A 102,903-nucleotide genomic window follows, 5' to 3' on the forward strand; every position below is an offset into this window, starting at 1 on the left:
ATAACACAAATGTTTGGTCTGGCCATGGACTTTCTGACCCTCATGCTCTGCCAGGGAGGAGGGGAGGCTGGGAGGAAGCAGAGACAGGACACCTGACCCAAACTGACCAAAGAGGTATTCCATACCACAGTACATCAGGCCCAGGATGTAACAGAGAGTTACCCGGAAAGGCTAGGCACTGCAGGATTGGATGAGGTATGGGTCGGTGCTTGGCTGGGGGGAGTGGGGTGAGTTATTGGTTGGCTGGTGTTGAGGTGTTGTATTCTCTTCCCTTGTTATTTCCTTTATTATTATTATTATTATTATTATTATTATTATTATTATTATCATTGGTGGTAGCAGTGGTGATTTGTGTTATACCTTAGTTACTAAACTGTTCTTAACTCATGGGAGTTGCCTTCTTTTTGATTCTCCTCTCCGTCCCTCCAGGAGCAGGGGGGAGGGCAAGAAGGGGGGGAGTGAGTGAACGAGCTTTGTGGTTGGGTTTAAACCACGACATAGTGTATTAAAGCTGCTTTCTCAGGAGTCTCTTTCTAGAGTACGTGGTAAAAGCAGGAAGAGTTCAAGCTACTGTGTTTGTGTATTATCGAATCAGTACCATGTCTTAACTCATGCTCTTCTTTTTATTCCCCCCCCCTTTCAGATTTTCTATTTTGTACATACATTGTTTTGTATATACTGTATATGATGACTTCGGTGGGCAGTGAACGTACCCGGGGCACTCGGGACAAAGCGCAAATTTCAACCACACAGCCAACACAACCACAGAAACAAGTAGTACAGGTATGTGATACTACATAATTAATTTGAGTTGAAAGTGAGCATGTATTTTTCCCCTGGGTCAGTAAAAACTGAGAAAAGGGAAGAAAAATAATCGTGGTCTATTTTGGAAGAGTATGTTTGTATTTCTTTTCAATTACTCAGTAATCCAGGACAGCAATAAGTTGTTCCTGTGTTCTTGTCTCTAAAGGAGCTTTGCGTTTTTCAGCAATATTTCCCATCAGTGGGGAATTCTGTGCTTATGTCTGTGTCAGGATTTCTGTCCTGTGGCATAAGTGTCCTCAGATCTCATATCTTCATATACCAACCTCCTGATTTTCGGGGATTTCTGGTCACTAGAGCAATTTGAGTGAGTGAGAAAAGTGTAGTTAGATTCATGCTATGTTCTAAGGTGTGATTCAGGGTATCTGCAAGTTGCACAATCCAAAAATTCTTGTGCAGTGTCCTCACAAAGTGAAAAGAAAAAAGAAGATGGTCTTCCATTAGCAGATGAAACTTATTTTGAGTATCTGTGAAATTGAAATTGCCCGATTGTCTTGATTCTCAGTGGAAGAGTAGTTAAATAATGTGTTTGCCTGGGTGACAGAGAGTGCAGAATGTCTCTGCTCCTAGCAACTAGTTATTCTCTTGTCAGGTACTCCTCAAAACTGGACTCAGTTCAAGAATTGCCTCAGTTTGCTGCTTGCAGAGAGTGTATCAGCCTAGATGTGCCCCTCTGGGAATATTTTCTTACTGTTTTCTAGACTGATCTTCATCATGGATGGGCTCCTGTTCTGTTTTGTACAGTATTAATTATGTGACCTCAAAGCCCTCATCATCTCCTTGTGTTGCAGCGCTTTGCACAGTGGTGATTCATGCTAATGTGTGAATTTAGAAAGTGATTTTCAACAAATGAAGTTGAATTTGGTTTTGTTTTCTAACAAGTGAGTCTGCAGGATTATAAGAAGAAGGTTGACAGCAGTGGAGTATTCTGCCCAGTTTAGGGTTCTCTGGCACAAGAAAGACATTGGCGAATGGGAGGAAGTCCAGAGAATAGCTGTGAGGATGGGACATGCTCTCAGTGGGAGGTTGCACAGAGTGTCACTGGAGGACCACATTTTTTATTATTTAGATGTCAGATGGGCCTTCCTGCTTAGCCAAGCTTTACAGATCAACAGAAATGTGTGGGGTTTTACTGTTCAATCAACAATGATTAGTTTTTCTGAATGCAGAGTAATATTGCTTTCTCAAATGGAGATTTCATTGTCATAATATCATATTGATCATCATTTAGGTTATTTGAGAAATTATGTCAAAGTTCTTTTGCATTGCTTCTGCATAATAAGTATACCATTTTTAAAAAAAAATCTGGGCATATTACTGTCACATAATTTTGTGTTTTGCATACTTCTGCTTTCTGGTAGTTCAAAGCTGTTAGTTAAAAGTCTCCTGCGCTGTTATGCCACAAAGACTTCTTGTAAGGTTGAGTAAGGTTTTGGCTGTCTTAAGATGCTTCTGTTTTCTTAGTTACAATTGAAACTATACTCTTTTATAGGGTACTAGAATGTTACTTGTAATGGTGACTTAAAGAAGAAACACTCGGTGGGAAAAAACCTCAAAACTTTTTGTGGCTCTGATTTGGTGTTTGCAAAGTCAAAACATGACTTTTGGGGTTTTGTTGTTTTGGTTTTCTTTTTCTTCTGAATTACCTGTTCCAGTGATAGTGTACCTGCTCATTTCTAAGCTCACTGCTTACATGGGAAAACTGAAGATAGCGTCACATATTTGATACTGTTGTCCTTGACTTGAAATAAACATGTTGGTTTACAGAAAAAAATTTAACCAATGTCTTCCTGTTTTGGGTCAAGCATGCTGTGATGTCTCTACAGAAATTACATTGTCAGAGTGCTTTTACTTTGGGTATCTTTAAGGGAAATCTCTTCACTAGCTTAAGAATTTCAATGGGCCTGAGAAAGCTGAAGACAGAGTAAGAAAATGGATGAACAGGCTAAATTCCTGAAACCATCAGACCTTGGTTTTTTGCTCTCTGCTGGGTTCTCTGCAGATATGAAGGAAGATCTCCTTTGCACAGAGCACTGCACTGACTGGGAAGCTATTGTGGAGGCTGGACCAGGGCTGGTGTAGGGAATTCCAGAGCAGGCCCTCCTCTGTGTTACTGAGTGATGTATGATACTGTCAGCAGGATGCTTTGAAAATGTGAAGCAGTGCAGAGTACTTAACTCAGTTATGAATGTTACATATGCTAATTGGCTTGGAGCAGTTGCCTTCTGAGCACAGCAAATATCACTTCCCTCAAGGAACTGGGACAGCTGCAGTAACTTCTCAGAAAATAAGCAGCTGGTGGTGTATGGTGGAGTAATTTTTAGACTCTCCTCAGCATTTACAGTTGGAGACCTCCTCTAGAGCTTGTGTTTGTGGTCAGCTCCAAAAGCAAAGCAGTTTGAGGCTAATTAAGTCTGAACCTGAGGCACAAAATTTCACGTAGGTATCCTCTAAAGTGAGACTACAAAACATGAGATTCAGCCACCTGCCTAGGATGAACCTTTTCCTTCAAGAATTTCAGTGGATGACTTAGGCCTCTTCCCAGTGAAAAAGTCTTCTGCAGGTCATTAACTTGCATTTCCTGGCTTGCTTCAAGATCAGCCTTCTCTGGCCTGAGATGGAAGCCTCTTCTGTTAGAGCAGAAATCGGATTAGGCCCAGGATCCTGTAGTATATGGTTATCTTTGGTATTTTCATGGAAGTGCAGTTCAAGTAGGCTGCAGCATCACACTGTGAATGACATGTATGATGAGACATGAATGTTACTGAATTGCTTGCTTTCTGGGGAGGCCATGGCTTATTTGGATTTATGATACTTTACCACATCCACCTATTTTATTTATTTCAGCTTTTGGAAGTGCCAGCATGGATTTGTGGTCCAGAAACACCAAATATTTAAATAGTAGCAAGATCCTGTAGCAGTTTTCAGAGCTCACTATTCACTTACGAAGAAAATAAGTGTAGCTGTTCATGGGCAAAATCTTAAGGCATGACTCAGTCTTTTTACGTGCTCATAAGACTTCAGGCATTTTATTGAGAGAGTCATGAAGGTGGTGTGAGCAGGAACCATCAGAGATGTGGTTAATTTGGAAATACTGTTGCCAGTTTGTTTTGATAAAACTCCAGTTCTAGTGTGGTAGATACTAAAGGCAAGTAAAAGTAATAATATCAAAGCATAGGCTTCTGTAGTAAATCCTGTTTTATTATATGTTTGTCTATGTGGTGACCTTTAACTGTGGTTTAGACATGCTGGAACATGTTGAAATTGCTTCTGTCCCAGCTAACTTTTTAACAATAAAGTGAGCACAGAGGAGATGTTAATCCCTTCCCCATAACACCTCTGTGTTGTTGCATGTGTTCTTTTTGAGAATCAGAAGGAAGAATAAATAGTGACACTGGGAAATACTTTTAAAAATATATTGTTACCTTTTGTGTACTTTATTGGATGTTTGTGTTTTTCAGGCAACAGCAGAACAGATTCGCCTTGCTCAGATGATCTACGATAAGAACGATGCAGATTTTGAAGATAAAGTGAAACAAGTATGTTTCTTATGGTACAGAGGTTTTATAGCCTGCAGTAAGGTGCTCCAAAGGTGGCTTACATTTTGGAGCATCTGTTTCTGACTTAGATGAAACTTTTTCAGAAGGCTATAAGTTTAAGTATGAAAAGGTGCTTTTTATTGCACTGTAAAGTCTGTTTACAAGAAACCGTGGTTATACACCTCTGGCTGTAGTTACATTGGTGTATTTTCCTTTGGTAGGCAAGCCTTTAAGCCAGAACTCACTTGTGCTGATGTCTCTTCCAGACTGTATCTCTGCAGTATGGGCCTGATGCCTAATGACTGTCAGAATAAAGAGTTCATTCAGCTTGTCCACATGTACTTGCATGTGGGAAAAATGTCACCTGTGTAAACTGGGTTTGCCAGTATTTTGGGTGTTTTTCAGGAAAAGTAAAAATCTAATCATGGTTTAAAGGTGAAATGTTATTAAAAAAAAAAAAAGAGATAATTACCTCCCAGGTCTGTATGCATTAAAATATATAATTACACTGTGAAAATTAAATCTTATACCGTTTCCTCTATCATGTTGAGTTTTAGGTGAAATGCTCACGTTTCCATTACCCAGTTATAGCTGAGCACATTAACTCAAGTGGTAGTGAGACTCTGGGTCTGTGTTCTGTTGTGGGTGCTGGTGATTTTGTCTTAGTGAACACATGATAGCTCATAAAGATCCTAGAGGTACACCAGGAAGGAGAGAAGAATTAGTGTGAATGCTTTAATGCACCAGAGGAGCAGGTTTCGTGATTTCTTTCCCTTTGTAACCCCCCCCGTGAAGCATTATTAAGTGCTTTTCATTGTTGTTGTTATAAATTTGTTCTGTTGCTGTGCCAAAAGTGAAGTCTTGTACTTCCTGAAACCAAAGGACAGTCATCAATACTGCCTGTAGCTCTGCTGGTGGGAAGCATAGGAGTCGAGTTTTGCATAGGAAATACCCAGTATTTTATATTTTGCATGTATGTATTTCTGGCTCATGTAAATTCTTTTTATTTGGGTAAAATTGCTGGATGTCCCATGAAAAGACTTATTATTTCCATCCCACACTCCTCAGGATGTGCGCAGCAGGTCCGTGGAGCGTAATTCAGTACTAGGTCTCCTTAAGCAGCCTTATGCTGAAATGAATTGAAAGAGCTGATCTGGCTGAAAAATACCCTTTTTCTTATCTAAATTCCTGAAATTTTTCCTGATGGATCTGTTCTCTGCCATGGCTTACCTTGTATTTGTTCTCACTCAGTGGGGTGGGATAAAGAGGGGGATGCTTGATGAGGAAGGAGAGAGGATAGTTCTGGTGCTGTCCTGGTCTTTTACATTTTTACTCTCATATGCTACTATATCTGGAGTGACAGTATTTGCTGTAAGCAGAATATAAAAAAAATGGATGTGCTTGATTACCATTTAAATTGTGTTTCATCCTGTCTCTTGTCTGAATCACAAGCAGATCTGTAAAAGGCAGATAACTTTATTTAGAATTTTAGTTTGCTCTGATACAGTAGCTAAGTTTTTTCTTGGAATCTATGGTGGTACTAACTAATGCTCATTTTCTTATGATGATAATTCAGATATTTTAACATGTCTGACTTTTAATACCAGCTTATGGAAGTGACGGGGAAAAACCAGGATGAGTGCATAGTGGCACTACATGATTGTAATGGGGATGTGAACAGAGCAATCAACATACTGCTGGAAGGAAGTTCAGACACGGTAAGTTTTTACTTTCATATTAAATCACTTTGCTGTATCTTCTAATTCTAAGAATGATAAAATTAAAGAATGGTTTGGGAACCATATAGTTCCAACCTCTGCCAAAGGCAGGGACACCTTCCACTAGACCAGGTTGCTCCAAGCTCTGTCCAACCTGGCCTTGAACACTGCCAGGGATGGGGCAGCCACAGCTTCTCTGGGCAGCCTGCACCAGTGCTTCATCATCCTCACAGGAGATAATTTCTTCCTAATATCTGATCTAAATCTCCCTTCTGCCAGTTTAAAGTCATTCCCCCTTGTCCTGTCACTACATGGCCTTGTCAAAAGTCCTTCTCCAGGTTTCTTGTAGCCCCCTTTAGGCACTGGGAGCTGCTCCAAGGTCTTCCTGGGGCCCTCTTTTCTCCAAGCTGAGCAAGACCAACTCTCTCAGCCTGTCTTCATAGCAGAGCTGCTCCAGGCTTCTGATCATCTTCATGGCACACACTGCTGGGTCATGTTGAGCTTCTCATCAACCAACACCTCTATCTTCTTCTCTTCAGGTCTGCTCTCAATTCATTCTCTGTCCAGTCTGTAGCTGTGCTTTGCATTGCACCAAACCTGGTGCAGGACCTAGCACTTGACTTTGTTGAACTTTATGGGGTTTGCACAGGCCCACCTCTACAGCCTGTCCGGGTCCCTCTGGATGGCAGCCCTTCCCTCCAGCATGTTGACTGCACCACACAGCTTGGTGTGTTGTCAGCTTACTTGCTGAGAGTACATTAATCCCACTGTCCATGTCATCAACAAAGATGTTGAACAGGATTGGTCCTAATGCTGACCCCTGAGGGACACCACTCAACAGTGGTCTCCAGTTGGACACTGAGCCATTGACCACAACTCTGAGTGCAGCTATCCAGCCAGTTCCTTATCCAGCAAGTGGTCTACCCGTCAAATCCACACCTCTCCAGTTTAGAAACAAGGATGTTATTTGGGACAGTGTCAAATGCCTTGCACGAGCCCAAGTAGAAGTTGCTCTTCCCTTATCCACCAATTCCGTGGCCCCATCGTAGAAGGCCACCAAATTTGTCAGGGATGATTTTCCCTTAGTGAAGCCATGCTGGCTGTCACCGACCATCCCATTATTGTCTTTGTGCCTTAGCATAGATTCCAGGAGGATCTGCTCCATTATATCGCTGGGTGCTGAGGTGAGACTGACTGGCCTGTAGTTCCTGGGTCTTCCTTGTTTCCCTTTTACAAATGGGGGTTATAATTCCCTAATTCCAGTGAGGAGAAACTTCACCAGACTGCCACAACTTCTGAGATACGATGGATAATGGCTTAGCAACTTCATCCACCAATTGTCCCAGGGCCTACGTCTTGTCAGGTCCCATGGACTTTAGCACCTTCAGGTTTGGGGTGGTTGAGGTTCCCCATGAAGACCAGGGCTTGTGAATGTGAGGCTGATGCTATCTGTGTATAAAGGCTTTATCCTCATGGTCTTCCTGTTCAGGTTGCCTGAACAGACCCCCACTGTAATGTCCCCTGTTCCTGCCCTTCCTTTAATCTTGACCCATAAGCTCTGTCGGTCAGCTCACCATCCATCCCTGGTCAGAACTCCATGCACACCAGTGGGTTGTTGATGCAGAAGGTGACACCCCTTCCTTATCTAGCCAGCCTGTTCTTCTTGAAGAGCCTGTATCCTTCCATTCCAACACTCCAGTCATAGCAGGTGTCCCACCACATCTCTGTGATGCCAGTAAGATCACAGCCATGCAGGTGTGCACGTGTCTCTAACTCCTCTTGTTTATTGTCTATGCTAGATATGTTTGTAGGGGGGCATTTGGGTTGGGCCCCGAAAGCTGACTTGCTGGCTGGATTAGCAGGAATTCTTTTGTGCTGCTTTTCAGGTGCTCTCCTGCTGACCTGTGATCTCTCTTAAGGCTCTGGGCATCTCTTGCTGGCACTTGCATCTGACTGACAGGAGTGGGACGCATTGGGGTTCCCCTCCCCTTAGTACTTTAGGTTAAAGCCTTCTCCATCAGCTTGGCAGACCTGTGCCCAAAGATGGTCCTCCCTTTCTCTGACAGGTCTCCATCAGTTCCCAGCAGACCAGGTTTCTCAAAGCAAGTTGCATGGTCCAAGTAGCTGAACCCCTGACTGTGTTATCAGTCCCATAGCCATCTGTTGATTAACCAGTTTTGGCTAGCACTTTCAAGCCCCTTCCCTTTGACTGGGAGAATTGATGGAAAAACTACCTGGGCTCAAGAGTCCTTTATGCTGTCCCGAGGGCTCTGTAGTCCTTCTTGTTAGTCTTCACACTGCTGATGACTTTATATGTTGTGCCCACATGAACAGCAGTGGATAATAGTTTTATGAGGCTTGGTAGCCTCTCAGTGACAAGTGATTGGGAAAGTCATTTCAGAAGCTTTTGATTTCTGTGTCTCAATTGAAATTCTTTTGAAGGAAATGGAGACAGGGTAGTTTCTCTTTATGCATATGCCAGGGTAGGCTGAACCTTGAAAATGTTGTGGGTGTTCAACTGGTCTCTTGCAGATTCCTCTGGCTGTCATTTACATGCAGCAATTCTAACTCAGCAATGTAACTCAGTGCTCTTATCAGACACAGGCCTGTTTTTTGCTGCAGTATTTGTATACTCTGTAGCACATCCACAACCCTGAAGCCTGAGACTAAGTGTTTGCCACAAAGGGCAGTCTTTATAAACCTAAAGGTGAGGCAGGTATTTTACGTCATGTAACTTCTGTAGGTGAGCATTGTCAGTGTTGAAGTTGGAGGAGGTTTCCACATCTGAAGGTTGCGTTGACAATGTTACTAATGGCAGAATAGGATACAGCAAGTAGTTGGTTCTTTCACTGTGTTGCTCATTTGCATGACTTCATCAAAAAGCAAAGAGAAGACTAAACAATGTGTATATAACAACAAATAATGTCGCTTCAGATGTTGAACAGAGCAATTTTTTATGCCAAGAGATACCAGGAAAATATGTCTTGCTGCGGTTGAAGTTTTTGCTGGAGGGACTTCTTACGCTTATCTGAGGCAGTAAACTAGATTCCATTTCATCTAAATTGGGAAAACCTGGACTTCCTTTCTTTAATGCTGAACATTCGGTATTTCCTGTGATTTGTCAGGATATGTATTCTGGCTTATTGTTAATGAGGAAACTCACCCCACACATACTCTAAATCTAGGACACATACCATTCTGACTGAGGGGACTTTCTTTTCTATCCCTTTTTCATTTTTCAGAGTTGAGGTCATCTAAAGCGCCTAAGTCTGTAATACTGAGTGAACTGGTGAGCTGGGAGTAGTAGAGCATCTCTCCTTGATTAAATCTGTCTTGGTAATATACTGGTTTTGTGCTCTCTTGTACTTCTTGTATTTGTCATTTTCTAGTTTAAAATAGTTTCCTGGTTGATAGAGAATGTTAAATGCTGTCTTACTTTAGCCAGTTGTGATGAATGATCATGACATGGAAGAAACTTTCTGAACTCTTTTGTCAATTAGAAGCAACATGTGCATATGTTCTGCTTGTCAAAATGACAAGTCCTTCTGAACCCACTGCTGTCTGTAGACAAAATGCAACTTGGAAACAAATACACAGAACTTAAAGAGCTTAAGGAGGAAGGTGTATTAATTGAAAAGGAGGAAGGAGTTTTAATTGAAGGGCATGGAGAAATTTATTCTTCATGGAGATTTATGGGCCTCCAGTTCAAAGGGTTTGTTTCAAGGCCATTATATTTCAGAACAATTCAACTGTGGATTTGATGTGAAGTTGAAAGTAGAGATACTACTAGTTCTAAATGCAGATTCAGTGATCTTTTTCTAGTTTCACTCTGCTTTGATGACCTAGAAGTTTTTGGGGAGGAGGGGGTTTATTTTTGTTTGCTTGATTTTTTTTTTTTTTGGTGTTTCTTTTTGTAGTGTTTTGTTGTTGTTGTTTGGTTTTTTGTTTTTTAAAAAAACTCAGTTGGAAGAAGTTGTGCCTGTCTAATTTGAGGAATTAGAAAGCAAGGAGGGATAGATAGAATGTCTATAATTTCTTGTCTTCATGCTGCATGACTTAGTCTTTAGGAAGACTTTTCACTTGCAGTTGTGAGAATCTGGCTTTGAAAAAGACAGAGGCTGGTGGATGAAAAGTAGAGAAGGGCATGTTTCTTTGCCCAGGATTTCTATTCATTTAACTTCCTACAAGTGTAAGATCCATTTTATGCTCAACAATGTTTTCCTTCCTAAAACCTTGCTGATAGAACAAAGGGAACCTTTCAGATTATTCTTTCTGTTTAAGATGAGGCCTGCAAGGCAGCTTCTGTTACATGTTTTCAGAGGTCAGGCTCAGAACTGTCAGTTGCCTCAGGCACCCTCAACTGAAACTGTAATCAGTTAGCTTACAAAACCAGGCAGTTTCAGTAGTCTGTGATGGATTCCCATGCCCAGAGGTAGTACCATCCTCTATCTTAAAGCATGTGCCCAATTTCTCAAGTCTTTCTTCAAATTATATTGTTGGAAAGCATGGATCTGATGCTTTACATAGTCATCATTTTACTAGTTCTTCCTGTGTCATATAAAAACTTACCCGCTGCTTCTTAAGCTTTTCAGGATCATCCAGTTTGGGGTATTTTTAAAAATTGCCGGAGATCTCTGGGCATCATGCCCATCGATGAACTACTAGTGCATTCTGAGCTATGTAGAATTGCTTCTTCAGTTGTCAGTGCAGTTACTTGTCCTCCTATGAAGTGTTTCTAAAGCTCTAGTATTGTTTTAGTGTTACACAGTTTTGTTGCAGCAGTTACACAGGCTGTGGCAGGTGAAGCCATGTGATAGTGACTGGAGGAAACAGTTTTTCTGTACACAAATAACATGGTGTTGCTCAAAATTGTAATTTTGTACTTTAATCCATGCAGTTCTCCTAAGTTGGTGCTGTTGCATTCTGTAGTGGAGATGAAATTGAAAAAGACTTCAGCCTTCATTCTCACATGTACCATATAAAAAAATAAAGACAGAGTGACCATTCTGTTAGAACTTAGCTCTTTCAAGGGATAGAATCATAGAATAGTTAGGGTTGAAAGGACCTTAAGGTCATCTAATTCCAACCCCCCTGCCATGGACAGGGACACCTCACACTAAACCCTGTCACCCAAGGCTCTGCCCAACCTGGCCTTGAACACCTCCAAGGATGGAGCATTCACAGCTTCCCTGGGCATCCAATTCCAGTGCCTCACCACCCTTACAGTAAAGAACTTCTTCCTTATACCCAATGTAAAGTTTCTCTGTTTAAGTTTGAACCCGTTACCCCTTGTCCTATCACTACAGTCTGTAATGAAGAGTCCCTCCCCAGTCCCTCCCCTCCCCTTATAGGCCCTCTTCAGATACTGGAAGGCTGCTCTGAGGTCTCCACGCAGCCTTCTCTTCTCCAGGCTGAGCAGCCCCAACTTCCTCAGCCTGTCTTCATACAGGAGGTGCTCCAGTCCCCTGATCATCCTCGTGGCCCTCCTCTGGACTTGCTCCAACAGCTCCATGTCCTTTTTATGTTGAGGACACCAGAACTGCACACAATGCTCCAGGTGAGGTCTCACGAGAGCAGAGCAGAGGGGCAGGATCACCTCCTTCGACCTGCTGGTCACGCTCCTTTTGATGCAGCCCAGGATACGGTTGGTTTCTGGGCTGCGAGCGCACACTGCCGGCTCATGTTCATTTTCTCATCGACCAACACCCCCAAGTCCTTCTCTGCAGGGCCGCTCTGAATCTCTTCTCGGCCCAGCCTGTAGCTGTGCCTGGGATTGCTCTGACCCAGGTGTAGGACCTTGCACTTGGTGTGGGTAAACCACTGCATGGTTAAATGGATACAATGAAACACTGAGTTTATACTTATAAACTGCTTCGTTACATGCTTTCCCCATAGCATTACTTTTCTTCATTCTGGGCAGCTTGGACTAGCTGGTCATTGGCAAGCTTGTGAGGACTTCTGAGTTGCTGTTGTCTGAATTGAGAGGAGGTAGGACAGGACCTAAAAGTACTGATAGCCAGCCTTTTTCGTATGATACAGGTGCCTGTCAGAGTTAGTGTTTTTAGTGATTCAAAGTTGATGTCTGCTTAGTTTTATATGCAAATTTCATGCTTAAATACTTTATCTAGATTATAAGCTCACAGAGATGGGGATAGACATATAAACCTGTCTGCCATCTTAACCATTTGGAAATGATACTTTTCTTCACTTTGGAACTGTGGGTGAAGTGATAAGACATGCAATTGTGTCACGTATGGGATGCTGTGCTACTCTTAGCGAGTGTTCTAGTCATTTTATTTTCAACTCCTACAGAGACTCTTATGGAGTCTAAATGATCCCTGAATTTATTTTAAAGACAGTGTTTAACGTTAGAGATGAAGCCTGGTGTCTGGAACTTGGTCCCTTGTCTCCTTTAGACATCACTTTTCCTCTATTTTGCAGTGTGTGATAAGCTGTAGCTATTAGGGTTGGATGGCTTATCATTGCCCCAGTTTTCCCACATTGTTGCTCTGCCATTCTGTTTCCTGGTACTTGAATTCTCGTATGTCTGGATAATGTTTTTTCTTCTCCCACCCTTAGGCCACATAGTTGTCAGTCTCTTCCTCAGCGATGCTTGTAAGCATTTTTTAATTTCCTTGAGAGAAGATAGCTCTGTGCATGCTCCCTTGCTAGATTTATGGATGTAGTTGAGAGGGAAACTGTTGCTTGCTTTGCACGTTTTGTAGGCTGTGGATGTACCTAGGATTCCTTGAACAGCTTACTTGAAGTAGTAAAAGTCCATTATAGCCAGAAATATTTGAGATCCCCACATTCTGTAAGAAAGGCTAGCTTGTTACTCATCTTTTCCGAAAAGCACAGCCCATTTTTTTTCCATTTCTATCAGTGAAGTTTGAAAATTATTATATACACGATGTTATGGAAATTCCTGTTTTTTGTTTTTGTTTTGTTTTGTTTTGCTTTTTGCCATGAACTGAAGGGGTATGAGGTGGAATTACAGATTGAGAGCTGTCTCTTCATTTTGACTTTTGTTTCTAATTCTGTTCTACTCAAATAGACTTCCTGGGAGACTGTAGGGGGAAAGAAGAAAAGCCTTGGAAAAGAAAGTTCAGAAAACAAAGAGAACAGAGAAAAACGAGGAGACAGAGAAGTGAGTCGTGGACGGGGAAGTTCCAACAGACGGGGAAGAGGAGGCAGCCGTGGCCGAGAGGGTATGTATGGGTATTCATTCCTAAAGGTTTAAACACTTTTCTGATGGCTGAAACTGGCTGAGTTAGTAACGAATGCTTAATGGAATAAAGTCTGTCCAATCTACAGCTCTGTACGGTGGGGATCATAGCTTGAGCAACAGGTATGCTTGGTATATGTGATTTGGTTTAGAGATGGTCTGTGCTTGTGCAGAGACGCTTCATTTAATTGAGATTTCTGTCCTTTTTAGAGTAATTGATCTTCTACAAATTCCTATTCTGTAAGATTTAAAACTGAGTCTTTGTAAGACTCCTTGAAAGCAAGTATGTTCCTGCACAGCTGGTACACTTTTTTGTTTCTTTTAATGAAAAAACTATCCGGATTTGACTCCATCTCCTTTTATGAGTGGAGAACCTGGAGATGTTCTCATCTTAGAATCCTAGAATCCTAGAATAGTTAGGGTTGGAAAGGACTTTAAGATCATCTAATTCCAACCCCCTGCCATGAACAGGGACACCTCACACTAAACCCTGTCACCCAAGGCTCTGTCCAACCTGGCCTTGAACACCTCCAAGGATGGAGCATTCACAACTTCCCTGGGCAACCCATTCCAGTGCTTCACCCACCCTTACAGTAAAGAATTTCTTCCTTATACCCAATGTAAAGTTCCCCTGTTTCAGTTTTAACCCGTTACCCCTTGTCCTGTCACTACAGTCCCTGATGAAGAGTCCCTCCCCAGCATCCCTATAGGCCCCCCAGGTACTGGAAGGCTGCTCTGAGGTCTCCACGCAGCCTTCTCTTCTCCAGGCTGAGCAGCCCCAACTTCCTCAGCCTGTCTTCATACGGGAGGTGCTCCAGTCCCCTGATTGTCCTCGTGGCCCTCCTCTGGACTTGTTCCAACAGTTCCATGTCCTTTTTATGTTGAGGACACCAGAACTGCACACAATACTCCAGGTGAGGTCTCACAAGAGCAGAGGGGCAGGATCACCTCCTTCGACCTGTTGGTCACGCTCCTTTTGATGCAGCCCAGGATACGGTTGGCTTTCTGGGCTGCGAGCGCACACTGAAGCTGGCTCTTGTTCATTTTCTCATTGACCAACACCCCCAAGTCTTTCTCCTCAGGGCTGCTCTGTATCTCCTCTCTAAGAGATACAGATAATATCTTCTTATAAGGGGAATTAAAGACTGGGATTAGTATCTAGCATATATTACTCGTATAAGCCGACCAAAAGGTGAGTTTCTACAACAGAGAAAACTCTTTGTGAGTTGAAACATTTAAAATTTGGTACAGTTTATACAGTTGCAATAATACATCATACCAAAGGAAACTGATGTTTCCAAGTTAGGTAGAATTGCATTAGACTACCATTGGATGTGCACTGCTTTTTCTCCGTATTTTTTATCAGTGGTATCAAAGTCATACACACTGCCTTTAAAGGCTGTGGAAACACTGATAGATGAGCAGAAGAACTGGAATGAAAACAGTATGTTTAGCATTTTGCTTAAAAGAAGGAAAAATGTTTACAGTATTATCCAACTCTTCTAATTCATTACTGGGATGTTTTCAGATATTGTGCCAGTGAAGATGTTGTGAATCTTTGTAGGAAAGAGTAATGTCAGGATGGCAAAAAATATTAATAAGACTTGGAGCTGTACTTACAACAAATTGAAACTGCATCCGTCAAAATAAAAGTGACGGGCAAAATTTGAATTACAGATTTTCCAGATGGTTACCAAACCTTCCCAGCTTTATATCCAAGCATTAGTGATTTTTCTTTTCCTGTCATTTTGAGAAGTTGTGCAGCACAAAATCTCAGCAGTGTTTTAAATGGCCAGTCATTTTTTCATGTAATTTTTTTTTTTTCTTGAAGGAGACGGCCATCTTTCAGAGTATTTCCTCGGGAGTTTTCACAAAATGGTTAAGTTGCAGTGCTCTTCTAATGCCTCACCTTCACTCATACCTCTGGTTTAAATATAGAGGAGAGTTCCTTTAAGTTTCCCTGGTTGTACAGAGGTGTGGTATGGACAGACAGGAGAAGAGCGGTTTTTCCTGGTTATCTTTTATTCTTTCACTGTTGTCACCAGCATATTATCAAGAAAGCACAGTGTGAAGCAGCTTTATTTCTTACCTCCTTAAAGAGGTGAGACGTAATTAAATAGTGTAGTCTCCAGCAGTCTGCAAAACACTGTCCCCGTTCCATCCCCAGATGTGTGTCTGCTGAGGGATGTTTCCCTCTTATTAGATATTTTGCTTTCTAATTGCCCAGTGCAACATAAACGTGACTTGCTGGGGCCCCAAAGAAGAGGGTTGACTGAGATCTGTTGAACAGCCCACTTTAAAATCTTGCCTTCCCTTTTGCGGTACAGTTGGCTATGTTGTCTCATGGGTAAGTCTCTAAAGTTTCTTGTAAGCTGTCCTCTCTCCACAGTAAGAGCTGAAGAAAATGGAGTGGACAACAATCAAGGAGACAGGCCTTCAGATCGTGGGAAGCGTGGCCGTGGGAGAGGTAAGATTGGTGGCATTGGTGTGGGACTGGCACTGATTGGAACTCTGATATATTTCTCTAAATACTTCTTTTTAAGCATTTGGTAGTTATCCTTTACTTCCATAAGCACTTCAGCCACCTTTAATTTAGATGCATCCTCCTCCCTTACCCCTTGTCATGTCTTGGTCTCAGAGCAACTTAGAGCAGTTGACCGAAATAACCTTTAGGGTAGTTTCCTGTGTAGCAGGCTGGTGTGCTTTGGCTATGGGGAGCTGTTTTCCCAGACTGACTCATGACAGCCTCCTGTGAGTGGGAGTGCACTGGGTTCCTCAGGATGTTCTCTGGCAGCAGTGGAGTACAAGATTCCTTGTGTAGGGCACTTTGGAAGGGATTTGATGTGTATTTGTGCTGTTTCTTTGAGGTGGATATGGTTGTCAGGCTTGCCTTCTGCTCTTGATAGCCAGTCAGAGAAAGCATAAGCCACCTTAGAGACTTTTTGGTAAGAGAAGGAATTTGGCATGGAAGAGTTGGTAAGGAGAAGCGTGGAAAAAGAATACTGTGGAATATTGGGTACAACTCTGATCCTATCCTGCAGAAGGTACATGAAAGATGATAATGGATTTGATGTGAAATCAAGGGATGTGTAGTTGGTTTGGATTTTCACAGGTTTGAGTGGAAAGAGGATTGTTTTTAGTTAGAGTAGGAAAAATGAATTGAATAACCTGTGTACAGTGCAGATTGTGTGGGGAAGTGGGTATTAACTGAGTTAAGTTGATAAAGTGAACAGAAGAGCTAGTATAGTTAGTAAGTAATGTCTGCCTTGAAGGAAAGTTCTGCCTTCAAAAGACTCCCCTTTATTTGGAATATCCAGTAATGAAGCATTTGAAGGCAGGCACATCCAATTTCATTGTATCCAAATCTGCATCTTGAAGGAGTGGAAAAGACAGGTAGTTTCTAGGGGCTGCAGGAATGACTCCATTATGCTTCTGAATTGGCAAATATCAACTGATGTGTGCAGAGATGGCTTTGCAGGGGAGGGTGTGGTACAGTTCACATCTACAGTTTTCAGTATGTTAGCACTGTTGTCCTTGGTTTAGCAGCAGCAGTCAATTTTTCTCCTTCTTAGTAGTTGGTGCAGTGTTGTGTTTTGACTTTCAGCCTGGGAACAGCGCTGATAACACCGATGTTCTTAGTTGCTGCTCAGTAATGTTTACTCTGATCAAGGACTTTCTGGGGTGTCATGCTCTGCCAGGGATGAGGGGAGGCCAGGAGGAAGCAGAGACAGGACACCTGACCCAAGTTAGCCAAAGGGGTATTCCATATGACAGTATGTCATGCCCAGGGAGGTAACTGGGAGTTACCCGGAAAGGCACGGGCTCTCTTCTTCGGGTCGGGCTCATTTCCACAGGTGGTATCGTATTCTCTTCCCTTGTTATTTTCTCTTACCATTATTATCATTGATGGCAGCAGTAGTGATTTGTGTTATACCTTAGTTACTGGGCTGTTCTCATCTCAACCCATGGGAGTTACATTCTCTCGATTCTCCTCCTTATCCCTCTGGGGGGGGGGGGCGGGGTGGGGAGGAAGGAAAGAAAGAGGGAGGAAGGGGGAGGGAGGGAGTGAATGAGTTACGTGGCTGGGTTTAAACCATGACAGCTATTAATTGATAAAATGTTAGGTATTTCAGTATTTGTCTTACAAACTAATCCTTTATACTCAGATTAAAAATATAAAGGTAGTATTTTTTTAAATGTTGGGTGAAATGTAGAGGTTAATTTCAAATGAAGTCTCTTTTTCCTTTGTAACTTTATGAACAATATGCTGCTTTTGTTGTCAACACTGTAGCTCTCTAAATTGACATCATACGTCTCAAGACAAAGCAATCATCAGCTCAGATGGACTTATCTGTCTGAAGAAAGAGGAAGAACTTTACCAGTTTCTGTTCAGTGGTTAGTGTGCATAGCATTACTGTATATCTCTACCAAATACTTCAGACATTCATGTGAGCAAAGTATCTTAATGAAGTGTCTGTGATAAACCTGTTGAATGACTTCAGGATCATTGCATTACAAGTGTGTGTATTCCATGGCAGGAAATACCTAATTTAATTTTATAACACAAGCTCTTGAAAACTGCAGGGAGTTGTGTAAAGCTTTATAATTCCCTTCTCAGTATTTCAGGGATGCATGACCTTCTTTATTTGCATATTATTAGGAATAATAAAAGTTTCCTGCTGTTTAATTCAGCAGTCTTTCTCTTCTGTTACACAGAATAGTCAAATATGGGATAAATAGCTGAAAGTAAATAGATTGCTGGTAATCACCACAGAAGCTTTTTTTTTTAGAAATGCTTCATGCGGAATGTGTGTGTAGTAATCTAGGCATTGGATATGAAATTAGGGGTCAGCTAATTATCTGTGCAGTGCACTGTTTCTATTGTAAGCTACCTTCTCAAGTTGGAGCAATGTTACTGGTTGTTTTCTAGGGGAGAGTACTGGGCCATTGTATTACTGCTTCACTGTAGAGCAACCTAATTCTGAGAAATTATATGCACTGCAAATAGCAGAAATGGGATGGACGCTGGGATGATAATGTGCTGCTTACTGAGGGGGAAAATCCCTAGTACGGAGTATTTCAGCCTTGGTGCTGTAGGCACTAATTTGTTTTTTGAGAAGAACATCTGTTAAGGGCTGTGTGGCATTCCTTGCAACTTTATAGGGTAGTAGGTATACATTGTACAAACACCACTTGTTGCTGGTATGCAGGAGGTCAGGGATTTGAAATAGATACACGTTACTGACTAACAGAAAGCAAAAATGCATCACAGGGTATCTTTCAAGACACAGCTGGAATTGCTCTGCCCTTAATTTTTGCTTGCCCAGCTGAGGGTGTAAACTTTGGCTTGGAAAACAGTCGAGGGATTTCTTTTTTTTTTTTTTTTTTTTTTTTTTTGCAAGATGTCTGTCTCATCTGTCTTTCTCTTCATAACTGAATTTCTTGATTGAGGTTACTTTACATGTAGAAATACTATAATGGTGATGAGCATAATCACCTTGATGAAATTACTGTTTGTGTGTCAGTATTGAAAGGATTTGTAACCATCTGGAATGGAATCTCTTGAAGGAATTAGAGGAGGCTGGTTATGTCTTTAAGATAGTCAGCTCTAGAAATGTTTCCTCACATGTTTTAATCAGCTGCAGTGTTTTATACAAATTGACGAACTTTATAGGCACTTTTTTTGGGTGGGGGGGGGCGGGGAGCAAGGGAGGGAGGGGGATTGTGCTGCTTTTTTTTTTTTTTTTTTAGTGTTCTCATCTTCAATTTTTAGTGATGGTCTCATCCTCCCACTGTCCTCCACCCAATGTTGAAAAGGATGCGATAGAGCTAGAAAAGGCTTTTGAAGCTACTGGGGTATTGGGAATGCTCTTGTGGGGTGTGAGGAACAAACAGAGAGGGCCTTCTCCACCTGCAAAAGAGAGGGCTAAGTGGATGTATGGTAGAGATCTGTAAAATTTGTGTGGAGAAGGTTCTGTGGGGAAATCAAATGATCACTCCAACCAAGTGTGCAAATGAGAGAATATTAAATGAAATCAGTAGATCACAGGTTCACAACAGACCAAGGGGGTTCTTCAGACACTAAGAAGATCTAAGGTTCTGCCTTAGTTAACCTAAGGAACTCCTTTCAACAAGATTATGTGGGTACTGAAAATTTACCCACAGAGGGACTTGGCAATTTTATCCTAAAACCCCCCCACAAAACAGAGCAGGAAAAGGAAAAACCAGTGGGGGTTTTTGATGTATGTAAGTTATCTTTGGCCGAGGAAGTCTGAGCCACAAATAGGTGTAAACCAGGAGAGTGTACAGAGAAACTGCACTGTGGTTACAGTTTGCATATTCTTCCCTAGATATCTCATTTGACCATAGCCGATAATGGGATATCAGGTAGATGAACTTTTGGTCTTGATTCAGTATAGAAATTGTTACAACCTCAAGTGTATCAATTTTTCTGGTTTGCAAAGTGAAAATGGATTTGCTGCTTTTACTTCTGTTCCTCTATTCACCTCTTCATCATTCTTCCAAAAGCAACATGAATATGTCACAAATGTGAATGCTGACAGGGAAATTTTTTCTAGAGAAACAGAAATAAAAAGCAATGGGAAAACCATTATCTTTTAATTTTGGACTTAAACAGCATGATAAGGAGCCTTTAAACTCATTTCCTGCTGGCTATATAGAAAAGCAAAGCAGTTTAAGCTTTTGTAAATGTTTGTAAAACCCAGCTTGTACTCTTGGTATTTTCTTTTTTTTTTTACTTTTCTAGGTGAGTATGCTGTCCTTGAAAAAAAAATGAGATTCTATAATCAGAACTGCATGTTTAAACATTCTCTTGTTTCAAAAGCTTAGCCCAGTTGGCACAGGATATATTTTGGGTTTCCTTTGCCAGAACTAGTGAGGAGGATGTTTTTTTTTCAAGACCTCCATGTAGAGCAGACCTTCTGGAGATCAGTCTGAAGATTGTTTAGTTTTGCTGTAGTTGATTCTGCATTGGTTAGGAAACTATATTTTTTTTTAAATTTTATTTTGCTTACTTTTTTTTTTTTTTAGGTAAACCAGAACTTAGTTTTAATGTAAGTTATTTATTTTCTTTTAAATGTAACTTCAGAGTTGAAAGTTACCTGCATGTGCTTCAAAAAATGGTTATTAGAGTACATGCAGTATGCAAAACTGGATCCAATGCTTCTAGCTTTATTCTGACTAATAAGGCAAAAGTGATTTGAATTTATTAAATGTCTTTTTTGTTTCTGTAGTATGGAATACCTAGAATACAAACTTTCTGTACTTAGCCTCTTTATCTCTTCATAAGCCTTAAGTCCCTGGTTGATGTCTGCTGAGGATGGCTGGCTTTGCATTTCCAAAGCAGGGACCAGGGCTGTTACGTGACTGTATAGTCAGAGATAAGCACGAATCTGGGGTGTTGCCTTCCCTTCCAGTCCGCATTTCCTTTTCCTTTCAGCTGTTCTTAGGCCTCTTTTTTAACCTCAAAGTGCTTGCATTTAATTTAAACCTGTCAGTGTGAAAATCTGAGCTTTGAAATAAAGCAGCTGTGTTGCAGTGGAAGGATTTAGCTTTGCAAGCTTGGAAAACTAGATTTTCTACAGAGTAATCTGTTAAATTCATGGGCTAGGGCCATCTGAATTGTGATACTGCACACTTTTCTCATAGTCCTATGTAGTGTGTGTTTGTTTTGGGAGGAAGCAATGTTGTGAATGAGAGAAACTATTCTTTCTATGGTACCAGGGTGAAGACTTGATCGTACAGTTGAGCGTTTTGAATTCACAGTGTGTTTTATTGAAAACAAATAATCTTGCCACCTGCCTGAGTGGCAAGGAAGCATTGACTTCTCCAGAATTTGCCCCAGAAAAGAAAAATGTAAATTCAGTAAGTGATGGCTAAGTCAGCTGAAGCAGATATGATGAAGAGCAGGAAAAGACTCCCAACAGTGCACAGCTGAACCGTTACAATGTTAAAGGAAACAAAACCGTGTTTTAAATTATATTGGATAGGGATAGTAGCAAGAGTGTCTATCACAATCAACTTTAAACGTAGTTCCCTAGTCCTGATTTCCTGGTACAGAAATGAGTAAGCAATACTGCCTTGATACTTAAGGCTGTTTGTAGATCCAAGCGTAAAGAAACATAAAGAAATGCTTTGGGGGTTTATATGAGGCAGAGCAGTACTTTTCTTCTTTGCCAGATATCTGTCATTTGCTTTTGGGCTCCACATGCTGACTGATTGTAAGAAAATCTATTCTGTTAGACACTAGAAGATTTAATAAGCTACTGCCAAGTCACTTGCTCTCTTGTTGTGGGTAGATTAAAGTGTTGATAGAAGAATTGCTCCTGTGAATTAGCACAGGAATTTATTTTTTTTAGACATTGGCTGTTGTGATCTAAACCATTTATACACATTTTTTTAGAGTGATGTTTAAAGTTCACCTTTTACATTACAAGCATAAACCGGCATTGCTAGATTAGGTATAGAGAGCTAATCTCTCTCTACCTAATGTCCTTCTCACTTAAAAGTCAGTTCAGCTTAGCTGTTTCTGGAATTTGCAGCTTCCAGTCAGACTTGTAGCTGAGCTTGTCAAAAACTGTTGTTCTATCTTCTGTGCATTGCTAGTAAATGGTGTTTAATGCTGTATTGATAGCTGTAGGAAGTAAATCTATTACACAGATTGCTTCTATATTGTCCCCTAGTAAAGTTGTTTAGCTGGTTCTACTCTTACAAAAATTATTTACTGGGCAGGAGGATAGTCTGGAGTGCAGCGGTTTCCGTGCATCTGCGAGCTATAACCCTGTCGTGCCATGTATTAGCTTCCCAGGTTAGGGATTTTAGGTGGATAAAGGAGAAAAGAGCGTAGAATAGGTAGGCTGAGCAAGGAGTTTCAGAGGCTGAGTTACAATCAGTTGGGTATAGCAGGGTCTGGGGCACTGTTTATAGCACAGCAAAGAGCACAGCTCCATGCATGGGCTTGGTAAAGAGGGATGGTGATTGTGGGCTTGCTGCTGTTGTTAACGTTTTCCTAACCTGTCTTCTTTCCAACTGGTTGTATAAAGAGAACAAAAGGAAGAGATAGCAGGTCTGGCCGAGTTCTTGTCCCACCAAAATACTGTGTGTTGCTGGATGGGAATATTTGCTCTCAAGGTTTCCATGGTTCCTCTCTAGCTAGCAGTTGTCACCTTTGTATAGAATACAAGTAAACTCTTTTATCAAAATGTGGATTAAGCTGCCCTGCTGCGTGGATGCTTCTAAGTCCTTGGAAATGTAGGCAGAGGACATTTTAGAGGTCCAGAAATATCTTTGAACACTTAAACAGTGAAAAAGGGCAAGGGGAAGAATGGGTGGTGAGGGGAGGGAAAGTCGTGAAAATAGGAATTTCCTAAACTGATTTTACCATGTGCTGGAGCTACTGGTCTTATTCAGGTTATGTGGTCCCTGAAAATAAGGGTTAATTCCAAATTCAAACAACCTCTCATAGGCAATTCTGGTGTTTGGCCAACCAGTGTATTGGTTGAGTTAGGATTATAATTTTTGTGCTAAGGTAAACTTGTAGTTGTTCAGTGACTTATTATTACCACATACCTTTGTTGTAAAAACAAACTACTTTGTTCTCAGTCTGCAGCTCTTGTTCCTGTTCTTGTGGTATAAAATGGCATTTACAGTCTTCCCCCTAAAAAAAATCCCACCTGGAAAAGCCTCAGATACTGAGGTCTTAAAAAAGGAAAAGAAAAATTATGCAGAAATATAAAAGAAATAGTTTTTAACAGTTTATTTAGACATGTGCTTTATAAATGGGATTCATGCCTTGTTGGCCCTACACAACAGGAGGAAATAAAGCCATTCACTGTATCAAGGAACTTAGAAACTGAGGCTGGCAACCAAAATTGGAGGCAACAATTACTTGTTTTCGTTAAAATAGAGATTAATGTTCTTGTGGGTGATAACAAGGAAGTTGTTTGAGTAATTTGATTGGTTAATTTTAGAGACAGTAACTATGATTAAAAGGGAATCAGAAGGTATGTGTGGTACACAACTTGTTGAAAGCGCAGAGGGTGTGCTGAGTTAGACAAGGAAACAAATGGAGTGTTTAACTTTCTCCTTTCAGACAAGGGATGACAGGGAATTTCTTGAGAGATCAGGGTACACAGGGAGGCTGGGATTCTAGAGCATCTTAGGCAAGAGTGAGAAAATAGAGACAAAATACTGAACAATATCTGATGATATACAGATAGCAGCCTCATCGAGTGAGTCTCTAGATGAGTCCTTTTCTTGGCATTTGAATCTACTTCAGTAGGCACAGGAAAGGTAGCAAAGGATTTGCAAGTCCTGTTAAAATGCATAGTCTTAAATGAGCTGTTGCTTCTTTCCTGTAGGGAAATTTGAGAAGTAAATGGTATTTAATTATGGTAGATTTCTTCTTCAATCATAGTATTTTCTAATGTGCTAGACTGGTGATTGGTGGCTCCTCTGCTGTTGCTGTTAAATGATGTTTTCTCTCCTAGGATTTGGACGTGGCAGAGGGAGAGGAGCGGGGAGGTTTTCAGCCCAAGGCATGGGGTAAGAAACATGCAGAGCGCAGATTTTGGCAAGGATCAAACTTAGTGAAATATTAGTTGACAATATTGCCGCTGTATGTCTTAATGTTGCTGTATGTTTGATAAACAAGTATGGATGTAAAAAATCTCAAATCTGATTGATGATTAATGGATTATTTTTGTCTTATATTAGTATTTATGACTAGACACACCTACACAAACCTAATGTATGTTTATGGAGTGTTAATATCTCAGACTTGGAGGACCAGTTTGTGCCTATCAGAAGCAGCCCCCTAGTGCCTTGGAGGTTGAAAGTTCTGTGTGGTGCATATAGTCCTAGGTGAACTCAAAAAATATTTGTTTCAGTGTAATGTAGAAGGTTAAAGTTGTATATAAAACCAGGAAGTCTAGCGATTATAACTCTCTCCCATTTTGAGGTTTCATGCTTCTGCTGTTTGGACATATATGGGCCCTAAAGCAGAATCAAAAGAAGTTACTTAGCAACTCTAAAGTTTGTTTTCAGTTTTGTTGGGATAATTTGCTTTATAGAAGTATAGCCTCCACTAGTTGCACTTAGTGTTTGCCTTGAATGTCATATGAAATGATTTCAGTGATGTCATGATGAACAGAAGGCTAGTACTATTTCTCTAATAATCCTTCTTGTTCATGTTGCGGATAAGATGAAAAGGGATTTTTCTTCAGTAATCCTTTTTCACCTTTTAGCTGCATCTGTGTGTTTTGGCATTGGTGTGAGGAGTGCATCCTGAAATAATCTTACTGATGTTCTGACTCCTGTCCTGCGCAGGTCTGGTGCTCTGAAAGGACATGATACTGGTTTCTCATCAGTCAGCCACCTGCTGAGAAACCATCAGCTGAGAGGGTCTTATCATTGTGCATATGAACTAAAGCTTTATAAGACTGGGAGGAGTAGGTATGCTGTTAACTGCTTTTTCAGGAATTGCTTTTTTGGTTCAGTTTCTCTACAGTAAATATTTTTTTTCCAGTCTCTTCACTTTTTTTTTCCTCTTCTTTTCTCTTTTCTCCCTCTTTTATCTGTCTGCTCATAGAGGAAAAAAATTCTTTTGAAACCCAAACTACCAAGATAAATTATGTGGAAGTCAAGATGTTAAATCTAATACAACATCAGCTAAAAATGATGACACTTGTGTTCATTGAATGACCCATGTGTTTTCTTCCATTTCTTAACTTTTGAAACTAGGACATTTAACCCTGCAGACTATACGGAGTCTTCTGCCACTGATGGCTTTGGGACAAAATCAGAGATTTGGCAGACTGGTCACAATGACGCAGATGATGGAACTGGTAAGATGCTTCAAGAAGTGGAAGGACTGGAATGAAGACCTGTAGTGAATTGCAATTAAAATAACCATTATGTTAGTTAGTGTTCAGTTAACTTCTGAAAATGTGAACACATCTCATGGTACACAGATATTAGTTCACTTTTATAGCTTAACTGCTACTAATGTGTAGAACACATGCTGTAGCCTGAGTGACTCTCTGGTTGGAACGAAGGGAAGGCAATTTCCGATTCTTTTTTGTTGTTTTAGTACTTATGATCCCTTGAGAGACAAAGGGATTTGAATTTTTGAAGTATTATTGGAAGAACCTGGTATGTGAAGAACTGTTTAGATATTTTAAGTACTTCTTAAGAGCTCACCTAATGTAGTTAAGGAATATAAGTCCTACTAAAAGTGAGATTGTGCAGTAGGGTGTGAATATCTAAGTAGAAGAAGAAAAAGAAAAGAAAAACCATTTACAAATACAAATCCACTCAGTGGCAATGGGATGGCTTTGGCAGCCCCACCTGTGCAACGCAGCAATGAAAGATGTAAGACTCTGTGATGGAGGAGAGTTCCAAGATCTGACACCTTTGAAAGAAGAACAATTAACTAAAGCACAAGTAGGCACTTGAATGGAAGCCAAAAGAGCAGTCTGCCTGTCTGAAGATAGAGGTAGCTATGTGTTTCTGTGTGACGTTTCAAGTGTGAAGTATGTGCTCCCAGCTAAAGAGGCAGATGTAGTTTGGAAACGAGCACTTAGCAGTCAACTCATGATGATTCAGAAATGAAGAATGTGAACTGCTTGTCTGTGGCTGGGAAAACAGGATACCTTGCTGCCTCCCATACAGAGTGACAGGAGATGAAAGCAAAGGAAATCCAGTGTCAGGATGGAGAAGTTCATGTACGTTATTGTCCACACTTGGGAACCACTGAGTGATAAGATATATATATAAATATATAAGCTCCCAGCAAAGGGGAGCTCTTCTGATCACTTCATTGCTGAAGCCTATGCAGATGATGTTTTATTAAGCGCTGTGTCAAGTGTGGAAGGAAAAGACTGATACTGGAGGCCAGGGTGTGCTCCGTTGAGCTCTTCTGTGAGCTGCTTGTTACACAGCTTTCTAAACTTGATACAAGCCATTTTCCACCTACCCAGCAAAGACAATAACAGGCTCAGAGTTTAGGAGGGGTTATTAGGCAGCTGTCTTGGCACTCTGAATGCTTACTGTTCCAGCATGGGAGAGTGGCACTGAACATATTCATGGTGTTAGACAGGGATTTCTTGGCAGATATGGCATCTTTCCAAGGAATTACTTTTGAAATTACTGGGGCTATAGTGCAAACAGAAATGCACCTTTTACTTTCATTCATGCTAGGTTTTCAAATAAGTTTATCAGATAATGAGTTAGAAGAACACCTAATGGCTTGAAAATTCCCCTAGAATACTGATACTGTTGTTTGCTCTATGGAAGCGGAGGGCAGGGTATGTTGTCGCATGTATTGCAGGAGCAGTAAGGTTACCTGATTAAAAAAGGAAGACATGCAGGAAAGGCATGAGAGACTGGACCAGAGGTATAAAATTAACTGTCTGATTATTACTAAATGCAGCTGTGAGGCTGTGGCTTATGAATAACTTTAACTTGTGCTCCATTTTCCAAGTGAATTCAAATGCTTGTGACCCTCACGGCTAATTCTGGGTAGCCTTCATGTGCCTCCCCTATGGCAACCTCTGTTCCTTCTTGTAGCCATCTCCTGAGTCTTCGGTAATGGAAGAGTTCTGCCCAGGAATAAGAGTAGCTTGGTGTGGGTAAACAGATTCCTGTAAGTGTGTGAATACGTCTATATGAGGCGTTTGCTGCTGAGCAAACATCTGTGGAAATTCGAAGTGCACTAGTTGACATGTTGAACTTCTTTTTGGATGACAAGTGTGATTTTGCTATTACGCTGTGCCCATGTCACTGAGAACTGCACTTCAGTAATGCAGTTTAAGGCCTGTATGGAAATCTGGGAGCATGGTATGGAGAAGGTGGTTTCAGAAGGCATTTGGGAGTTTTCTCTGGCCCTGTCAGATTAATGGTTCATAGGGTATGAATAAGTGAGTGCCAGTGTGTGGAGTTCATACAAAATCTCATTTGGCTGGTGCAAATTTAGTGTGAATGTTCTTTTTGGGGTGCAAAGGGCCTTTTTGCTGCTAATTTTAATTTTCTTTCAGTGCAAATGGGAAAGGCACCATAGCTGGCAAAGCAAAAATGTCTGACTCTATATAAGACTATAGGAAGAGTGTTTTATTTTACAGTATTTCTTCTTTAGACAAGCCATAGGAAAGTGTGAAGTAAGTCCCCAAGTGTCGTGGTTTAAACCCAACCACAAACCTCGTTTGCTCACTTCCCCCCTTCTTGCCCTCCCCCTGCCCCTGGAGGGACGGAGAGGAGAATCGAAAAGAATGCAACTCCCACAGGTTGAGATAAGAACAGTTCAGTAACTAAGGCATAACACAAATCACTGCTGCTACCACCAGTAATAATAATGATAAGGGAAATAACAAGAGGAAAGAATACAACACCTCAACACCAGCCGACCAATAACTCGCCCCGTTCCCCCCAGCCGAGCACCGACCCATACCTCCTCCAACCCTGCAGTCCCAACCCTTCCGGGTAACGCCCCGTTACATCCTGGGCCTGATGTGCCCAGGTATGGAATACCTCTTTGGTCAGTTTGGGTCAGGTGTCCTGTCTCTGCTTGCTCCTGGCCTCCCCTCCTCCCTGGCAGAGCATGAGGCTCAGAAAGTCCTTGGCCAGACCAAACATTTGAGCAGCAACGAAAAACATCAGCGTTATCAGCACTGTTCCCAGGCCGAAAAAAATGAAAATATAGCACTGCACTATCTACTAAGAAGGAGAAAAATGACTGCTACTGCTGAACCCAGGACACCAAGCCAAAATGGAGAGATCTCCTTAAAGAGAGTAAGCTTTAAAATTGAATCACTTAGTGTTGTCCAAGAGGGAAGCACTTTCAACCTTGCGATGGAAAGTATCTCGAGGAGGCACATTAGAGGAGACTGCAACTGGGATAGTAGCAAAAGCGAGTGCTTGGAAGGAAGCTGAAAGCAGGGGTAGGATGATGGAGTAGCAGAAAATGTGTGGGGCTGGAAGCAGGTTTTACAGAGTTGAGCTGGTGATTTTGCTTGTTAATCACAAGTACTAGTTTTCAAAATTACCTCCCCCCACCCCCCATTTAGAGTACTTTTATTATAAAGCAACAGTCGTGATAATAAGTAACTTTGCTATGTGGAGTTACTAAATATGTGAATGAGGGTGATGTATATTTATGGAAATCCATAAAGCCTGTGGTGACCTAATGAAGTATGTCAGATAAGTGTATACAGAGAAGAAGGGTAGCATGGAAGTCCCTCTCTATTCCCCATTACTGAGTTCCATTTCTTCTTTCATCTCAAATGAAAGAAACCAAAATTAGCTCATAGTAGCTACTTGAAAACTTAGTGTCTTTTATGCGCAGTTAGATAAAAAGGGGATAACTGCACAACTACCTGGAAAAAACAGAACTGATTTGCTTATGAAAATGTTTTCTGAAGACATCATGCAAATATAAGCCTTCTGTGGAGTTCTAAGTTTTCACTACGTATTCCCTCTTTAAGCCGGTGCTGGGAAGTTACCAACATTGATGTTTTCAATTAAAATGAAATACACTGTTTGTTTCCAAAATGTAGTTGCCCCAGTATGTGCTCTGAAAGTGCTCTAGATCCTCTTGTCCTGAGTTATTGCAGGTACAAGAGGAATTACAGTAGCCTGAATGAAAGGTATTTCTAGGTGCTCCATTGTGCAGTCTTATAGAAAAGCTAGCTGGTTCTATGGAGGTAAACTTTAGCATTGTTGTTTGAAATAAAAAGAGAGTAAAGGGTGAATTTTTAGTGGTTCATAACATTTAAGTGTAATAGTATTCTAAATAATTGAGAATCAATTTTTCTGAATCCTGGTTTTATAGAAGTAATGTGCAACTGAAAGACAAAGAAATGGTACAGGTGGGAGGAAGCAGAATGACCAGTCCCCCTCCAAAAGGGATTAAACTTGAACAGTGTGATTAATACTTTCTTACAGGCACGATGAGTATTCAATTTCTTACTTTTTTAATAATGCATAAGGCAGTTGGAGACCCTGAGAGACAGATCACAGCAGTTCTTATAAATCAGTTATGTTACAGGTGGCCATTTCTCAAAGGAGGTTATAAAAATGGTGTTGCATTCTTCTAATTTACTGATACCTCTACTTTGATAGAGTTTTCATAGATTTCACAGCAAAAAATCCTTTTTTACCTTAGTTAGGAGCAGCCTTAGATGACTCAAACTGAAGAATGACAAGAAGTAAAAAAATAATTATAGTGTAGCTACCAAGGGGTAAGAAGGGAATTGCGTAGCTTGGGAATTACAAGGAAGGTGCCTGGTTTTAGGACTCCTGTAAGAGTGAAAAGGAACATTTTAAAGAAAACTTCAGGTCATTCTGGAACATGAATGTAATCCAGAAGGAAAAGATTAGTACACAACTTTGGGATAGACCAAAAAAACCCAAAGCTAAATCTATGGCTGATTATTAAAAAAAAAAAAAAGAAAAAAAAGGAAAAATGCCCCTAAATAGTGTGACAGAAAGTGAGTAATTGGGGAAAAGTAGCTGAGGACTTACCAAAAACATATTGTATACTTATTATTTGCTTTATAGCTTTCTAAAACTGAATATGTTGAGAAACAGGAAAGAGTCACATATAGCCCTCTAGGTGGAAGTTGCTGTGACAAGGATCCTTAAAAACACAAAGCATACTTTCAGTGGAAAACAGAGAACTCTTTGCAAGGCACAGGGGAGGTCTGGGAAGAAAATACATGGAGTTGCAATAATGCCAAGGTGGATATAGGACTAGAAGGAAATTGAAGTGCTTGTGGCAAAATCAGACTTAAAATCCCACCGACAAGATGAAGACATTAGCTAACTGGATTTAATGCAGAGAAAATCAGTGGAATAATTGAGGCTGGAAGGAGTGATTTGGGAAGGTAGAGTGTTAATAAATTACAGTAATAAACTTAGCAGGGAAAACTAATAAAAGGGTGAAGGGTTGTGTTCCGTAATTAGAGGGTAAATGCACAGAAGCATGTTCAGAAGTAGGAGCAACAGATAAATGTTTAAGTTGAATGTCAGGAAAATGTCCCTTGTATTATTCCAAACAGGTTTGGTCTCCCAGAAGTGGTCGGGATGGTCTAAGAGTTGGGCTTGATTTGTCTGAGCTCTTCTTGTGTTTGTTTTAGCAGACTGAGCTCTATTGTTGGGATTCTGGCACCACCATGAGGTTTGTCTTCTGCAGAGGCAAGCCTTGTTCTGGCTGACAGGAGATAAATACAAGCAGTGGAAATACAAGGATGTATAAAGAAGAAATATCAGAGGATATCCTGTGCTGGTCAGGGGAAGGAAAAGAAAATCAACTGTTTCTCCAAAAACTGCTACTTATTGGGCTTTTTCTCCTTTCTAAAATTTCTGTGGAAATGTGTGTATTAGTCTGGAAATTTGAGGCATTTGTAGTTAATTTTGTGCTCAGATTTGATTAGTAGTTATTTTGCAGTATGTAGAAACTTTCTGGTTAGGGGCTGTTTGGTAACACATGAGCACAAGATGTTTCAGGCAACTCTATATTGCTCCACAGAGCCAACACAGAGAGGATGTTACTTTGCTCAGGACCTGCCAAATAATTTTGGATTCCAAGGTATAAACCTCCTCTCTTCTACCCACTATGTGTATGTATATCTTCATAGTAGGCCTGTTTGCCTCACTGGGTTAGTGCCATTGAACCCTTCTCTGCCCAAAACACTGTTTTGTAACAGTGTACAAAAGGATGCACTAATCCGGTGATGGCATTAGTATAAACTGGACAGCTGATGCTGTCTTCTGGGGGCTCGTTTCTGGCTTAACATGTTTCAGAGGGTTTCTGGTTAAGTAAAAAGAGATGATTAAAGCAGTAATTCTTTTGCTTTTGTATTTGACCAAAGGTGATGGGAGCAGGATCTGTGCTGCTGGTGTTTTCTTCACTCATGGTTATGTAGATTAAATGAAGGCTCTGGTTGTTGCCTGGGATAACCTTCTCTATGCTGATGGTGGTGATCAGGGACTTTAGTCTATTGCTTTTGCATGTCTGTGTCTGCTGTTTCCTGTGGAAGAGATCAGGTTTCTTGCATCTGTAGGATCATTTCCCACAGTTTTCCCATTGCCGCATGTTGTGCACTGCACACTGTGCTCCAGTGTTCACCAAATAAACACTGCAACAAGTTATGGGGAGAGGTGTTTTGCAGCTACAGTGGAAGCTTATTGACTCTTCTGCTGCCATTTTATTAACTATATATGATTTAAAATAAATTTCCTGTATCATGGGAAGGAATTGGGGTTGTTCTGCTCTAAGGAGAGAGTTAGCAGGTTGGAAAGGAGCCTCCAGAGGCATAGCATGGGTCTGGAATTTGAATATGTTTAAAGTAGGATTATGGATGTTGGAGCAGGTGTTGTGGTTCTGTTTTGTTCAGGCTGTGTATGAATTTGTGCATGGAATTGTGAGATCCTATGGGAGGGCTGAGTAACCTCTGTCACTGGGGACGTAGGAGGAAGTTCTTACAATATTTGGGATAAATCACTGCTTGCAGACATATGTTTATGCAAATTATGTCTGATACCGTAGTGGCTGAGAAATTCCTGAAATCAGAAATTACAGGGGGAAAGAAAAAACCCTCCCAAGACTTTAAATCTGCAGACCAGGTTTCTAGAGCTTCCCATGTTTCCAACCACCATTTCCTTGCTTTGTGTTCCACTACTAATGAAAACAGGGCAACTTATAAATCAGAATGGTTGAAATACCATGTAGTGCCTTTAGCTTGTAACTCTTTTCTTTCCTTCCCCATATTACAATAGGAGCATGGAAAAACTCAATAGAAGAGTGGACAGCAGAAGATTGGAATGAAGATGTAAGTTTACCATGTTGGATAGACCAGTCGATTATTTACCCTTAGAGTTTCTGTGTTATCTTCAGAAACTAAGTGTTCAAAGTAGTACTTAGCTGTATGCAACTATTTAAAGTACATAGAATCATAGACTCACAGAATGCTTTGGGTTGGCAAGAACCTTAAGATCATGTAGTTCCAACCCCCCTGCCGTGGTTCTTTCTTTCCTAAATGCAACCTATGTATTTCACAAATGAGTGTGTATGACCATACACTCCACAGTACACTTTATCTTATTCTGCTGACTGAATTTTATATTTCCAATTGCTCAGCATTAATTGTGAGTATAACCTGACACCAAATTAGATTTCTGCAGTTACCTTAGGATGATTATTATTAATTCAAGTAGAGAACTTAGCCATACATATAGTTAGACAAGATTGTTTTTTAACAAAATTGAATCAAGGGAGTTTTTTTTTAATGGGTGGGCAGTACATAGGTAATAAAATTTTAACTTTTATCCCAAATTAAGTATTTGTGAATTAAGAGTTCTCCACTGTTCGGTGCTGATGGCTGTAAACCACGTTTCCGCCTACTATCATGTAAGGATTTAAAGCCGTTATTATCACAGGACTTTTAATTACTCAAGTGCTGAGGCTTCCTATCAACTTTAGACTCCTCATTTGATGCTTTTTGTTTGAAATCTGCTTAATGACTTCTCTTAGTCCAACTTCATGTTCATAATATTAAAAAAAGGATCTAGCAGTATGCTGAAGTTAGCACTTAATTGCTTCATTCCTGTTGTTTCATTATGATGTGTTGTTTAAAGTACTACAACAATTTCTGCGCTCATTCTTTATCAGGTAAGATATGTCTTAATTTCTTCTAAACATTTGCCATTTGTAATCATCACATGTGAAAATTGCATTTGTTATTTTAAAATTTCAGTTATTGTATTAAGCAGTTCAGAAAACAAATGAGGTAATAAGAAATATGGAAGGGAAAACTTAGGTTTTAAGAAGTCTTTCATATTTTATAGGAATATCCATTATTTCAAGTTTATTTTCAGAAGAATAAGTTTATACTGAAAATAATTTTGCCTCCTATGTAGGGTGGCATAGAAACGTGGAATCATAGAATTGTTTAGGTTGGAAAAGACCTATAAATCGAGTCCAGTCATTAACCCAGACCTGCCAAATCCACTAAGCCATGTTCTCGAATGCCACATTTGCACATCTTTACCTCCAGGGATGACGACTCTGCGACTTCCCTGGGCAGTCTTTTTAATGCTTGACAACCCTCCCTGTGAAGAAATTTTTCCTAGCATCCAGTCTAAACCTCCCCTGGAACAGCTTGAGGCCATTTCCTCTTGACCTATTGCTTGTTACTTGGGAAAAGTGATGGACTCCCAACTCCTTCTCTAGAGATAGCTGTAGAGGGTGACAAAGCATGTCAGTGTTATAGCTAGAAATATGTGAATGTGTCATATAACAGATATGAAAATTCTGTCCTTATCTAATGAAAGGGCTGTGTTTTAACTCCCCTTCAAATAAACCTGATGATGGTCTTTTAAGTAAATTACAAGTTAATTGTAAAGACAAAGTATGTCTTTGTAAGAGAATTGATCTACATCTTTTCTTCTAAAAATAATTACATGCTATCACAAAGCAGAATAAGTGGATTTAAATCCACCCTGCAAATTTCGGCAAATCTTTTGCAAGAGGGCCCGTATCGAGCATGGGTGTTTCTAGGAGATATGTAAAGGAGTCCAGTCCCAGGCCAGATGCTTTCCTAGCATCTTTATCAATGATTTGGAAATAAAAGTAAAATTACTGCTGAATTAAATGTGTGGCAAATCCAAAAATTATTGGAATGGCAGTCATAAGTAAGCCAGTCATGCAGAGAGATCTGGAACTTTGCTAGACTTTACCTGTTCAAATGGAAAATGCTTTAATATAGCCAAGTGCCCATTTATTTCATAGGAATAAAGGCACACCTCCAGGACAAGGGGCTGCTCTCTGAAAAGCAGCAACTGAAAAAGTTTCAGAATTGTAGTGGATGATGAAAAAGGAACAGCTCAGCATGACCTCCTAAAGGGCTGATAGTGTGGCAGAAAAGTGCTATTGTAGTGGGGGTTTTTTGCCTGTAGGTACTCTTACTGTCTCATAATCATTCTTGATTTATGTTTGTGTGTGTGGACTCTCCTGGATGTGATTCTGAAGTACTGCATCCAGTTACTCATTGCTTTACAAAACAAAACTTGTGGAAACAGCTGAATATTATTTGCTTATAGAAGAGGTACTTGAGAGTTTTAGTTTACTGAATCTGAAAAGGTTGTTTTATTGGCATATAATGGGCTCTGGTTTTAATCTAGCAAAGGCATAATATAAACCTGTGGCTGGAACATGGAGCTGTGCATTTAAATGTATAATAAACAATTCTAGCAGCATGACTAATGGTTAAAACAACAGAAGATGCTGATGTGTTTTGCTGATAAAGACCAGCTGTTTTTCTGACATAATTTTGATTAAATGTGTTGTTTTCTAGTCAGGTGCAAGTTGGGAGCGGATGAGTGAAATTTAGTGATCTGGGCAGGGTTAGATTTTTGTGATCTAATAGTCCTTAGTATTAATATATAATAATAAATATATAATCTTAACATATAATATTAATATATTAATATATTAATATATAATATTAATATATAATAATAAATATATAATGCTAATAGTATTACTAGTGAGTACTGAGCAAGTGTTGTAAGTTGTCAGCATGCTGTTAAGAGTGGAGGCTAGCTGTAGTGAAAATAGGAGGTTGTATTTTGTTAAAGGAATATTCAGGGCATGGACAATGAAGGATCAAAGAAATGTCAAGGTAGTGTAGGTGGCTTTGGGTTTTCCTGCTGAAATTGTGGTCATGTGCTCCTGGCTAAAGAAAATAAAGTTTAACTACAGAAGCTACCAGAAGAGGAGAAATAGAATACATACACATTGCTGGAAAGTGGATGAAGGCAAACATTTTCTGTACAATGTTGATAATGTTACTTTTTATTTGAAACAACAGCAACACTTAGGAAAAAAGAAAAAGAAAAAAGCAAACTACACAACCCCCCCACCCCCCCATTTATTTTACTGGGTGTATTTCCTTTACCAGGAAGCAACATGAGAACTTGTTTTATTTTTCTTTAACTTCAGTACATCTTATCAAAGCAGTAATAAGGTTTTGTTATTTCTGATTTGCTTGTGTTTTTATGAGGCTGCTAGAGTATAGTTTCCTGTTCTCACCTGTCAACTGGCCTTGGGAGCTGGTGGCTACTTGTTAAATATATTGTCTGTGTGGTAACTGGATCTTTATCATGAGGTAAAGAGCTGAAAAGCACCAACTTCATGGAGGGAATATGAACCCCTTGTGAAGCTGATGTTTGCAAATAGTTCACAACTGTTCATTCAATTCTGGTAAATGCCAGAGCCTCAGTAAAAGACTTGCAAATGTAGTATACAATGAGTGTAAATAGCTTTGTTAAGAGTTGATAATGCTATTAAGAAATACTAAATTTATCTGCGTGATAAAGCTTTCTAGTCACTGCTGCACATAGTACAATGTTTTGACAAATGGCATGGTCCCAGCAGAATTCTGCATTAGGTGCTTGGTTAGAGCTTATGGCTATGAGCTTGCCACAGGGTATAGTGTAAACTTCAGTATAGCCAGAGATGTGTGTTTTGCATGCTGGTTCACTTAAAGAGAGCATTTCCTCTCTGACACATCAAGCATGCTTTTGTGTTGTCACAAACACCCTTGGGCTCCTCGATTTGCTAAGTTTTCAGGATTCATGCGTTTTGGCCACATTTAGTCTTATCTTGCATTATGTGAGAGAAAGAAACTGTTGACATTACGATGAATTTAATATTTAACGAGCAGATTGCAGACCATGGGCTGCTGCTCATGCCATTAACTGACCTTCTTGTGCCATACAAGGCAGGAGTTTCATAGCACTACAGAAAGTACAGTACACGTTTTAAAACAAGTACAGTGGGGTGAGGGCTGAACAATAGAGAAAGCCTTCTTAATTGGAAATATGGTTGAGCTGAATATTCTTTCTTTGTTTTAGTCAGTACACAGAGTTGTGGACTGGCAACATTATACACAGTACAGAGTTGTGTTCCAGAAAGATGGGATTAAAGTATGTTGCATGGGCAGCAGAGGAAGGGAAGGAAATGGGGGAAGGAACTGTGGTGGTCGTCATTTTTTCATGACACAATGTATTGAACATAAGTGGGTGCTAGTAGAGTACATGAAACATTTGAACTTTGCTCCTAGTCTGCCGTTCTGCATCCTGCTAAGTCAACAGTGTTTCACAGGAGAATCCCAGTCAGATGGCTGTGTTCAGGGATATAGGTGCTTTCAGTAGAGCTGCCCATGGGATGGCAGATGAAGTTGACTCATGTCAGTAACGTCCTTTAAACAGGGATGCTAGCAATGTATGTGATTAAAAATGAATTACTTCCTGGAAGACCTGTATTCAAATGCAACATTCTAAAGGGATTCTTCATGAGAGTTTGAATAGGTCAGTCTTCAGTGTAAATACAAAGCTACACTGAAGTAGTTAAGGGTGATTTTGTGCAAATTTAATTTAAAATATAACCATTATGCGTGCATATCTTCATCTGGTTAAACCTAACCTGCGCTCATTTAAGACCTATTCTGGTTTGCAAATATTCCTGTCAATAGAAATTAATTAGCCCTCTGAAGTTGTAGCTGTTTTCTTTTTTAAAAAAATAGTAGATAAAGGTGTTAAAATAAACAGCAAATGAACACCTTACAAACTAACATCACCCCTTTCTCCCCCAAAACTCCAACCAACCAGTTTCCCCTCCCCAGCTACCTGTGCAAGTACCTAGTACAGCATGGTGAAAGCAGTGGTTTCCTGCTGTATGGGCTGATTGGTTATACCAGTATAAGCAATCGCTGGTTTTGAACTCACAGCTGCAGAGCAGACATGAGTTTATAATGTTACTGCCACCCCTAGCAGAAATGCTGAGAAAGAACCATGAATGCTGTTTCACTATACATATCTGTGGGCAAATCTGCCTCCTCTGGCGATGGCAGCTAAAATGTAAAACATGGAGATACATGGAAGAAATGAGAGCTGTGCAATATGTTAGGCTTCTGCAATGAGATTTATCACAGCTGTTCTATGGAGTCCTAAATCACACCTGCACAAGTACCTGCACAGAGTATCTTTACAGTGGTGATACACTAGCTGTCATGTTAATTACTTTCTGCTGGTGTATTTTTCAGTTAGTTGCTCAGACTGATGTCGGTGCATTGGTATGCCCTTGTATGTGTTCAGTAGACCAAATTTCCTAGCACTTCAGTTAAATTGGTACTCGATTCTGTGGAGAAGGCTTTGCTGAAGTTTGGCTACTTGGTTTTTTAAGCAGAGCTGCAGCATAACTGGTTGTAATGGTAGTTTGACTTTACTTTTATCTTGAAAGTGCATGATCAAGATGGAATTTCTGCAGGTGTCACAGAAGTGAGGCATGAGAATGTATGTTATTAAAATACCTTTCCTCCTCCCCTCTATCTTTTTCAGCTTTCTGAAACGAAAGTGTTCACTGCTTCTTCTGTTCCAGTTGAGAATCATGTGACGCCTGGGCAGAGGTAAGCTCCTTTTCCATGTTTTCCGTATACCTTAAAAACTATTTGCTTGGTGAACCATTGTTAGCTTTCACATATAAAATGTTGTATAAAACACAGGGCAGCCCTGGCCAGAGATTGGTCAAACTTATTTTGAAATTGTGAAATTGTTGGGTTTGTGGTTTCCTGTGTTACTGAATATGGAATTGGAGCCAAACTTAGCAAATCCATAAGCATAATTCTGAGAAGGCCCTTTCTTCTGCACAAAGAGTGCTTACAGGCAGGAACAGAAGTAGATGTGAAGAAAAAGTTTTCTGCTTTCAGCTGAAAAGGAAGCACTGCCTTTGCTGTCCAGAAAGTGGAAAGCCTGCCCCTGTAGATGAAAAAGGTGTTTAGAACATAGTGCTTTAACAAATGTGTTAACAGGAAAGCTTTTGTTGGCAAGAAGATGAATTTCCTGATAAGCATCACAATTACCTGCTTTAACTGATGATACAGAACTCAGATAGGGAACCAGAAATACGGCAGTTGCTGTCTTTGCCGTTGTCTTCACCAAATGCTGGGCAAATGATGCTGTGGAATCAGTTGCCTGCATTAGCCTCAGGTCCCAGGAGAGAGGGTTAAAGCTGTGCGATGAAGACTTCAGTAGCTGGATAGCATAAGATCTAAAAATTAGATGGCCTGATGGTCTCAAACATCCTGGTGCAGATGTATTGCTGTCCTCCAAACTGCAGCAAAATTTTTCTTATATACATGGAATGTGATCTGGAGGCAGCAGGGTGTCAATTGGTCTACAGTTTATAATCCTTTGTTTTAAAAGGTGATATGTTCAGATATTCATTGTTCTGATGTACACTCTTTCAGTGGATATCCCTCAAATTATGTTAGAAAGTATTTTAGTTCATCAACTCAAATTCTGGTGTATTTTGTTTGTGTATTTTTTGCTTGCTTAAGGTATTTTTGTTTTGATTTGGTTTTCTCTTTACTTGACGTAAGAAAGTTTTTTTTTATTAGGTTAAATAAAGGTTTTATTATTGCCTGAATGCTTTGCTTTTCCTGGGATAAACCTGTGATAAACCTGTAGTAGGGGTTAGTAAGCAAAGCTAAATATAAAAAAAAATTCATGTTTCTATCCTGCTCAGGTGTGTGTGTGGTAGGGTAATTTTGGAAATGTGCCCACTGTCTGAGAAACTTAGCTTGTATTTCTGCTGGTCTTGTGACTTCCGTGTCATTACATATTCACTCAGTCACTGCATATGTGACTTTATTCTTTAATGTCTTCATACCCACCCTGTACATAGGTGGGACTTTAATCCCTTGCTCTTTTTCAAGTTGGACTTGCAGGCAGGATCCACTTGATCAGAATGTGTCTTTCATGACTTGTCTCCAGTTACTTGGTTATATTGATCATACAGGTTGTGTGATACATGGTGTTATAAATTCAATAACGTTTCAAAAGAATGAAAAGATAATTTATATTCTAACTTTACTGGAGGATTTTCAGCTAGCAGAATATCACTTTGTGGTAAATTATTCTACATTATACCTCTTTTTGTATGGCAGGCAAGCAATATTTGGAAAGGCTGTTAATCAGTAATAATTCTGTTGCTAAAGTAGGGTAGCTTTAGTATTGTTAGTGTTTTCTTCCATTTCAGCACAGCATAGTCATAAAGTTTATTCCAGCCAAACCTTTCTTTTTCTTACAGCATTGATTTGATAACACTGCTTCAAAAGCCTGTGACCTCTTCTACACAAGATATAGAAGGAAACTCATTTGAGACTCCACAGCAGCAGACCTTTGGCCAAGCCCTGGTCTTCACAAATTCTCAGCACAGCACCCAGATGGCATCAGGAACTGGCAGCTCCAGTGCTGTAAACTCTTACTCTCCTCAAACTCTGGTAAAATTATCTTGCATTTTCTTATGGAATTAGGAATTTTATTCCTTCAATTCGCACACACAGAGAAAGTTTACTTTTATTTCTGATTTTGCTAGGTGATTCTTTCTCAGTTTACATGAAGCACTTGTATTAATTTTTGAGGAGAGCAGAAGTGTTTAGATGCTGATTTAGAATGAAGTAGTTTGTTTATGGTGAAGAGTTCTAAGCCAGAAAACTATGTACTATTTCCAAGCACGTATCTGACAGCCTTTTGTGTAAACCTGCCTATCTCCCGAGTCAATTGTGAGGGCTTGAAACTGGGCACTTACATTTATTCTCTGAAAATCAGTTCACCTGTTAGATGTATGGATCCAAGGGAATCAGTATTGTTGTGATCACAGTAGTGGAAGTTGTATTGATGATAATCAGAGAAGATCTGCCCATACGCTAAAACTGCTGGATTTTGTATTTGTCATTTGTTAGTGGTCGAGGCCTTTAGTTCTAGGTTTTAGTTGCTGCCAAATAGCAGCTGTAGGCATTGACCCTATGATTATGTTAAAATCATTTATCAAAAACTTAAAGCTCCACTCCTTCCCTTCTTCATTTTTGTCTTTCGGCAGTCTGCAGTTCTTTGTTCTGGCTTTGGAGAGCTCGGATCCTCTAAATTGGCAAACTCTACTGGGTCGCAAATCTTAGACCAGTTGAAATCTCCGGGATTGGGTCAGTTTACCTCTCAACAAAACAATAGTAGCTCTACTGCCACTACCACGACTGCCACATCATCCTGGGATTTAAAACCGCCCATTAGTCAGTCCTCAGTCCTTAATCAGTTTGGTAAGTGCTTTGATACAGTGCTCCTGCTCTCTCTGTCTGTCTTTCTCTCTGCCTTTCCCTTCTTTCCCTCCTTAAGATTTCTTAATGCCAGTAACAGTTTAAAATGGGCTTCATGAAAGGCTTTTTAAAAAAAATGTAATCCTGGTAATGCAGTTGTAAGAGTTACATTTACTTGCTGGTAATAAACATTGCAAGTGTATCAGAAACAAGTTTTGGTAGGCTTGTTATCTATCCATAAATGTCATTGCATCTTTAGAAGTTGCTGAGCCTTTGTGTAAGGACATCTTTGATTTAATGTGCTTGAATATTTAATTGGAACTTTGGTGTCACTTTGTTTCTCAGCAAATAGTGGAAAATACTTATTTTGATTGTGCCTGTGCTGCGTCTAGCTGAGTATAAGGTTGTACCATATTCTGTCTTTTTCTTCCCCACATTTTATTCTTCTAGCCATGACCTGAATTTTGAATGCATACTGTATAATTTCTTCATAATGTGCATCACATCTGTGTTCTTTCCTTAGTGTGCTGAGAATGATGCAGGTTACCCATTTAGTCTATTCATAATTGTATGGATTTTTGAGTAAAATTAGTAGAAACAGTGAAAATGACAGAAACTAGGTTTTTGCTGTGTTGTTCCCAGCAGTATCCTTACTGTGAAGAACGATAGCTCTTGTACCTATCTCATGTGTTACGTGTATATGTTTCCAGGTAGATAAGCAGCAAATTTGGTAGCAGTTTTAATCTTTGGCATGCAGCAATTTAATGTTTATGTACATTGAAAGTTGCTTTCTAATGCACTTTACCAACTGAATAAAAAAAAACCCCTATACATTGCAAATACTGTAGATCTCTTATGGCTGTTAAGCAGTGCTCTGATCCCTTGCATGGCTTTCAGTGTCTGTAAAATATGAAGAGGGAAGACTTGGAGCAAAACTGTCAGTGTGCAGCGACTCTTGGCTTTCAGACAGATTGAGATGGTAGACGACTTCCTATTTGTGTTGAAACCCTTCTTTTTTGTAGCGGCAGGAAATCCTAACTCATAATACTTCTAAGTTGCAACTCCGGACCAATTGGAAGTAATCACATATTATTGGCACAGCTAACTACATTGAAACTTGCAGCTTTTGATTAAAATAATCCGTAAGAGTTTTTGAGGGCTTATGTGTGATAATATTATGTGACTGTGTACATACATTTATTTTCATATTTTTAGGAAAGCTAAATGCTTGCCTACAGCTGTTTGCTCAAAGTAGAGAATATAAATGTTTGTCTTACTATTGTAGTGGTAGTGTACAATGTGAAACTCATGATGTTCGAGAGAGACTTGCACATGCTATAAAATTATAGCTGTTGAGTATTTCAAGTCACCCATATTAGTTCATGTGGAGCCGAAGCACAAAGAGTAAAGTTTAATGCTTTAATTTTGATATTTCTTTTTCCCAAAACTGATCAGACTTTAAATCCCAGCCTGAACCATCTCCTGTTCTGAGCCAGCTCACCCAGCGACAGCAACAACAAACACAGGCAGTTCCTGTTCCTCCTCCTGGGCTGGAGTCCTCCTCCTCCCAGATAAAACTCCAAGAGCCATCACCTGTAAACACCTCTACAGCTGTTAGCAAAATCTTACAGCTTCCTACTCTCTCCATGGATAACCAGGCAGTTACTACCCATCAAACACACCAGAAACAGATAAAACCACCAAAACGGAGGATGACTCCAGCCTCCAAGGTAGGTAACTGCATTGTGGCTTGCCCTTAGTAAATGTGAAAACGTAGGAAGGCTGAAAGTTTATGTTGGGAACAGTGTGGCAGCGGGGCCAGGGCAGTGATCATCCCCCTGTACTGGGCATTGGTGACGCTGTACCTCGAATCCTGTTGTTTAGTACTGGGTCCCTCACTGCATGAGAGACACTGAGCTGCTGAAGCAGGTCTAGAGAAGGGCAGAGGGAGTGTCTGGAGCACAAGTGTGATGGAGAACAGCTGAGGGCCCTGGGGGTGGGGTTTAGTCTGGAGAAGAGAAGGCTCATGGAGGACCTTATCAGTCTGTACAACTGCCTGACAGGAGGTTGTAGTGAGGTGGGAGTCATTCTCTTCTCCCAGGTAATGAGTGATAGGACAAGAGGTAACGGCCTCAAGATGTGCCAGGAGAGGTTTAGATTGGATATTAGGAAAAATTTCTTTACTGAAAAGGTTGTCAAGCGCAGCAGCAGGCTTCCCAGGGAAGTGGTGGTCACCATCCCTGAAGATAATTAAATGTATAGATTTGGTGCTTAGGGACATGGTTTAGTGGTGGCCTTGGCAGTGTTTAGTTAATGGTTGGACTCAATGATCTTAAAGGTCTTTTCCAGCCACAATTCCATGGTTCTGTTCTATATAGAAGTTGCAAAGGAGAAGAAGAGCAAAGCCGATGGTATATTTTTTGTTCATAAAGTAAAAAAATTCCATGCGGTGTAGTTTCTAGGTCCAAAATGTTATCTTTTCCAAGTACGTATCTGATTGCTCTATGTGGAAAAGGACTGTTGCTGAGTGATTCTGGTTAATTTAGTAGCCACAAGGTGAGCGTTGGCTAAAGGGGGGTGGACAGCTATGGCACTTTGATATTGTACAGTAGTGTGGCTCCAGATCAGGGCACAGAATCAGTGAATTAATTTCAGGTTATAAGAATTTAGTTAGTTTATGTGATATAAACTGGGGTGTCATTGCAGATCTAGTTAGCAGCAAAGGCAGATGCAGTACTGAAGAAGCCTGTAGTTAAGGGAGGAGAGGGTGTTGGTTACTGGTATTTCTAATATAGATAGTTCATGCAAAGGAATTATGTTGGCTTTTTTCCCCCCCCCCACCTCTGTTAAGATTCCTGCCTCTGCAGTTGAGATGCCTGGATCAGCGGATGTGACAGGGTTAAATGTCCAGTTTGGAGCTTTGGAGTTTGGATCAGAGCCTGCGCTCCCAGAGTTTGGATCAACTTCAAGCAGTGAGAATAACAGCCAGGCAACCAACAATAGCTTGTATTCAAAATCTTTAAAGTATGTGTGAGTTCCTCTCCTGCATTCTTACAGGTCTTCTTTAGGGAGTCATGTTTGTGCCAGAAGTAATCAAGGCACACTTACCATGTAATGGGAGAGGGCAGTATGATGGTTTGAAAGGCTGTTTCCTATGGATGATGTCCTAAAAGAAGAAATTTCTTTTTGAATGACAAATCAAAGTCTCCCTGGATGTGGTCAGTGTGAAGCTGGGGAGGACACGAATGTAAATAATGTTATAATAAGCTGCCCTTTATAGAATTACTTTCTCAATTTTAATTGTCTTGATTTTCAAATTTGTTTGAGGATTTGTTCCTTACAACCCCTTTCTGCTTCTGATCCAAGAGACATGACCCTTTTACCAAATATGTGTGTTAATAGATTGATGAGAAAAGAAGCCAGGCTTTCAGTATGTTGAAGCTATTACTGAAATGCTAAAATAGCCAATGGTAAATGTCAGCGTACTAGTAACCCATTTGTTTCTTCCTTATTAATTCAAAAATTTGCTTCATTAAAAAGCTTCATGAAGCTAATTCAGTAATACTAGTAAAAATTAACTTTTACATTAATATCTAGTTTTATAAATTATTTAATCTGTTTAGAAAGTAAAATACTCCTGCATTTTTTAGAGGATTGTTTCCTCTTTGCATAGTTCATTCTTTCAGATGTTAGAATTCTATTACAAAGGAGACTGGGTCTACCAGACTTTATGGATATACTTGTTTTAGAAAGAGAGATTATAGTCATTGATTTATCCTTTGAGAAGGTGGAAATAACATTTCTGAAAAGTGCTTGTGTGTAACATCTTGTTTTGGTTAGGCTGGCTGAAGGAAGATGAATGGTACTGAGTGCAGCTGATGGTTTTGAAGCAATGACTAGTGGGGATGAAACCAAATTTTTTTTTCATTATTAGATTTTTCTAGTGCAAGTTGCACAGATTTGACTACATGTGTATGGTAGCTGTAGGTAACTGTACAGGAGCTGATATTTTCATGAAGGTGTTTAAGATGTCATTTACCAAGATGATAAATAATTTTTACTTTTTCCAGTGATCCTTTGAATACCTCTTTGCCAATATCCAATACAGTACAGGAGTCCACCTACACAACCTCTGCCATCACCTCTTCAAGTCTGACCTGCTCATCCCAGAGCACTACCCCAGTAACAACTTCCTCCTATGACCAGACTTCTGTGCATAGTAGGATAGCGTACCAAAGCTCCATGGCTCCGTCTGAATCAACCCCTGTTGCAGTTACGGTGAGTGAATTTCAAAAATAAGACCCTGAAAAGGATTTTCTTATCTCTTGGACTTGTGTTATCCTGCTGTGTTAATACTTCTAGCCAAACCGAGTGGTATTTTTTTATTCCCAAGCCCATTTGGATTTGTTTTTGCTTTTCCTGTTGTATAACCATTTTTGGCCATACTGTATTTGGGATATAAGAACCCCTGATCTTATGGGTTTTGACATCTTAAATTACTGTTTGACCTTTTTTTCTTACTAACACTTAACATTCTACTTGAGTTTGGTTCCTTCAAGCTTAGCTTTTCTTTTTTTTTTTTTTTTTTTTTTTTAAAGGAACTATCTCTGTGTGTAAATATTTGCCATGGTATTTTCCCATGAATTGACAGTTTTTGTCCAAAGGTATATTATTTATTAGATTGATATGGCATCTAGCCATATAAAATCCCAAACTGTTTGTGGCCCCTCCAGTGTTACTCTTCCGTAGGGTTTGAACACCAGTGGGAATTAGTTTCATGTTGTATTTCAAAAAGCATAGGGAAGGTCTAACCTATGACAGAGAGGATCTCTCCTGGGGGATTCAAAAGCACCTACTATCTTTGTATATGGAATATAGGTTTGTTTTAAGAGAATTTATTTAATGTTTAAGGAACTTGTCAGAGTTTGTAAGTTTATTTACTTCTGGCCTTTGTTATGTAATGGCTCAGTCACACTTGTCTTCTGCACTAGCTCGTATGTACTGGTGAGGATCAAGCATAGACTATCCACTTCTGTACTCCAGCGTTACCCAAAAACCAACTGGTGCTTCTCAAGTCTTATCTTTCAATGGAAAAAAATTGGCGTCTCTGTGTAACTTGGATAGTTAAAATTGTGAGTTGCATTAGATCAAAAGCACAACCATTTCCTATATGTTAATGCAATTCTTTCTTTCATATCGGTGTGAACCTGAAGTTTATGTTCTATACAGTACATGGGAAGGTCTCCTGCTGATGGGTGTAGTATGGGCAGTGTATGGGATTCTGTGTGTTCAGGGCACCTTGCACTTCAGACAACTATTATGTGGTTTTGTTGAAGGCAGTATAAAATATAATTTTCTGCCTTTTTTTGTCTTTCAATTTAGAATGAATATAGAAATTTGCATGAAGCATGTTGGATGTGTGATTCAGTCTGAAAATTTAGTATGCTTCTAAGATGGTTTATTGATTTCTTCTTTATTTACAGAATGGGCACAGCGGTGTTAGAACACAGGCAACGCTTGACAGTAAGTTTACAAAGCTTGGTTGCACAAAGGACTTTCTGATCTTTCCTTATTGCTTACTGAGCACACAACTGCAGCAGTGACATCTAGTTTAAGGTTTTCTATTGTTCTTCCTGACTAATTCTTGGCTGACCCATTTGACTTTCTTTTGTGCTTGCACATAGTACAGTGCTTGCTTCTTGACTTTCAGTCAAGAATTATTAGCAGCCCTAATAAATCTACAAACCTAAGCAGTCTTAGAATTAAAGAAGCTGCTTTGCTGCTGCTTTTCCTTTTAAATTTACCTGCCAAAATTATTTAATATAAAATGAAAAATTAATATTTAATTTCTTAGCAATTCCTCCAGTTCTCAGTTGGGAAGTTGCAAGTAGCATTTAGCTATAATGAAACAGTCACAATCTTTGAGTGCACCTCTCAGTGGGTATAGTGCTACTTATGCCCTGTAACGCATCCATGGGGAGTGACAGTGACTAACGTGTTCCCTCTGCCAGGTAGCTTGCTGCCTTGCACTGGAGTAACACCACCACAGTACTGGCTCTGATACAGGCATAACTGTTACCTTCATTTTGGTCTGTTTCTAATGTGGTATTTTACTTGTAGCACTCCTACAGCTCTCTTCCTGAAGTTAAAATAATTAAAGTGTAGTATTTCCTTTTCTGACCTTTATGTGCTGCTCTATGGAAGTTTTCAAGGGTAGCAGTCTGACTAAACATCTTTTAGTATACCAACACTTCAATTTCAGGTTTGTCCTCCTCTTAAGCATCTCTTCAGGTAGGTCATTAGTGGGGCAACCTTTTTTTTTATACTTCTGAGTAGAAAGAAGTTGTATTCAGACCTGTAAACAGTGTTAGTGCCAAGTTCAATTTTAATGAGCAGGAAGAAGGTATATGCCCGAAGAGTTAGCACTTAGAACATTGCTATACATAAAGACAACTTTTCAAGTGGAAAACTTTCCTACTCTCATGTACAGAATTAATAAACAATTTATAAAATTCACTACAGGACTTGTCATTTTGCTATGGAGAATAAAAATCTGATAATTCCTAGTATTTTTTTTTTTTTTTTAGTTATTCTGTGATGGCTTTATTAGTCCCTTTTTCTGTGCCAGTTTTCTTTTGAAAAAACTTGTGGGTTTTTTTTTTTCTGTATCTCAAGCGCATAAACTGGAATCAGTCTTCTTTCATATATTTATTTCATGCATCCAAATCAATCAGTTTCTTCCTCTGTTGTCAGTTACTCTCCTGCTTACTACCATGGCAAGGACCTTTTGTTTTCTGTTTGTTCTGACTAAATGACCAAATCCAGCAACCTGACCTGGATCATTTAGCCAGAACAATAACATGAACAATCTGGGTAGAGGACCTTCCAAGTGTATGTTTGACTTCTCTTTGGTGACCGTTCTAAAACTGTCTCATGTGTACTGCTGGTTGGTGATTCACTGGGTATTGGTCTCTGGTGTGCTGTGGAAGCATAGCCCTGCAGAAGGCAGGGCTCAGCTCTCTTATGGGGTGTTTTTGATGGGTGAGTGCCTTTGAATATTTGAACTTTGTATTGTTTTCGCAGGACAAGATGCAAATGTAGAAACTGGGATTTAATGTTGTGCTATAAAGTTGTTCAGTGTCTTATTACAGTACAGCGATCCTTTGGAAAGGCATGCCTGTGGTAAACAAATTTAACTGTGTAGCCAAAAATGTAATATTGAAGCTAAACACTTTTTGATATCTAGGTCAAATAAAGTAAGTCAGTATCTGACAACTCTTTAGCCATTAAAAGTCCTTAATGCTGTGCTCAATTTTTGCCTTTTATTGTAGCTGGTTTTATTCTACTGCATTACACATTTGGCTGAGTACTCCAAATGAGTAAGTGCCTTTGTACTGCAGGGACATGGGTCTTGATCATCAAAGGTGCTGTGTAGGTTCCAATGAAGAAGCAGAAGTGTAGGTAAAAAGCAGATTTTTGAAAAGCTCAAATTACTTTTGTTTACAGAACCAAATCCAAGGCATTTTAAAATGAGGATTGATTTGTGAGCAAAAGCTAGTAATCCCGATAGTGGGAGATGAAGTGCAGAAGACTGTAGTTTACTGCAGGTGTAGCAGTGAAATTATTAATCTGTTGTAGGCAAACAGGTTAAAAGGAAAAAGCAATAGCTCTGTTGCTGTTTGTTTTTTCTTTAATAGCCAGATTGCTTGATGCTGGTACTTAAGGGTCAGGTTTCTGTAAACCAGGAGGAGAATACTACTGTATTCCTGAATCCAGGCTGGGACGTCAGGTATGCTGGAATTTGTCTTTTAATGCCTTTTTTTTTTTTTAATTGTTACAGCTACTTCATCAGTTCCAGCACCTAAGACAGAGCCTCCTCCCTCACTACCTTCTGCTGGTTCTCTGCCTAGTGTTGTATCCACCACTGCCTCGCTTTTGCCTTCAGCATCGCAGCATGTGTCAACATTGCCCAGCTTGCCCCAGTCTGGTGATTTGGCCAGCTGCTCACTTTCCCAGTTAAGCAGGTACAGGAGGAGTTGTGATAAACGGAAAGGGTTTCCATTCTGGGGAAAGAACAGACATAAGGGTGATTGTGTACGCTGGCTGTCAGACACCACGGTCCCCTTTTCTGACATTAACTAGGAGAGAGATCTAGGAGAGACCAGGATGTTTCTGGTTTCAAAGCATCAGCTTTGGGCTGGTTTTTAATGATAGAGCAACACCTGCTCCCCTCAAGTTTTTGTGGTAGATAAACAACTTTGTGTTTCAAGGGGCTCTTGCTTCAATCATGCCAGCTAAATTGATTCCCCCAGTTTGCTTTCTCTACTTTGTCCACAGTGCCTGCTGTTTGTTTAGTGTCGTATGTTTGATATAATTTTGTAACAGTTTACTTCCTGGTTAATTTTGAAATATTGTAGTTTCATTTATATTTGTATTTCTTAAAATTAAAACACAGAAATAATTCCACAGGGAATGTGTGTGGGTTTGTGGGTGGGTTTGTTTGTTTTTCTAAGACATTTCCTTAAGACACTTCAAAATACCAGATGGGTGTTCTGGAAGTGCATCCAGCACAGCCTATCTCATTTGCCATATCCATCCGATTTACCTCAGTACTTATTACTTGAGCTTTATCCTCAGGCAGGTGACAACCTGAGGATGTACTGGTTGAGCTATATTTTTAATGCTCACCTTCATAGTGTATTTGTTAATGTAAGAAACTGATTTGGTGGGGTAACAAGGGGTTGTTTTCTGTTTCACAGCTAGGACATTGTTGATTCAATACGCTAGTATTTTCTATTTAATAAAATGCTAAATATGTCAAATAACAAGAATTATTCCATTCACATTAGCATCATGTCCCCACATTTGTTTGTTGAAAAGCTGTAAACATTGGTAGAAATTTTAAATGGAGGGGTAATGCTTCTGGGCAGATAACAAGTGCCATGAAAAGATGATGCCTGAGTTCTAAGCATGTCTGATTTGGTTGTGCTAGTGGCTGCTGTATGTGTCTCTACCATAGGTCAGAAACTGAATTAAGGCTTATTTAGAAGAGCTGGGCAGAGTGGTGAAGGAGTGGTTTAAAACTGCATGTTGGACTGAACTATTTCTTTCTTTGCTGCCTGAAGTGATGTCATTGTAATTCTTGCAGATGGGGAGCAGTATTAGAGAATGGCAATAACATTAATCTATGAAACTGCCAAGATTTATTCTGGTCCCACACCTTGAAAAGCAGCCAGAAGTCTTTGCCCTTAATTTAGGGCATATACTTTAGCCTACTGATATATTTTCTTGTGGCTGTTTCCATAGAGAATACTTAAGTATGTGTTATGATTAGGATTTTCATGCCTGTGATTCCACATGAGGAAGAGTTTCTTGAGCACCAAATCATATGTATTTTTTATGGCTTTGGTTTGCCTTTGTTCAGAGTTCATTATATTTATTCCATACTGTACATTAAGGTATGTTCTTGACTTCGAACGTAAAGTGTAAGTTTTATCCGTGTAAATGTTTAAGAACCAGTTTCAGTCACTTTTCAGGGAGACACTTAAAGGCCTTGGGATTACAGATGAATGTTGGTGGTGCCAGAAGTTCACAGTCTTGCTCAGATAGGGGAAAAAAATGTGGTACTAAAATTTTGAGTGGTTGAATTAAACTTATGCGGGTTAAAATGTGAGAAAAAACATAATAAAACAAAGCACTGCCTCACCTAATTAATACCTGTGGCAGGCAGCAGCAGGTGCTTAGGAAAAGAATGAGACATAAACTTTGTGTTCAGTGTACCTTCTGGGTTTGGATTTTAAGTGTCTTGGTATTGTTGCTCTATAATTCCTGAAGCAACTGTTTTTTTTCTAAAAATATAGTGAATTGATAAATACGAATTATTGGTGTTTCAGATGTTTCTTGTTTATAGTATTTGTCTGTGTTCTTCAACTTTTTTTTTTAAGTGGTAGGATACTAATTTAGAGGAAAAAATGTCTGTAGTGGTGTGTATATATGCACAATTTTCTCTAATATCCTACGGTGTGTTTATGTATACACACATCGACAATTTTTGTTCTTTTAAGTAATATCCTACTACCTACTCGATGTTTACATATAAATATATGTTCATATATATAAATATATTTATATTAAAAACAGTTCTAGAAAAAATATTTTTAATAATCCTTTGCAATTTTTTTATAGCTCCCTTTCCAATCATCAGAGCAGCCTGTCCCCTGCCTCAGTGTTGTCTTCAGGCGCATCACACGTGGTAAGACCTATTTGGATTTCAAGAGATGTTTGGCATATGGTCAGTTTATCTGATCATTAAGAGCCTCTCTCTTAAAGTTCATTGTGTCCCGCTACCCTCCGAACCAAACCAAGAGCCTTATCCCAGGGAAGAAGGACTGCCGGCCCTCTAGTGGTAGAAAAGTCTTTACCACTTGTAATTTGTATTAGCTCAGGAGTGGCTGTTACAGACTTGCCAGTTACACAACTGCAGCTGAAAACTTCGTGCTGGCAAGGGGGAATGGAACAAAGAAAGAATTTCTTGCAGCAAATACACTGGGGAGGGGAAATAAATCTTTAGAAGTGGCTCTCTGAAACTGCTCCAAAAATGTGAACTGTTTTTGTCTAGCAGTCTGCACTCCAGAGCTTAGCTGGCAAAATGCAGGTGATACATGTCATGACAAATGTGTCATGACAAATGTCTCATGACAGATGATTTTACCATGTGGCATTGTTGTCACCTGTGTATTTAATGCATTTGTTTCAAATGGAAGTGAACACAGTGCTATAGATGAGGTTCCATAAACAAAGGTCAGAAACACGGCCTTGTTCTGTGGTGGGGTACTTCTGTACAATTCATTTGGGGTCTGCAGATAGATTATTACTTTTCTTTATGCCTGTATTTTGGTTTGTAATGCTCCATCCCTATGGAGTACATAACTTGAAAGTTCACAATCAAACATCCTTTCTGTTGTCAAGAGTTATTTGGGCTTCTGTGTGTTGATGACACTGTTTTGCAGGTGTGATCAGCTTACAGCTGAGGTACTCTTGAGGTGCTGGATTTAAAAGAGAAACTCTTTTATCCTCATTTGTTCCTGCAGTGCATCTGCTCTGAGCTTGTTTACCACACTGACTCTGTGTGGGGCACTGCAGTTTTAATCTTCTAAATTCCACAAGTGCATTTGGAAACAAATACTGTCTTTTGAAAGAATATAGGAGTTTATTTGTCATAACAAGTACTAGCTTAAATGAGTGTACAGGCGAAGGGCAAGAAATGATGCGATGGAATGATGTTTGAGTTACTATGGAATAATTTTGCGATCATGTAGTGATTTGAATTAAGCACTAATAATTTTCTTTGAATACTTAATATCACAAGCATGCAACTTAGTTGCTTCCTTGGTATATAGCTAATGCTTATCTTTTGCATGTGCTACTACTACTTTAAAGATTGTTGGGGTTTTTTTGATGGTTGGTCATTGCCCCAACATCTTCCACTGTGGTTTATTTGCTCTGTGATTATCATTCTTTTTGTCTCCTTTCTAGCACACTAGTGTTGAGAACACAAGTTCACTCCAGCCTTCAACAACCTTTTCAACTGTTTCAACCTCAGCCAGTAGCACCACCTCTTCAGTTGTCAGCATGGCAAGCAGTATGAACACTACAAACAGCCTTGGCCTGGGCGTTTCCAGTGTGTCCATACCAACTGCTACCACACGAGCAGCTCCCTTAGTGTCTTCAGGTTTGCAATATTAACAGATCACGTGGATAGACAGAGGACTTCAGTCGGCAGGGCTGTCAGTTGAGCGTCTCACCAGCCATAACTACGCTGAGAAATCCACACTCGACTAGCATTTTCAGCATGCTTAATTTGCTGACTTATAAAATAAAGTTGTCTGGTTCTGTGTATTTGAAATATTTCTTAGGGTGTTATGTGGCATTTATGTAGCACATTCCATCCCCAAAGAGTTTGATAAGTAGATACCAGTGCAGTTCTAACTTTGGAAATTTTGGTCTGAGAGATTCACACAGTTTGTATTGCAGCTTGTGATCAACTTTTGGCTGTGAGTTCACCTTGGGTTTAATTTCAGTCTTCTCTGTGACTTGAATTCGTTTTTGAGTATCAGTATATAATGCAGTGTCCTCATTATCATATGCCATATCCCTATTGCCACATGTATGGAAAGGAAAACAAGTGTCTGGTGTCTGGGTCATTCCACAGCCAAGGGTACTTTAGAAAAAGGGCCCACAGAGAGAGAAAGATGGAGAGGCCTCTTGCACTGAAGTGGAAGCCATGCTAAATTCTCTTTTGTTTCTCTGTAAGCAACTTGAAGTGCTAAATGGAAATCCTGTGGAGGGAAGTGAATGATTCAGATATTAAGATCAAGCTTACTTACGGAAGGATTTCTCATTCCCATACTTTGTAAATGAAGTGTGATGACTTTCCAAAGTGCCATTTTTTTTTTTTTCTATTGCCTGCTTCTTAGCACTGCTTCTTGGAGGCAACAGAAACTGTTTCAGTTGTCTTCTTGTTGCTATTCTCAGTTGCAGTAAGTCACCCATGAAAAGTATGCTGGCAACATTTAGTGCTTTCCAGTCTGCTGCTGGTGTTAAGGGGGGATGTGTTGACAGAGCAGAAAATGAGAGAATTTGCTCTCTTAGATTGAGAACAATGCCTGAATTTTGCTTTCAGGAAAGGAGTGAGGAAGGAAGAAGTTTCTGTAATTCTTGTAATCCCCTTGGAGAAAGTAAATGACAGAATGAGACTGTTTTGTGCTGGGACTGCTTTCAGTTCTAAGTCGCCTGTACTTTTCCTTCCTTGAGGCATGGTTAAACTCTTCAGCCTATTTTGAGTGTTTTCATCAACCAGCACAAAATTATTCTGCTTAGTTCTGCTAAGCTATCACAGTGCAGCCGCCAGGGCTTGTGAGCGATTTTTGTCTCGATGCTGAAGCCTTATCTTCTCCAGAGGCTTGTTAAAGTATCTGTATTTTGATTCTGCAGGCAAAGCTCCCCCAAACCTGCCCCAAGGTGTACCACCCTTGTTGCATAACCAGTATATTGTGGGACCTGGAGGACTTCTGCCTGCCTACCCAGTAAGCAATTTAATTGTTCTGTCCTTGACTGCTTGACTCTTAGTGCAAGTGGGCCCTCCAGACCTGCTGCTGTCTATGCCAAGGCATTAATGTTAGCACAAGCTGCACCTGGAATTGGTGTTCCAAATGCTGAAGGATGTATGAATTATATTCTGGGGGGGTAGTTACTGCTGATAGTAAACTGCAGAAGTGTTCGTACAGACCTGATTGGCTGCTGTTGAATCTAAATGTGCATGTTGCTGTGCTTTTCAGTCCTGTCAGTTTTTAGGCCGTTTTAGTAGAATTACACTTATTCAGGCTTGTGATACTGGAATAGGTTTTCTATAGTAATGGTTGAAATGTTCTATGTGTCCTGTCTGCCGTCCTTTGAAAGATTGCACGTAGCTGCTTGGTGTCTGACAAGGATCAACACATTTTTGGTTATCTGTTACTTTGAATTGGAAACTTCATCTTTCTGTATCACACTGAATACAAGGGAATGCCGTAGGTCGCTTTGTGGTCTAGTCATAAAATAACAATTCCTGCTATTCTCTGCTCCAATCATTACTTCTAAGAAGGCTGATTCTCTTGCTCCCAAATCTGAATGCCCTGTAGATTTTTTACATGTTGATGAAAGATGCATCTGTAGAAACAGTGTTGAAGGTGGGACAGTCAAACTCTCCTCAGAGGACTGCTCTCAGCAAGAAACATCAGAGTGACAAGCCATTTTAAGCATAGCTATACCAGCCTTAAAATGCTACAGCACACTGTGGTAGCACAATGCGATGTACAGCTGTACACCTTTAAAATACACTGGGCCTAAGTCAAACTCCTGTTTAAAGCCCCAAACTGGTCAGAGAAAAGTATTATAATGATGTTGTATTTTTATCTGTCTTTAAGCAGATTTATGGTTATGATGATCTCCAGATGCTTCAATCCAGGCTGCCAATGGTAAGTGAATGACATCATTTATTTACATTTAAACAAGTTATCTTTAGTGTTGGTCAGTTGTGTTCAGTTTGTTGAACACAAACTCGTTCATTTACTGGTGGCTAAGACTTTATCCTTGTGTTTTATGTTCTGTTTTCTTAAATATCCACAAACGGTTTCTCTGGGTGGTACAAACTGATACAGAGCAACTGTTGCATCATGCATTTGTCATCTGGAAATTCTGTAAACAGCAAGTATGGTCTGTACTTTTGAGTGGAGAAATTTTCTATTGTTGTAGCAGCAGTATGAGGTCTTCTCAAATCTAGTTGAAATCTGAGTGTGAATGTTTAGTTTTGCCAACAGGTAAGGTTGAACACCAAGTACACAAATTGATATCCAGTAGGTGCTCCTAATGGGGCAATAAGCCGTGATCTGGAAAAGAAGTATCACTGGATGCATGCGATAATTAAAGGTCCAGGTCAGTACCGGGTCTTTCATGTGGAGTCTGGGGACAGCCAGAGTTAGATAGTCAAAGATGAGTACAGGGATGTCGCAGAAAAACTCTGTCCGCTTGCACATCCTGAATTAAAAGAATAAAGCTGTGCACATTGCTGAAGATAGCCAACGAGACATGATCCTTGGAGGAACTGTAAGCTGAAATGAATAGCAAAGCTAGAAAAACCTTGCCTTGTAACCACGACACACATGGTTACATTGTTAGGATCTTCTCTAGGATTGCTCTTCACTTTCATCAGCCTGCACTTCCCAGATGTTTCCTCATTTTCTGTTGCTCTCTGGGCAGGAGTGCTTTTCTCCACATAGACCACAGAGTCATGCAGGGGCTGGAGCTGTCCATTATTGTTAATGGAAACTTAAGTTCCAAGAGGCCAGCAGCTGAAAATTATTGATGTTCTATATTTGTAGGGAGAGCAAATGGAAAGAAATAAATTATTGGGTAATGCATAATCTAAAATAAAGACAGCAAAGCAGCAGGAGAAAAGATTCTTAACCTCTCCATTAAGAGAAAGAGTAAGGATGAACTAGAGAAAATGGTAGGATGCATGTTGTTAGTGTGGCTGTATATAACACTTGAGTTCCACAAGATCTGGAAAGTAGATGCCAGGAAGATGGTGCTACACTCTTTTCAGTGGTGCCCAGCAACAGGACAAGGAGCAAGGGTCATAAACCAAAAAAGAAGTTTCACCACAAGAAAAGGAAGACCTTCTTTATGTTGAAGGTTGTAGACCACTGTAACAGGCTGCCGAGGGGGGTTCTGGAGTCTCCTTTCCTGGAGGCATTCCAAACCCGCCTGGATGCATCCCTGTGTAACCTGATTTAGCTGGCCTTTCCTTGGCAGAAGGTTGTACTGGATGGTCCTCAGACATCCCTTCCAACCCTAGAGATTCAATGATTCAGTGATAGTGAGTTCTGCAAGCTTTTGTAGCAGGGAAATCCATGTGTGGCACCGGTGGTGGTGTCAGGACATTGTTGGGCTGGGAGCCACGGTGATGTGGGACAGTGTTGTATTTTTGCTTGCTGTGCTTGGGATGCTGGAAGGTGCAGGATGATGTGGCGTTGCCAGGTGCAATCAGTGCAGGAGGCAGGGCCATGGTGGATGTGCATGACTGGGCCCTAGTTAGTTTTGGCCTACAACAGCTGCAGAGAGGTTGTCAAGCAGCGCAGCGCGAGAGTTGTTGTGACAGATGGGAGCGGCACAAGAGGTCCGTGCCTTGCGTGTAGTGAGTAGACCAGACGCGGCGATGGTCGTTCGGTCCGAAGTGGGCTGGGTGTTGGAAAACAATGAGGATAGAAATGTCGGGGAATTGCTTGTGCAGAGGATGGCTGAACTGTGTCAGAGGCTTTCCAAAGAGGTGCTGGGTAGTGCCTCTTTGGAGAGGTGGGAAGTGCAAGTGCGGGCATGGGGCGTGCAGATCCTTGTTTGGAGCAGGGCTTGGAGTAGGTGTTGGGGAGAAGTCCCTTTCCCGCGGTCGAAGGAGAGGTCGGTGCGCTTGTGAGAGGAGAGGCAGTGGCGGAGTTTTGTGAAGAGGTCTTTATTTGGTGTGAATAAATAGGTGAATAAATAGGTGAATAAATAGGTGAATAAATAGGTGAATAAATAGGTGAATAAATAGGTGAATAAATAGGTGAATAAATAGGTGAATAAATAGGCGGCAGCGTGTGCCAATAAATAGAGCAGCTGTGTCGGGGAGCAGCGGGCGCAGGAGCCGCGGGGTCGGGGCGGCTCTGTCGGCGGCTGTTGCGGAGGGTGCTGGAGGCCCGAGGTGGGTGTGTGCGGGCGCTGCCCCAGCGGTGCCGGTGTCGGGGCGGTGCGGGAGCGTGGGGTGGCCGTGCTAATTGCGCACGGTGCGGGTGAGGTTGTGCAGGTGCTGGAAGCAGAGGCGAGCTTCGAGGCGGACGTGGTCCCAGGCGCAGGCGCTGTGGTTGTGTGCGCGCAGGAAGTCCTGGATGTGTCGGAAGTATTTGTTGATGGAGAGCAGCGGGTTGCGGGGCCCTTGTCCCGGGAAGAGCGTGGCGTCGTGCGGCAGGCAGTGCTGGAGGCGCTGGATGCGGTGCTGGAGGCTGTTGAGGAGCTGGTGCCGTGGCTGGTTGTGCCAGTGCTGGGGGGTGCTGGGGCTGGTGAGGGTGTGGAAGAGGTGCTGGAGGATGCGGAGGGCGGTGGCGGCGGCTTGCTGCGGGTGGGTGATGTGCAGGAGGGTGTCGGGGAAGAGGGGCGCCTGCTGGTGTTGGCAGGGCGGCGTGGGGCTGGGAGCCATGGCCTGGAGGAGCTGGAGGCTGCGCCAGGGGAAGGTGTCATCGCGGGCAGGCCGGTGGTGGCAGGCGAGGCCGGTGGCGAGAGCCGTGAGGAGGAGCAGGAGCGCCGGGGCGCCGCGGCCCAGGCGGGGCTGTGCGGTTGCGGGCGCAGGCATGGTGGGGCTGCGGGTGCTGCCTGGTGGGCGCTGGGGAGGAGCGTGCTGCGTCTTGGTGGTGGTGCGGGTGGGCGCTGTGCTGGGGATGCTGCCGGGTGGCAGCTTTATGTGGTGCCAGCGCGGCTTCCCCTCCTGGCTTTGCGCTTGCGGCCGGTTGCCGGTTGTGGTTTCCAGTTTCGGTAGGGGCTCTGCCGCGTTTGTGAAAGAGCCTTTTTTGGCGTGGTTGTGTGCGGGGAAGTCCTTGGCCATGCTTTGTGGTTGTGTTTTGGTTGGTGCTGGTTATGGCGGCAGGGGTTTCGGTGTAGTGTTTCGTGGAGATGGGAAAGCTCAGGGGCAGCCACATGTGAGGCAGTCGTGCTGCTGGTGAGTTTTTTGTGGTTTCTGCTTTTCCTCTGTGGCTCTGTCTCTTTCCAGTTGTGCTGTGCTGGATTTCCCTTCCTGCCCTATTCCCTTTTCCTTTCTGTTGGGCTGTATCAGTCGTTGTGGGATTTTGCTCTTGGTATGTTTTATTGTGTGATTACATCATTTTGTGTTCAAGTGATGACGTCATTGGTTATTGTGTTTCTGGATATTTGTGACACTTTTCTGATTCTGTTTTTGCTTTCATCACTGTGCATCGTTTCTATCTTTTCTTTAATGTTTTTTGTTTGCAGTGGTCTTTTTTTTTGTTGGAGCTCTTGTGTGCGTACTTGTGCTGAGGACAGGAGGTATCAGAGGTGGTTGCTGATGGCCTTGTGAGGTGAAAGGCCTTTTGTTCTCAAAGGCCCTTGCTGAGGGATGCGGTGGCTACAAGTGCTCCGGGTAACCTGTGACATTGTCTCACCACCTTCGTGGTGAAGAATTTCTGGAAGTGGAAAAGGGGACAGTCAAAGTGGGGAGACCAAAAGGAGCATTGTCACTGTACGCAGAGATAGAACGAGGAAAGCCAAGGTGAGCCTAGAACTGAGCCTTGCAGATGACATAAGGACAACAAGGAGGGCTTCTTCATGTATACCTAGCAGGAAAAGCAAGATAAGTATAATGTGGGGCTAATGCTGTATCAGTTGGTGTCCTGATTACAGAAGACGCAGAAAATGCAGAATTAGTGAACGTCTTTTTCGCCTCAGTCTTTACCAGTAAGGATGTCCCTCTGGCGTTTCAGACCTTGAAGGTTATTGATGAAGGCTGGAGAAAGGAAGAATTGTCCAAGTATGCGGAACAGGAGAGGTGCCCGATGACTGGAGAAGACCAATGTTACTCTGTCTATAGAAAGGGCAAGAAAGAGGTTCGGGAAATCACTGTCCCATTTCAGTCTGATCTCCATACCTGGATAGGTGATGGAATAGGTCAATCTGGTGGTCAGAACCAAGCATGTTAAAGAAAATAAGATCCTGAGGAGTAGTCGGCATGGATTCACCAAGGGTAGATCTTGCTTGGGCAAAGTAATAGCCTTTTACAATGATACGGCAATAGGGGTTGACGAGTGGACAGTAGTGCATGTTATCCACCTCTGGTTCAGCAAGGCTTTTGACACCGTCTCCAGTAAAACCCTCATACGTGAGCTTAGGAAGTGCCTCTCGTCTCACCTGCTCAGCAAGCTCTTCTTGAGTTGGGGGAAGCCACGTCTGCCCAGCACCTACTCCAAGCCCTGCTCCAAACAGGGCTCTGCACAGCCCACGCCCTCCCTTCCCTTTGCCACCTTCCCAATGAGGCACTTCCAAACACATCTTTGGGAAGCTTCTGATGGTCTTTAGCCATCCTCTGCACAAGCATTTCTTCAGCACTTGGCTTCTCAAGGTTTTCCACTGCCCACCCCACTCTACACCGACTGAGGATCATCAGCTCTGGATTTGCACTCGGGAAAAGCCCGGACCTGCTGGGCTCCTCGAAGATCAGGGACACAAACAGCACCACAGGCTTGAAGCACCTCTCCAAGGAGGAAAGCTTGACAGAGCTGTTCACTTGGGTGAGAGAAGGCTCCAGAGCGACCTTCCAGTGGCCTTTCAAGCCCAATAGGAGGCTTCCAAGAAGGCTGGGGACAGACTTTCATAGAAATACATCATGGAATGAACTAGGTTGGAAAAGACATTTAACGTCAAGCCAAAGTATCATTCCAGGACTGCAAAGGCTACCACTAAACCATGTCACGAATGGCTTTGTCTAGGAGGTTTCTGAACGCTTCCAGGGACAGTGATTCCACCACTGCCCTGGGAAGTGTTCAGTTCTGAGCACCCTCTCAGTGAAGGAATTGTTCCTACTATCTAATCTAAACCTCCTGTGGCACAGCCTGAGGCTATTTCCTCTTGTCCTGTCACTTTTAATGTGGGAGAAGAGATTGCCCCCCAGCTCACTGTAACCTCCTTTCAGGTAGTTGCAGAGAGCGATAAAGTCCTCCCTGAGCCTTCTCTTCTCCAGACTAACGCCCCGCACAGGTCCCTCAGCCGTTCCTCATCACACTTGTTCTCCAGAGCCTTCACCAGCTCCATTGCCCTCCTCTGGCCCCGCTCCAGCACCTCAATGTCTCTCTTGTAGTGAGGGGCCCAGAACTGAACACAGGATTCGAGGTGCAGCCTCATCAGTGCCCAGTGCAGGGGGATGATCACTGCCCTGGCCCTGCCGCCACGCTATTGCTGGTCCAGGCCAGGGTGCCGTTGGCTTCTTGGCTGCCTGGCCACAAGCTGCTTATGTTCATGTCCATCAGTCAGCTCCTTAGCACCTTCAGGTCCTTTTCCACTGAGTAGCTTTCTAGCCACTCTTCCTGAAGCTTGGGGCATTGCATGGGGTTGTTGTTGCCCAAGTGCAGGACCTGACAGATTGCCTTGTTGAATCTCATACCATTGATCAGAGCCTTTCCAGATGCCTCTTCTACGTGCGTGCAGATCACCTCCAGAATGACCTGTTCCGTCACCTTTCCAGGGATAGAGGTGAGGGTGACTGGCTGGTGGTGTCCTGAGTCCTCCTTCTGTTTTCTATAGATGGATGACATTGGCATTCCTCCAGCCATTTGGACACCTCTCCCATGGTCCAGGATTGTCCAAGGATGATGGAGGCAGCAGAGCAATAACTTCTGCCAGCTCCCTCAGCACTCTTGCCTGCATCCCAACAGGGCCCACGGGTTTATTGGTATTGAGTCTGTCCAGCCTACCCCTACCCCAGCTCCCTACAAACTGGGGGAAGTCTTCCTTTGTCCAGCCTTCATCTCTAACCCCAGAGGTCAGGGAGTCCTGAGGGCCATCCTTAGCTGTAAAGGCTGATGCAAAGAAAGCATTCAGTAACTGGGCCTTCTCTGTGTCTCTTCTATTACCAGGACATCTGTAAGATTTAGCAGTGGTGCCACATGTTCCTTGTATTCTTTTTGCTGCTGAAATACTCACAGGAGCCCTTTTTGTTGACCTTGATGTCTTTTGCAAGGCTCAGTTTTAAGGGGGCCTTGGCCTTTGTCATTGTATTTCTCCATACACTGAGAATATTCCTGTAGGTCGCCAACTTGGCCTGTCCCCCTTTCCACCTGAAGAAATTCTCTACCACGAGAGTGCTGAGACACTGCCAGAGGTCACCAAGAGCAGTTACAGCTGCCACCAGCAACCTTCTGTGATAGGTCCTACCCTCAGCAGCAGGATGCATTTAGGACCTCCAGAGAAAAATGCACCACTCAATAAATGATTTAAGTACACTTGGAGCACTGTGTGCAGTTCTGGTGTCCTCAATATTAGAAGGATGGAGAGCTGTTGAGGCAAATCCAGAGGAGGCCATGAGGATGATCAGGGGGACAGAAAGACCACCCATATGAGCGCAGGCTGAGAAAGTTGGGGCTGTGCATCCTGGAGAAGAAGAGCTGCGTGGAAACCTCATAGCAGCATTGCAGTATCTGAAGGTGGCCTGCGAGGATGCAGGAGAAGCAGTCTTCATCAGGCACAGTAGCCATAGGACAAGGTTTTAACCTCAGGAAGGCAAAGCTCACATTAGATACAAGGAAACAGTTCTCTACCGTAACAGTGGTGAAACACTGGAACAGGTTGCAGAGGCAGTGGCGGAGTTTTGTGAAGAGGTCTTTATTTGGTGTGAATAAATAGGTGAATAAATAGGTGAATAAATAGGTGAATAAATAGGTGAATAAATAGGCGGCAGCGTGTGCCAATAAATAGAGCAGCTGTGTCGGGGAGCAGCGGGCGCAGGAGCCGCGGGGTCGGGGCGGCTCTGTCGGCGGCTGTTGCGGAGGGTGCTGGAGGCCCGAGGTGGGTGTGTGCGGGCGCTGCCCCAGCGGTGCCGGTGTCGGGGCGGTGCGGGAGCGTGGGGTGGCCGTGCTAATTGCGCACGGTGCGGGTGAGGTTGTGCAGGTGCTGGAAGCAGAGGCGAGCTTCGAGGCGGACGTGGTCCCAGGCGCAGGCGCTGTGGTTGTGTGCGCGCAGGAAGTCCTGGATGTGTCGGAAGTATTTGTTGATGGAGAGCAGCGGGTTGCGGGGCCCTTGTCCCGGGAAGAGCGTGGCGTCGTGCGGCAGGCAGTGCTGGAGGCGCTGGATGCGGTGCTGGAGGCTGTTGAGGAGCTGGTGCCGTGGCTGGTTGTGCCAGTGCTGGGGGGTGCTGGGGCTGGCGAGGGTGTGGAAGAGGTGCTGGAGGATGCGGAGGGCGGTGGCGGCGGCTTGCTGCGGGTGGGTGATGTGCAGGAGGGTGTCGGGGAAGAGGGGCGCCTGCTGGTGTTGGCAGGGCGGCGTGGGGCTGGGAGCCATGGCCTGGAGGAGCTGGAGGCTGCGCCAGGGGAAGGTGTCATCGCGGGCAGGCCGGTGGTGGCAGGCGAGGCCGGTGGCGAGAGCCGTGAGGAGGAGCAGGAGCGCCGGGGCGCCGCGGCCCAGGCGGGGCTGTGCGGTTGCGGGCGCAGGCATGGTGGGGCTGCGGGTGCTGCCTGGTGGGCGCTGGGGAGGAGCGTGCTGCGTCTTGGTGGTGGTGCGGGTGGGCGCTGTGCTGGGGATGCTGCCGGGTGGCAGCTTTATGTGGTGCCAGCGCGGCTTCCCCTCCTGGCTTTGCGCTTGCGGCCGGTTGCCGGTTGTGGTTTCCAGTTTCGGCAGGGGCTCTGCCGCGTTTGTGAAAGAGCCTTTTTTGGCGTGGTTGTGTGCGGGGAAGTCCTTGGCCATGCTTTGTGGTTGTGTTTTGGTTGGTGCTGGTTATGGCGGCAGGGGTTTCGGTGTAGTGTTTCGTGGAGATGGGAAAGCTCAGGGGCAGCCACATGTGAGGCAGTCGTGCTGCTGGTGAGTTTTTTGTGGTTTCTGCTTTTCCTCTGTGGCTCTGTCTCTTTCCAGTTGTGCTGTGCTGGATTTCCCTTCCTGCCCTATTCCCTTTTCCTTTCTGTTGGGCTGTATCAGTCGTTGTGGGATTTTGCTCTTGGTATGTTTTATTGTGTGATTACATCATTTTGTGTTCAAGTGATGACATCATTGGTTATTGTGTTTCTGGATATTTGTGACACTTTTCTGATTCTGTTTTTGCTTTCATCACTGTGCATCGTTTCTATCTTTTCTTTAATGTTTTTTGTTTGCAGTGGTCTTTTTTTTTGTTGGAGCTCTTGTGTGCGTACTTGTGCTGAGGACAGGAGGTATCAGAGGTGGTTGCTGATGGCCTTGTGAGGTGAAAGGCCTTTTGTTCTCAAAGGCCCTTGCTGAGGGATGCGGTGGCTACAAGTGCTCCGGGTAACCTGTGACATTGTCTCACCACCTTCGTGGTGAAGAATTTCTGGAAGTGGAAAAGGGGACAGTCAAAGTGGGGAGACCAAAAGGAGCATTGTCACTGTACGCAGAGATAGAACGAGGAAAGCCAAGGTGAGCCTAGAACTGAGCCTTGCAGATGACATAAGGACAACAAGGAGGGCTTCTTCATGTATACCTAGCAGGAAAAGCAAGATAAGTATAATGTGGGGCTAATGCTGTATCAGTTGGTGTCCTGATTACAGAAGACGCAGAAAATGCAGAATTAGTGAACGTCTTTTTCGCCTCAGTCTTTACCAGTAAGGATGTCCCTCTGGCGTTTCAGACCTTGAAGGTTATTGATGAAGGCTGGAGAAAGGAAGAATTGTCCAAGTATGCGGAACAGGAGAGGTGCCCGATGACTGGAGAAGACCAATGTTACTCTGTCTATAGAAAGGGCAAGAAAGAGGTTCGGGAAATCACTGTCCCATTTCAGTCTGATCTCCATACCTGGATAGGTGATGGAATAGGTCAATCTGGTGGTCAGAACCAAGCATGTTAAAGAAAATAAGATCCTGAGGAGTAGTCGGCATGGATTCACCAAGGGTAGATCTTGCTTGGGCAAAGTAATAGCCTTTTACAATGATACGGCAATAGGGGTTGACGAGTGGACAGTAGTGCATGTTATCCACCTCTGGTTCAGCAAGGCTTTTGACACCGTCTCCAGTAAAACCCTCATACGTGAGCTTAGGAAGTGCCTCTCGTCTCACCTGCTCAGCAAGCTCTTCTTGAGTTGGGGGAAGCCACGTCTGCCCAGCACCTACTCCAAGCCCTGCTCCAAACAGGGCTCTGCACAGCCCACGCCCTCCCTTCCCTTTGCCACCTTCCCAATGAGGCACTTCCAAACACATCTTTGGGAAGCTTCTGATGGTCTTTAGCCATCCTCTGCACAAGCATTTCTTCAGCACTTGGCTTCTCAAGGTTTTCCACTGCCCACCCCACTCTACACCGACTGAGGATCATCAGCTCTGGATTTGCACTCGGGAAAAGCCCGGACCTGCTGGGCTCCTCGAAGATCAGGGACACAAACAGCACCACAGGCTTGAAGCACCTCTCCAAGGAGGAAAGCTTGACAGAGCTGTTCACTTGGGTGAGAGAAGGCTCCAGAGCGACCTTCCAGTGGCCTTTCAAGCCCAATAGGAGGCTTCCAAGAAGGCTGGGGACAGACTTTCATAGAAATACATCATGGAATGAACTAGGTTGGAAAAGACATTTAACGTCAAGCCAAAGTATCATTCCAGGACTGCAAAGGCTACCACTAAACCATGTCACGAATGGCTTTGTCTAGGAGGTTTCTGAACGCTTCCAGGGACAGTGATTCCACCACTGCCCTGGGAAGTGTTCAGTTCTGAGCACCCTCTCAGTGAAGGAATTGTTCCTACTATCTAATCTAAACCTCCTGTGGCACAGCCTGAGGCTATTTCCTCTTGTCCTGTCACTTTTAATGTGGGAGAAGAGATTGCCCCCCAGCTCACTGTAACCTCCTTTCAGGTAGTTGCAGAGAGCGATAAAGTCCTCCCTGAGCCTTCTCTTCTCCAGACTAACGCCCCGCACAGGTCCCTCAGCCGTTCCTCATCACACTTGTTCTCCAGAGCCTTCACCAGCTCCATTGCCCTCCTCTGGCCCCGCTCCAGCACCTCAATGTCTCTCTTGTAGTGAGGGGCCCAGAACTGAACACAGGATTCGAGGTGCAGCCTCATCAGTGCCCAGTGCAGGGGGATGATCACTGCCCTGGCCCTGCCGCCACGCTATTGCTGGTCCAGGCCAGGGTGCCGTTGGCTTCTTGGCTGCCTGGCCACAAGCTGCTTATGTTCATGTCCATCAGTCAGCTCCTTAGCACCTTCAGGTCCTTTTCCACTGAGTAGCTTTCTAGCCACTCTTCCTGAAGCTTGGGGCATTGCATGGGGTTGTTGTTGCCCAAGTGCAGGACCTGACAGATTGCCTTGTTGAATCTCATACCATTGATCAGAGCCTTTCCAGATGCCTCTTCTACGTGCGTGCAGATCACCTCCAGAATGACCTGTTCCGTCACCTTTCCAGGGATAGAGGTGAGGGTGACTGGCTGGTGGTGTCCTGAGTCCTCCTTCTGTTTTCTATAGATGGATGACATTGGCATTCCTCCAGCCATTTGGACACCTCTCCCATGGTCCAGGATTGTCCAAGGATGATGGAGGCAGCAGAGCAATAACTTCTGCCGGCTCCCTCAGCACTCTTGCCTGCATCCCAACAGGGCCCACGGGTTTATTGGTATTGAGTCTGTCCAGCCTACCCCTACCCCAGCTCCCTACAAACTGGGGGAAGTCTTCCTTTGTCCAGCCTTCATCTCTAACCCCAGAGGTCAGGGAGTCCTGAGGGCCATCCTTAGTTGTAAAGGCTGATGCAAAGAAAGCATTCAGTAACTGGGCCTTCTCTGTGTCTCTTCTATTACCAGGACATCTGTAAGATTTAGCAGTGGTGCCACATGTTCCTTGTATTCTTTTTGCTGCTGAAATACTCACAGGAGCCCTTTTTGTTGACCTTGATGTCTTTTGCAAGGCTCAGTTTTAAGGGGGCCTTGGCCTTTGTCATTGTATTTCTCCATACACTGAGAATATTCCTGTAGGTCGCCAACTTGGCCTGTCCCCCTTTCCACCTGAAGAAATTCTCTACCACGAGAGTGCTGAGACACTGCCAGAGGTCACCAAGAGCAGTTACAGCTGCCACCAGCAACCTTCTGTGATAGGTCCTACCCTCAGCAGCAGGATGCATTTAGGACCTCCAGAGAAAAATGCACCACTCAATAAATGATTTAAGTACACTTGGAGCACTGTGTGCAGTTCTGGTGTCCTCAATATTAGAAGGATGGAGAGCTGTTGAGGCAAATCCAGAGGAGGCCATGAGGATGATCAGGGGGACAGAAAGACCACCCATATGAGCGCAGGCTGAGAAAGTTGGGGCTGTGCATCCTGGAGAAGAAGAGCTGCGTGGAAACCTCATAGCAGCATTGCAGTATCTGAAGGTGGCCTGCGAGGATGCAGGAGAAGCAGTCTTCATCAGGCACAGTAGCCATAGGACAAGGTTTTAACCTCAGGAAGGCAAAGCTCACATTAGATACAAGGAAACAGTTCTCTACCGTAACAGTGGTGAAACACTGGAACAGGTTGCAGAGGCAGTGGCGGAGTTTTGTGAAGAGGTCTTTATTTGGTGTGAATAAATAGGTGAATAAATAGGTGAATAAATAGGTGAATAAATAGGTGAATAAATAGGCGGCAGCGTGTGCCAATAAATAGAGCAGCTGTGTCGGGGAGCAGCGGGCGCAGGAGCCGCGGGGTCGGGGCGGCTCTGTCGGCGGCTGTTGCGGAGGGTGCTGGAGGCCCGAGGTGGGTGTGTGCGGGCGCTGCCCCAGCGGTGCCGGTGTCGGGGCGGTGCGGGAGCGTGGGGTGGCCGTGCTAATTGCGCACGGTGCGGGTGAGGTTGTGCAGGTGCTGGAAGCAGAGGCGAGCTTCGAGGCGGACGTGGTCCCAGGCGCAGGCGCTGTGGTTGTGTGCGCGCAGGAAGTCCTGGATGTGTCGGAAGTATTTGTTGATGGAGAGCAGCGGGTTGCGGGGCCCTTGTCCCGGGAAGAGCGTGGCGTCGTGCGGCAGGCAGTGCTGGAGGCGCTGGATGCGGTGCTGGAGGCTGTTGAGGAGCTGGTGCCGTGGCTGGTTGTGCCAGTGCTGGGGGGTGCTGGGGCTGGCGAGGGTGTGGAAGAGGTGCTGGAGGATGCGGAGGGCGGTGGCGGCGGCTTGCTGCGGGTGGGTGATGTGCAGGAGGGTGTCGGGGAAGAGGGGTGCCTGCTGGTGTTGGCAGGGCGGCGTGGGGCTGGGAGCCATGGCCTGGAGGAGCTGGAGGCTGCGCCAGGGGAAGGTGTCATCGCGGGCAGGCCGGTGGTGGCAGGCGAGGCCGGTGGCGAGAGCCGTGAGGAGGAGCAGGAGCGCCGGGGCGCCGCGGCCCAGGCGGGGCTGTGCGGTTGCGGGCGCAGGCATGGTGGGGCTGCGGGTGCTGCCTGGTGGGCGCTGGGGAGGAGCGTGCTGCGTCTTGGTGGTGGTGCGGGTGGGCGCTGTGCTGGGGATGCTGCCGGGTGGCAGCTTTATGTGGTGCCAGCGCGGCTTCCCCTCCTGGCTTTGCGCTTGCGGCCGGTTGCCGGTTGTGGTTTCCAGTTTCGGCAGGGGCTCTGCCGCGTTTGTGAAAGAGCCTTTTTTGGCGTGGTTGTGTGCGGGGAAGTCCTTGGCCATGCTTTGTGGTTGTGTTTTGGTTGGTGCTGGTTATGGCGGCAGGGGTTTCGGTGTAGTGTTTCGTGGAGATGGGAAAGCTCAGGGGCAGCCACATGTGAGGCAGTCGTGCTGCTGGTGAGTTTTTTGTGGTTTCTGCTTTTCCTCTGTGGCTCTGTCTCTTTCCAGTTGTGCTGTGCTGGATTTCCCTTCCTGCCCTATTCCCTTTTCCTTTCTGTTGGGCTGTATCAGTCGTTGTGGGATTTTGCTCTTGGTATGTTTTATTGTGTGATTACATCATTTTGTGTTCAAGTGATGACATCATTGGTTATTGTGTTTCTGGATATTTGTGACACTTTTCTGATTCTGTTTTTGCTTTCATCACTGTGCATCGTTTCTATCTTTTCTTTAATGTTTTTTGTTTGCAGTGGTCTTTTTTTTTGTTGGAGCTCTTGTGTGCGTACTTGTGCTGAGGACAGGAGGTATCAGAGGTGGTTGCTGATGGCCTTGTGAGGTGAAAGGCCTTTTGTTCTCAAAGGCCCTTGCTGAGGGATGCGGTGGCTACAAGTGCTCCGGGTAACCTGTGACATTGTCTCACCACCTTCGTGGTGAAGAATTTCTGGAAGTGGAAAAGGGGACAGTCAAAGTGGGGAGACCAAAAGGAGCATTGTCACTGTACGCAGAGATAGAACGAGGAAAGCCAAGGTGAGCCTAGAACTGAGCCTTGCAGATGACATAAGGACAACAAGGAGGGCTTCTTCATGTATACCTAGCAGGAAAAGCAAGATAAGTATAATGTGGGGCTAATGCTGTATCAGTTGGTGTCCTGATTACAGAAGACGCAGAAAATGCAGAATTAGTGAACGTCTTTTTCGCCTCAGTCTTTACCAGTAAGGATGTCCCTCTGGCGTTTCAGACCTTGAAGGTTATTGATGAAGGCTGGAGAAAGGAAGAATTGTCCAAGTATGCGGAACAGGAGAGGTGCCCGATGACTGGAGAAGACCAATGTTACTCTGTCTATAGAAAGGGCAAGAAAGAGGTTCGGGAAATCACTGTCCCATTTCAGTCTGATCTCCATACCTGGATAGGTGATGGAATAGGTCAATCTGGTGGTCAGAACCAAGCATGTTAAAGAAAATAAGATCCTGAGGAGTAGTCGGCATGGATTCACCAAGGGTAGATCTTGCTTGGGCAAAGTAATAGCCTTTTACAATGATACGGCAATAGGGGTTGACGAGTGGACAGTAGTGCATGTTATCCACCTCTGGTTCAGCAAGGCTTTTGACACCGTCTCCAGTAAAACCCTCATACGTGAGCTTAGGAAGTGCCTCTCGTCTCACCTGCTCAGCAAGCTCTTCTTGAGTTGGGGGAAGCCACGTCTGCCCAGCACCTACTCCAAGCCCTGCTCCAAACAGGGCTCTGCACAGCCCACGCCCTCCCTTCCCTTTGCCACCTTCCCAATGAGGCACTTCCAAACACATCTTTGGGAAGCTTCTGATGGTCTTTAGCCATCCTCTGCACAAGCATTTCTTCAGCACTTGGCTTCTCAAGGTTTTCCACTGCCCACCCCACTCTACACCGACTGAGGATCATCAGCTCTGGATTTGCACTCGGGAAAAGCCCGGACCTGCTGGGCTCCTCGAAGATCAGGGACACAAACAGCACCACAGGCTTGAAGCACCTCTCCAAGGAGGAAAGCTTGACAGAGCTGTTCACTTGGGTGAGAGAAGGCTCCAGAGCGACCTTCCAGTGGCCTTTCAAGCCCAATAGGAGGCTTCCAAGAAGGCTGGGGACAGACTTTCATAGAAATACATCATGGAATGAACTAGGTTGGAAAAGACATTTAACGTCAAGCCAAAGTATCATTCCAGGACTGCAAAGGCTACCACTAAACCATGTCACGAATGGCTTTGTCTAGGAGGTTTCTGAACGCTTCCAGGGACAGTGATTCCACCACTGCCCTGGGAAGTGTTCAGTTCTGAGCACCCTCTCAGTGAAGGAATTGTTCCTACTATCTAATCTAAACCTCCTGTGGCACAGCCTGAGGCTATTTCCTCTTGTCCTGTCACTTTTAATGTGGGAGAAGAGATTGCCCCCCAGCTCACTGTAACCTCCTTTCAGGTAGTTGCAGAGAGCGATAAAGTCCTCCCTGAGCCTTCTCTTCTCCAGACTAACGCCCCGCACAGGTCCCTCAGCCGTTCCTCATCACACTTGTTCTCCAGAGCCTTCACCAGCTCCATTGCCCTCCTCTGGCCCCGCTCCAGCACCTCAATGTCTCTCTTGTAGTGAGGGGCCCAGAACTGAACACAGGATTCGAGGTGCAGCCTCATCAGTGCCCAGTGCAGGGGGATGATCACTGCCCTGGCCCTGCCGCCACGCTATTGCTGGTCCAGGCCAGGGTGCCGTTGGCTTCTTGGCTGCCTGGCCACAAGCTGCTTATGTTCATGTCCATCAGTCAGCTCCTTAGCACCTTCAGGTCCTTTTCCACTGAGTAGCTTTCTAGCCACTCTTCCTGAAGCTTGGGGCATTGCATGGGGTTGTTGTTGCCCAAGTGCAGGACCTGACAGATTGCCTTGTTGAATCTCATACCATTGATCAGAGCCTTTCCAGATGCCTCTTCTACGTGCGTGCAGATCACCTCCAGAATGACCTGTTCCGTCACCTTTCCAGGGATAGAGGTGAGGGTGACTGGCTGGTGGTGTCCTGAGTCCTCCTTCTGTTTTCTATAGATGGATGACATTGGCATTCCTCCAGCCATTTGGACACCTCTCCCATGGTCCAGGATTGTCCAAGGATGATGGAGGCAGCAGAGCAATAACTTCTGCCGGCTCCCTCAGCACTCTTGCCTGCATCCCAACAGGGCCCACGGGTTTATTGGTATTGAGTCTGTCCAGCCTACCCCTACCCCAGCTCCCTACAAACTGGGGGAAGTCTTCCTTTGTCCAGCCTTCATCTCTAACCCCAGAGGTCAGGGAGTCCTGAGGGCCATCCTTAGTTGTAAAGGCTGATGCAAAGAAAGCATTCAGTAACTGGGCCTTCTCTGTGTCTCTTCTATTACCAGGACATCTGTAAGATTTAGCAGTGGTGCCACATGTTCCTTGTATTCTTTTTGCTGCTGAAATACTCACAGGAGCCCTTTTTGTTGACCTTGATGTCTTTTGCAAGGCTCAGTTTTAAGGGGGCCTTGGCCTTTGTCATTGTATTTCTCCATACACTGAGAATATTCCTGTAGGTCGCCAACTTGGCCTGTCCCCCTTTCCACCTGAAGAAATTCTCTACCACGAGAGTGCTGAGACACTGCCAGAGGTCACCAAGAGCAGTTACAGCTGCCACCAGCAACCTTCTGTGATAGGTCCTACCCTCAGCAGCAGGATGCATTTAGGACCTCCAGAGAAAAATGCACCACTCAATAAATGATTTAAGTACACTTGGAGCACTGTGTGCAGTTCTGGTGTCCTCAATATTAGAAGGATGGAGAGCTGTTGAGGCAAATCCAGAGGAGGCCATGAGGATGATCAGGGGGACAGAAAGACCACCCATATGAGCGCAGGCTGAGAAAGTTGGGGCTGTGCATCCTGGAGAAGAAGAGCTGCGTGGAAACCTCATAGCAGCATTGCAGTATCTGAAGGTGGCCTGCGAGGATGCAGGAGAAGCAGTCTTCATCAGGCACAGTAGCCATAGGACAAGGTTTTAACCTCAGGAAGGCAAAGCTCACATTAGATACAAGGAAACAGTTCTCTACCGTAACAGTGGTGAAACACTGGAACAGGTTGCAGAGGCAGTGGCGGAGTTTTGTGAAGAGGTCTTTATTTGGTGTGAATAAATAGGTGAATAAATAGGTGAATAAATAGGTGAATAAATAGGCGGCAGCGTGTGCCAATAAATAGAGCAGCTGTGTCGGGGAGCAGCGGGCGCAGGAGCCGCGGGGTCGGGGCGGCTCTGTCGGCGGCTGTTGCGGAGGGTGCTGGAGGCCCGAGGTGGGTGTGTGCGGGCGCTGCCCCAGCGGTGCCGGTGTCGGGGCGGTGCGGGAGCGTGGGGTGGCCGTGCTAATTGCGCACGGTGCGGGTGAGGTTGTGCAGGTGCTGGAAGCAGAGGCGAGCTTCGAGGCGGACGTGGTCCCAGGCGCAGGCGCTGTGGTTGTGTGCGCGCAGGAAGTCCTGGATGTGTCGGAAGTATTTGTTGATGGAGAGCAGCGGGTTGCGGGGCCCTTGTCCCGGGAAGAGCGTGGCGTCGTGCGGCAGGCAGTGCTGGAGGCGCTGGATGCGGTGCTGGAGGCTGTTGAGGAGCTGGTGCCGTGGCTGGTTGTGCCAGTGCTGGGGGGTGCTGGGGCTGGCGAGGGTGTGGAAGAGGTGCTGGAGGATGCGGAGGGCGGTGGCGGCGGCTTGCTGCGGGTGGGTGATGTGCAGGAGGGTGTCGGGGAAGAGGGGCGCCTGCTGGTGTTGGCAGGGCGGCGTGGGGCTGGGAGCCATGGCCTGGAGGAGCTGGAGGCTGCGCCAGGGGAAGGTGTCATCGCGGGCAGGCCGGTGGTGGCAGGCGAGGCCGGTGGCGAGAGCCGTGAGGAGGAGCAGGAGCGCCGGGGCGCCGCGGCCCAGGCGGGGCTGTGCGGTTGCGGGCGCAGGCATGGTGGGGCTGCGGGTGCTGCCTGGTGGGCGCTGGGGAGGAGCGTGCTGCGTCTTGGTGGTGGTGCGGGTGGGCGCTGTGCTGGGGATGCTGCCGGGTGGCAGCTTTATGTGGTGCCAGCGCGGCTTCCCCTCCTGGCTTTGCGCTTGCGGCCGGTTGCCGGTTGTGGTTTCCAGTTTCGGCAGGGGCTCTGCCGCGTTTGTGAAAGAGCCTTTTTTGGCGTGGTTGTGTGCGGGGAAGTCCTTGGCCATGCTTTGTGGTTGTGTTTTGGTTGGTGCTGGTTATGGCGGCAGGGGTTTCGGTGTAGTGTTTCGTGGAGATGGGAAAGCTCAGGGGCAGCCACATGTGAGGCAGTCGTGCTGCTGGTGAGTTTTTTGTGGTTTCTGCTTTTCCTCTGTGGCTCTGTCTCTTTCCAGTTGTGCTGTGCTGGATTTCCCTTCCTGCCCTATTCCCTTTTCCTTTCTGTTGGGCTGTATCAGTCGTTGTGGGATTTTGCTCTTGGTATGTTTTATTGTGTGATTACATCATTTTGTGTTCAAGTGATGACGTCATTGGTTATTGTGTTTCTGGATATTTGTGACACTTTTCTGATTCTGTTTTTGCTTTCATCACTGTGCATCGTTTCTATCTTTTCTTTAATGTTTTTTGTTTGCAGTGGTCTTTTTTTTTGTTGGAGCTCTTGTGTGCGTACTTGTGCTGAGGACAGGAGGTATCAGAGGTGGTTGCTGATGGCCTTGTGAGGTGAAAGGCCTTTTGTTCTCAAAGGCCCTTGCTGAGGGATGCGGTGGCTACAAGTGCTCCGGGTAACCTGTGACATTGTCTCACCACCTTCGTGGTGAAGAATTTCTGGAAGTGGAAAAGGGGACAGTCAAAGTGGGGAGACCAAAAGGAGCATTGTCACTGTACGCAGAGATAGAACGAGGAAAGCCAAGGTGAGCCTAGAACTGAGCCTTGCAGATGACATAAGGACAACAAGGAGGGCTTCTTCATGTATACCTAGCAGGAAAAGCAAGATAAGTATAATGTGGGGCTAATGCTGTATCAGTTGGTGTCCTGATTACAGAAGACGCAGAAAATGCAGAATTAGTGAACGTCTTTTTCGCCTCAGTCTTTACCAGTAAGGATGTCCCTCTGGCGTTTCAGACCTTGAAGGTTATTGATGAAGGCTGGAGAAAGGAAGAATTGTCCAAGTATGCGGAACAGGAGAGGTGCCCGATGACTGGAGAAGACCAATGTTACTCTGTCTATAGAAAGGGCAAGAAAGAGGTTCGGGAAATCACTGTCCCATTTCAGTCTGATCTCCATACCTGGATAGGTGATGGAATAGGTCAATCTGGTGGTCAGAACCAAGCATGTTAAAGAAAATAAGATCCTGAGGAGTAGTCGGCATGGATTCACCAAGGGTAGATCTTGCTTGGGCAAAGTAATAGCCTTTTACAATGATACGGCAATAGGGGTTGACGAGTGGACAGTAGTGCATGTTATCCACCTCTGGTTCAGCAAGGCTTTTGACACCGTCTCCAGTAAAACCCTCATACGTGAGCTTAGGAAGTGCCTCTCGTCTCACCTGCTCAGCAAGCTCTTCTTGAGTTGGGGGAAGCCACGTCTGCCCAGCACCTACTCCAAGCCCTGCTCCAAACAGGGCTCTGCACAGCCCACGCCCTCCCTTCCCTTTGCCACCTTCCCAATGAGGCACTTCCAAACACATCTTTGGGAAGCTTCTGATGGTCTTTAGCCATCCTCTGCACAAGCATTTCTTCAGCACTTGGCTTCTCAAGGTTTTCCACTGCCCACCCCACTCTACACCGACTGAGGATCATCAGCTCTGGATTTGCACTCGGGAAAAGCCCGGACCTGCTGGGCTCCTCGAAGATCAGGGACACAAACAGCACCACAGGCTTGAAGCACCTCTCCAAGGAGGAAAGCTTGACAGAGCTGTTCACTTGGGTGAGAGAAGGCTCCAGAGCGACCTTCCAGTGGCCTTTCAAGCCCAATAGGAGGCTTCCAAGAAGGCTGGGGACAGACTTTCATAGAAATACATCATGGAATGAACTAGGTTGGAAAAGACATTTAACGTCAAGCCAAAGTATCATTCCAGGACTGCAAAGGCTACCACTAAACCATGTCACGAATGGCTTTGTCTAGGAGGTTTCTGAACGCTTCCAGGGACAGTGATTCCACCACTGCCCTGGGAAGTGTTCAGTTCTGAGCACCCTCTCAGTGAAGGAATTGTTCCTACTATCTAATCTAAACCTCCTGTGGCACAGCCTGAGGCTATTTCCTCTTGTCCTGTCACTTTTAATGTGGGAGAAGAGATTGCCCCCCAGCTCACTGTAACCTCCTTTCAGGTAGTTGCAGAGAGCGATAAAGTCCTCCCTGAGCCTTCTCTTCTCCAGACTAACGCCCCGCACAGGTCCCTCAGCCGTTCCTCATCACACTTGTTCTCCAGAGCCTTCACCAGCTCCATTGCCCTCCTCTGGCCCCGCTCCAGCACCTCAATGTCTCTCTTGTAGTGAGGGGCCCAGAACTGAACACAGGATTCGAGGTGCAGCCTCATCAGTGCCCAGTGCAGGGGGATGATCACTGCCCTGGCCCTGCCGCCACGCTATTGCTGGTCCAGGCCAGGGTGCCGTTGGCTTCTTGGCTGCCTGGCCACAAGCTGCTTATGTTCATGTCCATCAGTCAGCTCCTTAGCACCTTCAGGTCCTTTTCCACTGAGTAGCTTTCTAGCCACTCTTCCTGAAGCTTGGGGCATTGCATGGGGTTGTTGTTGCCCAAGTGCAGGACCTGACAGATTGCCTTGTTGAATCTCATACCATTGATCAGAGCCTTTCCAGATGCCTCTTCTACGTGCGTGCAGATCACCTCCAGAATGACCTGTTCCGTCACCTTTCCAGGGATAGAGGTGAGGGTGACTGGCTGGTGGTGTCCTGAGTCCTCCTTCTGTTTTCTATAGATGGATGACATTGGCATTCCTCCAGCCATTTGGACACCTCTCCCATGGTCCAGGATTGTCCAAGGATGATGGAGGCAGCAGAGCAATAACTTCTGCCGGCTCCCTCAGCACTCTTGCCTGCATCCCAACAGGGCCCACGGGTTTATTGGTATTGAGTCTGTCCAGCCTACCCCTACCCCAGCTCCCTACAAACTGGGGGAAGTCTTCCTTTGTCCAGCCTTCATCTCTAACCCCAGAGGTCAGGGAGTCCTGAGGGCCATCCTTAGTTGTAAAGGCTGATGCAAAGAAAGCATTCAGTAACTGGGCCTTCTCTGTGTCTCTTCTATTACCAGGACATCTGTAAGATTTAGCAGTGGTGCCACATGTTCCTTGTATTCTTTTTGCTGCTGAAATACTCACAGGAGCCCTTTTTGTTGACCTTGATGTCTTTTGCAAGGCTCAGTTTTAAGGGGGCCTTGGCCTTTGTCATTGTATTTCTCCATACACTGAGAATATTCCTGTAGGTCGCCAACTTGGCCTGTCCCCCTTTCCACCTGAAGAAATTCTCTACCACGAGAGTGCTGAGACACTGCCAGAGGTCACCAAGAGCAGTTACAGCTGCCACCAGCAACCTTCTGTGATAGGTCCTACCCTCAGCAGCAGGATGCATTTAGGACCTCCAGAGAAAAATGCACCACTCAATAAATGATTTAAGTACACTTGGAGCACTGTGTGCAGTTCTGGTGTCCTCAATATTAGAAGGATGGAGAGCTGTTGAGGCAAATCCAGAGGAGGCCATGAGGATGATCAGGGGGACAGAAAGACCACCCATATGAGCGCAGGCTGAGAAAGTTGGGGCTGTGCATCCTGGAGAAGAAGAGCTGCGTGGAAACCTCATAGCAGCATTGCAGTATCTGAAGGTGGCCTGCGAGGATGCAGGAGAAGCAGTCTTCATCAGGCACAGTAGCCATAGGACAAGGTTTTAACCTCAGGAAGGCAAAGCTCACATTAGATACAAGGAAACAGTTCTCTACCGTAACAGTGGTGAAACACTGGAACAGGTTGCAGAGGCAGTGGCGGAGTTTTGTGAAGAGGTCTTTATTTGGTGTGAATAAATAGGTGAATAAATAGGTGAATAAATAGGTGAATAAATAGGTGAATAAATAGGCGGCAGCGTGTGCCAATAAATAGAGCAGCTGTGTCGGGGAGCAGCGGGCGCAGGAGCCGCGGGGTCGGGGCGGCTCTGTCGGCGGCTGTTGCGGAGGGTGCTGGAGGCCCGAGGTGGGTGTGTGCGGGCGCTGCCCCAGCGGTGCCGGTGTCGGGGCGGTGCGGGAGCGTGGGGTGGCCGTGCTAATTGCGCACGGTGCGGGTGAGGTTGTGCAGGTGCTGGAAGCAGAGGCGAGCTTCGAGGCGGACGTGGTCCCAGGCGCAGGCGCTGTGGTTGTGTGCGCGCAGGAAGTCCTGGATGTGTCGGAAGTATTTGTTGATGGAGAGCAGCGGGTTGCGGGGCCCTTGTCCCGGGAAGAGCGTGGCGTCGTGCGGCAGGCAGTGCTGGAGGCGCTGGATGCGGTGCTGGAGGCTGTTGAGGAGCTGGTGCCGTGGCTGGTTGTGCCAGTGCTGGGGGGTGCTGGGGCTGGCGAGGGTGTGGAAGAGGTGCTGGAGGATGCGGAGGGCGGTGGCGGCGGCTTGCTGCGGGTGGGTGATGTGCAGGAGGGTGTCGGGGAAGAGGGGCGCCTGCTGGTGTTGGCAGGGCGGCGTGGGGCTGGGAGCCATGGCCTGGAGGAGCTGGAGGCTGCGCCAGGGGAAGGTGTCATCGCGGGCAGGCCGGTGGTGGCAGGCGAGGCCGGTGGCGAGAGCCGTGAGGAGGAGCAGGAGCGCCGGGGCGCCGCGGCCCAGGCGGGGCTGTGCGGTTGCGGGCGCAGGCATGGTGGGGCTGCGGGTGCTGCCTGGTGGGCGCTGGGGAGGAGCGTGCTGCGTCTTGGTGGTGGTGCGGGTGGGCGCTGTGCTGGGGATGCTGCCGGGTGGCAGCTTTATGTGGTGCCAGCGCGGCTTCCCCTCCTGGCTTTGCGCTTGCGGCCGGTTGCCGGTTGTGGTTTCCAGTTTCGGCAGGGGCTCTGCCGCGTTTGTGAAAGAGCCTTTTTTGGCGTGGTTGTGTGCGGGGAAGTCCTTGGCCATGCTTTGTGGTTGTGTTTTGGTTGGTGCTGGTTATGGCGGCAGGGGTTTCGGTGTAGTGTTTCGTGGAGATGGGAAAGCTCAGGGGCAGCCACATGTGAGGCAGTCGTGCTGCTGGTGAGTTTTTTGTGGTTTCTGCTTTTCCTCTGTGGCTCTGTCTCTTTCCAGTTGTGCTGTGCTGGATTTCCCTTCCTGCCCTATTCCCTTTTCCTTTCTGTTGGGCTGTATCAGTCGTTGTGGGATTTTGCTCTTGGTATGTTTTATTGTGTGATTACATCATTTTGTGTTCAAGTGATGACGTCATTGGTTATTGTGTTTCTGGATATTTGTGACACTTTTCTGATTCTGTTTTTGCTTTCATCACTGTGCATCGTTTCTATCTTTTCTTTAATGTTTTTTGTTTGCAGTGGTCTTTTTTTTTGTTGGAGCTCTTGTGTGCGTACTTGTGCTGAGGACAGGAGGTATCAGAGGTGGTTGCTGATGGCCTTGTGAGGTGAAAGGCCTTTTGTTCTCAAAGGCCCTTGCTGAGGGATGCGGTGGCTACAAGTGCTCCGGGTAACCTGTGACATTGTCTCACCACCTTCGTGGTGAAGAATTTCTGGAAGTGGAAAAGGGGACAGTCAAAGTGGGGAGACCAAAAGGAGCATTGTCACTGTACGCAGAGATAGAACGAGGAAAGCCAAGGTGAGCCTAGAACTGAGCCTTGCAGATGACATAAGGACAACAAGGAGGGCTTCTTCATGTATACCTAGCAGGAAAAGCAAGATAAGTATAATGTGGGGCTAATGCTGTATCAGTTGGTGTCCTGATTACAGAAGACGCAGAAAATGCAGAATTAGTGAACGTCTTTTTCGCCTCAGTCTTTACCAGTAAGGATGTCCCTCTGGCGTTTCAGACCTTGAAGGTTATTGATGAAGGCTGGAGAAAGGAAGAATTGTCCAAGTATGCGGAACAGGAGAGGTGCCCGATGACTGGAGAAGACCAATGTTACTCTGTCTATAGAAAGGGCAAGAAAGAGGTTCGGGAAATCACTGTCCCATTTCAGTCTGATCTCCATACCTGGATAGGTGATGGAATAGGTCAATCTGGTGGTCAGAACCAAGCATGTTAAAGAAAATAAGATCCTGAGGAGTAGTCGGCATGGATTCACCAAGGGTAGATCTTGCTTGGGCAAAGTAATAGCCTTTTACAATGATACGGCAATAGGGGTTGACGAGTGGACAGTAGTGCATGTTATCCACCTCTGGTTCAGCAAGGCTTTTGACACCGTCTCCAGTAAAACCCTCATACGTGAGCTTAGGAAGTGCCTCTCGTCTCACCTGCTCAGCAAGCTCTTCTTGAGTTGGGGGAAGCCACGTCTGCCCAGCACCTACTCCAAGCCCTGCTCCAAACAGGGCTCTGCACAGCCCACGCCCTCCCTTCCCTTTGCCACCTTCCCAATGAGGCACTTCCAAACACATCTTTGGGAAGCTTCTGATGGTCTTTAGCCATCCTCTGCACAAGCATTTCTTCAGCACTTGGCTTCTCAAGGTTTTCCACTGCCCACCCCACTCTACACCGACTGAGGATCATCAGCTCTGGATTTGCACTCGGGAAAAGCCCGGACCTGCTGGGCTCCTCGAAGATCAGGGACACAAACAGCACCACAGGCTTGAAGCACCTCTCCAAGGAGGAAAGCTTGACAGAGCTGTTCACTTGGGTGAGAGAAGGCTCCAGAGCGACCTTCCAGTGGCCTTTCAAGCCCAATAGGAGGCTTCCAAGAAGGCTGGGGACAGACTTTCATAGAAATACATCATGGAATGAACTAGGTTGGAAAAGACATTTAACGTCAAGCCAAAGTATCATTCCAGGACTGCAAAGGCTACCACTAAACCATGTCACGAATGGCTTTGTCTAGGAGGTTTCTGAACGCTTCCAGGGACAGTGATTCCACCACTGCCCTGGGAAGTGTTCAGTTCTGAGCACCCTCTCAGTGAAGGAATTGTTCCTACTATCTAATCTAAACCTCCTGTGGCACAGCCTGAGGCTATTTCCTCTTGTCCTGTCACTTTTAATGTGGGAGAAGAGATTGCCCCCCAGCTCACTGTAACCTCCTTTCAGGTAGTTGCAGAGAGCGATAAAGTCCTCCCTGAGCCTTCTCTTCTCCAGACTAACGCCCCGCACAGGTCCCTCAGCCGTTCCTCATCACACTTGTTCTCCAGAGCCTTCACCAGCTCCATTGCCCTCCTCTGGCCCCGCTACAGCACCTCAATGTCTCTCTTGTAGTGAGGGGCCCAGAACTGAACACAGGATTCGAGGTGCAGCCTCACCAGTGCCCAGTGCAGGGGGATGATCACTGCCCTGGCCCTGCCGCCACGCTATTGCTGGTCCAGGCCAGGGTGCCGTTGGCTTCTTGGCTGCCTGGCCACAAGCTGCTTATGTTCATGTCCATCAGTCAGCTCCTTAGCACCTTCGGGTCCTTTTCCACTGAGTAGCTTTCTAGCCACTCTTCCTGAAGCTTGGGGCATTGCATGGGGTTGTTGTTGCCCAAGTGCAGGACCTGACAGATTGCCTTGTTGAATCTCATACCATTGATCAGAGCCTTTCCAGATGCCTCTTCTACGTGCGTGCAGATCACCTCCAGAATGACCTGTTCCGTCACCTTTCCAGGGATAGAGGTGAGGGTGACTGGCTGGTGGTGTCCTGAGTCCTCCTTCTGTTTTCTATAGATGGATGACATTGGCATTCCTCCAGCCATTTGGACACCTCTCCCATGGTCCAGGATTGTCCAAGGATGATGGAGGCAGCAGAGCAATAACTTCTGCCGGCTCCCTCAGCACTCTTGCCTGCATCCCAACAGGGCCCACGGGTTTATTGGTATTGAGTCTGTCCAGCCTACCCCTACCCCAGCTCCCTACAAACTGGGGGAAGTCTTCCTTTGTCCAGCCTTCATCTCTAACCCCAGAGGTCAGGGAGTCCTGAGGGCCATCCTTAGTTGTAAAGGCTGATGCAAAGAAAGCATTCAGTAACTGGGCCTTCTCTGTGTCTCTTCTATTACCAGGACATCTGTAAGATTTAGCAGTGGTGCCACATGTTCCTTGTATTCTTTTTGCTGCTGAAATACTCACAGGAGCCCTTTTTGTTGACCTTGATGTCTTTTGCAAGGCTCAGTTTTAAGGGGGCCTTGGCCTTTGTCATTGTATTTCTCCATACACTGAGAATATTCCTGTAGGTCGCCAACTTGGCCTGTCCCCCTTTCCACCTGAAGAAATTCTCTACCACGAGAGTGCTGAGACACTGCCAGAGGTCACCAAGAGCAGTTACAGCTGCCACCAGCAACCTTCTGTGATAGGTCCTACCCTCAGCAGCAGGATGCATTTAGGACCTCCAGAGAAAAATGCACCACTCAATAAATGATTTAAGTACACTTGGAGCACTGTGTGCAGTTCTGGTGTCCTCAATATTAGAAGGATGGAGAGCTGTTGAGGCAAATCCAGAGGAGGCCATGAGGATGATCAGGGGGACAGAAAGACCACCCATATGAGCGCAGGCTGAGAAAGTTGGGGCTGTGCATCCTGGAGAAGAAGAGCTGCGTGGAAACCTCCTAGCAGCATTGCAGTATCTGAAGGTGGCCTGCGAGGATGCAGGAGAAGCAGTCTTCATCAGGCACAGTAGCCATAGGACAAGGTTTTAACCTCAGGAAGGCAAAGCTCACATTAGATACAAGGAAACAGTTCTCTACCGTAACAGTGGTGAAACACTGGAACAGGTTGCAGAGGCAGTGGCGGAGTTTTGTCAAGAGGTCTTTATTTAGTGTGAATAAATAGGTGAATAAATAGGTGAATAAATAGGTGAATAAATAGGTGAATAAATAGGCGGCAGCGTGTGCCAATAAATAGAGCAGCTGTGTCGGGGAGCAGCGGGCGCAGGAGCCGCGGGGTCGGGGCGGCTCTGTCGGCGGCTGTTGCGGAGGGTGCTGGAGGCCCGAGGTGGGTGTGTGCGGGCGCTGCCCCAGCGGTGCCGGTGTCGGGGCGGTGCGGGAGCGTGGGGTGGCCGTGCTAATTGCGCACGGTGCGGGTGAGGTTGTGCAGGTGCTGGAAGCAGAGGCGAGCTTCGAGGCGGACGTGGTCCCAGGCGCAGGCGCTGTGGTTGTGTGCGCGCAGGAAGTCCTGGATGTGTCGGAAGTATTTGTTGATGGAGAGCAGCGGGTTGCGGGGCCCTTGTCCCGGGAAGAGCGTGGCGTCGTGCGGCAGGCAGTGCTGGAGGCGCTGGATGCGGTGCTGGAGGCTGTTGAGGAGCTGGTGCCGTGGCTGGTTGTGCCAGTGCTGGGGGGTGCTGGGGCTGGCGAGGGTGTGGAAGAGGTGCTGGAGGATGCGGAGGGCGGTGGCGGCGGCTTGCTGCGGGTGGGTGATGTGCAGGAGGGTGTCGGGGAAGAGGGGCGCCTGCTGGTGTTGGCAGGGCGGCGTGGGGCTGGGAGCCATGGCCTGGAGGAGCTGGAGGCTGCGCCAGGGGAAGGTGTCATCGCGGGCAGGCCGGTGGTGGCAGGCGAGGCCGGTGGCGAGAGCCGTGAGGAGGAGCAGGAGCGCCGGGGCGCCGCGGCCCAGGCGGGGCTGTGCGGTTGCGGGCGCAGGCATGGTGGGGCTGCGGGTGCTGCCTGGTGGGCGCTGGGGAGGAGCGTGCTGCGTCTTGGTGGTGGTGCGGGTGGGCGCTGTGCTGGGGATGCTGCCGGGTGGCAGCTTTATGTGGTGCCAGCGCGGCTTCCCCTTCCTGGCTTTGCGCTTGCGGCCGGTTGCCGGTTGTGGTTTCCAGTTTCGGCAGGGGCTCTGTCGCGTTTGTGAAAGAGCCTTTTTTGGCGTGGTCGTGTGCGGGGAAGTCCTTGGCCATGCTTTGTGGTTGTGTTTTGGTTGGTGCTGGTTATGGCGGCAGGGGTTTCGGTGTAGTGTTTCGTGGAGATGGGAAAGCTCAGGGGCAGCCACATGTGAAGCACTCGTGCTGCTGTTGTGGTTTTTTGTGCTTTCTGCTTTTCCTCTGTGGCTCTGTCTCTTTCCAGTTGTGCTGTGCTGGATTTCCCTTCCTGCCCTATTCCCTTTTCCTTTCTGTTGGGCTGTATCAGTCGTTGTGGGATTTTGCTCTTGGTATGTTTTATTGTGTGATTACATCATTGTGTATTCAAGTGATGACATCATTGGTTATTGTGTTTCTGGACACTTTTCTGTTTCTGTTTTTGCTTTCATCACTGTGCATCGTTTCTATCTTTTCTTTAATGTTTTTTGTTTGCAGTGGTCTTTTTTTTTGTTGGAGCTCTTGTGTGCGTACTTGTGCTGAGGATAGGAGGTATCAGAAGTGGTTGCTTATGGCCTTGTGAGGTGAAAGGCCTTTTGTTCTCAAAGGCCGTTGCTGAGAGAGGGAGTGGCTACAAGTTGTCACTGTACGCAGAGATAGAACGAGGAAAGCCAAGGTGAGCCTAGAACTGAGCCTTGCAGATGACATAAGGACAACAAGGAGGGCTTCTTCATGTATACCTAGCAGGAAAAGCAAGATAAGTATAATGTGGGGCTAATGCTGTATCAGTTGGTGTCCTGATTACAGAAGACGCAGAAAATGCAGAATTAGTGAACGTCTTTTTCGCCTCAGTCTTTACCAGTAAGGATGTCCCTCTGGAGTTTCAGACCTTGAAGGTTATTGATGAAGGCTGGAGAAAGGAAGAATTCCCCTGGTTACAGAGATTTGTGTTATGGATAGGTTGGACAGATTGCACACCCATAAACCCATGGGCCCTGAGGGGTTGCAGCCAAAGGTGCTGAGGGAGCTGGCAAATGTTGTATATCTGCTGCCCTTGTCATCATTGTCCAAGTATGCGGAACAGGAGAGGTGCCCGATGACTGGAGAAGACCAATGTTACTCTGTCTATAGAAAGGGCAAGAAAGAGGTTCGGGAAATCACTGTCCCATTTCAGTCTGATCTCCATACCTGGATAGGTGATGGAATAGGTCAATCTGGTGGTCAGAACCAAGCATGTTGAAGAAAATAAGATCCTGAGGAGTAGTCGGCATGGATTCACCAAGGGTAGATCTTGCTTGGGCAAAGTAGGAGCCTTTTACAATGATACGGCAATACGGGTTGACGAGTGGACAGTAGTGCATGTTATCCACCTCTGGTTCAGCAAGGCTTTTGACACCGTCTCCAGTAAAACCCTCATACGTGAGCTTAGGAAGTGCCTCTCGTCTCACCTGCTCAGCAAGCTCTTCTTGAGTTGGGGGAAGCCACGTCTGCCCAGCACCTACTCCAAGCCCTGCTCCAAACAGGGCTCTGCACAGCCCACGCCCTCCCTTCCCTTTGCCACCTTCCCAATGAGGCACTTCCAAACACATCTTTGGGAAGCTTCTGATGGTCTTTAGCCATCCTCTGCACAAGCATTTCTTCAGCACTTGGCTTCTCAAGGTTTTCCACTGCCCACCCCACTCTACACCGACTGAGGATCATCAGCTCTGGATTTGCACTCGGGAAAAGCCCGGACCTGCTGGGCTCCTCGAAGATCAGGGACACAAACAGCACCACAGGCTTGAAGCACCTCTCCAAGGAGGAAAGCTTGACAGAGCTGTTCACTTGGGTGAGAGAAGGCTCCAGAGCGACCTTCCAGTGGCCTTTCAAGCCCAATAGGAGGCTTCCAAGAAGGCTGGGGACAGACTTTCATAGAAATACATCATGGAATGAACTAGGTTGGAAAAGACATTTAACGTCAAGCCAAAGTATCATTCCAGGACTGCAAAGGCTACCACTAAACCATGTCACGAATGGCTTTGTCTAGGAGGTTTCTGAACGCTTCCAGGGACAGTGATTCCACCACTGCCCTGGGAAGTGTTCAGTTCTGAGCACCCTCTCAGTGAAGGAATTGTTCCTACTATCTAATCTAAACCTCCTGTGGCACAGCCTGAGGCTATTTCCTCTTGTCCTGTCACTTTTAATGTGGGAGAAGAGATTGCCCCCCAGCTCACTGTAACCTCCTTTCAGGTAGTTGCAGAGAGCGATAAAGTCCTCCCTGAGCCTTCTCTTCTCCAGACTAACGCCCCGCACAGGTCCCTCAGCCGTTCCTCATCACACTTGTTCTCCAGAGCCTTCACCAGCTCCATTGCCCTCCTCTGGCCCCGCTACAGCACCTCAATGTCTCTCTTGTAGTGAGGGGCCCAGAACTGAACACAGGATTCGAGGTGCAGCCTCACCAGTGCCCAGTGCAGGGGGATGATCACTGCCCTGGCCCTGCCGCCACGCTATTGCTGGTCCAGGCCAGGGTGCCGTTGGCTTCTTGGCTGCCTGGCCACAAGCTGCTTATGTTCATGTCCATCAGTCAGCTCCTTAGCACCTTCGGGTCCTTTTCCACTGAGTAGCTTTCTAGCCACTCTTCCTGAAGCTTGGGGCATTGCATGGGGTTGTTGTTGCCCAAGTGCAGGACCTGACAGATTGCCTTGTTGAATCTCATACCATTGATCAGAGCCTTTCCAGATGCCTCTTCTACGTGCGTGCAGATCACCTCCAGAATGACCTGTTCCGTCACCTTTCCAGGGATAGAGGTGAGGGTGACTGGCTGGTGGTGTCCTGAGTCCTCCTTCTGTTTTCTATAGATGGATGACATTGGCATTCCTCCAGCCATTTGGACACCTCTCCCATGGTCCAGGATTGTCCAAGGATGATGGAGGCAGCAGAGCAATAACTTCTGCCGGCTCCCTCAGCACTCTTGCCTGCATCCCAACAGGGCCCACGGGTTTATTGGTATTGAGTCTGTCCAGCCTACCCCTACCCCAGCTCCCTACAAACTGGGGGAAGTCTTCCTTTGTCCAGCCTTCATCTCTAACCCCAGAGGTCAGGGAGTCCTGAGGGCCATCCTTAGTTGTAAAGGCTGATGCAAAGAAAGCATTCAGTAACTGGGCCTTCTCTGTGTCTCTTCTATTACCAGGACATCTGTAAGATTTAGCAGTGGTGCCACATGTTCCTTGTATTCTTTTTGCTGCTGAAATACTCACAGGAGCCCTTTTTGTTGACCTTGATGTCTTTTGCAAGGCTCAGTTTTAAGGGGGCCTTGGCCTTTGTCATTGTATTTCTCCATACACTGAGAATATTCCTGTAGGTCGCCAACTTGGCCTGTCCCCCTTTCCACCTGAAGAAATTCTCTACCACGAGAGTGCTGAGACACTGCCAGAGGTCACCAAGAGCAGTTACAGCTGCCACCAGCAACCTTCTGTGATAGGTCCTACCCTCAGCAGCAGGATGCATTTAGGACCTCCAGAGAAAAATGCACCACTCAATAAATGATTTAAGTACACTTGGAGCACTGTGTGCAGTTCTGGTGTCCTCAATATTAGAAGGATGGAGAGCTGTTGAGGCAAATCCAGAGGAGGCCATGAGGATGATCAGGGGGACAGAAAGACCACCCATATGAGCGCAGGCTGAGAAAGTTGGGGCTGTGCATCCTGGAGAAGAAGAGCTGCGTGGAAACCTCATAGCAGCATTGCAGTATCTGAAGGTGGCCTGCGAGGATGCAGGAGAAGCAGTCTTCATCAGGCACAGTAGCCATAGGACAAGGTTTTAACCTCAGGAAGGCAAAGCTCACATTAGATACAAGGAAACAGTTCTCTACCGTAACAGTGGTGAAACACTGGAACAGGTTGCAGAGGCAGTGGCGGAGTTTTGTCAAGAGGTCTTTATTTAGTGTGAATAAATAGGTGAATAAATAGGTGAATAAATAGGTGAATAAATAGGTGAATAAATAGGCGGCAGCGTGTGCCAATAAATAGAGCAGCTGTGTCGGGGAGCAGCGGGCGCAGGAGCCGCGGGGTCGGGGCGGCTCTGTCGGCGGCTGTTGCGGAGGGTGCTGGAGGCCCGAGGTGGGTGTGTGCGGGCGCTGCCCCAGCGGTGCCGGTGTCGGGGCGGTGCGGGAGCGTGGGGTGGCCGTGCTAATTGCGCACGGTGCGGGTGAGGTTGTGCAGGTGCTGGAAGCAGAGGCGAGCTTCGAGGCGGACGTGGTCCCAGGCGCAGGCGCTGTGGTTGTGTGCGCGCAGGAAGTCCTGGATGTGTCGGAAGTATTTGTTGATGGAGAGCAGCGGGTTGCGGGGCCCTTGTCCCGGGAAGAGCGTGGCGTCGTGCGGCAGGCAGTGCTGGAGGCGCTGGATGCGGTGCTGGAGGCTGTTGAGGAGCTGGTGCCGTGGCTGGTTGTGCCAGTGCTGGGGGGTGCTGGGGCTGGCGAGGGTGTGGAAGAGGTGCTGGAGGATGCGGAGGGCGGTGGCGGCGGCTTGCTGCGGGTGGGTGATGTGCAGGAGGGTGTCGGGGAAGAGGGGCGCCTGCTGGTGTTGGCAGGGCGGCGTGGGGCTGGGAGCCATGGCCTGGAGGAGCTGGAGGCTGCGCCAGGGGAAGGTGTCATCGCGGGCAGGCCGGTGGTGGCAGGCGAGGCCGGTGGCGAGAGCCGTGAGGAGGAGCAGGAGCGCCGGGGCGCCGCGGCCCAGGCGGGGCTGTGCGGTTGCGGGCGCAGGCATGGTGGGGCTGCGGGTGCTGCCTGGTGGGCGCTGGGGAGGAGCGTGCTGCGTCTTGGTGGTGGTGCGGGTGGGCGCTGTGCTGGGGATGCTGCCGGGTGGCAGCTTTATGTGGTGCCAGCGCGGCTTCCCCTTCCTGGCTTTGCGCTTGCGGCCGGTGGCCGGTTGTGGTTTCCAGTTTGGGCTGTGGTTTCTAGTTTCACACTGAAGTTTTTAGTTTGTGCTGGAGGTTGTGGTGCTCTTGGGGAAATGCCGTTGTGGTGAGGGCACAGTGGGCTTTGCGGGTGCTGTGCTGGGGGCAGGCTGGCTGCAGTGGTTGCATGGGGGATGAGAAACACTAGGTCAGAGCCCTTGTGGGCGGGTGTGCTGGGAGGTGCTTTGGGGTTTGCTTGGTGCCTGCAGGCTAGCTGTGGTGCCGCGTATCTGTAGCTGCACTTTCCCTTTGTGCCCCAGCGGCATTTCCACCTGGAATGCCCTGGTGTTGGCTCTGGTCCATTTTCCTGTTGCTGGTGTCCTGCCTTTGCTTTCCTCTTGCTGTAGTTCATGTTGCTGTTTGAAGGGTTGTGACGTAATGTCATGGCAGAGCCTGGAAAATCCCTTCCTGGAGTGATGACATTGGGTGGCTTTAGTCTCTGAGGAGGTGGCTCTGAGTGTAGGCTTTTGGGCATGGGATGTGTTCCTGGATGGAGCTGCCCCAGCTTCTCCTGTGTTTGCTGCCGTCAGTGCTGCGGGTGGGTTGGAAAGGGAAGAGGGAAGGCAGGAGGAAAAGGAAGATGCAACAGGGAAGAATTTTACTGATTTGGCTGGTGCTGCTGGGCTGGGTCCCTTGCAGCAGCAAGGATCACGCTGTGCTGGTGTGGAAGTGGCTGCCCATGTGTGTTTAGCACCAGTTCTCCACTCTCAAGACCCATGTATCCCCGCGATGAAGAAATCAGGCAAAGGGGGCATGAGACCTGCATAGATGAGTAGCAAGCCTCTAGAAAATCATGAACTCAGTAGAGAAATACGTGGGACGTGGGAAAATGGCCAGCCAGGTGGGAGAATTATAGGAATGTTCTCTCCATGTATGCAGGGGTGAGAGAATGGATGCAAAGGCATAGTGAGAATTGAGCCTGCAAAGAACATCAAGGTCAACAAGAAGGGCTTCTTCATGCGTATCAGCAGCAAAAGGAGGATGAGTAAAATGTGGGGCTGATGCTGCATGAATGGGTGTTTTGGTTAGAGAAGACACAGAAAAGGCAGAATTGGCAAACATCTTCTTTGCCTCAGTCTTTACAGCTAGGGATGGCCCTCCAGAGTCCCTGAGCTCAGAGGTTAGAGCTGAAGTTTCCCCCTTGTTGTAGAAAGTTGGCTTAGGGATCGGCTGGACAGACTAAACACCCATAAACCCTTGGGCCCTGATGAGAAGCAGCCAAGGGTGCTTAGGGAGCTGGCAGATGTTGTTGTTCTGCTGCCTCCATCGTCATTGGACAAAGATGGGTAACGGGAGAGGGTGCTCGATAACTGGAGGAAGGCCAGTGTTGCCCATTTCCAGAGAAGAAAGGTGTTTACTAATTCCACGTTTTCTGTGGCAGAACACACTGCCACCTATTTAGTCACACCAAATAAAGACCTCTTGACAAAACACTGCCACTGCCTGTGGTTGTGTTTTGGTTGGTGCCGGTTCTGGGGCAGGGGTTTTGGTGTAGTGTTTCGTGGTGATGGGAAAGCTCAGGGGCAGCCACGTGTGAGGTGCGTGTGCTGCTGGTGAGTTTTTTGTGCTTTCTGCTTTTCCTCTGTGGCTCTGTCTCTTTCCAGTTGTGTTGTGCTGGATTTCTCTTCCTGCCCAAGTCCCTTTTCCTTTCGTTGGGCTGTAGTAGTGGTTGTGGGGTTTGACGTTTGGTACATTTGTCATCATTGTTTTCAGTTGATTACTTCATTTTTTGTTTAATTTTTTTTTTTTTTTTATTTTTTAAAGATGTGTTTCTGTAGAGTTATATGACCTTCCTGTTTAGATGTGCCTTGCAGAAACAGTTCGCTGTCTTTTTCTTGCGTGCTTTATTTGTATCTATTAAGGTTCTATAATGCCTTTGCTTCCTTTTCCCTATTTGAAGCTCATGGTGTTTCTTGACTATAGATCTTTTCTAAATAGTTGGTTTTTGAAGAATTGTGGTGATTCATCCATTAATATATTCACTTATTTTCAATTTTTGCCTGTTGAGGAATTTGTTTTGAGCTCCTTGTGTTTGTGTTGTGTGGAGCGAAATACTCTCTACAGACAAGTTTTTCCCCTAGATTTCTAGGTTTTCTTGGTGATTTGCATTTGTATTATTATGCCTGATACTACTGCAACTTCAGTTTCTATTTTTGTTTTTATCTCTGTCTGTACATCATATCTTCCTGTTGGTTTAAGTTTATTCCGGTTGTGTATTTTTCTGTGGAGGGTCCTTAGTGCATTCTTGTTCTGAGGATTGGTCCTATCAGAGGAGGTTGCTGATTGCCTTTTCCAGTAATGCTTTTGCGTAAATCTCCAGTAATGGCCATCTCTCAATCTCCCCGATCTCTTTTCTGATGTTTATGGAATCACAGAATGTTTTGGTTTGAAAGGGACCTTAAAGCTCTTAAGTTCCAATCCCTGCCATGGAACACTTTCCGCTAGACCAGGTTTCTCCAAGCCCTGTCCAACCTGGCCTTCAACACTGGCAGGGATGGGACAGCCACAGCTTCCTTGGGCAACCTGTGCCATGGTACCACCACTCTCATAGTGAAGAATTTTGTCCTCATGTCTACTCTCAATCTACTCTCTGTCAGTTTAAAGCTATTCCCCTTCATCCCTACAGGTCTTAGTAAAAATGCCATCTCCACTTTTCTTTTAGCACCTTTAGGCACTGGAAGCTGTTCTAAGGTCTCCTTGGAGCCTTCTCTTCTCTAGGCTTGAACAAACCTAGCTCTCTCAGCCTGTCTCCTGCACAGAGCTGCTCCAGCTCTCGGAGAATTTCCGTGGCCTCCTCTGGACTCGCTCAAGCAGGTCCATTTCCCTTTTGTGTTGTTGCCCCAGACCTGTATGCAAGACAGCAGGGGGTTGTCATGAGAGCAGAGCAAAGGGGCAGGATCTTCTGCCTTGACCTGCTGGTCATGTTCCTTTTGATGCAGCCCAGCATATAGGGCTGGTTACTGGGCTGTAAGCACACACTCCTCTTGTTGAGCATGTTCATGCTGTGCTTCTCATCAGCCAACACCCCCAAGTCCTTCTCCTCAGGGCTGCTCTCAATCTGTTCTCTGCCCAGCTTGTATTTATGTTTTTGTGGGGGGGTTGTAGTGCTGGTATGTTGTTCCTTGTCCAAATGTCACAGGCTTTGGTGGGTCACCTCCATGTCTTTTTCAGGTGCATCTTGTCCATGCTACTCTGCTTGGTGCACCTAGCAGTACTTAGGCATTGCTGTGGGGTGGTTTGTGATAGGGTCGTTGTTAGGAAAGGACTGTCATGTCTTAGTAGGGGGAAAGGGTTGGCAAGGAAGAGGGTGGGTGATGGGAGAGGGGGTGCACGCAGGGCAGGCATCATGTCCTCTGGGCAAGCATGTGCTCCCAGAGTCTGGCATCAGCAGGAGATGCCTATGGGCTTGAAGGACCATGGTGGGACACTGAGAGTAGGTTGCTGTTTGGAGCCTTTGGCCAGGGCAGGAGGTATTGGTGGGCTAGGCTGCAGGAGGGAGACTCATCCCTGCCTGCCTGGAGATTCCCTGTCTTTGCCTATCAGGTACATGCATAATGACCATGTCTTTTTCCTTCTTTTTTGTTTTTACAAAATGTCTTTATTTGCAAGAAGGACATAAATAAATAAATAAATAAATAAATAAATAAATAAATAACCAAACAATCCATGGCCAGCTATATAAATATATAAATAACAGTTCTTTCGTTGTTGCAAGAGTCTCTCATTGTCCATGGAGACCTCCCCCTCCATCAGGGGCGGTCACAGCCTGGATAGGCTGGATCTCTCCATAGGTAATAAATGCCAGCCCTCTCCCATCCCCTTGTCCATAGGCTGCCCATAGGCGAGCAGCACAGCAATCCCCTCCTGCCTTCCCAGCAGTATGAGCAGTGCGGCTGTCCCACAGCTCAGTTTTAGCCTCAATGTGGTCGTGCCCATTCCCTCTCAACGCAGGATCCTGCCTGGAGGAGCTCTGGCAACACAGATCAGTCCCAGCCCAGGCTGCAGCTGCCTCCACTTCCTCTGTGGCCACCGACATTGGCTGAGGACAGGCATTTGGTGCCGCGTTTGTTAGAGGGTGAGAGCAAATCAGATCTTCATTTGCCGGAAGAGTTTGTCCAAGTGTTGGAACAAGGTGTGAGCTTCAAGGCGAACGTGGTCCCAGGCGCAGGTGCTGTAGTTGTGGGCACGGAGGTAGCCCTTGATGCCATGGATGTATTTGTTGATCTTGAGCAGCAGGTTGTGGGGTCCTCGGCTTTGGAAGCGTCTGACATTGCCTGACAGGCAGTGCTCCAGGTGGTGGACGTAATGATTGAGGCTGTTGAGGAGCTGGTGCCGTGGCTGGTTGTGCCAGTGCTGGGGGGTGCTGGGGCTGGCGAGGGTGTGGAAGAGGTGCTGGAGGATGCGGAGGGCGGTGGCAGCGGCTTGCTGCGGGTGGGTGATGTGCAGGAGGGTGTCGGGGAAGAGGGGCGCCTGCTGGTGTTGGCAGGGCGGCGTGGGGCTGGGAGCCATGGCCTGGAGGAGCTGGAGGCTGCGCCAGGGGAAGGTGTCATCGCGGGCAGGCCGGTGGTGGCAGGCGAGGCCGGTGGCGAGAGCCGTGAGGAGGAGCAGGAGCGCCGGGGCGCCGCGGCCCAGGCGGGGCTGTGCGGTTGCGGGCGCAGGCATGGTGGGGCTGCGGGTGCTGCCTGGTGGGCGCTGGGGAGGAGCGTGCTGCGTCTTGGTGGTGGTGCAGGTGGGCACTGTCTGGGGATGCTGCTTGGTGGCAGCTTTATGTATGGCACTACTTTCCATTCATCATCACCATCCTCTAGACAGGATTTCCCTAGTTCCATTTTCGGTTTTGCTTTCTGTTTAGTTTTTCCTTAGGCCTTTCTTTTTATGCTTGTCGAAGTCTGAGCAGGGGGTTGCCCTGCTCTAAGGAAGGGAAAGGGGAGCTGGTTCTTTCCCATGAATGCTGTTGGTGTGCAGAGGTGTCCCAAGCTGCTGTACTGTTATGGTTTAGCAGGGGATATGAAAATGTGGATTTTGGGATGCCTTTCAGGATTTCCTTTTTCTCTGTTTTGTTCATTACTGTTCTTTGTTTTTGTTTTCAAGTCTCTCTGCCTATCCATATCGATTTCTCTTATGTTATTTTTCTATTTGTATGTATGAATTAATACATGTTTTCCTTTTTTATTGGAAATGTTTTTAATGTGTCACTATACTTTCTCTGTTTGGTTTTTTTTTTTCCTTTTACTTTCTTTTTCCTTTTTTCCTTTTACTTTCCTTATCATATCTACAGCTTTGCTGTGGAAGAGTTTCTCCTCTCTGCAGATATCTCACAGGATATTTCTGGGGTCATCTGTCAGTTTCAGTTTTTACATTTCCCAGTCTATTTCTCTTCAGCGTGTTGATATTTACAAACAAATGCATAAATGCTATTTTTCAGCTATTCATGCAGTGGTTGTAATTTCTAGATTTTTGGGGGGGATTATTACATTTCGAATTTGCTGTAGAAATTAGACAACGTTAGATGTTGCAGGCCAGGGATGCCTCACACTAGACCATGTTGCCCCAAGGCTCTGTGCAACCTGGCCTTGAACACTGCCAAGGATGTGGCATTTCCCACTTCCCTGGGCAACCTGTTCCAGTGCCTCACCACCCTCACAGTAAAGAACTTCTTCCTTATATCTAACATGAACTTCGCCTGTTTAAGTTTAAACCCATCACCCCTTGTCTATAGCTACAGTCCCTGATGAAGAGTCTCTCTCCACTGAATCCTATTCAGATGTATTCTTGCATTCTGTTTTTGTTGGCTTTTTCCTTGGAATGAAATGGGAGTGGTGCTTTAAGACTTATAATGTTAATTTGGTTGTCCTTTATTAAATTGTTCTTGCCAGAGTTGATTAGGTGGAATTACCTGGCAATGAAAGGATGATGAAATATGGCACTGTTTCAAGTTACGAAAGCACCTGTAGTACTTAATCTTTGTTGGAATATTTCGTGTTCAGTGATGGAGGATAGGGTGTAGGAAATGGAGGTGATGCACAGAAATACAGAAAGGTGGAAGGTGCTGTCAACTGTGAGAGATCATTTGAGGTGCCAGGGAATTTGCTGAGGCAGGTATGAAGGAAGAGGATATTTTTCCTTGGGTTGTGACAATCCCAAGCACAAATACAGGGTGGGCAGAGAATGGATTGAGAGCAGCCTGAGGAGAAGGACTTGGGGGTGTTGGATGACAAGAAGCTCAACATGACTGGGCAGTGTGCACTTGCAGCCCAGAAACCAACAGCATGCTGGGCTGCATCAAAAGGATTGTGACCAACAGGTCGAAGGAGGTGATCCTGCCCCTTTAGTGTGGTCTTGTGAGACCCCACTTGGAATACTAGGTGCAGTTCTGGGGTCCCCATCGCAAGAGGGACATATACCTGCTTGAGCAAGTCCAGAGGAGGCCATGGAGATTCTCTGAGGGCTGGAGCACCTCTGTGCTGGAGACAGGCTGAGAGAGCTGGGCTGGTTCAGCCTGGAGAAGAGGAGGCTCCAGGGAGACCTTAGAGCAGCTTCCAGAGCCTAAAGGTACTACAAGAAACCTGGAGATCAGCTTTTTAGAAAGGCAGGTAGTGGCAGGACAAGGGGGAATGGCTTTAACCTGACAAAGGGGAGATTGAGATTAGACATGAGGGAGAAATTCTTCGCTATGAGAGTGGTGGGACCCTGGCACAGGTTGCCCAAGGAAGCTGTGGCTGCCGCATCCCTGGCGGTGTTCAAGGCCAGGCTAGATGGGTCTTGGAGCATTCTGGTCTAGTGGAAGGGGTACCTGCATGTGGCAGGGGTTTTGGAACTGAATGAGCTTTAAGGTCCTTTACAACCCAAACCATTCTGTGATTTTCAGTGTTGGAGATGTGTGGAAATGGTTATATCTCAGTGGACCAGAGGTGATGAGAAGTAAACCATAAGAATTAGAAGGAAAAATGCATAGTTTAGTACTAGCCCCTTAGTGAAGGGCAAACTTTTCTCTTTTTCTCCCAAATTGAGACAAAATGCTGCTTCGGTTTTGCTGACATGTGCTGTGGTCTCTGAGTGCAGACTTTCTAGGGTCAGGGCTGTCTTACTTTTCTGTAGAAGACCTAGAAGAATGATCTGAGGCAGTGGTCTGCATCTTTTTTGATTGCACACCCCATCAGTTACAAATTTCTGAGCACTCATCCCAAATATGTTTTTATTTCTGAATTATATATGTATGATACTGTGCTAATCTGACTGTTATAAAGCATACACAAAAATAAAAATTAAAAAAGGATTTAAGGTTAAACAAGCACTATTTTTTAAAAAATATCTTATCTTATAATTTTATTTTATTTTCTAATGGTACCAAAATCAGTTTGTTCATGCACCCCAATGGATTGTCTTGCACATCCCACTTTGAAGAGTTCTTGTCATGGTTTAAACCCAGCCAGTAACTCAAAACCACGCAGTGGCTCGCTCACTGCCCCCCTTCCTCCACCTGCTCCCAGATGGATGGGGAGGAGAATCAGAAGAATGTAACTCCTACGGGCTGGGATAAGAACAGTCCAGTAACTAAGGTATAACACAAACCACTACTGCTACCACCAATAATAATGATGATAAGGGAAATAACAAGGGAATACAACTGCTCACCACCCGCTGACCGATACCCAGCCTGACCTGAGCAGTGATCTAGCCCTTCCAGCTAACCGGCCCTGGTTTATATACTGGGCATGACATTCTGTGGTATGGAATACCTCTTCGGCTAGTTTGGGTCAGGTGTCCTGTCTCTGCTTCCTCCTGGCCTCCCCTCCTCCCTGGCAGAGCATGAGACTCACAAAGTCCTTGGTCAGACTAAACATTACTGAGCAGCAACTGAAAACATCGGTGTTATCTGCGCTGTTCTCAGGCTGAAAGTCAAAAGCACGGCAGTGCACCAGCTACTAAGAAGGAAAAAAATGACTGCTACTGCTGAACCCAGGACAGTTCTCCTGAAGCATAGTTTAAATAAATTTCCGAGTCATCTGGTAGTAACTCTTTTTCCATTTTCCTCTCTTGTTTTTTCTCTCTTTTTTTTTTTTTTTTTGCCTTGTTTTTAAATGTTTGTGCTGCTTTCTTAGCTGATGTTTCCACTTCTAGAAAATGGGGCATGGCACAAGTGTCAGACTTTCAGCCTACATCCACATTGTGATTATGGTCGTGGCCTGACCCCATGTCTTTGGCTCCTGGTGGTCTGTTGTTCTTCCAGGCACTGGAAGAGTCTTCTCACTGGAATATGACAGCTCAGAGCTGAGGGTTGGGAGGGGAAAGTGTGTAGTCATTGTCTTTAGCTTACTGTTAAGAGATGAAGTATTTGTTACACTATACTAAAAACATCATGAAGCAGGTTTATTTTGAAGTTGAGGATGCGGGTTAATCTAAAGCTCTGCTGTAAGCAATGAGGTCACCTTCTGCCCAAACCCTTTCCTGACAAATTTTCTTACGCTTATAATGCAGGGCTCATAAGAGCTGTCCATCTTTGTCATGGTTTCAACTATTAATAAACGATGTTGTCTCTTTCCAAGGATTACTATGGAATTACATTCCCTGCTCCAGCAACCTTGACAGGCAGAGATGGGAGCCTTGCTAACAATCCGTACTCAGGTGAGTGCTGTTTAAAGGTGAGGATGGTAAGTGAGATGTGCTGGTTTCTTGATGCAGGTCATCCTGCCATTGCTGCAAGAGCAGTTGTTTTTGCCTATTGTAAGCAGTTAAACCCATCAGTCCAAACTAGACAAACAGAAGTGAGCATCTGCCTCTCAACCCTGACACTGATGTTTCTTTGTGGGTTTGGTCAGTAATTCATATGTGACATCTGGGAATAAGCTAGATAGCCTTTGAGAACAATCGTAGAATTGCTATGAGTGTAAGCGCTGTGTCATCTGGTGCCCTTCCTGAGCACATACAGGTGCTTGAAAGATATTCCATAGCTTAATCATTCTTCTGAAAATTCAACTGGCTTGCTTTCCTTTTTTTTGGCACTGGAATAGACTCTTCTCAGCAGCACCCCATACTTCGTTACTGCTATTTTAGCACTGTTATATTTCCATGTAGCAGGCTGTCCCTCACCCTCTCCAAATCTAAGGGATTTCATTCAGAAAAGCATGTGCTTTAAGAAGCCCATACTCATTCCTTCTCTTGCTCCTCAGTTACTGGTGTGCAGAGATGACATTAATGCCATACAGGATTTTCACCCCATGGTTTTCATCCACTGTGACCAGATTACAACTTATAACTGTAGTTATACATAGTACAATTCCTATATTGACGGTATTGAGTGTTGTCATACTTGTTGGTAACCAACAAAAAGGAGTACTGGCTGAGAATGAGATAATGTGATTGATGTATGTAACCTCCCTATAAACCTCCCTAAAAGAGGTGTGTGTGTGCTGTTCTGTAGGCTGCCAGAAAATGCAAGTGTTCAAGAGTTTTCTGCTTCGTAATCACTTCTCTCAGGAGGCTGCTTTTGGGTTTTTAACTGAATTTCCCTTCCTACTTCTTCAATAAGGTGGCCCACGATGCAAGCCTTGCTTTCCTGGCCTTCAGCTACTGTCTCCAGAACTTTGGTGGTGTGAGGAACCAGACATCTTAACTAGTCATGCTTGACAAATAAACAGACATTGACAAGAATATACCCATCACTGCCTGTAAATTCTAACTTGCTTTCAGCCCATGAAGCTTAGCTAACCAACTTAACCTCCAGGAAAGTCACACTTTAACCCAACAACCATTTGCCTTTTGGCTATTTACCATACTTCCTGCTTTTAGCATGTTTTATTGCAATGATCTGATAGTAGTGAATCTGCTCAGACCATGTGAGATAGGTAAGTATTGGTTATCTCCACTTTATCAGTGGATTAGCCACAGCACAGAGTTCAGTGCCACAAACAGGCAATGTCCATGTGGCCATCAGAAACAGAGACCAGGAGAGTGCTTCCCTTGAACAACTGCTGGCTTTCAAGTGTAGGATGTGCTCTATTCTGTAGTGGTCTGCTTGTATTCAGAGGATTTGAGCCCTGTGAGTCCTCCACTTTCGGAGTAGCTTGGATAGCTTTTCTGATCAGTTCCTTCTTTTGCAGGTGACGTAACGAAATTTGGCCGTGGGGATTCTGCCTCCCCTGCTCCGGCGACCACGCTTGCCCAGCCGCAGCAGAACCAGACACAGACTCACCACACGACTCAGCAGCCCTTCCTCAACCCGACCCTGCCCCCAGGGTACAGCTACACCGGGTTACCTTACTATGCTGGTGTGCCCGGTGTACCCAGTGCATTCCAGTATGGGCCAACCATGTTTGTAAGTGTGACAGCCTAAGCTGTAACCCTTGTTTCGTGCCTCTCCGGTTTTGTTCTCTCCAGCCCAAACTATCTACATCTTGGAATCATGGAATGGTTTGTGTGGGAAGGGACCTTTGAAAGTCATTTGGTCCAACTGCCCAGCAATGAGCAGGGACATCTTCACTAGATCAGTTACTCAAAGCCCTGCATCACCTGGCCTTGAACACTGCCAGGGATGGGGCAGCCACAGCTTTGCTGGGCAACCTGTGCCAGCACCTCACCACCCTTGTCATAAAAAATACCTTCCTTATGTCCAATTTAAACTTAGTTTTTTTCAGTTTAAAACCATTGCCCTTTGTCCTGTCAGTACAGGACCTGGTAGAAATTTTTTCTCCATCTTTTCTGTAAGTCCACTTTAAATGTTGAAAGGTCTCAATAAGTTATCCCCAGAGCCTTCTCTTCTGCAGGCTGAACAACCCTAGCTCTCTCAGCCCATCTTCATAGCAAAAGTTCACCAGCCCTCTGAGCATTGTTGTGGCCCTTCTCTAGACCTGCTGTAATAGTTCCATCTCTCTCTTTTGTACTGGGGACCCCAGAAGTGCATCCAGTACACAGGTGGGGTCTCACGAGAATGGTGTGTAGCATTATCTTCCCCAGCCTGCAAGGGATCTCCAAAAACATGCAAGCTTGAGAAAACAGTTTCCGTCCCTTCCACAGGAGAGCAGGAAATTTAAAATGCAAAACTCATGGACTCTTGCACAGGTTACTGCAAATAGCAGAAGTTACAGCTCATTGGCTCGGTGATCCTGAAAGCCCTTACCAGTCTCTGGAGAGTCCAAGGGAGACCCAAAGCTTCAGTTAGCTTGGAGTGCCTAGGAAATCCTTTCAAGGTTAGAGGAGACCCCATTAAGTCAGAGCTCCGTACTGGTAGTCTCAGTGGAAGAAGGTTATTTGGGAAAAGGCGATGTTCCAGGCAGGAAGACTAGATGATTCTGGTTTTGGGCCCTGTAGGACAGTGCCTTATGAACAGCCTCAGGCAGGAACTGGTGTTTTGTTTGGTTCTGGGGGGAGGGCACTGTGGTTGCTGCTTCATGTGTTTGTGGGTAAGAATTTGCTGTTTACATTAAGAATATGAAAGAAAGAAGCAGCCTGGTCTGAGACATGGTTACACTGCAGTCATAGGGATGGCTCTAGCTTGCACTAATCCACTATAGATAGTTACTTCTGGAAGTGTAAGTGCCATGTCCCGTGCCATCCCAGTGCTCCCAGCTCCATATTAAATCTTCCACATTAGGTGGAGGCGCCTTCCCCACTAGATGGCAGAGGCAGCTTGTGTTTTGTGTGCTGTTCCTCAGGTAACAGGGCCTTTTGTTTCCTTCCTTTGTCAAGGTACCTCCAGCATCTGCAAAACAGCATGGAGTCAACCTGAACACCGCGTCGACTCCTTTCCAGCAAGCGAGTGGCTATGGGCAGCATGGCTATGGGGCAGGTATGCTCACCACTGCGCCTCTCATGTGGGCGCCTGCCCAGCTGCTTGCACACTCTAACACCTTGTCTTGTACACACCGGCAGGCTATGATGACTTAACGCAGGGAACGGCAGCTGGAGATTACAGCAAAGGAGGCTACAGTGGGTCATCTCAAGCACAAAACAAATCTGCTGGCACTGGACCTGGGAAAGGTAACACATGAGACTTGAGATTGATCTTCAGTGGGACTTAGCAGGGCCGATTCCCAGTGCTGTGCAGTCAACACAGCAGCCAGCTCTAAACAGGGTCATGATCCAAGCTGTTTCTCCATCTCCCGTATACAATGCTTTTTTAATGGCCCAGTTGTTTCTTCTAAACCTCGTGGCTGAACTTTGTGTAAGGATCTGTGTCGCTGATGCGCAGCTTTGTCCTCAATTATACACGGGAGACATGGTGAACTGTTTCCACTGCCAAAGTTTACTTTGCTGAAGAATAGTGGTCCTGCAGCAGTGCTGTGCTTTGGAAGCCTAAGCAGCTGGATGCTACTGCTGAAATGGTCCTCTGCCAAATGAAGACTAGATTTTGAGTTTCTTGGTAGGCACGTAAGACAGCTGTGTGTTAGGGGCAAGCAGGGCAGTTCACACATCTGGGCTGTTGTTTCAGCTGCTGTGCATACACCCTGTTAACTCATTGCATTGTTTCATGCCTGGAAATGTTTCCTTTCTGACTGTAAAGGCTGAAGAATTTATACAGCTTGTATGAAAGCTTTATTCTGCACACGCTGGTTAGACCTGAGAAATGTTTACTGAACTGCTTAGCACTAACTAGTTCATCACTGGGCTTAAGCAAATACCAAGCATTTGCTGTGCATTTGAAACACCAACTGGACTGTCTTCAGCCAATGATCACATTCTCCTCTGTGGAGGAGCAATCCAAAAAGGAGCCCCCTTTTCCTGAGAAGGGGGCAACCTTAGAGCAGTGCAGACTCTCCAAGTCCAGTCCTCTGATTCATTGGCCAAAGGAACCACTGGTTTTATTCTGATCCAAGTGGAATGATTGGAGACAGTCTTTATAAGACTGTGAATACGTGCCTGGCTTGAGAACCACCTTGCTGGTAAGTGAGTGTTTCTGAGCCTGTTGTGGCAGCAGCTGGTCCTGGTGGAAGCCAGCCTGAATCACAAGAGCATTGCAGACCTCACCCTTCTGCAGGATGTGAAAGGACAAAGGACTCAAATGTGTAGCAGATGCTGAGTCTCATTGCTCAGCATACTACTGGAAAGCTCTTGAATGCTGCAGTAGAGCCAAATGCATTCCTCATTCTAGGGGAAAGTTGGCTTTTTGTGAGTTTATATGAGTGTTCGTTGCAGCCAGCTGCTGCCTGGTGAAGTGGTTTGAACCCAAGCAGTGACTACTGGGCTGTGATTTATCCCAGTGGGCTGGGGTCCCACTCTGCAGCAGGAGTGAGGAACCCAAGCCCTTTCTTCTGTTCCCATATAAGGTCAGAGAGCAGAGGGGTTCCTCAGGGCTGGGCAGCAGCAGCAGCATGGTGCGTGGAGCAGCGGCTGTGGGTAAAGGTGCACCCACTGTGGCCACTGAAGGTGCCAGCAGCAAAGCATTGGCTCGTGGTGGGTATATTTGACTTTCTCATTGTTGGTGGCTTGTTTCTTGTTTTCCAGGTGTTTCAGTGACCTCAAGTAACACAGGTGTGCCTGATATCAGTGGCTCAGTTTATAACAAGACTCAGGTGAGCAACACTGTGCTCTCCTCCCACATGGCCTGAACCCAGGCTCATGGTCCCCTCCTGTTCACAGGATCTCGGGGTCAGCAGACCATGGGATTTCTGGTTCTGTTTGCTGTTGGAGTGGAGTCTCACCCTCTGGCCCACCGTTTCTGCCCTGTCAGCTCCTGACGGCAGCTGCCGGCACATGAGTCATAGAATCACAGAATGATTTGGGTTGGAAAGGACCCATCTAGTTCCAACCCCCCTGCCATGCACAAGCACTGCCTCAAACACCTGAGGACCCCTATGCCATGCCATCCTGTGGCCATACACAGCAAACAGCTTCCCAGGGAAGGCAGGAAGGGCTTTGACAGGGTGTGCTGGGCTTATGTCAAGCTCCTGTTTTCTCCTGCCTGCACCCTCAGCCAGGGTAATTAGTGTCTGGATGTGAGCTATGCTTACAAATAGGAAGCCATCTCTCAGCTACATGCTTGCCAGAGGACAGGGAAGGAAAATCTTACTGCAGGTTTTTCTTGCATTTTTGTTGGGCTGCCGTGGTAGGTCAAGGCTGAGCCCCTGCAATGTGTGAAGGACTGATTTCAGGCAGCTGCTGCCATCCCATGTCCCACTGAGTAAAAAGAGGTAGGTGAGAAAAGGAGCACAGTAGCTGTGGAAATAGAAATAGAATACTGGAGACATTAGTGCAGAAGCATGGGTGAGAACAGGAGCTGAAACTCCTGAACTACTCTGCCTAAGTGCTTGCAAGTATTTAATGTAACTTGGCTTGCTCATGGGGTTGGTGAAAGGTTAAGGTGATGTGTTTGGGCTGTTCTTGTTCTTACCTGGACACTGTGGGGCTGCACATATCAGTCTCTGACACTGTCCCCATCGCCTCCCATGCAGACGTTTGACAAGCAGGGATTCCATGCTGGCACACCGCCTCCTTTTAGCCTGCCCTCTGCTCTTGGATCGACTGGGCCCCTGAACCCTGGTGCTGCCCCGGGTTATGCTCCAGCCCCGTTTCTCCATATCCTCCCTGCACATCAGCAGCCTCATTCCCAGTTGCTGCATCACCATCTTCAGCAAGACGGGCAGGTGAGTTGGCCCCTTCTTGCTTCTACAGCATGCCTGAGGACAGATTGCTCCTCCCACATCCCAGGAGAGTTGGCTTCCCTCTGAATCTTTGCTTTGCTCATTGGGAAAAAGGATTGACAGTGATTGCATTTTGACAGACTTGATGCTGTTGACCAGGTTGGGCAGGGAACCTCATGAAGGGAACTTCATGCCCTTGCCCTAAAGAAGGACAATGGGATCCTGTGCTGCATTAGGGAAAGCATTGCCAGCAGGTTAAGGCAGCTGATCCTTCCCCTCTACTCAGCACTAGTGAGGCTACAGCTGGAGTGTTGTGTCTAGTTCTGGGGTCCTCAGTATGAGAGAGACATGGACACACTGGGGAAAGTCCAGCATAGATCCACAAAGATGGTGAAAGGACTGACTGCAGCATCTCTCCTGTGAGGAAGGGCTGGGAGAGCTGGGACTGCTGAAGCTGGAGAACAGGAGGCTCAGGGTCCGTGCCAGCCTCAGCTAGCCTGAGGGTATGTGAAGAGGCCATCCTAATGCAGGGTGTGGAGAGATGGGCTGTGAGGTGCGAGGCTGAGGCAAGTGCTGCCATCAGGAGAGCAGATCATGAGCACTCGTATGGTAGCCCTGGGGGATAAAGTCCAGCATCCCCCTGCAGGTTGCATATCAGCTCTGATTTGGTTTCACCAGCTCATGTACTTCCTTTTCTCACTATTAATGTTCCCTGAAAAAACAGACTGTCCTGTCTTAGAGTCCAGAGATAGGAAATTACTTCTTGCTCTGTGTGTGTGCTGTCCTTGGCTGGTGCTCCACCTCTGTTCATCTTGAGAGGGGGAGCGCCTTTGCTTCTTTCCTTCCTTGTGCTCCTTTGCTCCGGCTCTTTTCCTTCCTTGTGCTTAAACCTGACTTGGATGGGAGGCAGTGGAATGGTGCATCCATGCGTTCCTGCTTCAGTGTCTCTGTGGCTGTTCATCCTGGATTGTGAGACACAGATGCAGGGCAGCAACGGGTCAGTTTAGGGGGAGCACTGCTGCACTGGTGGGCACTAGGGCTGTCCCCTGGGGTGGCAGCTCCTCTGGTGATGTTCACATGGGCTCTTCTTCCTATGGCAGCTGATGCCTCTTATCTCCTTCGTTTCCTGTTTCTAGGGTGGATCTGGCCAACGCAACCAACCCAGCACCATGCAGCAAAAGTCTCAGGCTACCAAAACCGCCTATGGCACTTCTCCATACTGGACAAACTAAATCCGACACCAGGGAGGAGGGAGAGAGTGGAAGGAGAGGAGGAGAAAAAGAAACAAATCAAAATGAAAGAAAAGAAAAGAAAGGAAAAAAAGCCGAAGCCCATTCATGGAATTATTAGGAGAAGTAACTGCTTAGCCAAACGTCTGTGCGGGGAGAACTGCAGCCATCCATCCATCCTCTGTGTGACTCGCCTGCTTCCTCTTTGAGTTGCTGTTGTATGTAATATATTTATGTATGTATTTGTAAATGTAATAGAGCCTAAATGTGGGTTTTCTGCATCTTGCAGCCCATTTTTTTTTTCTTTGTAGGAGAAATAATTATTCATTTCCCATCTGTACCA

General features: G+C 45.5%; 9 protein-coding genes across 9 annotated transcripts; 1 reads left to right on the forward strand and 8 right to left on the reverse strand.

Annotated features, from left to right (window-relative positions):
• The first annotated feature begins 643 nt into the window (after nt 1-643).
• UBAP2 (ubiquitin associated protein 2) lies at nt 644-102,660 on the forward strand. The gene is made up of 27 exons (XM_065664048.1): nt 644-783; nt 4,284-4,361; nt 5,969-6,079; nt 13,134-13,287; nt 15,694-15,771; nt 23,813-23,867; nt 25,065-25,168; nt 32,097-32,149; nt 37,719-37,786; nt 39,469-39,661; nt 40,261-40,474; nt 41,927-42,201; nt 43,323-43,495; nt 44,542-44,749; nt 45,955-45,994; nt 48,312-48,495; nt 50,657-50,723; nt 52,007-52,202; nt 53,465-53,556; nt 54,439-54,486; nt 95,302-95,380; nt 96,856-97,070; nt 98,441-98,540; nt 98,624-98,731; nt 100,196-100,263; nt 101,143-101,334; nt 102,468-102,660. The coding sequence occupies exons 1-27, from the start codon at nt 685-687 to the stop codon at nt 102,561-102,563; spliced, it is 3,348 nt and encodes a 1,115-aa protein (XP_065520120.1). The 5' UTR covers nt 644-684; the 3' UTR covers nt 102,564-102,660.
• On the reverse strand, nt 56,817-57,392 carry LOC136004975 (interferon-like). The gene has a single exon (XM_065662011.1). It carries the CDS (start codon nt 57,390-57,392, stop codon nt 56,817-56,819), a length of 576 nt encoding a protein of 191 aa, XP_065518083.1.
• Nucleotides 61,676-62,251, reverse strand: LOC136004631 (interferon-like). Its single transcript, XM_065661275.1, has one exon. It carries the CDS (start codon nt 62,249-62,251, stop codon nt 61,676-61,678), a length of 576 nt encoding a protein of 191 aa, XP_065517347.1.
• On the reverse strand, nt 66,535-67,110 carry LOC136004636 (interferon-like). Its single transcript, XM_065661279.1, has one exon. It carries the CDS (start codon nt 67,108-67,110, stop codon nt 66,535-66,537), a length of 576 nt encoding a protein of 191 aa, XP_065517351.1.
• On the reverse strand, nt 71,382-71,957 carry LOC136004632 (interferon-like). The gene has a single exon (XM_065661276.1). It carries the CDS (start codon nt 71,955-71,957, stop codon nt 71,382-71,384), a length of 576 nt encoding a protein of 191 aa, XP_065517348.1.
• On the reverse strand, nt 76,241-76,816 carry LOC136004634 (interferon-like). The gene has a single exon (XM_065661277.1). The coding sequence runs from the start codon at nt 76,814-76,816 to the stop codon at nt 76,241-76,243; it is 576 nt and encodes a 191-aa protein (XP_065517349.1).
• LOC136004635 (interferon-like) lies at nt 81,100-81,675 on the reverse strand. Its single transcript, XM_065661278.1, has one exon. It carries the CDS (start codon nt 81,673-81,675, stop codon nt 81,100-81,102), a length of 576 nt encoding a protein of 191 aa, XP_065517350.1.
• Nucleotides 85,990-86,565, reverse strand: LOC136004916 (interferon-like). Its single transcript, XM_065661894.1, has one exon. It carries the CDS (start codon nt 86,563-86,565, stop codon nt 85,990-85,992), a length of 576 nt encoding a protein of 191 aa, XP_065517966.1.
• On the reverse strand, nt 90,842-91,417 carry LOC136005337 (interferon-like). Its single transcript, XM_065662735.1, has one exon. It carries the CDS (start codon nt 91,415-91,417, stop codon nt 90,842-90,844), a length of 576 nt encoding a protein of 191 aa, XP_065518807.1.
• Nucleotides 102,661-102,903: the final 243 nt, after the last annotated feature.

Source organism: Lathamus discolor, chromosome Z (genome assembly GCF_037157495.1).
Source record: "Lathamus discolor isolate bLatDis1 chromosome Z, bLatDis1.hap1, whole genome shotgun sequence".
Taxonomy (NCBI): Eukaryota; Metazoa; Chordata; class Aves; order Psittaciformes; family Psittacidae; genus Lathamus; species Lathamus discolor.

Bases quoted from the DNA above. Each gene is read 5' to 3' on its own strand.
- LOC136004635 (XM_065661278.1), bottom strand. From the start codon at position 81,675: ATGCCTGCGCCCGCAACCGCACAGCCCCGCCTGGGCCGCGGCGCCCCG.
- LOC136005337 (XM_065662735.1), bottom strand. From the start codon at position 91,417: ATGCCTGCGCCCGCAACCGCACAGCCCCGCCTGGGCCGCGGCGCCCCG.
- LOC136004975 (XM_065662011.1), bottom strand. From the start codon at position 57,392: ATGCCTGCGCCCGCAACCGCACAGCCCCGCCTGGGCCGCGGCGCCCCG.
- LOC136004631 (XM_065661275.1), bottom strand. From the start codon at position 62,251: ATGCCTGCGCCCGCAACCGCACAGCCCCGCCTGGGCCGCGGCGCCCCG.
- LOC136004636 (XM_065661279.1), bottom strand. From the start codon at position 67,110: ATGCCTGCGCCCGCAACCGCACAGCCCCGCCTGGGCCGCGGCGCCCCG.
- LOC136004634 (XM_065661277.1), bottom strand. From the start codon at position 76,816: ATGCCTGCGCCCGCAACCGCACAGCCCCGCCTGGGCCGCGGCGCCCCG.
- LOC136004632 (XM_065661276.1), bottom strand. From the start codon at position 71,957: ATGCCTGCGCCCGCAACCGCACAGCCCCGCCTGGGCCGCGGCGCCCCG.
- LOC136004916 (XM_065661894.1), bottom strand. From the start codon at position 86,565: ATGCCTGCGCCCGCAACCGCACAGCCCCGCCTGGGCCGCGGCGCCCCG.
- UBAP2 (XM_065664048.1), top strand. From the start codon at position 685: ATGATGACTTCGGTGGGCAGTGAACGTACCCGGGGCACTCGGGACAAA. The intron at 25,169-32,096 runs GTAAGATGCTTC...ATATTACAATAG, and splicing joins TGACGCAGATGATGGAACTG to GAGCATGGAAAAACTCAATA. The intron at 52,203-53,464 runs GTTTGCAATATT...TTGATTCTGCAG, and splicing joins AGCTCCCTTAGTGTCTTCAG to GCAAAGCTCCCCCAAACCTG.